General features: G+C 34.4%; 1 pseudogene; it reads left to right on the top strand.

The window, feature by feature from the left end:
- The first annotated feature begins 95,941 nt into the window (after positions 1-95,941).
- LOC105860667 (histone H1.0-like) lies at positions 95,942-96,545 on the top strand (annotated as a pseudogene).
- Positions 96,546-144,179: the final 47,634 nt, after the last annotated feature.

Genomic DNA, 144,179 nt, shown 5'->3' with positions numbered 1-144,179 from the left:
TTACATTGAATTTCTCCTTTACCTATGGATTATTTACAGCCATCAATCAGGAATTCTGATGTAATTACTTTAAAAATACTCCTTTTCTATACGTTTTAATTAAAAAGGACTACAATCTGAGAATGGAGATTCATTTATTTCACTTTACCAGACTGCTGTATTTTCTACTTTTTTTCTGAATGTCTATTATGGAGATGTGGAAGAAACTGTAATTCTTCTCAGTTTTGTGTGAGCCTTTGTGCCCATCCAGGATTCTTCCCAAGGAGATCGTTCATCTTTTAAAAAGAGAAAACTTGGGACCTAGAAACAAAGGATTCTACTTTCAACAACCCTCTGTAAGCAGAGGATAGGGGCGTTTCAGCTGGCCTTAAAGCTCCTATGGTAGGCATTCTTTATTCCTAAAAACATTTATGAGTTTCCTGCCATGTGTCATGTTCAATTTCAGGTGATAAGGATATAGCAGTAAATATAAAAATAAAAATAAAATAAATGTCAATAAGTTTTAACTTCAAAGATTTTACCTTCTAGTGAGACACAGACAATAAACAAGAAAAATAAGGTAAGTACATAGCATGGTAATTATTAGACATTATATTTTAATGATTTTATATAATAATGTTATAATATAAATATTTTATTTCTATTATATTCATTTGTTCATTTATCTGTTATAATGAAAATATTTTATTAAGAAGGAAAATAAAGTAGAGCAAGGAGAGAGAGTATTAAAGTTATAGTTACACATAAAGGAGCTAAGAAAGGCCTTACAGAGAAGGAAACCTTTGAGGAACTACTTCAAAGAAGTGAGGGAGGAACCATATGGCTTCCTTCCACATGGAAGGAAGTTACTCAAAAGTCTCTTTCTCTGTAAGGCCTTTCTTAACTACTTTATCTTATAACTTCAGTACTCTCTTCCAATTCTCCTTGTCTATTTTCTCTACTTTGCTTTCTTTCTTAATATCTAAACATATTTATTTGAAGAGCTGTTAGTATACAGACTAAGATGTGGGAGTGTCTAGGCATGTCGAGGTAATAGTAAGGAGGCTGAGGGGCTGCAGCAAAGTGACTCGAGAGGAAAGTTGTAGGAAATGAGGTCAGAAAGGTAGTGGAGGGTCAGATTGTTAGGGCCTGTTGGGCCGTTGTGAGAATGTTGGTTTTCACTCTAATCCAGATGCAAAGTCATTGACAGGGTTTGAGCAGAATGGCGACATGGTGTCAATAATTCAGACAAGAGATGATGATAGCAGCAGTGAAGGGGTGACAATGAATCATAACTTGGACATATTTGGCAGCTAGAGCTGACAAGTTTTACTGAGAGATTAGATGTGCAGTAAATGATGATTCCCCGTTATTAAGTCTCTAATTGCCCTGACAGTTCGACAGTCATCCTTTCTTGTGTTCCATGACCCTGAATTCAAAGTTCCTCTAAAGCCCCCTTGGGAATGCTGCTACCACCTCTGCAATAGCTTTCTCATGAATGCTTTCGAATTCCATTTCACTTGTTCAGTCTCTCGCCAATTATCTTTATTCCATTTGCTTTCTTTCTGAAATTCCTTAAAAATATCTGCCCACTCATAACTCGCTTTCTTGTTTTCAGTATAGCTATTGCTATGGTTTGAATGTTTTTGTCCCCTCTGATATTCATGTTGAAACTTAATTCCCAATGCAAAGGTATTGGGAAGTGTGGCCTTTGGGAAGTGATAGAGTCATGGGCTCTCTTCTCAAAGACTCTGTTCTCATGAATGGGAGTAGGTGTCCTTATAAAAGAGCCTGGTGAAAAGAGTTTGTCTTTTTTGGTCTTCTACTCTCCTGCCATGTGTTTGTCCTCGCTTGCCATTCTGCCTTGCACTATGTGAAGATACAGTATTGCTTTCCTCTGGATAATGCAACCCTCACCAGACAGCTAAACATGCCAGTGCCTTCATCTTGGACTTTCTAGCCTCTAGAAATATGATAAAATAAATTTCTCTTCTTTATAAATTATCCAGTCTCAGTTATTTTTTTATAGCAGCACAAATGGACTAAGATAGAAATTGGCCCCAAGAAATGAGGGTGTTGCTATAAGGAATACTTGGAAATGTGAAAGTGGCCTTGAAACTGAGTCACAGGTATAGGCTGGAACAGCTAAATGCTGGACAAAGCCTGCATTATTATGAATGAAGCATTAAGAGGAATTCTGGTGAGGGCTTAGAAGAATAAGGAAATCTGTAGAGAGGGCCTCAGTATTAGAGATTATCTAAGTGGTCATGAACAGAATGTTGATAGAGATGTGGGCAATAGAGGTCATTCTCATGAGATCCAGGATGGAAATGAAGAAGGTATTGAAACCTGAAAGAGAGGCCATCCTTGTTAGAACTTTAGACTTAAGCTAGTGATGGAATGAATTAAGACTTTGGGGCTATTGGGATACAATGGATGTATTCTGTATGTGAGAAGGCCATAAATTTGGGGGAATCAAAGATGAAATTCTATGGTTTGACTGTTCTTATACCCTCCAAAATTTATGTTGAAATTTAATCCCTAATGCAACAGCAGTGGGAGGTGTGACTTTGGCTCTGCTTTCATGAATGGACTTAGATCCCCTTATAAAAGGGCTTGAGAGAAGGAGTTTGCCCCTTTTTGCTCTTCCTGTCTTCTGCCATGTTGAGGACATAGCATTCCTCACTTCTAGGTGATGCCACTCTCACCAGACAACTGAACCTGCAGGCGCCTTCATCTTGGACTTATTAGCCTCCATAACTATGAGAAATAAATTTCTGTTCTTCATAAATTATACCATCTCAAATATTTTGTTTAACAGCACAAAATCAACTGAGACAGTTATGAATTTCTTCTTTCCTCTTTTTAAAACTTAATTTTCTGTAATTTCAAGAAAATGTAAAGGGAGAGGAGAGTAAATCAGAAATGATTTGACAAAGAATTTATATCATAGTGATTACAAATGGTAGCTCTGGCACTATATTGTCTGACCTGGAATCTAAATCCTAACTGATTCTGCAGTTGAGTGGGACCATGGTCAGGTCATTTAACCTCAGTGTGCCTCAAATTTTTCATTTATTACACATTAAATCTCTGTACCTCATATATGATTGTTAAAAAAATTAATCATGTAAAGCATTCAGAAGGATTCCTGGGCCTCAAATCAATTAATAAGAGTCATATAATTGTTATTTTTATTTAAATTCATCTCTGGGTTTCTGCTTCTTTATAGTTTGGGGGGAAGTCAAAGAGTCTTTTGAAATGCATGCAGCCATATCTGATGTGAAGCTGAACTTGAAACCATGTTTACTTCCCTCAAAGAAGTAAAATAAATTATTCAAAACCTAGACACAAATACCATTCACAAATGAGAAATAGAACATTCTTATCTCTGAACAGCAAAGAATGCTGATGATTAAGGCCTGACAACATTTGCTGTATAATTAGAGTTTAGAAGAACATCCCATACCTCTTTGCAGGTCCTTTCTATAAAGCAAAGTTTTACTTGAATGGTATCATTTTAAAGTTGCACTTTCCTCCAGTAAAATAATTTAATAATATTGACTCATCCAGTGAAGAAAGCATTGTTTACCTAGATGAAATATTCTTCCTCTTCTATCAGAGTTAGAATTATACTTGGAGATAATTGAAAGCTTTTGTTTTCCCAGGGAATTATTAATATACACATATAAAATCAGGTAGCTTCTTGTTTATTATACAGTTTCCACTTTTCCTATTTCTGACATTTATATCTCCAACTGCATGTTATGTATACTCTGCTTTCTTTAGTTTTTATTCTCTCTCTCCCTCCCCCATCTGTAACTATTAGGATTTTTTGCTTTGTTTTATTTATTTATTTATTTATTATCTATGTCAGGGTTTCTTGACAGATACACTATTGATATTTTGGGTCAGATAATTCTTAGTTGTACTTGATTGTGTGTTGCCTTGTGCATTGTAGGGTATTTGTCAGCAGCATCCCTGGCCTCTACCCACTAGATTCCAGTATCTCTCCTATCCTCCAAATTATGACAACCAGAAATGACTCCAGAAATCAACAAATGTCTTCTAGAGGACAAAATCATCCCCAGATGAGAACTACTGGCTTATAATTTTTATTTGTCTTCTTATATATTTTCTCATTTATATGGCTTTATCTCAGATCATATTAGGGTGGCTTTTGTGTTATTCTGAAATTCAGTTCTTAGAACTTTCCAAACAAAGCAGGGTGTGTGGTATCCTGGAAAGAACATGGAAATGGCCCTTGCGAGATCTGGATTTAGGTTTCTGTACATCACTCTGGCAATCTGATTTTAGATAATGCATTCATTCAGTTTATTCCTGAGTTTCTTCAACCATGAAATGGTTGGACTAGATGATGTCTAAGGCTTAAATAAAATTTTAAGAAATTTAAAAATGTTAGGATGACATTTAAATTAACAAAAATGATTTCTAAAAAAAAAAAAATATATATATATATTTGTTTGAGACACAGTCTCTTTCTGTCACCCTGAGTAGAGTGCAGGAATGCAGTGGCATAATGGTTGCTCACTGCAACCTCAAACTCCTGGCCTCAAACAATCCTCTTGCCTAAGCCTCCCAAGTAGCTGGGAATACAGGTATGCACCATGACACCCAGCTAATTTTTCTATTTTTAGTATTGATGGGGTCTCGCTCTTGCTGAGGCTGGTCTACAACTCCTGAACTCAAGCAATTCTCCTTCCTCTGCCTCCCAAAGTGTTAGGATTGCAGGTGTGAGCCACCATGTCCAGCCCAATATTTCAATATTAATTTTTTCTTGTATTTAATTTTACTACAGCTCTGTTTTTTGTATTTCTTTTTCTTCTACTTTAACATTTTTATTTTTGCTTTTGTTCACTTTAAAAAAATAGACATGACTTGTGTTATTACTTTTTGTAGATCTCTCCATTATCTTCTAATTTTTATTTTATCAAAAATGCAAAATTTTCCAAATAAATTTACAAACTAGAAAAGTGAATACTACCCAGAGAATTAAGTTATTGTTTGCACATAAGGGAGGAATTAATTGGTCAAATTGAGATAAATCTTAAAATATAAATATGGGATTATTCTTCTACTATGTTGCTTTGCATATTGAATAAGATAAGATATAGTCACTTAACTATTTTAAAGTTTGTAAACTTAAAAAGTAAATAAAGGAATTCTTAAAAACAATAAAAGAGCTTCACAGTTTGGATAAGGAAATGTTCAATCCTTTGGATATACCACTACTTCATTTACCTGAGTTTTAAATTAAGCAGAAGCTCATAAGTCAAACAATGTATCTGTATTAAAATGGGTGATTTATTAGAAAAATGTGAGCTGCTTCCAAACTATTTCCTCCTAAAATATACATACATCCATTTTGTATGACCCAGGCATAATAGGAGAGGGTAGATTCTAAGTAAATATTTAAAAAGAAGAAGAAAATCCACATTATGAGTTCTATAATTTAGTTTTCTTGCTTTTTCACTTCAGCCCAAATCACTCACTAGATACAAACCTGTAAAAATATGCCACTCTTTTTTTCTTTGCCTTAGATACTATTATTCTGTTCCCTTGGTCTCTGATTTAGAGAGAAGCCAGGTGACTCCAGCCTGCAATGTTACATAAGGAGTTTGAGAGAGTGTCACACTTTTTTATTTGACTAAAGATGTTATTTGACTAAAATTTCTCTACAAGTGGTTATTTTTTTGTTCATTTGTTCTTTTCTTCTACCATTTTAACAAGGCTTGTTGATGACAAGAATCTCAGCGTGAAGATCAGATAGAAACCTAATAGCATAAAGAGATTTCAACACAAAGGTCAAAGAAAAAAATAATTAAAGCCATTCATTTTAAAATGCTAAATTAGAAATGCAGTAAGAACTTTGTACACTTGTGTATTATGAAGTGAAGAAGGCTATTATGCCACTATTTTTTCCAAAATTACCACATTATAATACTTGTCTTAGAAGGTTTTTTTCCTTTATTTTATAAAGTGAAATAAAGCAATGTAGATTATATATAAAATAATTATTCTGATTATAAACCCTGGAGTCTTTTTGATTGAGCTAAAAACATCTGATAGGTTTTTGTATAGTGATTTTAGCTGATAAATTTAGAGACAACACTGAAATGATTTCCTTGAAATGTAGTTTAGAATTTGGTATGAAATAATTGGGTAATTCTGGATAGCATATCATGCTAACATGCTTGACTGGTTTTAAGTTTAGTTTTGAAAATAAATCAGATTCTAATTATTAAAAGAAAAAAATAGAAGGAGCATTTAAATATAAAGGGTTTTTCAACTCTTTTTAGACAATTACTTTAAATCTCTCACTTTTTTCTGGAATGAGATTAGGGAAAGTTCTGAAAAGTAGTCCTAAGTTTGACTGAAATTATCAGGGAAACATAGAATTTGCTGATGGAGTGGAAGGAAGTTTTAAGGAAAAATAAAGAGCTTAATGATGACTTCATAGTCTTTATTGGGAGCAACAGGAAGAATGAAATTTCCAGTCACTGAGATGGGGAATATTGGAAGAGAAGCAAGAAAGGGTAAAGTGCAAATCAGCAGTCAAGTTTTGGCCATTTTAAGTTGACATATAAATGAAGACATCAGTACACATTTAAACGACTGAAAAAAGATATCTTAGCTAGAGGTGATATCTTCTGGTGTGAACTTTAAATCTAAAATTATCTGAATATCTTACCTACTATGAAGCTTTCCTTATTAAAACTTTTGGTTTTTTATTTGGCATGGATTTTATGCCTTCATTTTTATTTTAAAAAATAGCATTGAAGTATTATTCATCTTGTCGATTGAGTTTTTTTTTTTTTTTAAGGCTTCATAAATTTTGTGCTTGAGGCTAGTACCTAGCTCCATCTCTTCTTACTAATGCTCCTTGTTACAGATTTCTACATACCCTTGGGTTATTTTTTCTCAATCCTTCAAGAGTTTAGCACCTAATCTCCGTTCAACATTAATCCTGTTATAATTCTTAGAAATTTCTTTATCCTCATGAATGATTCATTCAAACTCTGGCATCTCAAAGCCTTGCATCAGACATCTCAATGCTTTTCTCCAATGACCTTTTCCTACAGCCTGCTTCAGCTATGTCTGTATTATCATGTTTTAAAATGATATAAATGATATTTCCTTGTCTCATACCTGAGACTTTGTCATTTTTAATCACTTCAATACATCTATAATCTTGATTTTAAGCATCACTCTTTATCTACAATCTCCTATGTTTTTAAAGCATTCCCTGTAGCACCCTAATTCTTATAATACTTTGACCCAGTCAGAATTTAAAATATATAAACCTATCCCCTTTTCAGCATCCCACACCATCCTAATACACCTATTTCTCTTTTTAGCCACCATAAATATTTCAAATTTACTGCTGTGTCTGCCTGAAAGGATCCTTATGTTTTTTTCTCACCTTCTTTTTTAAAGTGTTTTTTTTTTCTAACATAAATTCTACTGTATGTATTTAAGGTATACAACATGATGTTATATGATACATATATATAATAAAATAATTTGTCCCACTATAGTGGGACAAATTAATATATCCATCATCTGTCATAGTTGCCCATTTTACCCCCTGTGGTAAGAGTAGCTATAATTTACTCATTTAGTAAAAATTTTAAATGCAATACACTATTATTAACTATATTTCCCATGTTGTGCATTAGATCTTTTAACTTGTTCATCCTATATATTTGTTGCTTTATATCCTTTGATCAACATCTCCCCATTTCCTTTCTTCCATTCTGACCCCAGTAACCACTATTTTATTCTCTACCTTTATGTATTTGAACTTTTTTTAAGATTCTACATATAAATGAGATCTTTCCTGATGTGTCACCTTTTCCAAGAAACTTTCCCTTGCCACTTTCTTCATAGCATTTCTGACACCTCTCTCAACCTTAATTTTTCATAGCACTTATCTTCATCTCACATTCTATATGTGCTAATCATTTGTTTATTAATCTTTTAACTATCTCTCCTATAGTCACATAAACTTAAGCAAGGCAGGACTTTGTTTTGCTTTTTTAAAAACTCAAATAATTTCCAATAAATTCTCCCTTTCATCTGCACAGCAGGAGAGCACTAAAAATTAACACTGTAAAAGGAGAAAATTATGAAATAACCATCTTTACCCATGTGTCTATCTTCTTATAATTTTTCAGTGATGAATTTAGAACTGAAATATTGTATAAACTAACTTTCCATTCCCTTACTTAAAATACTCAGTTGACTCCTTTTATCCTATATAATTAAGTCCAAACTTGTGTATGGTATATATAAAACCCTTTAAAAATTATATAACCTCAAATCAAAGCTTTACCTCCATTGTTAGATTCTCCCAACTTAAACCATATCTATATTAAGCTTTTATAAAAATTAAATGCCTATGTATAGGTGACCTATTTCCTGCCATCTTTGAATACCCAGAATGTAGAATATTGTAGACAACAGATAATTTTTTAGAATATTAATATGTAAATTAAAGCATGAATAAATTTACTTGCTGCTCCCTATCAGGGTCAGAAAATACTGTCACCCAATTTTTAGGACCCAAATTAAATATACTTCCAATGTCAACTCATCCATCACAAAATTACAGCAAAATCTCTGTGTTGCCACAGAATATTTTGCTTGTTAGAGTGACAGTATGGTAAATTGGGAGAATGTACTTCATGGGCTCAATGAATAGTTAAATCGCATGAAAATTGTTGAATTAATTCCCAATGTGGGCTTTGGAATTATTCAGAATTTGCAAATCCCTGGCCAGTCGCTTAAAACAGTGATTATGAGCGCATCTAAATCTTCCCTCATCTGTAAAATGGATCTTATGGTCTATGATCCAAAGGATTTTTCAAAGGACAAATGACACTTGATTGATATATACAGTGCTGTGAACATAGGAAGAGAGATGATGCATTCTGTTCATCTTTACCAGTGTCTGCTAAAACATAGGACTCAGAATAAATATTCTTAAAGAATTTTTTTCAACTGCATTGATCATTGTAACTGCAGAATACACATGGAAACAATGTCTCAGTGTCTTCAAGTCCACTACAAATAAACAGAATTTGGAATAAAATAGTATAGACAACAGGTCAAATGCAAGAATAGCAGAATAATTGCAACTCATGCTAGCTCTAGTATTTTGTTGTTGTTGTTGTTTTACTTTCTTTTTTTGCACACTGAGAGACGATAGTTTTAATATTAATAGTAAGGATACTCTGTGTTTCTCTATTAAGAAGGTGCTGAGGCCACTTTTGACTTCTTTGTAGAAGAATACTAATGGGATTAAGACCACTGGGACTTAGGGATGCTATGCCTGAGGCTGTTAGAGGATAGGAGGTGAAGGAATTGCCTGAGCAGAAGCCTAAAATAAGTGCAGATCTTAACTGTCTAGATGGGGGACATATATCAGTGACCTAGGGTACAGCAAAGCATGCTACAACCTCAGAGCCTAAGGGGTCTCATGCGTGAAAAGCTGCAAGCAGCCTGACATGAAAACTTCTCATGGCTGTAGAGGTAGATTGCAACATGTCAGCCTGGGAGAAGGGTCTCAAGGCTTCCATAGTGTTTGAACACTAGGGCAAGTTCCTTCTCTCCCTTTCTCTCAACAATGCCTCAGTTAATGTAAAACCAGTCTCCCAGTGGAAAGCATGTAGTTTCCTTGTTCCTTGATCAAATGGGTCACAGCTACTGACATTAAAGACTGATATTCATGTACATAGCTTGAACTTGGGATAAAATCAGTTTACCTTGATCAAAAAGATTGTACCTACTGAAGAATTATGTGTTTTTCACTTCTAGAAAGGAAAAGGAAATTAGCTAGGACACCTTGTGATTTTTGGGGGAGTCCCCAAACCTTTGATCATTGTATCCCATGACTTTTTTCACGAGATCATTGTATTTTGCAACATGGCAAAGAGAATAAAAAGCAAGTGCTGTGGTTCAGTCACTGCCACCTTGGCACCAGAGTGGTGGTGATCTCCCCACTTTCTTAACTATTATTTCTGTGTCTGTGTCTTTGTTTCTTCCATCTCTTGCAGCACAGTCTGCCAGGGGACCCTATCTTTATTGGGGATGTCATAAACCCTTGATAGAATACAACATTAAAGAACTGGTATCTGCCAGAACAGTAAAGTAAGTGGTTTTTATGGATATGATTTTCAATTGGCTGGCCTCTTTGAAGAGTCTTAGTTTGATCTTCTCAAAAGTCTGAGCATGATAAGGCAGAATTTAAGCTTCCAAAGTGTGTGAATACTACAGTAAATAAGTGACTTGAAAGAATAAGAAAACTGTAAAGAATAGATGAATTTTAAAAAGGAGATTAAAACCCTATTCAATAAAAGGTGTTGGAAAAATTTGATAGCTACCTGTAGAAGACTGAAACAGTATCCACACCTCTCATTAATCACAAAAATCAACTCATGATGGATAACAGACTTAAACCTAAGGCATGAAACTATAAGAATTCTAGAAGGAAATATTGAAAAAATTCTTATAGATATCAGCCTGGGCAAAGAATTTATAAAGAAGACCCCAAAGGCAATTACAGCAAAAACAAAAATAAATAAATGGGACCTGATTAAATTAAAAATCTTCTGCACAGCCAAAGAAGCAATTCATAGAGTGAATAGACAACCTAGAGGATGGGAAAAAATATTAACATGCTATACATCTGATAAAGGGCTAATAACCAGAATCTACAAAGACCTCAAGAAAATTAGCAAGAAAATATCAAACAACCCCATTAAAAAGTGGACAAAAGTTATGAACGGAAACTTTCCAAAAGAAGATAGGCTAATGGACAGTAAACATATGAAAAAATGCTCAACGTCTCTAATCATAAGGGAACTGCCGACCAAAACTGCAATGAGATATCACCTAACTCCAGTGAGAATGGCTATTATCAAAAAGTCCCCAAACAACAAATGCTGATATGGATGCAGAGAGAAAGGAACACTTATACACTGTTGGTCGAACTATAAACTATTAATAGTATAACCTCTATGGACAGTAGTATGGAGATACCTCAAAGAACTAAAAGTAGACCTAACATTTGATCTAGCAATCCCATTACAGGGTATTTACCCAAAGGAAAAACAAAAATTTATAAAAACAAAGGCACTTGCACTTGAATGTTTATAGCAGCACAATTCACAATCACTAAGATGTGGAAACAACCCAAGTCTCCATCTATACAGGAGTGGATTTACAAAGTGTGATATATGTATACTGTGGAATACTACTCAGCCATAAAAATGGTGAACTAATAACATTTGTAACCACCTGGATGGAACTGGAGACTATCCTTTTAAGTGAAGTATCACAAGAATGGAAAAAGAAACACCACATGTACTCACTACTAAACTAGAACTCATAGATCATCACTCATGTGCACATCTGGTAGTAAAATTCCATGGAAATTAAGCAGGTGGGAGGGGAAAGGAAGGGATGGGTAAATTCATACCTAATGGGTACAGTGCACACTATCTGAGTGATGGACAAACTTATAAGTTTGATTCAAACTGTACAAAAGCAATTCATGTAACCAAAACATTTATACCCCCATAATATTCTGAAATGTAAAATAAATGCACTGTGAAAAACAATATAGAAGTAATTGTTTGTGACTTTAGCATCTAATAACATGTTGTATACAAAAGCAATATTTCATATTTAATTATTCTTAGGTCTAGAGATGTTGGGAAAATATGATTGAGGAATTAATAAAATATAGCTCATAAGATCATTATTTTATTGTATAACCCAATATTACTATGTTAAAGACAGAAACAAGAGTTTGCAGGGTTCTGCCCTGAAGAAATGTGTGGACTCAATGGTTCACTTATTAGAGGCTGCTATCATGGGAGAGCTCTCAAATCTCTGGTAGGGATGTTTTCCAGGAAGGCTTCCCAGTATCTCAAAATCTGTGAGCTTCCTTGTGTCTTGAAAGACAAGACAAGGCAAACATGGCCCACAGCTGGAGACAATGAATGCACTTTGCCCAGAGAAGCACCCCAGTGGTTATAAACAATCTGTTTTATTAGAGATGGGCTTCCTGCTCTCTCCTGTCTGTCTACCTTTAAGTTCACCATAACTAATCAAAGATATATTGAGTCTCTATACCTCTTTTGTTTTACCTTTGTTGATTGACAACTATTTCTTAGAATTTAGAAACTAGCCCCTAAAAGACTTTGTACCTATTTGTTCACCTAGATAGATTAGAAGCCCCTTGAGAGGACTTTTGACCCTAACCCACTACCTGTATCCCCTAGTAACTGTATTCCCTGATATGCAAATATGTTACCCTGATGACTGGTAATTGATGTCTGTGATTATAAAAATCTGTATGAATCCAACCATTTGGCTGGAGGTTATGGAGATCCACCAGTCCCCTAGGTGCCCCCCCACTGTGTTTTATCTGAATATATATATATATATATATATACTATATCTTAGTCTCTGTGTATTCTTTTGTTTCTCTCTGTTGCCTATCAATTTCCTTATCTTCTGTGGTGACCCCTATCTTAGGGACCTGGCTCTGTGGGGAGAAGTAGCTCATCTCCTCACAGGCCTGCCTCAACTACTCTCACCCCGCATAGAGATATTTCAAATAATTTAGTCAGATTACCATAAAAGGTGAGTATTGTATTTCAGTAGTAAGATTGAAGATTGCAGACAATAATACTAGAGGTTTAATGAATCTCAAAGAGAACACATAATCAGTTCAACTCTGTATCAGTCATAAAAGTCACAGAGTTCTCTTTCTCTTTGATGTCTATGAGTTTATTTTTTCAATCATTCAATATGTTTGATACAGCAAAATATTACTATGTCCTCAAGGGACAGCTACTTATTATCTAATGTACAAATAGGTTAAATTCTCCTCCTAAATTTTTCTTCTGGATAAAATGGAACAATGAGAGTATTAATGTATTATTAATGACAATATTTGAGGAGAGATTTTCATACATTTGAAAATTTAATACTGGGATATATTCATAGGATTGGAATACTATTTACAAATATATCAACTCTTGTATGTTCTGATGCAGTAAGCAAATTCTTGTCTTGAACTGACACTAACACTATTTGCATGATGTTTAAGTCCTATATCTAAAAATTGAGAAGACTTAGCAGGTTAAACTAATTGATTTGTAAGATCTCTACGTGTTCTAAAATTGTATTAAGTGGTTAATTTTGTTTTATATGACCCTAAAAGAGTATTATATTAATGTTAAAGAAATGATTGACTTTTGAGCATTGGCCAATGTATATTTTCTGAATATCTTCCTTTGTTTATTTATTTTATTTTTCTTCTGGAATCAATCTAAACCTTGGTGAATAATTCATAAATTCTATGAAGCACAGTTCAGAAAATTCCATCAAAATGAAAATGAAGACACTATCTCTTAATCCTACCTGAAAATTACAGTTCTCTACTTCCATAGTCAAGTCAACCTTCCTCATTAACAAAGTAACTCTTTGCCTATTAACTCAGAGACATGAAGAGCCCAAAGTGGCCAGGTGGTAGTCTTAACTTCCAGTTTAATGGAATCACCATTGTGTCTCCTGGTGGAAGAATTCCTTCCCCTGGAACTAAGCCTCTAGGCTAACAGACCATAGAGTCATAGGAACGAGTAGCAAAAATTTGCTAATGGATTAGTGAGGTAACCTACTAACTAGAGGTAATAGTGAGTGGTCCTACTCCTATTTCCATCCCTTGATTCCTGGACTGTCAGTGAAACAGCGCCATATATTGGATATGGACTCAGAGAATATATAGCTTTCTGGAGAACTTTGGCCCAGACCTGAATGGAATTGCCACCTAGCTGGCACTGGAACTGATTCTTCAGAAGACCATTCCATCTGCTTCAGGATGGTTGGGACTATGCTGAGACTAGAGAATTCTATGAGCATGGGTCCCTTGTCATACTTCTTTGGTTGTGAAGTGAGTTCCTTGGTTAGAAATAATACTGGTGTGGAATACCATGATGGTGGATAAGGCATTCTGTAGGTCCATGGATGGTAGTTTTGGCAGAAGCATTGAATACATGGAAGGCAAATCTATATCCAGAGTACATATCTATTCCAGTAAGGACGAAACACTGCTGCTTCCATAAAGGAAGCAGTCCAAGGTAATCCAACTACTACCAAGTAGATGCCTGACTATCTAGGGAAATGGTGCCACATCAAGGATTCAGTGTTGGTTTCTGGTGCTGGAAGATTGTGCACTCAGCAGTGGCCTTAGTCATATCAGCCTTGATAAGTAGAAGTTTATGTTGTTAAGCCCATGTATAATAACTTCCATCCCTGCCAACATATTCAGTTTGCTCATGATCCCATTGGGTGGTGACAGGGGTGACTGTGGAAAGAGACCGATTGATGTCCACAGAATGGGTCATATTCTTCACTAATTATTAAAATACTCCTCTCCTGAGGTCACCTGTGGTGGGCATTCCTATAGAACATGTATCTTCACGTTTTTAAAAAATCTTACTGCTTTTTTGCCGATTTAGAGAGATCTATCCACATACTTCTTCAAATTTCTTTGTCACCATATTTCTAATCATGTTCCTTCCAAACCCCTGACCATCTAGCCAACCATTAGACACAGTCCACGAATAGTATGTAATCACGTGTCTCACTATTTCTCCTTCCAAGCAGAAAGGGAGTCATTAGCATCTTTAATCATATTACAGAGCCAATTTCAGAAATCACAGAACAAATTGAGAAAACTAATTTTTAAAATTATTTTCCTCTAGAACCTTACTCCCAGTACTAACATGTGTATTAGGCAGGATTCTGCAGAGAAACATAACCAATAAGGTATAGATATAGATAGATCTATAAACAGATTTATTATGACGAGTGGCTCAAGCGATTATGGAGGCTGAGGACTCTCATAATCTGTCATCTGTAAACTGGAGGCTCAGGAAAGCCAGAAGCACAATTCCAGTCTTAACTTGAAAGCCTAAGAACTAAGGGAGTTAACGGTATAAATCCTGGTCTAAGCTGAAAGGCTTGAGAACTAGCAGTGGGAGTGCCAATATCTGAGGGTAGGTGAAGATGGATGCCCCAACTCAAGCAGAGAGCAAATTCACTCTTTTTCTGCCTTTTTGTTCTATTCAGATCTTCAGTGGATTAAATGATGCCCACCTGCATCAGTGAAGGCAATTTTCTTTAGTCAATTTATTAATTTTCTCAGAAATTAGTCATATACACATCCAAAAATAATGTTTTACCAGCTATCTGGGCATCCTTTAGATACACAACCAAGTTGACATGTGAAGTTAACCATCATAGCTACCAAAAATATTCTTATGGAAAAATATAAGGCCACCGTAACTTTAGTTTAATTATAAGCAATTAACTTAAATATGTTAGAAAAAATATAATATCTAAATCTAGCATGTGATTTGCCAAAAACATGTTCTAATTTGACTAAAGAGTTTAATGTCTCCAATGAGTCAATCCAAAATGACCTTTGTTTATCAAAATCATCTTCATTTAAATTAAATATATGAAAGTAGAAATTATATTCTTGGTGAGTCTTAAAAATGACTTCAAAATATATTTTTAAAATATTTTATTTAGCAATATTATGTCACTTTTTTCATGCTAGATATCATTATCCTAAATGACGTATCTAAAGAATGGAAAACCAAACACCACATGTACTTACTGTTAAATTGGAACTAACCAATGAGCATACGTGTGCATGAAGGGAAGTAAAACTCGGCATAAATCAAGCAGGGGAAGTGGGGAGAAGGCGGTGGGTGAAGATCTACCTAATGGGTACAATGAACAGTTTATGGATGATAGGCACACTTATACCCTGACTCAAACATAACAAAATTGATACGTGTCACCAAAAACACTTGTACTGCAATAATACTTTGAAATACAATAATAACAAAAGCAGAAAAAATGGAAAAAGGTGTTAAAAACATACAAATATCAATCATATTTCAATATATTGTTAATAGCAATTACCAAGTAGAAACTGAATTTTTTAAAATATCATTTACAACAGCTCAAAACAGGAAATTCTCAAATGTAAATCTAATAAAACATGCCCTGTATGCTTAAAACTACAAAATAAATGCCAGTGAAACCAAGAAGTTCTAAATAAGAGACTTACCAAACTCAAGGATTGAAAGACTCAATATTATAAAGATGTCAGTTCTCTGGAGTCATATTTTGGGGTGAAATTTCTTGAGCTCCTTCATATTTGACAAAATTCTAATCAAAGTCCCAGCAGGATTTTTTGTAAATATAGATATCTATTAAATGACAACAGACATTCAAAAATTTCCCCCATGCTGACTTTGTAATAGAAGTATTATTTTTAATTTTACAAATTTTTTAAATAGACTTTTCACTGTAGTAGTCTATAAAGGAAAATGCTTCTTCAAGTAAATTATGAATTCATTTGTATCCTACACACAAAACTTAAATATTTTTATAATTTCAATAGTTTTATAATTTGTGCCTAAAGTCTTTAACCTAAAAGAAAAAACAAGTGTATATTGTTTTTTAGGAGAATCTTTTCATAATTTATAATCAGATATGATAGTTTTTATTAGTGTCATCAGAAGTATAAGTTGATTTTTATAGTCTAAACTCTTCACTGATTATTTTATTTTTTTTTTCCATAATCTATTTCAATCATTTATTTTTTTATTTTTTTTTTTTATAATTATTTTTTTTTATTTTGGCATATTATGGGGGTACAGATTTTAAGGTTTCAATAAATGCCCATTTCCCCCCCTCCCCCCAAAAGTCTGAGTCTCCATCATGACCATCCCCCAGATGGTGCACATCTCACTCACTATGTATGTATATACCCGCCCCCCTCCCCCCTCCCACCTGCCCAATACCCTATTACTGTAGCACCTATGTGTCCACTTAGGTGCTACTCAGTTAATACCAGTTTGCTGGAGAATATATCTGGTGCTTGTTTTTCCATTCTTGGGATACTTCACTTAGTAGTATGGGTTCCAGCTCTAACCAGGAAAATATAAGGTGTGCTATATCACCATTGTTTCTTAGAGCTGAATAGTACTCCATGGTGTACATATACCACATTTTATTAATCCATTCTTGGATTGATGGGCACTTGGGCTGTTTCCACAGCCTTGCAATTATGAATTGTGCTGCTATAAACATTCGAGTGCAGGTGTCTTTTTTGTAGAGTGTCACTGGATCATTTGGGTAGATGCCCAGCAATGGGATTGCTGGATCAAATGGTAGATTCACTTGTATCGCTTTAAGGTATCTCCATATTGCTTTCCACAGAGGTTGAACTAGTTTGCAGTCCCACCAGCAGTGTAGGAGTGTTCCTCTCTCTCCGCAACCACGCCAGCATTTATTGTTTGGAGATTTTTTGATAAAGGCCATTCTCACTGGGGTTAAGTGATATCTCATTGTGGTTTTGATTTGCATTTCCCTGATGATTAGAGATGTTGAGCATTTCTTCATATGTTTGTTGGCCATGCTTCTGTCTTCTTTAGAAAAATTTCTGTTCAAGTCCTTTGCCCACTTTTTAATGGGGTTATTTGATTTTTTCTTCCTAATTTTCGTGAGTTCTAAGTATATTCTAGTTATCAGTCCCTTATCGGATGCATAGGATGCAAAAATTTTCTCCCATTCTGTAGGTTGTCTGTTTACTTTCATGACTATTTCTTTGGCTGTGCAGAAGCTTTGTAGTTTGATCATGTCCCATTTATTTATTTTTGTTGCTGCTGTGATTGCCTTTGGGGACTTCTTCATAAACTCTTTGCCCAGGCCGATGTCTAGGAGAGTGTTTCCAACTTTTTCCTCTAGAGTTCTAATAGTTTCATATCTTAGGTTTAAGTCTGTTATCCAGCGTGAGTTGGTTTTTGTGAGAGGTGAAAGGTGTGGGTCCTGTTTTAGCCTTCTACAGGTGGCTATCCAGTTTTCCCAGCACCATTTATTGAAGAGGGATTCTTTTCCCCAGCGTATGTTTTTGTCTGCTTTGTCAAAGATGAGATGGCTATATGAGGATGGTTTTATATCAGGATTCTCACATCTGTTCCACTGGTCAATATTCCTGTTTTTGTGCCAATACCATATTGTTTTAATTACTACAGCTTTGTAGTATAGTTTAATATCTGGCATATTAATGCCTCCCATTTTGTTTTTGTTGCCTAGAATTGCTCTTGATATTCGGGGTCTTCTTTGGTTCCATACGAAGCGTAAAATTATTTTTTCTATATCTGTGAAGAATGCTGATGGGATTTTAATAGGTATTGCATTGAATCTGTAGATCAGTTTGGGTAGTATAGACATTTTGACGATATTGAGTCTGCCGATCCACGAGCATGGTATGGATTTCCATCTGTTTACATCCTCTGCTATTTCCTTCCTCAGTGTTTCATAGTTCTCCCTGTAGAGGTCTTTTACCTCTTTGGTTAAATATATTCCTAGGTACTTTAATTTCTTTGTTGCTATTGTGAAGGGAATTGAGTCTTTGATTTGGTTCTCAATTAGATTGTTGTTGGCGTATATGAATGCCTCTGATTTCTGTGTATTAATTTTGTATCCTGAGACTTGACTAAATTCATTGATCAGTTCCAGGAGTTTCTTGGTTGAATCCTTGGGGTTTTCTAGATACAATATCATATCATCAGCAAACAGTGAAAGTTTGATCTCTTCTGCCCCTATTTGGATACCTTTGATTCCATTTTCCTGTCTGATTGCTGTAGCCAAGACTTCCAGCACTATGTTGAATAGAAGTGGAGATAGTGGGCAGCCTTGTCTGGTTCCAGTTCTAAGTGGGAATGATTTCAGTCTTTCCCCATTCAGTATGATGTTGGCTACGGGTCTGTCATATATGGCTTGTATCATTTTTAGGTATGTCCCTTCTATGCCTATTTTCTTAAGTGTTCGTATCATGAAAGGGTGTTGAATTTTGTCAAAAGCTTTTTCTGCATCTATTGAAAGAATCATGTGGTCTTTGTTTTTGCTTCTGTTGATGTGGTGAATTGCATTTATAGATTTACGTATGTTGAACCATCCCTGCATCCCTGGGATGAAGCCCACTTGGTTGTGGTGGATTATTTTTTTGATAAGTGTCTGGATTCGGTTAGCTAAGATTTTGTTGAAAATTTTTGCATCTATATTCATTAGGGATATTGGTCTGTAGTTTTCTTTTTTTGTTGCATCCTTTCCTGGTTTTGGTATCAGAGTAATATTCGCTTCATAAAAGGTGTCGGGGAGGTTTCCGTTCTTCTCGATGTTGTGGAATAGTTTCTGCAAGATAGGTACTAGTTCTTCTTTGTAAGTATGGTAAAATTCAGGTGTGAAGCCATCTGGACCGGGACTTTTCTTTTTAGGGAGATTTTTAATTGCTGTTTCTATTTCAGCTGTTGAGATTGGTCTGTTCAGGGAATCTATTTCTTCCTGGTTGAGCCTAGGGAGGCTGTGTGTTTCTAGAAATTTGTCCATTTCCTCCACATTTTCCAGTTTGTGTGCATAAAGATTTTTGTAGTATTCATAAATTGTATCTTGTATCTCTTTGGGATCAGTTGTGATATCTCCTTTTTCATTCCTGATGGAGCTTATTAGAGATTTCTCTTTTCTGCTTTTCGTTAGCTTAGCCAATGGCGTGTCAATTTTGTTTATTTTTTCAAAGAACCAACTTTTTGTTTTATTAATCTCCTGAATAGCTTTCCTGTTTTCAATTTCGTTTAGTTCTGATTTGATCTTGTTGATTTCACTTCTTCTGCTGGGTTTGGGGTTGGTCTGTTCTTCTTTTTCCAGCTCTTTGAGTCGTTTCATTAGATTGTCTATTTGTGATCTTCTTGCCTTTTGGTTATAGGCATTTATGGAGATAAACTTTCCTCTCAGAACTGCTTTAGCTGTGTCCCAGAGGAGTTGATAACTTGTCTCTCCATTGTCGTTTTCTTCATAGAAGTTTTTTATTTCCGTCTTGATTTCTTCATTTACGAAGTAATCATTTAGTAGGAGGTTGTTTAATTTCCACGTTTTTGTGTAGAAATGTGAGTTTCTGTTAGGGTTGATTTCTAGTTTTATTCCACTGTGATCTGAGAAAGTACATGGTATGATTTCTATTTTTTTAAATTTCTTGAGATTTTCTTTGTGTCCTAGGATATGGTCAATCTTAGAGAATGTCCCGTGAGCTGATGAGAAGAACGTATATTCAGTGGATTTTGGGTAGAATGTTCTGTAGATGTCTGTCAGACCCAATTGTTCTAGAGTTTTGTTTAAGTCCATTATTTCTTTATTAATTTTCTGTTTGGAGGATCTGTCTCGTGCCGTCAGTGGGGTGTTGAAATCTCCGGCGATTATGGAGTTGCTATTAATCCATTTGCTTAGCTCCAGTAAGGTTTGCTTTATGAATCTGGGTGCACCTAAGTTGGGTGCATATATATTTAAAATTGTTATCTCCTCTTGTTGGACTGTGCCCTTCACCATTATATAATGACCCTCTTTGTCTTTTACTACTTTTGTTGGTTTAAAAACTAAATCGTCTGAAATTAGAACTGCCACACCAGCCTTCTTTTGGTTTCTATTTGCTTGGAATATTGATCTCCACCCTTTTATTTTTAGTCTATGTGCATCCTTGCAGGTTAAATGTGTTTCCTGAAGACAGCATATACTTGGCCTGTATTTTCTTATCCATTCAGCCAGCCTATGTCTCTTGAGTGGAGAGTTTAAGCCATTCACATTTATTGAGAGAACTGATAGGTAAGGTAGATTACTGATCATTCTGTTGGGTTGGATGTTGTTGCTATGATTTCTGTCTTGAGCCACTGTAATATCTGGCCTTTAATATCTTTGGGTTTTGGTTGTTTTTATATCCGTGGATTATTATTATGATGTTCCGTGCGTAACGCTGTTTTAAGTACTTCTTGTAGGGCTGGTCTTGTCTTGGTGAATTCTCTGAGCCTTTGCTTGTCTGAGAATGTTTTTATTTCTCCTTCATATATGAAGCTTAGTTTTGCAGGGAATAATATTCTAGGCTGGGCATTGTTTTGTTTCAAAAGAGTGAGAATGGGGCCCCAGTCTCTCCTTGCTTGTAAAGTCTCATTAGAGAAGTCTGATGTTATTCGAATTGGCTTTCCCTTGTATGTCACTTGCTTCTTTTGTCTTACAGCTCTTAGAAGGGCCTCTTTAGCTGATACTTTGGTCAGTCTGATGACTGCATGACGTGACGTCTTCCTGTTTGCATTGAATCTCCCAGGGGTCCTCTGGGCTTCTTGAACTTGTATATCGAGATTTTGAGCAAGGCCTGGGAAATTTTCCTCTATTATATCTTCAAAAAGCTTGTCCAGCCCTTGAGTGTTGTCTTCCTCCCCTTCGGCTAAACCTATGACCCTCACGTTAGGTTTTTTCACATAATCCCACAGCTCTTGTAGGCTTTGGTCTTTTCTCTTGTTTCTCTGCTGTATTTCTGTGACTGATTTATTTAATTGGAAGGTGTTATCTTCAAGCTCTGAGATTCTTTCTTCTGCTTCATCTACCCTGTTCTTGAGACTTTCCACAGTATTTTGTAGTTCTCTGAGTTGATTCTTCATCTCCAGGACTTCGGTTAAAGTTTTCTTCACTGTGTCAATCTCTTTGTTGAACCTTTGTTCCATTTCTTGGAGGTTTTTTGTGTTTTCTTGGTGTTGGTTATTGAGTTGTTGTTGCAGCTGGGTGAGTGTTCTTATGATCCACATACGAAATTCCTTTTCTGTCATATTGGTTGCCTGATTTTGGTCAGTGTCCGTTTCTAGGGGGCTGGTGCTCCTCCTTGGGGGTGTGTTTTCCGTTTGGTTCTTCATATTTCCTGAGTTCTTTCGCTGACTTCTTCCCATGTCGATCAGTTGTTGTTTCTTTCCTTAGGTTATTGTTTGGGTATTCACACACCTTGTTTAGTTTCTGAGGCGTTAGGTGGTGCCTGTGGGTGAAATTGGACCACTCCCTGTATATTGAGTCAGTGGATGCCGTGGAAAGGCTGTGCAAGATGCCGCCCCTGTCAGTAGGTGGCGTTTGCTTGGAGGAACAGGCTATGGTGTTGATTTTGAGTCCTGTTATCAGCTCTCGTTCTGGGCGGAGATGGGTTGGATAAGCCTGCCCTCAGGCCGTTAGCAGGGGTCAAAGTTCTGTTCTCAGCCTCCAGGGAAAGCTGTCAGGGTGGGGCTGGAATGGTCCCGCTCAGCCAGAAAGTCTGGAGGTGGGGGTGGGGCTGTCTGAGACCCGCAGTCTGCAGCAGGCCTCGCTTCTTTCCACCCTCCCCAACTCTGCAGCTACTCCTGGGCCTCTGCCAGCAGGCCAGACCACAAGCCACCAGGCCTCCCCGGACTGTGGTGCCGGCGGGGAGGTTCCCTGCACCTGAACGCCACCTGGGTTGGGCGCACGGCCTCCTCCTGGGAGGAGGGTTGCCCTCTAGGACGCCGATCCGCCCCTGGAGGCACACAGCCCTCAGTAGGCTGTTCGTGTATAATCCTTCTGTGCCCGGGGCAATGCTAGCCCTCGGTGCAGGGGATCTGGTCTGCAGGTCCGACCTCTGGGTCCCAGAGTTCAAACTGTATTCCCACCAGGGAGAGGATTTCCGGTCCTAATTCACCCACAGGGAGCCCAAGCTGGATCTATGTCTCTCAGCCTCTGAGTCGGCACCGTTTTCCTGGGAACAAGGTGCCAGCAGCACCACCCACTGATTATTTTAGACAAATGTTGGCATATGTTTACCTGCTGATCACATTTATGTCCACTAATATGTATTTATTCTTCTTGGACAAAGTTACCTGAAGTTCAACAACAAAACTAATCACATCATATTTAACCCCTTATCTGCATGATCTCTGCAGATGAAGTAGCCACTTGTCCATTCCCATAAACTCTTCTGAATAAACTTAACTATTTCATTTACCACACAATCAATTTTTCTTCCAATTTAAGCCAATTTAGGTCCAGAAATTTCTTATAAATATGATCTCAGCTCTCAGTCCTCATTGCCATATCTTGGCTCTGTATCCTGTTTTCTTCTCCTAGATCAATTTAACTGGTCAACCTGACAGCTGCCTCTTCTATTAGCCCATTCTTCACAATGTGAGCAGATTCACCTCTCTGAGAATACGTCTGAGCATGTCTCTCTTCAGATTATATTTTTGTACTTTTTGAGATGAAGGAAAAAGCACAAACTTCTAGGCATAGCATATAATATGTCCACACTGTCTAGATTTGGTATCGCTCTCTACCTCTATTTCTTCAAATCACATCATAATAAACTTGAATGTCTTATGATATTCTTGGTGTTGCTTTTATGTGGGGGACCTCTCTTCCCTATGTCTACTTGATTATTAGGATGTAGTGCTCTCATATACATACTTTAAAATTACACTTAAAATGTTTGCATATAGTTTAATGCAGTTTCTCTCTATTTTAATTTTTAATACTAATGTATCATATATAAACATCTAATTCACATACAAAATTGTATACATGTATGGTGGTGCCTTCAATAATGTAAATGTATAATGTGCCTTCAATAATGTAAATGTATAATGTATGTAATTTATTTTGAGAAAGAGATTTTACTACCTTTATCATGTGTGCCTCAAAGAATAAATTGAGAATAATACTATATATATATAGATATCCAACATGTAAAACACAGAAAAATTTTAAAAAGTTTAAAATGGAATTTCAAAACAAATCCATTCTCTACTTTCTATAAGAATAGCACTTTGGTAATATGCTCAGTCTCTTCTACAGTTACTGGTCTGGTATTCTATATTTTATATCACATATTGCATTATATTTTTTAAGGGAAAGTATTCAATTGATTAATATTTCAAACTATTATTATGTAAAAGCACAGGATTCTCTAATCCATCTTCAAATTTATTGTTCAGTATATTTTATTTTATTCTTTTAAACTGATGTTTATCTATATTAGTTTTCTATTGCTGCATATTAAAATGCCACAAAATAAGCAGCATAAAACTACACTTATTTATTAACTCAGTTTCTGTAGGATAGAAGTCTAGCACTGCCTGACTTGTTCTCTGCTAAGAGTATCACAAAGTTGGTAGCATGATATTGGCTGGGTTGAGCTCCCTGAAGACTCTGGGGCAAAAATCTTCCTTTAAGCTATTTTTTCTTTTTAAATTCAATTTCTTGTAGTTGCATGACTGAATTTCCTTTTTCCTATTTGGCTGCTAGCCAAGAACAACTCTCAGATTCTAGAAGCTGCCTACAACTTTGTCACATAGGCTTCTCCATTTTCAAGCAATCAACGGCCATTGAATCCTTCTCATGCTTTTAATCTTAGACTTCCTCTGCTGTGAGCAATCAACAAAAACTCTGCCTTTAAAGGGCTCGTATGATTAGGCCAGACCCACCTGGCTGATCTTCCTATGTCAAAGTCAACTATACTATATAACATAAACTAATTGTTTTTGTGTTTTATTTTAGAAAATTTGCATTTAGAGTAACACTATGGAATAACATATATAATTAGAGGCCGGGCGCTGTGGCTCACGCCTGTAATCCTAGCTCTTGGGAGGCCGAGGCGGGCAGATTGCTCAAGGTCAGGAGTTCAAAACCAGCCTGAGCAAGAGCGAGACCCCGTCTCTACTATAAATAGAAAGAAATTAATTGGCCAACTGATATATATATAAAAAAAATTAGCCGGGCATGGTGGCGCATGCCTGTAGTCCCAGCTACTCGGGAGGCTGAGGCAGAAGGATCACTCAAGCCCAGGAGTTTGAGGTTGCTGTGAGCTAGGCTGAAGCCATGGCACTCACTCTAGCCTGGACAACAAAACGAGACTCTGTCTCAAAAAAACAAAACAAAACAAAACAAAAAAAAACATATATAATTAGGTAATTTATTTCTTTTTTCTCATTTTAGTTTTTTATTTCAAAAAATTTAAGGGATCAAGTGCTTTGTATTACATGAATGAATTGTATCATGTTGATCTGAAGTCAGGTCTTTCAGTATACCCATCACCAGAATAATGTACACAGTATGTGATACATATATTTTTATCCCTCACCCATCTCCCGCCTTCCCCTTCTTCATTTCCAATGTTTTTTACATCTCTTTATGACCATATATATCCTTTGTTTAATTCCCACTTATAAATGAGAACGTGTGGTATCTGTTTTTCCATTCCTGAGATACTTCACCTAGGTTAATAGTCTCCAGTTCCATCCAAGTTGCTGCAAAAAACATTATTTCATTCATTTTCATGGCTAAGTAGTACTCCAGGATGTATATATGCCACATTTTCTTTATCTACTCATTAGCTCTTGGGTATTTAAGCCCAATGTTAACAGATGCCCTTAGTGTTTGCTTGTCTGGGAAAGACTTTATTTATCCTTTATTTATGAAACTTTAGCTTTGCAGGATACAGAATTCTTCACTGGCAATTATTCTGTGTAAGAAGACTTAAGATGGAACCTCAGTCCCTTCTGGCTGGAAAGGTCTCTGGTGAGATATCTGCCGTTAGTCTTATGGGTTTTCCTTGTAAGTAAATTTTTGCTTTTATCTTGCAACTTATAGTATTTTTTCCTTTACTTTGACTTTGGCCAGGTCTATGACTATGTGTCTTGGTGATGTCCTATTTGCTACAAATCCTCCAAATGTTCAATGATCTTCTTGTATCTGGCTATCTAAATTTCTAGTGATATCAGGGAAATTTTGCTCAGTTATTCTCCCAAAAATGTTTTCCATACTTACTGCTTTGTCTTCTTCTCCCTCAGGGGTACCTATTCTTATGTTAGCTCACCTTGCATAATCCCATATTTCTCAGAATGAAAGAAGAGTTTTCATTCTTCTTTGTTCTTTATTCTACATTTTTTTTCGTGACTGGGTGGCATTGACATCGTTGTATTCAAGCTCTGAAAGTCTTTCTTTTGCTTGGTTTAGTCTGTTTTTAAAGCTTTCTACTATATTTTGAAACTCCATAAATGGCTCATTTCTTTAAGTTCTGTTATCTCTTTTGTAATATTATCTATCTCTTTAGTGAATTTTTCATTCATGCCCTGAATTTTTTTTTGGTGGGGGGGTTACTACCATCTCCCAAATTCCATTCATCTTGTTAGCAACCTGATTTCTGTATCTGTCATTTCAACAATTTTCTTTAGGATGGAGTTCATTGCTGGAGAGCTATTGAGGTCCTTTGAGGGTGTCAAGACAGCCTGTTTTTTTCATTTTGCCAAGGTTTTATTTTGTTTCTCTCTCATCTAGGACCTCTTCTCAGCTCAAAACAGATAGCACATACAGCACACCTGTTCTTTTCTGCTGGGAACTCTGTTGCTTGGTGAGGATAGGAATGGGTCCCTGGATGATGTCCTTGGGTCCTGCCCTGGAAGTTTAACCAGGCAGGATGGGGTGGATGTACTGTGAGCCTTTAACACTGCTGCAATCATATAAACTAAATACAGGAATTAAATCCATCCTATTCACTCTGCCCTTTACTATGTAAGACATGTACCACAAAGATGGGATCTCTTGGGATCCATTCTAAAATCCTCTCTACCATAGTATCAAAATAGCTTCTAAAATAAATATAATTTTAGATAGTCCAGGTAAATAGAATCCTTATTTTCCAAATCATTAAGCTGGATACTTGAGATTTATCCAATCTCTAAGCCACACCTGCCCCTATAGCTGAGCAAGTTTATAGAGATAACAAATGACATTTTTTCTAAATAACATCTTTAAAAAATAATTTTATTTGTTTATTTCCACTGACAAAAATCTTAGGTTAGACCATATCAACTCTGTTGGTTGAAGTCTGACCAACTACCAGCTTTGGTCAGACTGCATTTAGCTCTCTCATTAGCATTTATACTACCAGACTTACCTTATTTTAAAACATTTTTCAGATTTCCATTAAATTCAACCTCTAAAAAGCAAATTAGAAAATTTCATCTTCATTATTAAAAACATATTTTAGTTCTCTTCTTTCCTTATGATAAATTTCGAACCCCTTGATTCATCATTATAAATCCGTGAAACAGCAGCCAGTGTAAAATAATTTGATTATAACAAGTATTTGGTAAATATTTGTTTGCTGAATCACTGAAAAAGCTAACTTTAAAAATTATCTCATTTTATTTCCTCAGCTTTAACTTCTCTCACTTTACCTCAAACTGTGTTCAAAAGACATTAAACACCTCACCTTTCACAGACTGCACAGCCGTTTCACACATTTTTGCCTTGACACATGCTCTTAACTATTCCTGTAATGCCTTTTCTCACTTTCTCTGCCTTCCCACTTTTCAAGATTCATCTCAAATGTTTCCTTCAGTGTGAACTCTTCTATAATACTTCCAAATATTTCAGTCTTCTTCCCTTTCTATTATGTCAATGACCTCATGAAGTTATAAGTGGTATAATCATGTTAGGAAGAAAGTCTTGTATTGTGACAGTGTGCATGGTACTTTGTAAGGCTACGGTCCATTTTTTAAAAGATGGTTGACTGGAAATGCTGCTTTTCTTGTGGCAAATTAGAAAAAATGACATGTTGCAAAATAAATATAATCTTGACTCCATAAACAATAAGTCAACTTTTGGACCCACTGAATGATAAAAAGTAGATAATATCTACTTTTAAACGAAGAAATTTCAGCTGGGTATATGCACAGGAGAATAATACTACAGAGGGATGGCATCAGCACTAAGAATTATCCAAGCCATGGGGACCAGAAGTTGAAGAGGACCCGAGAGAATAAGTGGGCTCTGCAGCAGTTGATGCACTGTAACCCCCACCCTGGGGCCAGTTAGCAATAATACTGGAATAAATTTCCAAGCAAGAATAGGGAAACGTGGATATATTAGGAATTTGTGACATCTAGGAAGATAATGGGGCACAAAATGTCAGAAAACCAGTCACCACTGAAACACTACATCAAATTACAACAAAGAGAATTCATTTCTTATGAGAGTGTCACATTTATCCATATGAACATGAATGGCATTCATAATCCTAGAGTTCATGTGACTAAAATAAGACTCTTGGGAAATACAACCATTTTTCAAAATTTTTTCTTTCCATGCTGGATATTAAACTTATAGAAAAAGATTTTTAAATGAACAAAAACTGACAAACAAAAAATTATGCGAAACAGAAAAAAACAGATAAGACTATATTGGCATATTAGACATAATCTAGTATGTTAAAAAATGACCTCCCAAAAGATGTCCACACCCTAACATCTGTTGGTAACATCTGTTGGTAACCTGTTGGTAACACCTCATATGGCAAAACAAGCAAACAAATCACATTTACAGATGTGATTAAAGTAAGGATTTTGCGATGAGGACATTATCCTGGGCTCTAAATGCAACCACGCATGCCCTTATAGAAGGAAGCAAGAGATTTAATACACACAGAGGAGAAGGTGATGTGAAGATGGAGCTGAGAGAGATTTGAATATGTTCTTCTAGATGATTAGAGTGATGTGGCCAGAGCCAAGGAATGCTGGAAGCCACCGGTATTTGGAAGTGACAAGGTTGGATACTCCCCTAAATACTCTCCAGAGACTGTAGCCCTTTTGACACTCTGGTTTTAGCCCAGTAGTACTGATTTCCTACGTCTGACCTCCAAAACTGTGAATGATAGATTTCTGTTGTTTTAAGACATCAAGTGTGTGATTATTTATTACAGCAGCCACAGGAAATTAATACAAATGGAATGATGAAAGCAATAGATAAATTAGGTAAACCAGGACAAAATTAGTTTTTTACATTTTGAGGTAGATATAAGAGATTGGTAGTGATACTGGAGAAATTCTGGTTTTACAACAATCTAGTATATGTACAACAAAGATTTTCCAGTTATAATTGTCTTAGTCTATTTTCTGTTGAGTGTAGGAGAAAACCTAAAACTGTTAATTTATAAAGAAAAGGAATTTATTTATCACAGTTGTGGAGGCTGAGAAGTCCAAGGTTGAGGAGTTGCATTGGGTGAGGGTCTTCTTGCTGGTGGGGACTCTGAAGAATCCCTCGGTGACAAAAGGCATCACATGGTGAGGGGCTGAGTGTGCCAGCTCAGGTTTCTCTTCCTTTACTTAGAAACACACTAATATTTCTCTTATAATAACCCATTAATCTATAAAAGGGTCAATTCAAATGGCTCAGTTGTCTTTTAAAGGCCCCACTTTTCCCTACTGCTACATTGGGTATTAAATTTCAATGTCAGTTTTGGAGGGGACAAATATTCTAAGCCATAGTAATGACTTTTTTAATTTTCCATTTTAGCCAATTCTAAAATAATTAGAATAATTGAGCCAGAGAATGAAGGGATGCTCAGGCTAAGGCAGAGATTTTTGAAGGATAATTCAAAATTATAATGAAAAATTAAATCATATAAAGAAAATTATGACACTACAGTGTGAAACTGTTTCTAGTATTTAGGAACATATTTCCATTCTAATGGCATCATGCAAATATATTAATAACTGTGAAAATTTTTCATATTCAAAAATTACTTGAAGAAATCTGGTCAAAAGATTGCGATCTCCAGATAGCAACGTAAGAAAGCATTTTGAAAACAAATCATGACACTCGCCTGCTTAATATCGTCAAATGGCACTTAGCATAAACTAAATCTCCTTCCCATGAGTGACAAGTCCCTATATAGTCCAGATCTTGCCTACCCATGCAATCTCATCTTCAGTACTCACTGTCCCCTTTACTCCTACACCCTCTGTCCTTATCCTGTTACCTTCCACTTTGTTCCAGTACACACCAAAGTCTTTCTTGTCTTAATGTTTTTACATATTCTATTTTTTCTGCCTAATAAGAATTCCCTCATATCTATTCATGGTGTTTACTCAGCCATTTGGGTTAGGGAAGTAAGGCCTTCCTAACCAACCAATCTATTCTATCAGAATCTAGTTTATATCCTCTTTTATTTTTTTCACACCACCATCTAAAATTATTTTCTTCATTTTTTTACTGGTTTATCTGTCTGTTTCAATGGGAGCAGGAAGTTTGCCTTATTCAGAACTTTATAACACTTAGAACTGTGCCTTACATGTGACAAGTGTTCAAATACTAGTTGAATGAATAAACATCTCTAACAGAGGATTACAAGCTATATCCCCTTTGGCTTCCTAATTATTCCTGTGTACTGTCTTTTTGGTCTTCTTGATCTTTCATTGGAGGCAGTTCTTCCCTTTCAACACAATATCCTTAATTTTTTACTTTAAATGTACCATAAGATGCCATCATTTTTTACTTGCCAAAACCTAATCTAGGTCAAATTATTGTCAGTTGAGAATTTAAAGACATATATTTTTTAATTACTTCAATAGATTTGTGAGGTCCAAGTGCTTTTTTTATATAGATGAATTATATACTGCAGAAATCAGGGCTTTTAGCATACCTGTCACCAGAATAGTGTACATTGTACGGAATAGGTAGATTTTTAATCCTCACTCTCCTTTTCTCCTCTTGCTTCTTAGTGTTTAATGTCCATTTCTTCACATTAACTTCTCTTTTTTACTGAGAGTGCCTCCTTTGGCTCTTCAAGGTAAGTTATTAAAAAAAACTAAGTTCAACATTGAAAGATTTGAGGGAAAACCCTTTGAACCTAGATTCTTAGATCTTTGCCACAAAATTCAAAACTTTGATCTTCAGAGCTTCCCCTGAAGAAATAACTTTCCATCTTTCAACACCATCTTTTAACCTAGTCACTTCTTCAATTATTTATTGAGTGCCAACTACACACTAGGCCCAATGTAAGGAGCTTAGGCTATAAAAACCAAAAACACAAAGGCCCTGCCTTCAGAGAGATTACATTCAAGTGAATGAAGACAGCCAATCACCAAATAAACAAGCATATATTACACAAAATAGAGGTGAGTGTAATGGAAGAGACAAAGCTGACAAAGAAGCACAAATGAATTTAGCAGTTATGATAATGCTATTTAATATTAGATGTTCAGAGAAATACCGGTCTTCATGTTGGGCAGAGTCCAGGAGGAAAAGAATGTAACCCATTCACCTATGTAAAGAAAGAGCATTCTAGGCAGAGGGAATAACACAGTGCAAAATCCCTGAGTGGGCACACAGGTGTCTGGTATCTTCAAGAAATACCAAGAATGTCCCTGTGGATAAAGCCATATGAGTAAAGGGGAGAGTAGCAGTAAATGAAGGGAGAAAAGTCAGAAGCAGAGGAGGCAGGGCTTGAAGAGGCTTCTGGACCATTATTAAGGACATAAGCTTTAAATCTAAATAAAGGGAAGCTCAGGCTCAGTGAGTATTTGAAAAGAGAAGTGACATGATCTGACATATTTCAATTGAGTCATCCTGGCTGTCATTTTGAAAATGCATGTCTCACTCATTTTGGTTAAGAAAATTATAATGATTAAGGATTTTATAATTATTCAACCAAGAAAATAGTTTCAAGTAGGTAGATAAATATTTGATTGACAAAGAGACTTTTCACTTGATAAAAATATATAAAATAGGATGCCTAATTCTTAAGTTGAACCACTTGAAATTTCCAATATTCAGCAGTTTTTGATTTACAAAAAGAAGCAATTTTATATGATTTAACCTAGTAGTTATTCAATAATCTTTTAAAAAGGTATTTTTATGTGTGAATCTTTGTTGATATTTAATAACTTTTTTTCATAAATGTCCTGCCAATTATTATTCTTTACCATGGTTAATTTCCAAACCCATACACCTATGTCTGACTAACTCTGTTGATAGTTTACATTGTTAATAATTTTTCTGAACCTGAGTGATTATTCCCACTTTGCATCCTCTTTAGATCTATGATGCTTATGTTTCAAAATTTGAAATATAAAAGTTTAAGTGTGGATTGCAATTGACAAGAGTTTAAGACTCCACTCAAAAATAATATTCTCCTCACAAATAAGAGGAAATGGCCAAAAGTTATTTTATAAAAATTTCTATTTCTAGGGTGTGCTTAGTTTGCTTTAAACTTTTCAATTTCAGGCTTCATTAGCATCTGTAAAATTCTATAAATACAACTTTCTTTCATGTTTAAATGGTTAGTCAGAAAAAGAAAAAATAATATTTTAATTAAGTTTTAATTATGGGATAAAAATTACTAAAATAACTTAAGGGATATTAAAATTATGAGTGTGCAATTGAATCCTTTTGAAAGAAAATAGTATATGAGGATTTTTTTCACAAAAATTCAAAGTTGTATTCATGTTTTTTCTCTTTAACCAATTTTTATTTTACCAAGACTAAAATCTGCTGTGGAATAAATTATGGCAAACAGTGACACATTAGCTCAAAATAAATAGTATGGACATAATCATAAAAGAACATTGTAGTCTAGCTTCAACTTTGCAAGAAAAATGTCTTTCAGAATGATATATTCCCTCAGGAGAGCTTGGTTAAAGGGCAATTTATGTTCTTAAATGATCAACTGTACTTGAAAGAATAATTTCCAAAGGAGAATTTTACTTTTGCTGAGTTCAAATTGCATAACAAGAAGTAAGATTGCTATACACAGAAGGACAAAGGGATTCTATAATATTAACTATGGGTTAGCAATGCATCATACTGAAATATAATATTCTTTGTCACACTTGTCAACAAAATGACTATGAATGGCCAAATGCCACAGGGATTTTTTTTTATTGCCTCTAAGCTTTTTTTTTTTTTTTTTTTTAAATAACATTAAGTTCCCTTACATGTAGTTTCATGAGAATTGCACCCAAACTAATTAAGCTTGTTTTCTTAAGAAATCATTACTTTTGGTTGATTGACTTTGTAACTGAATTACATATTAATCTTCTAGGGTCAGAACTTCTGACATTTTGGCTTTATAATATTATTTTACCAGATAATATCTTTAGGAATGTGTTCACAGAAACTATTGTTACTTCCGAAAACAGATTTAAAATGGGCTCAGTGTTGCAACACTGCTCAAAAATATAGCAATAGAAATACTTCCTGTGTAAGGAGAAAAGCCCTGTTAGGGCAATAATGTAATATATATGGGCTACAGCCATCATTAGACTACGAACGATTCAAAGGCAGGTAATATAGCTCTACACACTAAACAAGTTTATTGAAATGAATTTGCAAATTATCATACAAACCTTTCTGGACCTGATATTATGATATAAAAGTAGCTTGATAGTTAAGAGGGGCAAAATATCTAGTGTTTCTAGCTATTGAAAAGATAAATGTGTCACACATAATCTTGAACTTCCATATGCAGAAGCTATAGAAAGCTATCATTCAGCACCAAGAATTTTGTAATAAAATTGCTCTGATTTAAAAAGCATATGATCAAGTTTTTCTTTTCGATTTTCATTGTAAAAGTAAACTAAATTTCAGATCATCTCAAAGATTACATTTTAAATTACATTCCACATACTATTTCCCTCTAGTAGTTCTCTATTTATTAAAACATAATTTCATTCTCTCCTGTGGAATATCAACATTTTCTCACTTGGACCACCAATTATAAATTCCATTGAGAATAGGTAGGTTATAGTTACATAGTTCTCATAGGTATATTATTAATTTGGTTTAGCTCATTAATTAAGTTCTCAATTCAAGCCTAGCTCTCTGTTGTCTAGGCCTGCTCCTTTATTTTCGGCACTAAAGAGTCCTTATGCTCTCGTTTCCACATGTTACCATCATTCCTACTCCCAGTACTCATCTAAGGGTATTACCATCATTCCAACCTCAGTGAAAGAAAAATAAGGCCTGTTCTATCTAGCTGCACACATTAGGTCCAAGAAAAAATTCTCTACTCTCAGTTACAAAATCCCCTGATCTCAGAATCAATTTTCTGGATTCATCCCAAAGATCTATAGCTAAATTAGTATGTTTTAGTCCTAGAACTTGTGGGACAAAGAAAAAGATCCTTTAGGTGTCTGGAAACTATGTATCTCTAATATTTCCAAGGTACTTTCAGCTAAGCAAGGGACAAGCAACTCTGGCTAAAATAAATTGCAAAATACAAAATTGATTTCATTTTTTATACCGTGAGTTAGAGATTTGATAGACATTTTTGTGTCATTAAAAAATAGAAAAGGGGAGTAGGAGAGCTTACTTCTAGTGAAGGGTAAACAGATAGAAGGCTCCTGCTGTTTCAACTTCTAGATCAATAAAAAAGAGAGAGTCCAACAGAAAGCTTAGGAGCCAACAACAGCAGTCACATAGTATGGAGCACATACTCATGCAGAAAGAGGCCCTATGAGTGCATTAGTGCATACACACACACACACACACACACACACACACACACACACACAGAGGCAGTCAGAACTATTAGTTGTGCCATTAACCATTTGTATCCTGTTCTGGTAAATATACATACATAACATAAGATTTATTATTTTAACTATTTTTAAATGTAATCATTTGCTTTAATGGGCTTTTATCTCCATGATCTAGGTTGTTGGGAGCTTCTAATTTTTGATTCATAAGTAGCAAAGTAGCCATATAATCTCTTAAAACTGAATTACTGCCCTGACTCCCTTTATGACTGATGCTAGGAAGCTGTATGCAGAAGGAAACAGAAGCCACTGAATAGTCACTGCAAACTCACACAAATTCATGATTTTAACCAGCACAAAAATTTGCTAATGATTAGAGAAGGATACAAGCAAACATTAGGCACAGATTCAGCATCAAAGCACTGGTCTCCTGAAGGGATCTAAGCCATCAAAACAGCTTCAAAAAATGTCCTTCTTTCTGCCCTAAGACATGTTTGGGTTCAGAGTCACAGTTGAGATCTAATAGTGTGTGTAGTATAACTTAGTGAAAAGAAAGCTGCTCTGATTTGAGCTTCATGATGTTTTACTTCATTATTTACTCAGATTGAGAGACTACATCACTAATTTTTGCTCTTCAACAACCTGTGTCCCATAAAGCCATAATTCTAGGTTTATTTATAATAAGAAGCAGAGATATGCCAGCTATACCCTGCTAAACACATTCATAGATAAAAAAAATTCCTTGACTATTTGTATCATAAGAAATGCCATTGCAGTGTTTGCAAGGAGGTCCAGTCAAAGTCAACATCCCTGGGGAGTGGAGAGCAAGTACAGGGCTGTGGCCAGTACTCCTCTTCCCACAGGATCACAAGGAAGTCACACATCCACACTCTGGCTTCAGGTTCTCTGATTTTAAGTCTGGCTTTATTGCTTATTAGCTGTGTGACTTTGGGAAAGTTGAATAATTTCTCAAAGCCTTAGTGTCTCATTTGTGAAGTGAGATTAAATATCTAGTCCACAAAGTTATTTATGATTAATTGAGCCAATCTTTAATATCCCTTGAAACAGATATTTTTCCAGACACACACATATAATAATTTTCTAGATATAGCAGTGCCCTAGACTGTTTTCTGTTGTTATAACAAAATACCTGAGATTGGGTAATTTTTGAAGGAAAAAAGTTAATTTATCTCACTATTCTGGAGACTGGGAAGTCCATGACTGGGCAGCTGCATCTGGTTGGCTTCCGTTGAAGGCCTCGTGGTGTGTCATAACATAGTACAGAAGCATGCAGGTAAACAAGCAGATGCAAAGAGGGCAAACACAGGAAGTAGCCCCACTTCACAGCAACCCATTCTTCCAATAATTATTCCAGTCCCATGAGAATGAAAGCTTACTACCTTGATAAAGGCATTAATTGCTCCTAACGACCTAATCACCTCTTAAAGATACCACCTCCCAACACTGTCATACTAGGGACCAAGTTTCATCATGTAGTGAATAGGGGCCATGGATGCTGCTAAACATTCTACAATTCACAGGACATCTCCCTGACCCCAGAACAAAGAATTTTCCAGCCTTACGGGTCAATAGGACTAAGACTGAGAAACCCTGTGCTGGACTTGGGGTTGTTTGGATGTATGATCCTGGATTCACTTTCTTGCAACACAGCTCTCTCACATGTGCCAAATTAAGACAAATGTCTAATATTCAGATTGTACCTGGTCATCATACATGTTAATAGTGAAGTGCCTCACTAATGAGCTGCTGTAGCAATTGGAGGAAATCAAGTTGGCAAATATTCCCAGAGAAACTATGTGACAAATACGACTAAGAGATCAATCAGCAAGTATGGAATTGGTAGTTTTGCTGAATTGAAATGGTTCATGCAAGAAGCTTAAACTCCATTTCTAGCACCCAAGTGTGCCCCATGGGGTGGAAGGGCTAGAAAGCTGAGCTGACAAGCTGTGATATCTCCTGCTGCAGCTGCTGATTCTCTGGTAGCTTTGTTGCTTGCTGTATCCTAGATACAGCTAAGTAAATTGGGAACATAGTGTGTCTTGTGAGTCTTTTCATCAATTCCAAATAAAGGACCAATTAATTGAGTCAGTAGTCATGTCAAATGCATAATTATTTCTAATTCTGGATCCTCTCTTCTGTGACATTGACCTATTTTCATATCCTGACACCAAAAACTTATTGACCTGATTGCCTTGATTTGAGAGTATGTTGTTCTGATGATATGCCAAGAACCTTGTCCACTATTCTCCTTTCATTGTTTTCCTAAGTATTTTCTTGCATTTATTTTCCATTCAAATGTGAATTTTATTCTACCTAATTCCAAACAAAAAAAAAGTAAAACAAGAATGTTGAAATTCTAATTGGGATTGCTTTAAATTTTATATACATGCTTTATTGTTTTGTTTTGGTGAATGACATTTTTGACATTCAATCTTCCCATCCAAGAACTGAATTTATTTCCATTTGTTTAGGTCTATACATACATCTTCAATTATAATTTTATAATGTTCTTCATATAATTCCTTGAACCTTCCTTATTATATTCATCCAAATTGTTCTACAGAATTATACTGACTGATGTCCTAATGTTAAAATATCCAAGCACTTATGGAGTTAACCCTAAATTGTGTGTGTGTGTGTGTGTGTGTGTGTCTGTGTATGTTGTAATGCATTACTGGATTTTGTTTGCTAATATTTTATTTTAAAATATTTATCTTTATAAGTGATTTTGGCTCATGATTTTCTTTTCTTATTCAATTTTGTCTTTTTGGTTTCTGCAAATTTAGTTCAAAAACTAAGTAATTTTAAATCAAATAGTTACTCTAAAATTTATAAATTTGATAAAAAGAAACTTTCAGTACTTTTTTTTTTGCTAAAAATCTGAATTTTCATTGTACCAGAATCATCAGTTCATATGTATTGAATAAATATTTAGGACAATGTCTTGTTAAAGTCACAGACTTACGACTATAAATCAGTTTTTCCTCTCTCATGTAAAGATAGACCTGCATATTGAGTAAACCTGGCACCTTAGCCTTACTAGTATCATGTTTGAATTAATTGAACTATCCGCTAATAAGTTCACCTCCACTGCATGGGTTATAGCATCAGCACAGAAAAAAAGATAGTTATTCTCCCCCCAAATTTGCAGTGCTATGTAAGTAACTCAAACAAGTTGCATTTGTAATAACTTAGAGAATTTTTGTCTTCATTTCAGTTTACTTGGAAATACATTTTCATTATAGCTGCCTTTACGAAGTGTATTTGTAAAGCATTTACATTTATTTGTATGCAGAGTATAAAACATTGTACTAACTTTTAAAAATTTAATTTCTTAAGCACCATGCACAATAAGTAGTTGGAACAAAAGTGGGCACAAGTGTCACCAAAGTTATTTTATATACTGAAAAATTACATGATATCTCCCATTCCTGAAACTTGACATTATAATATAAAAGTGCTGGACCAACTGAGAAAGCTAAATAAATGTCTTTGAACTATCACTTAAGTATTGGCTTTACATAGCTCTATATAGATAATACTAAAGAGTTTACTAATTGAGCCAGGCACAGTGGCTCACCCCCATATCTTAGCATTCTGGGAGGCCAAGGTAGGAGGAGCACTTGAGGTCAGGAGTTTGAGATAGGCCTGAACAAGAATGAGACGCTGTCTATAAGAAAAAAAATAGAAAAAATTAGCTGGCTAGGGGTGGTGTTGCACACTTGTAGTCCCAGATATATGGGAGGCTAAGGCAGGAGAATCACTTGAGCCCAGGAGTTTGAGGTTGCAGTGAACTACGATGATGGCACTGCACTCTACCTAGAATGACAGAGTCAGAGTCTTTCTCAAAAAAGAAAAAAAAAGAGTTATGGAATGAAAATGTCACGATTATTCAAAAGCTGAAATAAGAAATAAAAAAAGAGATCCAAAACAATTATGATTCATGTGAATCACTATGTAAACTCATCTCAATTTCAGTGGCATGCTATTAAATAATATTAAATTCTAATAAACCCCAAAATCACCTGGAGAAATGGTGAAAAATTCATTATCTGGTACAAGCTATAAATTATATTTTAAAAGTCATCTTAAATGACTCCAATGCAGGTGCTATCAGAGTACATTTCAAAAAATACTACATTCAATGGCCCAGGTACATTGTTTTACAAATATCGATGGCTACATATCAGTATGCCTCTTTGATGTAGAAATAATTTTCTGGCTTCCTAATATCTAATATTTAAATTATGACATTCAAATGATATGGGAAAATCATAATAATGAACATGATGGTTTCAGCAAACATTATATTTATTTTTAATGTATTTTGTATGAATTATACAGTGCTCCCTTTTTTTAAAGTTGGCAATCCAACCATGGATGTTCTCTTCAAACATCATATTCAATTGAGCATAACATCTCCATCTTTAAATACATTGAAATAACAGAAGATAATGTTTTCTATATAAAAAATGGCTATGAGGAAAGTCAAGCAGGTGTTTTAACAACTTCAAGTGTGTGTGTTTGTGTGTGTCTGTAGTAATTATCCTTGCTCCATCAAAAACTCCTCAAATTCTATCAATTGCTACTCTTAAGCAGTATATTTGTACATGTATGCTTACAGTGTGTGGAGATAAAACATGGAATTCCCCATAAGTTCTAAGGAAGAAAGACTTATGCTATACCACCTTGCAACTTTTTGTTCTTATTTTGAAGACACCAGATATATGCCAGCTAAATGACTGTAGGTCCCAACTGGCAGTATTGTCCACAGGCAATTGGAAATGATTTATTCTTATCTTTTGTATTATAGTCACTTCTTCACATGAGTGGCTCTGTAGAGAGGATGGAGAAAAAGTAACAAATCTGGAAACAATATGTTTGGAGGACTGTATTTTTCCTGGAGCAGACCTTGTTCAAAGATGTTTTACAAACTATGATGTATCATTTACAGAATAATTATCTAAAGAGTTAGAAAATATGTAGCACAGTAGAAGATCCATTTTATTGTTTGATAATGCCCCTACCTGAAGGCCTGTTAGGTATAAGGAAAGAAAAGGCCTGTCCTTAGCAATCTGCTCTCAAATTTTACATTTAGAGCAAGACTCTACCATCCACCAAGGGAACAGGGAAAAGAGAAAAGTCTTCCCAGACACCCCATCTGCTGGTCAGTCACGTGTGGCTAATGATCTGTAATGTATTCAATCTCTTTTAATTTTCCATGAAAATATAGATGAAGACTTAAAATGAAAAATATTTAATAAAACATAACAAATAAAAGCCTGAGAGACAGCCAGACAGTTGTCACATTCTAGGGCTAAGTTCCACCATTGCAACATCTATGAAACTGAAATTAAAATATCAGTTATGTCACACTCCTTGTCACACAAAAGAGAAACAGAGCCCCTACTAGACGTCTTTCCCCTTTTCAATATTTTGCCCCTGGTCAGAGTTCTGGGGTCTGTGCCAAAGAAAAAAATTGGGCAGCTTGTCCTCCTGTTATGTGGATATTGCTTTTCATATGGGCAAAGTATGTGGCCCACTGAACAGCACAGTTCATTCTGATTTTTTTTTTTTTATTCCATGACTTTTATTTCTGGAAAACAACATACTAGGAAGCAGATGGAATTAGTAACAGCACATTGCAACATTGGTAGTGATGTTTCAACAAGTAAATGCATTTATTGCAAAGTCACTCCATCCCCACTCTGACCTGCCCCCAGCCCCCAGGAAAAGATGCTCAAGTGAAGACAGAGAAGAAGAACAGGAAGCCACGAGAAAGGAAATTATGTCATATCTCCTAAGGCAGAAAATATGAAGCAAATATTGATAAAATTAACTGAATAATAATAGAAACACCAGTATATTAAAGATCTACCATTGTAACAAAGTTAAAAGAAAAACAGCAAACTGGGAAAAAAACATATGTTAGACTAATGACAGGCAAATGTCAGTGTCTTTATCACCCAGAGAGTCATTACAATTGGACGAAGAAAAAGAACAAACGCTCCAGAAGCAAAACAAAAAATCTGCACCTAAAATTTATAAATCTAGAAATCAATGTGGCTTAGAGAACACAAGAAAGCAATTGTATCAATTTAAACAAATATCTTCAAGTAAAAACAAGGTACCATAATTAATAAATTATGAAAAGAAGATACTAAAATTAATCAATAAATTAGTAAAAATAAAAAAATAATGACAATGCCAGCAAGAATTCTGTTTTAATAGATTATTTCATACACTGCCATTAAGGGTATAAATTTATATAACCTATCTGGGTAATAATATGGAAATCAAGAATTCTATAAGTATTTGTAGTCTTTGACTCAGTAATCCTAATTCTTAGAATCTATACTAGGAAGCAATATCAAATAAAGAAAAAAGTCATATATGAATTTATTTATTAGAACAGTATTTCTAAAGGTAAATTTAGAAACTAAGTTACTATTTAATGACAGAAGAATCATTAAGCAAATTATAACAATTAACAATATGGATTTTTGAAAATAAATAATCAAAGGCATAGGTTTTACTACATATAATATACATATTGTATATTATATAAAATATACTAATGTAATCTTTAACCTTAAAAAAAATGAGAACAGAATATGCCAAAATGTTAACAGTGGTCATTTCTGGATCTCCACAAGCTACCACAAAGGTTCCGAGCTGTGGTTATATAATGGAGACTAAACTTCTGCTTCCCAGTTGACTCTGATGCAGTCAGTGCACATTTCATGGAACCCTAGATAATAAAAGCACAAATCCATATTCCAATAAAAACCAAACTTATGTGATATACAAGGCCCTTCATAACCTAGTTCCTACCCACTCTAGTTTCATCTCACACACCTTGCCATACACTCTCAAACCATGGAAAATGTCCTTCCTTAAATCAAGGAAGGACATTTCCTTAAGTGTGGACAAAGGGGAATACACCATCAGAAACTCTAAGGGTGGGACCTAGAACTCAGCATGTTTTGAACATGGCTAGTGACTCAGATGCACCAAGGTGGTCAAAGAGAACCTCAGCTTGACTAAACTTAGGACAGGTTTCTTCTTCACTGTTAAGCCCCTGACCTCCCTTTTCTCAGAGCATTTAGTTTAGAAAGCTTGCCATTGTAAATACTTTCTCTCAGTCCATTTGAAATATATGTAAATCTTCTCCCAGCCTCTTTCTGGTTTGCTCAAAGACCCAGGAACCATCTCTTTCAAATGTAAACATTAGTGAAGATCCTGTCCCTATACCCTGTCTTTGTGGTGGGAGGATAGGAGCCTAACTTTGATTAGGGCATCTTACTATAAATTTTTAAAGTACCGTGTGTCACAAAGATAGAAAAAAACTTACTTTCTTTTGGGTAAGGTCAATTAGCAAGTACAGAGGGCCTAAGCACAGGGAAAAACCTTTGCAAATTCAGGCATAACTCCATATGCTAGAAATATCCTATTGATAAACTTCTCCCTAACATTCTCTAGTACTTTTCCACTATCTCACTTCAGTGCTTAAAAACCTTTCTGCCTTTTATTTCAATTCAGTTGAGTTCAGGTTCTCTCTACTATTTCAATAGCTTGAGTAAAGTCTTCCTTGCCTATTTAACTTTACCCAGTATTTTTGCTTTGATAACATTAATGTTGGAGGCTTCCATGACCAACACATGCTGTTCTCTCTGTCTGGGGAGTTTTCTTTTCTAGCCATATTGTTTACCTTTTCAACCTGGCCAATATCTGAAGACTTAGCTTAATTCTCAACTCTGCAGAAAGTTTTCTCTAACGTTCACTAATCCTCTCTACTCTTTTTTCCTTAAAGCCCTGTCAAATGATAGTTCCTCCAATTTGTTGTGTTATAACGAAAAGAGCATGGGTTTTAGAGTAATCCATACATATATCCATCTCACTGCATGTCAGCATTGTGGACTTAACAGAGCCTGGGTTCTCTCAAGGCTTGATATGGAAATGATAATGCCTCCATCTCAGGGTATGTTAATTGGATTGAAATGTATATTTTAAATGTACTTATTATATAAACCATATTTATTTTGCTTTGAGTTGATTGAATTTTTGTTTATTGAGTACATGTGTAGATTATTTAGAAGGTAATGCATGTTTTGAATAGATTTCTCCCACTTCCTCTTTGGAGCTACCCTTTCTCTACTCATTCTAGGCTATCAATCATTTGATCCTAACACTCTCAACCACTGGATGGGCATATGACATATACAAAAACACAAAGAGCTTGTTCCAGAATGTAAATCAACAACACTAAGAAATTCTTCCTTTATAAAAGAAAAATTCAGCAGAACTAATGGATATGCTAAGCAATGTAGGTGATTTCTCCAGATCTCCAGGTATAAACTCTGTGCCTACTTATATACTAGTGACAACAGCTGGTGAATTTCAGCTTGTTCATGGACATACTTTGAGTAGCACTGACTTTTCTTCTGAGTTCAGGTATTGGTGGGTGAGTGACTCAAGTTGTTTAAAATATTTCACAGATATCTCCACACAGTCATAAGAAAGACGACTAAGAGATGGCCTCTTTCTCCATTTGAGATTATGTCAAATGAAAATAATGAGTCAGAAGCTGTAAAGAGGATATTAAAGTGAGAATATGTCATTGACTATAATAAAAACTCAAGTACAATAGATTCTTTAAAGAATGGAAAGAAAAACATACCAAATATAAAGATTTGAAATTAATATTACTAAAATAAAAATCAGATATTCACACCTTTCAAATTAAATGATAGACAACCTAAAACATATTTTTAGCAACAGATTTCTTCTTTAAAATCCTTCTTTTGATATAGCATTTAGAAAACAAAATTAAAAAACAAAAACAGACATAAGCACAGTTACCCTGATTAAGGTGATAGAGATAGCACCAGAGCCTTAATTACTTGTGCCCTTCCTGATCACCCTGCCCCACCCACATACTCCTACAATGGATGTCATCCTAGAATAATTTCAACATCACTGGACAAGGTGATTTAAAACTCTGTTCTAGCTTCAAAAATCTATAATTTGTTGTATTTACTGGTTAGCATCATTAACCTCACTTATTTGTCAGAAGGCTCACACAAAGACAAATAACTACAATAGACACGTATATTTATTAGGAAAGCATTTCCCAAATGCATTTTTGTTTTCATCTAAGAATTAATAGGAAATATAAAATATGGGAAATATCTTTATTCCTACAGGATTAAAATTTAGATAAAAAGATGGAATGAAATCCATCCTGTTATAAGCATAAAAGGAAAACTATTTTTCTGCAAATCCATCTTATTTGTACCAATGGAATGGCAATAAATTCATCCTATTCAGTCCTAACATAAAAGTTGGCCTTATGAGAAAGCATTCAGTCAGTTCACTGTTCTGCCTGTGCACACTCTCCTCATTAAAGCAGATTTCAACACTCCAAATTACTTTCAGATCACTGATTCTACTGCCAGTTGTTGCAATGCAATTCAAGATTTTGGCTATGAAAGGCACTATTGTCAGCTCAAATATTTATACTTTGGCACATCTTTTTAACAGGTGCTACCTAGGAAGACAGACTAAAGCACCAAGAAGGATTTGAGGTTCTAGAGAAAAGATCTCTGAAATAAACTCATTCCTTTCATTGAAACAAACTTGATTCTTGGCACCTGCAACTTTTGAGGTCTAGTTTGGTCAATGCTTAAATCTTTGGTTTCTGGTAGTAGTTGGTTTTGAGAAGCTGCCAGTTTCATTTTCCATACAACTATATCATTGCTTGAAAGAAGAATGAAGGCTATCCCAAGTTCTTTATGCATAACAGCATTGGTTCTACCATTGCTAATTTGAAAGCTAACTAAAGAAAAAAAATTATAAATCACATAAAAAATTGTGGGTTATTTGTTCCAAATAAAATAGTTAAAAGAATTCATGATAGAATTCTGGAAATAATAATTTGGATGAATTAAATAGTTTTTTTTATGAGAAAAAAATTTGAAAGCCACTAGAATGTGTTGGGGCAGAAAATTACAGCTTAGATTTTTTTTCAGTGCCTCTTATGCAAATGATGGCTTTATAGATCTGTTTGAAGTTTTGAGTTTTCATAGCTCAAGGTCACTTTCCATTTAATAATTCTCCCCAGAAAGAACTAAAGAAAGTCTCACAAAGAACACCTGGCTTTTTCAGAGACCTGAGTTATTTCAAAATGGACTTCTAAATGAAATCACTGTATTCATAGATGAAGGGCAGTCACGTTTGACCATAAAAAGCTATATTTTACAGTAGGAAAAATTTCATCTCAAACCAATATTTTTAACATACAATTTGAAGCATAGGTGAATCAAACACTATATATATATACACATATATATATATATATATATATATATCAGAGTTTTCCCTTAAAATGTCATTAAGTTCTGATAAAGGTAAACATTTTATTGGGAAAAAGCCACCAAATTATTCTTGTGCTTCAAAATTATCAATAAATGTTTATTTCCTGTGCTATATAATAAAGTTTCTGCTAAGAGCAACATGATTTTTTATGATCACTTTTTACCTACCCATTATCTCCATCTCTAGCCACTCTTCCTTTTTATCCTATACTGAAAACATTTCCTCTTCAGCAAGTTTGTTAATATTGCTTCCTATGTCTAAAATCCCCTAAGTATCTTTCAGCTTAATGATTCCAGTTCAGTGTTTAAGTATCATCTAGATGTATCTTCTCTTTCTGGGACATCTCCCTGAACATACCTTCTCCCCACTCCATCCTCATCTCACTGCAGCCCGTGTCTGTACATTCCGCCCAACATTCTGTACCCGTCCTATGTTTACCCTCCTGCTGTGTGCACCTTAGTCTACGTCACTCACACCCCATGATAATTATAATTAAGTCTTTCCTCTCTGTTTTCTCATAAGAAACTCAGAATTCCTTGGATACAGAACCTATGCCTTGTTCCTCTTTGAATTCCTGACACCTGCCTTTGTGACTGCACATGGATTAACTCATCGATTATCTGCTGAATAAATGTATTAATAGACACTTATACACCACTCTGCTATATCAGTGTTTTCTGAACAGGGACAATAAATCCGGTTGCCTATGTTCTGCTCACATAAATTGATATGCTCTAAGATACTCTAGAAAAGAGATTATTTGGATGTTGCTTCTGACTCTACAAGATTATCACCAAATGCATAGACGGTTTCTATATTTAGGTCTTATGTTTAAAAAGTGAATTGCTCTGCATAAAGTGCTTATTTTTGTGCCTATGCCTATGCTTATGGATAAAAGTATCTCATGATTCCTGCTGATGGGATAAACAAATGTTATTTAAAAATTGAGATGACTGCTTTTAATTGTAAGGTGTTGGCATTGCTGTGAAGTAGAGCCCTTCATTAGTCAGAAATCTTAGGTTAGGACCATCACAAAATACAAATGTCTTCTGAAGGCTTTTGTTTTATGTTACTTCTCTATAAACAAAGAAACAGGGCTGAGTTTCGAGTTAGGGTAGAAAAAAGAGACAGGAACAGCCTCAGGATGTGAGACACAAGGGATTTTCAGCAGCATCTGAAACTTAGAAGCCAAATGTGCCATGAAATTAGAAGCTCCTGGGAATTCACTAAAATTTGGGAAAGGTCACTGGACAGATATGTGGCTTAGGATGCTGTGATTTGTTTGCAAGTGTGTGTGTGTGTGTGTGTGTGAGTGTCTGTGGAAAAGAATAGTGACTTCAGCTGACTTCTAAGATATGTATGACTTAACTTGCTGCAACTATATTTGATCAATAAATTAACATCTACTTAGCCTTTCATAGTATATTCTCAAATGTTACAAAATATTAGTAGTTTCAGTATCAAAATGTATGTACCAATAATGTAATAATTAGAAAATACCTCAAAAGTGTGTTAAATATTATAAAGATAAAATTTCATCTTTAAGAAATAATAGAAAAATCTAAAAACTGAATTTTTTAGTATTTCAGAAAAAAATCACTCTCCTACATAAAGTTTAAAGAGCAATAAAGAATATTAATTTTAAATTTTACTGTATCATTATTTTCATAATAACTTGCACCATCTTACAGTTATTCTAATATAATTCAAAACCACTAAAATATGTTAATGAAGTTTTAATAAATGTGAAGCAATTCACTAATATACTATCTTTTATTTATAAATAATTTAATATAAACAGCTATGCCTTGTAGCAGAAGAGTTTTTTTTTTTAACACATTTTACTTTAAGTTAATCTATGAAATAAGCATGGTCCATTTTCTTATACAGTTGTATAATAAGTTAGTAAACTTCTGTACAAGGAGAATGAGTATTTTGAAGTCAATTTAATAGAGAATGGAATTCAAAGAAAAAAACACTATAGTATTCTTTACATAGGATAAAATTCCTCTTCACATTAAATGATTGTACAGATGCCCACTACAGTGTGGACTAACTATGTTGTACATTGCTTTTCTTGTAAGTGTATCTGTCTGGTGAATTTGATTTGACCAGTTCATGATGTGACAAGATGAATCATGTTATAGTGGTACTCTTGTGTAAGAATGCATAAGTTATAAGATGTTTATGCCATTTAGCATCAGTGCTAAGCTTAAGAGTTTTCACATTATGTTTTATGGTACCTGGATTTTCTCCAAATCTCTTGAACTTCCTCATTGTAATGAGATCACATTTTTGCCAAGTAACCTGAGTCATTTACAACTATAAGCAATTAAGAAAATGATATATATATTCCATATATATATATACACACACACACATACACATATATATCTATCTCCAGCTATTTGAGGTACCAAGTTTTCACCTTCAAATAATTTATACACAGCCTCTTTAGTAGTAGCCTATCCCATTTCTTCAGTATAATCAATGACATGGCAGTGAAGTTAATAGTCCATTAACATCCTAATCACTATGAGGTCATGCAGCTATTGTTGATATACATAATTATGTAATTGGTTTTAAAAATCTTTGTATCACTCTCAGTAATAAAAGCCTTTTCAATTTATATTCAGAGAAAATAGAATAATATCTACCTCTGACATGGTGAAAATTCCAATTAAAATACACATGCACTAAGATATTTCAATTAAGCATTCCATTAATACATAATTTAATTATTTCCCTTCCCACCCCTCTTATCTTCTGTTCCACTTGCTAGGATGTAACAAATTACCTTAAACCTAGTGGCATAAGACAGTTATTTTATAAACACATTACTTGGGCTGACTATACACCATCTGATTAATGTAGTCAAGATTCTTGTAGCCAGAATGGGCAAAAAATGTTACCCGGCAGAAAATTAAATTCACCTAACAGTGTGCTGTTCGAATGTGGGTTGGATACTGTGCTAAGGGCTCTGGGAAGCTCTGGACAGGAATCAACGTGGATGCTGGCTTGGAAGCTGTCTGGTAATGGAGAAATGATATGATCCACAATGCTACCTATTACAAGAGAAATCTTGAAGTGGGCTGGGGAGAGCCACTGAACTTCAGCCAAGATAAGAGACCCATCAACCTGGCAGGACATGATAAGGAGACCTTGAATAACCATGATTTATCAAATGTTGTCTCACGTGAAAGGGTTTTAAAGTTTCAAAGAAGAAAATCATTGCCACTTCCTTTTTATAATTATAATCATTTAGGTACTTCAAGGTTTACAGTGCACTAGCAAAGAAGTTCTTACTTTGTTATTATATTGCAAATACTGGAATTTTTATCATTTGTATATTTTTATCATTAGTGTATTTTGCTTTAAAAATCTTATTTGCTGGATATCTTGAGTTTAAAAATACAGAGCTAAATGTTAAAAGCTTTCTGAAAAGCATGGTTTTTGTAAAGCTTCGTGACTATTTGAGCATTTTTATTGTTTTGACATGCTCTGGAATCCCAGGAAGTATGCCAGGTTGTGCTGTCCCTGTTTTTTTTTTTTTTTTTTAACCTCATTTGGGTTTGTAAACTGCTATCACTTCTGCCAAACACCTGTGAGCAGTTCACCAAGCTGCATATTTTAATTCTGCTATATGTGTAGAGTTAAAAAAAAAAAAAACTATAGCCACCTGGACCTTCTATCTTTTTTTAAATCAAGTTAAGCTGGCATATCATTTCTTTATTTTACAAATTGGTAAAAATGTTTTGGCATCACTAAGGTTTTGTCTAACATAAAGTGCTAGAAATTTGAAACAATAGCTCAGGTAATTGAGTATGAGGAAATCTTGTTAAATGTAAAAGGAAGTTTTTATAAACTAAGTTGGTTTTAGATTTGGACCACAATCATACAAAATGAGTTTGTAGTTTGCATCTAAAATATTTATAAGTCCCTAGATTGTAATAATTTTATTTAATTCAACTAGAACTTAATATCATGTTTTAGTCAGAATTCTTTTTGTCTTGTTTTGTTATGTTTTGAGAAATTGGTCTTACTCCAGAAAGCACAAAGGGAAGATAATTGTAAAGATTTAAGTAAGATAATAAGGAGACAGCACTGTCATGGAAATGTAAGAAAGAATTGGGACTCATAGAGAATTGGATGTTAATTTTGGTTTCAAGATGTCTTAGTCAGCTCAGGTTGCCATAACAAAAATTCTATACACTGAATGGCTTAAACAATAGAAATATGTTTCTCACCATTCTAGAGGCTAGGAAGTCCAAGATCAAGATGCCAGCTAATTCAATTTCTGCTAAGGGCTGTCTTCTTGGTTTGCAGATAGCCACCTTCATACTGAGTCCTGTTATGGTGAAAAGAGAAAAGATTCCTCTTTTCATAAGGAGATTAATCCCGTCATAAGTATCCCATGCTCAAGATCTCATCTAAAAAGAATCAGTTTCCAAAGGTCCCACCTCCAAATACCATACATTGGGCTTAGGGCTTCAACATATGAATGTGGGAGCACACAAACACTCACTTTATAAGACAAGGCATCTCTAGGGACAATAGGAAGAGGGATTTGAAGATACTGATTACAAATTTTGGCCATTACTGTGACTCAACAATATTTCACATCTGCCTCTTTTTGCTCCAACACTACATACCTACTACCTGGTAAATAATCATTGAGTTAGTTTTTTCAGAAACTCTACTCAAAAATATATCAGATTATCCATTGTTAAAGCTACTTATGGCAGATATGCAGCTAGTTTTAGTCTCTCATCTCTACTGTATCTAGCCTCCTTGAAACTTTTATTTTTTTCTTATGTCAAAATATTACAGGGGTATAAATGTTTTTGGTTACATGGATTGTTTTGGGTTACATGGATTGTTTTTGTAATGCTTGAGTCACGGTTATAAATGTGTTCATTATACCTGTTATGTAGGTTTTTCCCCATCCCCTCATTTCCCCTACCCCCTGCTTGATTCCAATGAGTTTTACTTCCCTCAGTGCACATGTGGGCTCATTAGTTAGTTCCAGTTTAATAGCAAGTATATGTGGTGTTTGTATTTCCATTCTTTGAGACATTTCACTTAAGGTCATGGTTTAGTTACATCCAAGGTATTTAAAAATGCCTCAATTTATCCTTCTTTATCACTGAGTAGTATTTCATAGTACACATATACCACATTTTTGTTGATCCACTAATGAATTGATGAGTACTTGGGTTGATTCCACATATTTGCAATTGTAAATTGTGCTGAAATAAACATTTCAGTACAGGAGTCTTTTTGATAAAATGACTTCTTTTCCTTTGGATAAATATCCCCTAGTGGAATTGCTAGATCAAAAGGTAGGTCTCCTTTTAGGAATCTCCATACTGTTTTTCATAGACGTTGTACTAATTTGCAGTCCCACTGACAGTGTATAAGCATTCCTTTCTCTCTGTCTTCATGCCAACATCTGTTGTTTTAGATTTTTATTTTTATTTTATTAAAAATAAAAGCCATTTTAACTGGGTAAGGTGATATCTCATTGTGGTTTTTAACTTGTATTTCCCTGATGATTAGTGATGTTGAGCATTTTTTCATGTTTATTAGTCATTCATTTATCTTCTTTTGCAATTCTTCTCTTTCATGTCTTTTGCCCACTTTTTCATGAGTTTTTTTTTTTCTTTGCTTATGTGCTGGTGTTGTTTGTAGAATCTCTATATAAGCCCTTTATCAGATGTATAGATTGCAAATATGTTTTTCCATTCTGTATGTTGTCTATTTGATATGTTTATTATTTCATTAGCTGTGTAGAAGCTTTTTAGTTTAATCAAATCCCATTTATTTATTTTTATTGTCACTGTAATTGCCTCTGGGGTCTTAGTCATAAAATCTTTGCCCAGACCAATATCTAGAAGAGTTTTTACTACATTTTCGCCAAGAATTCTTATGGCATCATGCCTTATATTTAAGTCTTTTATCCATCTTGAATTAATTTTTGTGAGTGGTTAAAGATAGGGGTCCTGCTTCATTCTTTTGCATGTGACTATCCAGTTTTGCCAGCATCATTTATTCAACAGGGTTTCTTTTCCCCAGTGTATGTTGTTGTTTGATTTGCCAAAGACCAGTCATCTGTATGTGGATGGTTTTCTATCTTGGTTCTCTGTTCCATTGGTCTATGTCTCTATTTTTGTGGCAATATAATGCTGTTTTGGTTACTATAGCCTTGTAGTATGGTTTGAAGTCTAGTAATGTGATGCCTCCACATTTCTTTTTTTTTTGTTTAAGATTGCTTTGGCTATTCAAACTCTCTTCTTTTCCAAACAAAGTGTAGATTTATTTTTCTAGATCTGTGAAATATGACATTAGTATTTTGATGGTAATTGTAATGAATCTGTAAATCATTTGGGTAGTATGGACATTTTAATGACTCATTCTATGAAGCCGCCAGGAAAGGACACAACAAAAAAGAAAACTATAGACCAATATCCATTATGAATATAGATACAAAAAAAAATCCTCAATAAAATACTAGCAAAATTCAATAGCACCTCAAAAAATAATCCACTATGACCAAGTAGGCTTCATCCCAGGGATGAAAATATGGTTCAGCATATGTAAATCAATAAATGCGATTCACTATATAAATAGAAGCAAATACAAAGAACATATGATCATCCCAATACAGGCAGAAAAACATTCAATAAAATTCAACACCCTTTCATGATAAAAACCCTCAACAAACTAGGCATAGAAGGAACATATCTGAAATTTATGAAAGCCATATATGACAAATCCTTTGAAAGTTTTAAAATCTGTACTGGAATAATTTCATCCATGTCTTAGAAAAATACATATGGATGATTGCAATGGAGTTGAAATATGGTATGAAGAAAACAAGTTCACTTTCAACTTCATGGAGAAAAAATAAAATTGAAATAGTCTGCTCTCAATATGAATCTATAGTTTATGGGCTTACATGTTTTGATTAACTAAGAGTTAACAGTGACTTCTGCTTAAAGATATTAACATAACTTAGCAAGAGAATGAGTCCATCAGAGGTGAAATAGGACTGAGAGGCAATAAAATGGAAAGCTACAGAACAAACATATTGTTGTGTGAGTTTCTGATGTCATACTGGAGTATTATCTAACTATCAACTGATAGTTGAGAATGATATTTTGATTTATTAATAATATTTATATTGATTAGGGCCAAGAAAGTTTATAGCTTATAATATTAGCAATTAACTTATAGAAAATGGTAAGAATCAATGACTTTTACCTGTCCAGTGGGAAAGATGGCTCTAAATGTTATGGTTTAGTGATCCATTAATTAGTTTTAATTAATTAAATTAACTAATTATACATTAATTAGTCTTTTATCTAATTTAGAAATTTTAAAATAAACTACATTAAATCCCAGATATTATATTCTCCTTTAGATTTCTAGTTCTTCAAGTTCTCTCATTATTAAATTAACTTTGACAATAATATCTGTAGAATGGAAATGGATAAAGATATATCAGACTATTAGTAATTGATGTCAATAAACACATGAATTCTCTAACTTCTCTTATTTTGATTATAGGTGTTCTGATTATCATTTGGCTTTCCAGTGGCATGTTTCTTGAGAAAGAATGTGCTGGTCAAATAATTGAAGTGTCTGTCTTCTTTATTTAGTGCAAAACAGTCCATACCTGTGAGACAAATATATTTTCAATGTTGATACAAAATCCAGTCTCCAAGAGAATTAAAGGACAGATTCTATACCATGACCAAGTTGTTAGATTCATGCTAGACAGCCAGCTGGCTTTCTGCAGTCCAACTATGTCTCAGTGAGAGGCTGTCCACTTCTATTAAGAAAAAGTTACCTCCGACATGATCTGGGAAAGAATGTTTGTTGTATATAATAGGGTTCACAACCTCTTTCTGGGAAGAAATCTGTGTTCTTAACAAAACGCTCTAGCAGGGTTTCAATAGATATATATGAAATTGAGAATTTTAGGGGAGTTAGTCATCCACATTCAATTGAATTTTAGCTTGGAGTATTTGCTTTTAATCAAAGATATTCTTTTCTTTTTATATCTACTCTATTCTAATAACTATTATTTAACCAAGTTTTTCCTAATTATATCCCTACAAAGATAGTAATCTTAGAATGGTTTACTAGAGGACTTTCTTTTGCAGCAAAATTGGAACAAAATTTTGATTGTCTGACGGTTGACTTTTTTCAATATCTTTAAGGTCAAATAGCCTTAACTGACCATGAGCCCCCTGGTTTCCTCCCATTCTACTTATAGAAATCATATTTCTTTAAAAAATCCCTTATGTGTCATTTCTTTGACGAAAATATTAATGCTTCATCATTGCTAATCTAAACATTACAAATCAGCAGCACATAGTTCCTACTCAAGCCATACTTTCAACCTGAGTTTTGATCACAAGTACTCATTGTCACACAAACGGAATCACCTGCTAGTCACTCAATGATGTGCTGTACTCTTTTCCCAATTGGTTTTACATTCTTCATGCTTTTATCTAGACTTTACTTTTACCCACTTTCATCTACTATTTATATGTAAACTAGAGCTCAAGTTTCACCTCTTTTAATTTATCCTGAATCTTTTCAACCAGAATTCATTCCTTCCTTTTCTGAAAATATATTAACTCACTACATATGTAACTAGTATATATGAAGAAACAAATATATGCCATATGATAATGTAAGCACAGAGGATGCAATTTATGCCTTTATGGAGCTCATATTTTAGTGGGAAAAAAGATAATTAAAAGGTAAACAAATTAGTAAACAATACAGTTTTGAAATCTAATAATTGCTAAGATAAAAAAGAGTTGAGAAACTCATAAGAGAATGTTCTTGGTTTTCAGAAATAGCTTTCTGAGACACGGATGTTTGAGCAAAGAGCTGAAGGAAGTAAATTATTTGCAATGAGACCTCTGAAGAACAAAAATAGAAATATTCCAGGCACATGTTAGAGAATGAGTGGCCTGGAATCCTGGCACTTTGGGAGGCTGAGGTAGGAGGATTGCCTGAGGCCAGGAGTTCCAGACAAGCCTGAGGAGTTCCAGACCCCATCTCTATAAAAAATAAAACTAAAAATTATCCAGATGTGGTGGCACATGCCTGTAGTCCCAGATACTTGGGAGGGTGAGGCTGGAGGATTGCTTGAGCCCAGGAGTTTGAAGTTGCAGTGAGCTATTATGACATCACTGCACTCTAGCCCAAGTGATAGAATAAGACCATGTCTCAAAAAAAAAAAAAAAAAAAAAATACAAAATACAAAAAAAAGAGTACAGGTCCTTTAGTAGAAATGAATTAGATGGGTTCCAATACACTTTCTTATTATATACGACCTTGATAAAGAAATCAGCCATGCTAACAGCAAAAGGTCATAAATCCTTCAGTTAGAAAAATAAATTTGTATCTTCAGGGAAATAATAAGTACTTAATATTTTACTAGACAGACACTGTGGCAGCTTTGGAATATATATAAGGAGCATTCATCAAGAGTAACATTATGAAGCTTATGTCATATATTTGCAATATCGACCTTTTCTAAATTTAACAGATTTTCCTCTTTTGAATACAGGAAGACAATTTTCAAACAGGGACCTGAACAGTATTTAAGTATAAAATAAAATGTAATTACATATTAAGGGACAGGAGTGTGAAAGACAAGTACTTCCTTTATTCCCTCTCTACATGAAGACTTTAATAAATGATAAACTATTATTTTAAATTTCATGTCTGTTACCTTATTTTCTGTACCACCTTGTATCATAGTTATGGGAGAGTACCTAAAGAGAGGACTTCTCTCTTTAGGTAAAAACCTGAGATCAGAGGCCATGTTCCATTTATCTTTATACCTACCATATATTACATACTGTGTTGCAGAAGAGTTATTCTCAATTGCTATTTGTTGAATAAATTAATATGTATGTATCTTCCATAAGAAAAGGCTTTGCAACATTATAGATTCTCCCTTTATTTCATTTTTTAAAGACAATTTGAAATAAGTAGAATTATAAAATCTGTATTGTTTCCTATTGTTTACTTAGCTTCTAGCAGTCCTGGCCCATAGGAGGCTATCAATAAGAAGGTTTTGAATATTGAACTAAAACATCTCAAACTTTATTCAGTCAAATGAGTATTGATCTTCAGTGCAATCAACTCAGGAATCCATTAGCTTTTTTCCCAATGATTCAACCCTTGCTTCAAAAAATCTTGAAAAATAATTAATTGACTTCTGAATAAGATTATAGGTTTCACCACCAGGTCAGCCTGGCTTCCCTACAAATTCATCTGGTCATTCACCAGTCAGAGCTACTAACTCCAAATCCAAAAATTCTTTCTTGTTATATCAGAATTTCTATAATAAAGTAATGATTGAGGGAAAGTTCAAACTTACATTAAAAACAATTATCAGTACATCAATGAGGAAGCAGCTCCTTCATGCTGTCAGTAGAAAGAAAAAAAATCCTTAAAAAATATTTGAAGAACGTAACAAATTACATTAGACTGAGCAATGTAACTATTTTCAAATGTGTAGTATTAGCACAAGTTTCAAATATCTTTTTAGTCCTTTCCTAAATCAAGGTCCATTTCCCTTTCCCTGAGAAGTATCACAAGACATCTCCTCCTCTGCCCAAGAATCATAATGTTTTTACAAATGATCACAGGGTAATATTTGACAGAGTCCTTAGGTTGTACTCATGTAAAAAGTGGAAAAGCCTGAAATCTTGAGTTACAGAGATAGCATGTGGTGGTGGCTATTGAATATTTATCTCTTCCTGAAAAGCAGTTCTTACAGCATAGTGTCAGTTTGTTGTAGTTGTTTTTCAATCTTGCATGTGTGGACTATATTTTCCCTATACAAATCTAAGTTCTAATAGTTACATTATCAACACACAATATATTCTAAAAGTATATGTGAAATTCTACTGTCTATAGCATCTCCAGAGTCATTACCAATTCTCAATCATCAGATTTATGTGCAAAAACCAAGCATGCCCATAAATGTTGCCTTTTCCCTCCACCAGACGTTTTTTAATCGGATTACAAATCAGGGTGAGTTTAGTCAAGGGACTCATTTTCCTCCAGCAGTGATTGCATTAGCTGTCACAACTGGAGTCTAAAGTCATGTAGTTGGGGTCACATTTTCCTTGATCCAATTCTGCTCCTGCCATTGGCAATATCAGCAGTTGTGATTATTATAACTACCCTCAGGTGACAAAACTTAGCATTTCATTTTGGGGGAACAAAAGCAGTGAAAAGGATGGAAGACTTAGTATCTATATAATGTTTATGACATTCCCAAGTATCATATATCTAAAAGAACAAACATCATCTAATTATGCCTACCTGGAATGAGAGCAAAGGGCAACATAAGGGTTATCACTCAGGCAATATTGCACTAACAATTCCTTTTCTCCCCCAATAATCTGTCACATTAAAAAAAAAAAAGTTACAGTTATTTCAAAGCTTTTTCCAACTTCTGCTGAATGCTCTCTGTATTCTTTTTATGACTCTCTTTGTTTCTTATTCCTTTCCCTATCAAGGAGAAATCAATGCTTAAAAACAATCAGTTTGACATTTGTTTTGTAATCCAAAACAAAAAGATCATTTAAAAAAATCTGGCATATTACCTAACAGGAAAAATGCTTATTTCTCTGAAAACTTAGGTATTTGTTTGTTTTCTTAGTGGGCAACCCAATGTATGTTCACATGCATGTATTCTCTGAGATGCTAGTACTCAGAGCACAAACACATCAGCCATTTAATTTTTGTGTGTTGAGTTTTAACAGTGTTCTCTTGGGGACTAGGGCTCAGTTGTGAAGGTTTGCTTTTTATTTTTCTATTATATTATCTAGATCCTTCTCCCTTACACAAAATCTGGCAGTATTTTTCTAGCAAGTACTTTTGGAAGAAGCTGACCTCTTTTAAAAGCTTTAAATGACAAACATCTTGTTGGATCTGTCAGGAAAAGGAGTTTTTATGTATCAGGTAAATAAACAACACCTGTGCAGAAGTGTGCTGCAGCCCTTAAATCCTAAAGACACATTATAAACTCTAATTGAGTTTACAATTCCAAACCAGTTTAATGTGGAGGCTCTTGATTTGCAATGTCAGAAATGATTTTAGAAAATGTTTGCTTTTGTTTCTATGGAATCCACCCTCCTACCTCACTAACCTTGCTTATGCTAGGCTCCTTTCTCACTTACTTGTGTGTACACATGTTCACAATTTGACCCTCTGCAAATAAACTATTAAATGTAGTCAAGCTCTCTCTGCCATACTGTAGATGACTTAGTGAAAATAGGAACTTGACATCTCAGTCATGGGTAAACTTAAGACATGAGTAAACGTAAAGGCAAGAGACAAGGGGTGAAAGGGTCGAGTCCTGCTTTTATATTTTGATATTTCTCCTTGGTTTGATGTTGAGTACGCTTGAGGTAGAAGGTCAGCTGGGCTGCAGCACTCTTGTCACCTCTATGCTGACTCTTAGGGATGCAATCAGAACCCTGGGGAGTGTGGGGGGATTCCTCCTGCTACTAAACTATGCAGGGGCTTTGTACAAATAAGGAACCCAAAAGTATGCCACTTCTGCCAGCATCTTTCAGTTTAGTGGTATATTTTATTCTATCCAGTCAGGGTTATAATTGCTATCAACACTGCAGTGGCTTTGTACATGAAAGTTGTGCCTTTTTAATGACTAGTTTTACCTTGTGAGTATAAGCAACAGTGGTGTCTAGTATAGACCAAAGAGTGAAAGTCTCTTAGATGTTCAATTGTTTCATCTCATAATAGAATTAAATTGAAAATATTTGTAATCTAAAAGATTGCTCTTTACTTGCTCTTTACCTATAGCAAGTATGCATAACCGGTTTACATAATCACCTGAATAATGAAAGGTTGGGAGTGAGCGGGTACAGGCATGAAACATTTTAAATTTTTCTCAATTATAACCTTCAAGTATGCTATGCTAATGCCATGAATCTGCTCAAAACCTATAGTATATTAAATGCCAATATTCTTACAATGGCCTAAAATGACTGCATTAACTCAACCCTCCTTGGCTACCTCCTTGTTCTCATCTCACATTGCTGTCTCCCTGCCCTCCTTGTTGTTGCTTTATCATGACAGTCATGCTCCCTTCACAGGACATTAGATAAGCTGTTCCCCCTTCCTGCAACATTCTTTCCTGTACAACTCCCTTCAGGTCTTTGTTTAAATCCCACATTCTCACAGAGGACCACCCTGACCACCACATTTAAATATAGAACTGTCCCCCCACCATCAAATACCTGATTTCCCTTACTTTGAAGTAATTTAGTATTACTATTATACTTTTTTTTTTGCCTTAGCTCTTTTCACCTTCTAACATAGAATACAAATTATTTATTTTTATGTTTATTAATTATTATCTGTCTTCTCCCCCTACAATGTGAGATCCATGACTGTTGGGATTTTTGTTTTGTTCTGTAATTCATCCAAAGCATCCAGAACAGTCACATCACAGTGCATATGTTCAATAAATCTTTTGTTAATAAATAAATGATTTCTACTGTCCTTTAAGGCTATGTTTGGCAGATGCCATAATTTTCTGGTTACTTCTAGGTAAAACAAGAGATCAGGTCAATTTAATACAGTCTAAAATTTCAATCTTATACTGTCCTTTATAATTTCAGCTCTTACAAGGATTGAGCCTGAGAGACTTTGAGTAAGCGAGGGAAGTATAATATATTATTTTATTCCTTCTGTGATGGTCAGTTTTGTGTCAACTCACCTAGGCTATAGTCACCAGTGATTCAATCAAACACTAATCTAGGCACTAGTGTGAAGGTATTTTGTAGAGATGATTAAAATCTATACCAGTTTACTTTAAATAAGGAATATTTTCCTAGGTAATTTAGATGGGCCTGATTCAATCAGTTGAAAGAAATTTGACATTTTGGTTGCAGCTTCAGCTCATAACTAAGAGTTCCAGTTTACTCTTCCCAATAAGCAATGTCAGAATTTCCTAACAAAACTTAACAATTGCATAAGCCATTTCCTTTCAATAGATTTCTGATTATATCAATCTTAACTGTTTCTTCTACTCTGGTAGAATCCTCACTGATACAAGTTCTTTATAGAAAACTCCTTGAAATATTTTGGGACTACTGCAGCAGACACAGGGAAAGGAGAAATGTTTTTCCTATTCTTTTTCTTGTTTTTAAACCTAGTTTTATTTTGTCTATCCCCACTGGTTATTGATACCTGCTGTGTGGGAGACAGGATAGTCAAATGGTGTATAGAACAGACAAGTGTGCTTTTAGGTGTGCAGCTGTAGAGATCTACCCTCTATATATTTCCCAGGAAGGAAGATGTGATCTGGGTTGAGATTTGGGGGCCACTTTCATTACCTTCCACACAAACATGCCCTGGAGCTCCTTGATGCTGGATTTTCCTCACCCGAAAGTGAGGTGAGGACCCCTCTTTTGGGTCAAGTCCTACATGATGGTCAATCCCAGGTATGTCTGTGCTTACCACTAAGAAAGTTCATGCATCCTTCATTCATCACATGGTGGGAAGGCCAACAGCTCTGTGCTTTACCTGCACTTCAACTTTCTCTCTTTCTGCAGTCTTCTACTTCTGCTCAAACACATACAGGGAAAACCTCACATTTGCTACCAAAATCCAACTTGAGAATATCTTGCTATTCTATCCAAATCTCTCAGGCTTTATTGATCTTCATGAGGAAATTTTCTTGGCAAACTACTTACTTGGCAGGGAGGGGGATGAGAAGCACACAGAAGGGAGAGAAAAGCCATAACAATTCCTCTCTAGATCAATGAATCCTAAATTTCCCTGTGTTAAACACATTAATTTTTTAATTTGTAGACTGGAGATAGAAAATAATGGCAGTGATAGGCCAATAATCCCAGGGTCAATTCTGTAGCCTCTCAGTCAATCCTGAAGAGATAAGTCACCTTTTGTGCATTTTAGGATTTGGGCTATTTTGGGCTTTTTTAGGATTTGGGCTATTTTGTGCCATTTGATTTCAGGTATGAACCTTTAGCCAAATACCCAAGTAGCAGGACAGGTCTTGTTTAGCATGTCATTATAAGATTCAACTATCATTTTAAAGGAATGATGTTCAACACAGTTGAACCTTGAAAACATGGTGCTAAGTGAAATAATCCAGATTAAAAAGAGCAAATATTGTATAATTCTATTTATGTCAATTACCTAGAATAGTTAAATTCAAATATAGAAAGTAGAATAGCAATTTCTAGGGACTGGAGAAGAGGTGAATGGAGAATTTTTGTTTAATGGGTACAGAGTTTCAGTTTGGGGTAATGAAAACTTTCAGTCCTAGAAATGACTAATGGTAAAAGTTGCTCAAATTTTAGTGAAAGTGAACTGTGGATGTACCTAATACAATTGAACTGTGTAACTAAAAGTGGTTAAAGTAGTGAATTTTATGTCATGCATGTTCTACCAGACACATGATGTGTTTCATGTATAAGTATATTGCATTTGTTGGAAATAAAGAGGAGGAGGAGTTTCACCCACTAAAGACTTAATTTTTGGAGAATACATTACTTTCTTACAGCTGACATAATAAATTACCACAAACTGAGCAGCTCAAAACAATAGAAATTTATTCTCTCACAGTACACAAGCGAAACATCTAATATTAAAGTTGTTGACTGGGCCACCTTTTTTACAGAAGCTCTTGGGGAAAATCTGCTCCTTGCAATTTATAACTTTTGGTGACTGCCAGCAATCCTTGGCCTGTGGTTGCACCACTTTAATCTCTGTCTCTGCCTTCACATCACATTCTTTTATCTGTATCTATCTCTTCTGTGTGTGTCTCTCTCTTGAATGGATGCTTTTCAATGGAGTTAGAGCCTCCCTGGATAATTCAGGATTTTTTTATTTTTTTTTCTTTTTTTTTTATTTCAGCATATTATAGGGGTACAGATTTTAAAGTTTCAATAAATGCCCTTCCCCCCTCCCCCCACAAGTCTGAGTCTCCAGTGTGACCATCCCTCAGATGGTGCGCCTATCACTCGTTATGTATGTATATACCCGCCCCCCTCCCCAATTCCCTATTACTGTAGTACCTATGTGTCCACTTAGGTGCTACTCAGTTAATACCAGTTTGCTGGAGAATATATCTGGTGCTTGTTCCCATTGCTGGGCATCTACCCAAATGATCCAATGACACTCTACAAAAAAGACACCTGCACTCGAATGTTCATAGCAGCACAATTTATAATTGCAAGGCTGTGGAAACAGCCCAAGTGCCCATCAATTCAAGAATGGATTAATAAAATGTGGTATATGTATACCATGGAGTACTATTCAGCTCTAAGTATCCCAAGAATCCAGGATTTTTATCTCCTCATCTCAGTTCCTTCAATTAGTTGCCTCCTCAGAGACTCTTCTTCCAAATAAGGTTCTGAGGATTAAGATGTGGATGTATTATATCATTTGGGAGGCCACCATGCTGTCTACTACAGATGATTATGTATGTATCAGAATTGCAAAAAATAATTTCTAATAAAACTAGTTTATTTCTAATATGGAAAATATTAGAAATAATATTTCTATTATTAGAAATATTCTATTATCTGATTTGATAATATTCTATTATCTGATTTGATAATATTCTATTATCAAATCACCTTTGGACTGGAACCTTCACTTCCTCTCATGGCCTTCTATAATCTCTTTTCAATACAACAGAGAGCATGATTCTTTTAAAACATAAGTAAAACCATGTCAATTCTCTGCTGAAAGCCCTTCAGTGATGCCCATACCACCCGACCTCCAGTTTCATATAGCATAGAAAGCCAGGCATTTGTGTAAGCCTACCAGGCCCTACAGGAAGATCTCCTGCTTTCCTACCTTTTATCTTTTCTGATCTCACTTTACTGTTAGTTTGCTATTTCTTGGGCTTGGCAGGCAGCTTCTCACCTGTGCATTTGCTGTTACTTCTGCCTTGAATGCTTTTCCTTAAGATATTTGTAAGGCTTTCAAATTTCCCTTTTTTTTTCTTTTCTTCTTTTTTTCTTTTTCTTTTTTTTTGTTCCTATCACCTCTTCTTACAGAACTATCAAATGCCCTTCCTAAGTCTTTTCTCAAACATTACCTTCTCACTGAGGCTATGATTGTTTGTTGTCTCTATTTGCTTTATTTTTTCTCCAAAATATCCATCACCTTTAAATATAGTATATAGTTTGCTTATTAATATTGTGTATTATACATCTCATCCCATTAAATAGGAAGGTCCAGGAAATTAGGGATTTTTTAAAATTTTGTTCACTGCTGTATCTGTGGAGACAAAAAAATATGCCTAAGATACATGAGGTTCTCAATAAATAAATCTATAAAGAACACATCCATGTGTTCTTAATTCTATACAAATGTTGAAGAAAGCATATTAACAGACATATAATATTTGATACTTACACTTTTGATTATGTTTGATATAAGTCAGTATTCTAGTTAACATGGAAATATGATTGACATTACTCTATATATGGCAATAAAAGAAATATCTCTTGGTAAAATAGAAGTATGCAATATCTGAGAGGGGGATATCTGCTTAGATTAAATTTAGGTAGAAGTTATAAAGGGAGAATTAGACTCATAAAAATTACATTGGCTTTACTTTGACATTAAGTTATAGAGATAACTCATTTCTCATCCAGTTTTTAGTTTCCTTCATGCTGAGTCAGAAAGAGAAGATACACCATGTAATAATGATAACCAATTTCTTTTATATCCTCTCTAGCAGTGTCCTGGAACATCTTGTTCATATCACATATGAGACCAAAATATCTTGTCCATGTGGAAATGGACCTTAGTCTATATCCTCTTCTTTGGATTGTGCTTAGATAATGGCACAAACACTTTTAGAATTAGAAAATTCACGTCACCAAAATGTATGGAAATTAGGTGGAGCATTTATTTCTCTATCTACAAATAGCAATGGCATAAAAAGTTGACTTTTTCTGATTTTTTTGGAATCTTCATATCAGTGTCATATAGCTTCAGTATCTGATCCAGGTAGTTGATAGCAATGTATGGTCAGGAAAGATGCTGTATTATGCCTATCTTCAAAATTTGGCTAAAGATGTTATGAAGGTTTTCTTCAAAGCTTCTTAACTACATGGTAATTATTTTTTGTCATTTCTGCTTATGTGTAAAGAAGTCTCTTATCTGTAACATATTGTTTCTTTATGTTCCTACATGAGCTGAAGTCTTACGGAGGCTTGAAAAACCTGAAGAGGTTAGCAGAGGGTAGAGGTGAAAAATTTGAGATCAGCCTATATTTAAAAAAAATTATTTTCTGTGCAAAGAAGAACAAAACCATCATAAAAAATGCATTAAGCTCCTTCTTTAAGTGCTGAAAGGTGGTTTGAGGTCAGTGAAATAATTTTGGAATAACATTGTTGGCAATAAAAAAAAAATACTGAGGGAAAAGACACCCATTTTTGTCTTGCTTATTCACACACAAACATTTCTCAACTCCAGCCCAGACTGTGAGAGCTACAGGGGGCTAGCAGGTCCCAGGGACCTGTGGGATCTAGAGCCTGACATTCTGGGTGGACTGCCTTCTGAAGAAAGGGACAGAGATGACCCAAGTACTAGATTTCTTCCATTCAGATTCTTTTCTCTACTTTCCCCTTCCCCACAATGGCTGCCAGGAGAGACACTTAAGCCAGAGCTCTTAGAAGATGCTGCTTCCCTTCTGTTTGGGTTTCCACAGAGAGTAGGCCTCAAAACTTTCCTCTTAAAATCCTGCAGAGGACTAAGGGATGCTTGTATTGTGAGCTCCCTGCTCACCAGCCATTGATGGTGCTGCTTGCCTGGCTTTTCCATCAGAACAGGGTATACCCTGAAGTGGAAGGACATCAAAGCTGCTTGAGCACCCCCATAGGCAACTCAGGATGAGCACACTTCTCCCTGGAGTAGTCAGGGGGTTATCTTCAGGGACTTGGAGACAGACCCACAAGCCAGATCCTCTACTTCCAGGACTCTATCTTGTTGCTCAGGGGCACAGATGAGAGATTTGTGAACTAATCTTGGGAGGCAAGGGAGCCCTTGTGGGCAGAACTAAAAAGAGAATGCAATGTGAGTCAAAGCCAGAGCGCACTCATGAAGTACCCCTCTTCCAACAGAAATGGTGCTCTCAGTCTAGGGTGGGATCCTGGACAGGAAAAATCCCAGATTGCACGACCATTGCTGGGGAGGTCAGTTAGTTTGAGCTCCTGCCTGCTGGCAGATGCCAAAGGAAGACCTCAGAGCAAGAAAGGAGAAAGAAAAGCAAAACCTGCGCACCCAATAGATTGTGGATTTCAGATGGCGCCTGCCTCCACGAACAGATTTTTGTGCTTGGGTAAGGTCCCCTCAGCCCCTCAGTGGCAGCTTTCTCCAGAAGCTGAGAGCAGAACTTTGACCCCCACTGAAACAGCTACCTTACCAGCTTTTGTGAAGGCTGAGGGTAGGCTAACTCAAACCAGCCATGACCAGCATCACCCCCCATACCCTCCCCTGCAGTAGAATAAGGACTCATCTGGAAGTTTCAGGGCCCCTCCCCAAACCTGGGGCATTCAAGTGCTTCTGCAGAGGGGCTAGTGCCAGTTACAGATCACCCAGACAACAATACAGATCATTCCTTCTGGCAAGCATCACCTACTGAGAGGGAGGTCAATTTGTATAGCCCTTTACAGTTTTTATTGACTCAATCATATGGGGTGTGGTTGAGTCTTACCCACAAGTCCCACCTACTATCTCAGAGATTAAATTTAGTGTGCCAATACAATTCACAATGTTAAGAAGATCACAGGGCTGGGAAAGAGAAAGGATCTCAAAGATCAACATAGTGCTGGAAGTCCTAGCCAAACCAATCAGGCAAGAGAAAAAAATAAAGAGTATCCAACTCAGGAAAGAGGAAGTCAAACTATCACTTTTTTGCTGACAAAATGATCTCATATAAGAAAACACCAATAATCCACCAGGAAACTCCGGGAATTGATAAATTCAGCAAAGTCTCAGGTTACAAAATCAATATACACAAATCAGTAGCATTCCTATACACCAATAACCACAAAGAAAATAAAATACCTAGGAATATACTTAACAAAGGAGATGAAAGATCTCTACAAAGAGAATTATGAAACATGGAGGAAAGAAAGCACAGATGACACAAACAAATGGAAGAACATTTCATGCTCATGGATAAGTAGAATCAATCTTGTTAAAATGTCCATACTATCCAAAGTGATTTACAGATTCAATTTAATCTCTATCAAAATAACAATGTCACATTTCACAGATCTAGAAAAATACTTCTACTCTTTCTTTGGAACCAGAAAACAGCTCAAATAGCCAAAGCAATCTTAAGCAAAAAGAATAAATCTGGAGGCATTACATTACTAGACTTCAAACTTTACTATGATACTATAGTAAACAAAACGGCATGGGGTTGGCACAAAAATAGAGGCATAGACCAATGTAAGAGAACAGAGAACACAGATATAAAACCATACACATACAGCCAACTGATCTTTGACAAAGCAGACAACAATATACACTGGGGGAAAGAAGTCCTATTCAATAAATGATGCTGAGAAACTTGTATAGACACATGCAGAAGATTGAAGCAGGCTCCATATGTCTGACCACTAACAAAAATTAATTCAAGATGGCTAAAAGAATTAAATGTGAGGCATGAAACCATGAGAATGTTAGAAGAAAATGTTGGAAAAACTCTTCTAGATATCAGCCGAGGCAAATAATCTATAAGGAAGAAATCAGGGGCAATCACAGCAACAACAAAAATAAATAAATGGGACTTTATTAAATTAAAAAGCTCTGGACAGCTAAGGAAATAATAGAACAAATAGACCACCTGCAAAATGAGAGAAAATATTCACAATCTATACATCTGATAAAAGGCTAATAACCATAATCTACAAGAATTCAAGCAAATCAGCGAGGAAAAAACAAACAATCCCATAAAAAAGTGGGCAAAAAAAGACATGAATACAATGTCTTTCAAAAGAAGATAGACAAAAGCCCAATAAACACATGAAAAAATTCTCTACATAACTAATTATCAGGGAAATGTAAATTAAAACCACAATGAGATATTGCCTTACATCAGTTAAAGTGACTTTTATTAAAAAGTCCCCAAACTCTAGATATTGATGTGGATGCAGACAGAAAAGAATGCTTATTCACTGTTAGTGGGACTGCAAATTACTATAACCTCTATGGAAAACAGTAGGGAGATTCCTCAAAGAACTAAAAGGAGACCTACCATTTGATCCAACAATCCTTTACTGGATATTTATCTAAAGGGAAAGAAGTCATTTCATCTAAAACACACCTGCACTCAAATGTTTATTTCATCACAATTCACAATTGCAAGGATGTAGAATCAACCCAAGTGTCCAACAATTTATGAGTTAATTAACAAAATATGGTGTATGTATACTATAGAGTTCTACTTAGCCATGAAGAAGGATGAATTAAGGCTTTTTATAAAAATGTGGATGGAACTGGAGACCATTATCCTATATGAAGTGTCTAAGGAATAGAAAAACAAACACCGTATGCAACACTCTTAAATTGAAACTAACAGAAGAGCACACATGTGCCCAAAGAGAAGTTGAACTCAGTGGAAATCAAGCAGAGGTGAGGAAGGAGGAGAGACAGGCAAAAACCTACCTAACAGGTACAGTGAACACTATTTGGGTAATGGGCACACTTATACTCTGATTCAACCATAACAAAATTGATACATGTTACCAAAAACATTTGTATCCCCATATTATTTTGAAATTTTAAAAAAGCTAGGAAAAAAATCATAGCCCCAAACAAAAAACAAACCATTTATCCAGTTTACTCCCTGATCCTTCTAAATTGGAATATAAATAAATCCAATTTCAAAATTAATATGCCAATGCTCAGCAAGAAGACTATATTCTTCTAAGGTCAAAATCTTAACTTGGGCAAGGTGAAACTGTTACACTAGACATTTCCTTATGTTAAGAGAACACTAGCACAACATTCTCAGACCTTCTTCTTCACCTGTTCCTCTTCTCTTAGATAGAGTAAGTTATCTGACTCATATTTTTGAGAATATGATCTGGGTGGGCATTTCTCAACCCTTCTTTTTCTTGTGGACTCAATTAATTGACAACAAAAATACGTTCTCTTTTGTTCCTCCCTGCTGTTTTTTACGGGCAGAGCCTAAACCATAAAGAAGCTTGGAATGTAAAATTCTGTATAAGTCTTCAAGATAGAATTAGACAGCTCTTTAATGCCACATGCCTATATTCCCCTGTAACAGCATCCTCAGTAATAAAATGAGATATTTTATCTCCGTCTGCTTGGCTACTTTATCTTATTTGTCAAGATGTTCAGAACATGGGAGGGGGAAGAGAAGAAAGTCACTGTTTTTTGGTCCCCCTTAAAGCTCCAATGGCTAAATTGTGTTTTTACTTGCTGAAAGCTTAGGTTTTTAACTTCACAAACAATTTGTGTAAAGATTTCCCTTTTTAATGGCTTTTATTATTTTTAACATTTCAATAATTATTCAGGTTTTTAATGGAAGATATTTCTTCCTATGAAATTTTTTGCCATATTAATTTGTATATTTAGTTAATTTATAGTTATCAAATAGGAGATTATGAAACTTCCCTTCGTGTAATAACCCACCATGGGCTTGGAACAGTTCAAAATCTCTATATTGTAGACTTACAAATAAATGGAATAAGGTAGCATTCCCCAACATTTTTGGCACCAGGGACTGGTTTCATGGAAGACAGTTTTTCCACAGACCAGGGGAGGGAGGGAGGAAGATGGTTTTGAGATGATTCAAGTGCATTACATTTATTATATTTGCAGCCACTCCCCAGCGCTAGCATCGCCACCTCAGCTCCATCTCAGATCATCAGGCATTAGATTCTCATAAGAAGCACACAACCTAGATCCCTCACATGCACAGTTTACAGTAGGGTTTATGCTCCTATGAGAATCTAATGCTGCCACTGATCTGACAGGACACAGAGCTCAGGCAGTGATATGAGTGATGGGGAGTGGCTGTAAATACAGGTGAATCTTCTCTCTGTGTGGCTGGTCCTTAGTAGGCCATGGACTGGTACAGGCCCAGGGGTTAGGAGCCACAGGGATAAGGTATTCCACCCTCAAAATAAGTCCTGCTACATGGATTTTTTTCCCCCATAGTTACTGAGACAATTTTTTACACATATTTATTTAAGTAACAAATTCTAAATAGAATCAGCACCTCAACTTTTTCCAATGAGGAAATAAGGAATCGAGAGCACTTCAGTTCCCCAATATACAAGGCTCACCAATGAAATTTTTATTATTGTTTTCTAGAATTTCAATTCTATTTTATCACCAAAATTCTTATTTTGTCACCAAAAAATGCTATTATTTTTTTGCCATCCACTTAAAGCCCTTTTTTCTTTCAACTCCATAATCACACCTTGTTTTCTCAAATTATAAATAGGTTATAATTCACTCAAGTAAACAGGAGCGTTTTGTTTTGTTTTGTTTTGTTTTGTTTTGTTTTGTTTTTTGAGACAGAGTCTGTTGGGACTGCAGATGCACACCACAATGCCCAACTGAAGTTTCTGGTTTTTGTAGAGACAGGGCATAACTCTTGCTCAGGCTTGTCCTGAACTCATGACCTCAAGTGATCCTTCTACCTAGGCCACCCAGAGTTCTAGGATTACAGACCTGAGCCACCACACCCAGCTAACAGCAGGTTTAATACAGGTAATTAGAGGCCTACACTAAGCTGACTGAGGAAACATCAAGGAATCCCCTATCAAAATTCTCAATATGAAATACAAAAGCAGACATTTCTTTTTCTTTTTTTTGAAACAGAGTCTCACTCTGTTGCCTGGGATAGAGTGCTATGGCGTCAGCCTAGTTTACAGCAACCTCAAACTCCTGGGCTCAAGCAATCCTTCTCCCTCAGCCTCCCGAGTAGCTAGGAATACAGGCATGCGCCACCATGCCTGGCTAATTTTTTCTATATATTTTTAGTTGGCCAATTAATCTTTTCCTATTTATAGTAGAGACAGGGTCTCACTCTTGCTCAGGTTGGTTTCTAACTCCTGACCTTGAGCGATCCTCCGGCCTTGGCCTCCCAGAGTTGTAGGATTACAGGCGTGAACCACTACGCCAGGCCCAAAAGCAGACATTTCTTAGGAGCTAACCCAGTTGAAAAAATCTCAAGAATTTTTTGGGAGCAATTCTGAGAAGATGGTAGCAATGGTTATATAGTGTTTTAATATTTTCAAATTTTCACATTAAAACAGACAAATAGCACAGACAAAAACTCACAGACAGTATTTATAACAAACCTAGGTAGTAAGGAATAACCAGGAGCCTAAAATTATGTTCAGGCAAAGACAAGGTACCAATAACCACAAGACCTATATAACATCAGAGTCTGTGCCAAAAGAGGCAGAGAGAAGCAGAAGATCCTCTGAAATATGTAGTACCAAGAGAACACAAAAATAGCCAATGCAATTTCATAACAGCTGGAACAGGAAGAGGCACTGCCCAGTGCAGTAGTGGGTAAGTGCAAAGGTCTCTCAGCAATATCTGAAGATGCTAAAGAGGAAAGAAGACTACCACGTATGAAATCTCAGAACTGACCAACCAGAGAGCCCTTGCAGGAGAGACTCCTCACTAAGAGAAATCTCCTGGGAGTAGAATCAAAATTGAGCAGATGACAGGTAATCAAGATGAAGGGAAGGAAAGGAAAGGCTCAGATAAAAATAGGAGAGACAACAAAATTGGTGCATTTCAGAATGTAGGCTACCCTATTTTAGAAGACTACATGGAAACAACAAAAAAGGGGACTATCTAAAGTTAAGCAAGATTATCTTGTACCATAATTCCTTCTAAAATTTAGGGAAAATAATTTGACATTAAAATGTTCATAAGAAAGTATTGCAGCCACATTATAGACAAAGAAAAAAAATGAAGAAAAATAACATTGCTACAAATAATAAAATCACACCAGAAAGACATCATTACAAAATAAAACAAAATTGTAACTGATAGAAGTTTTTGCCAAAAAATAACTCTGGAAAAAAATAGAAATAAAAAAAAATCTTTTCACAAATGAAGACTAAACTAGAAGGAATACAGCATCAAATACACACAATTTTAAGGAAAATAGAGAGTGATAAGAAGATCTTATTTTCTTAAATCAAAAATGAAAACAATATATAAGAATGATTTGGGATAAAATGACAGTATCCAAGATACACAAATAAGATCTGACATGTTTATAGTAGAAGTCCCTGAATAAGAAAGCCAAATATATGAACAAATACTAAAACTTGTCATTCAAGAAATTGCCCTGATATTAAAAAATACAATATATTGAGTGTCCCACATATCTGAGAATATTAGCCTAAAATGACCAAAAACAAGTTATGTTCTAGTAAAAGCACCGGAGTGTAACAATAAAAATCCTTTTGCAGACTGCTATGGTTTGAGTTTGTCTCCACTAAAGTTGAAATTTGTTCACCAATGTGATGATATTCAGAGGTGGGGCCTAATGGGAGGTGTCTGGGTCATAGGGGTGGATCTCTCAGGAATGACTGCTATTAATTGTTAGTAAGTGAATTTAGGCTTTTTGGAGACTGGATTAGTTCTCAAGGGAATGTTCCTGCAAGAGTGGGTTGTTTTAAAACCAGGAAACTCCTCTAGTTTTGCCTCTTCATAAGTGTACACTTTGTCTGTCACCTTCTCAAACATGTTATGATTCACAATGAAAGCTCTTGTAAGAAGTCAGGGCCATGTCCTCAAACTTCCAAGCCTACACAAACGTGAGCTCAGTGACACTAATATATTGTACAGTTTCAAATAGCTAAAAAGAGAATATTGAATGTTCCTTAACACAAACAGGTGATAAATGAGTGAGATGATGGATATGCTAACTACTCAGATTTAATCACTATACACTATATGTATTGAGTCATCACTATGTACTCCATGAATATGTACAATTATGATTTGTGAAAGAAAAAATAAAATTAAAATAAATAAAATAAATCTCTTTTTTTTAGATATATTACCCAATCTCAGGTATTTTCTCACAGTAACACAAAATGGACTAAGACAGAGATCTAAGGAAAAAAGCAAGTGATTTATAAGGGAAAGGATATTTTATTATTATCAGACTCTATAACAGCAATGCAATGTGTCATAAAGTAAATGGAGTTACATATTTAAGATACTGAAGGGAAAAAAGTATGAGTCAAAGATTTTTATATTCAGAAAAATTGACTTTCAAGTGCAAAGGATAGAGCTGAACATTTATCACCATATACAAATTCATGAATTATTATTTCCAGGGGCATTGAAGTATCTAATAGAGAACAAGTTGCAGACAACCAACATGACTTAGGAGATGTTGACATAAAGACTGGAATTGAGGACTAAATATATAATACTTATTGAGCTAAGGAAAAAAATGAGAGCTAAAAGGGAGACAGCACAGTGAGTAATGCCTATATATTCTGACAAGGTATATGCAGTCTACTATGAACAACAGGTGGAAAATAGAGTTTATGCAAAAATTGTTAACAAATTTCTGATTCATATATGTGGTGGTATTAATAATATTGCTAATTTGTGGTGTTTACGAGTATATGAGCCTACTAGGCTGCTATAACAAAATACCACAGATTGGGTGGTTTAAACAACAGAAATTTATTTTCTTGCAGTTCTGAAGGCTTGAAGTCCAAGATCAAGATGCCATCAGGCTTTTCTGGTAAAGTCTCTCTTCTGGGCTTGTTGCAAACACCTTCCCACTGTGTCCTCACATGACCTTCTTTCTGTGTGCATGCAGAGAAAGAGAGAGAGAGATATCTGGTATTTATTCCTTTTCTTATAGGGGCACCAGCCCTACAGATTAAGGCCCCATCCTTATGACCTTATTTAATCTTTATTACCTCCTTAGAGGCCCTATTTTCAATGCAGTCACATTGTAGGTTAGGGCTTTAATATATGAATTTTAGAGAAATGCAATTTCATTCCTAACAGTGAACATGATACGGGATAACGTAAACAATTAATCATGAGATTTTCTAATTTTATCATTTCTTATGTCAAAGTAAACCGGTATTCTCTGGATGCAAAAAAAAGATACAGATGTAATAAAGTTATGTTAAAACCTTATAATCCTGAATTTGATTTGGCAGTATTATTGTTTACTGATTTAGCATTTTATTGCCAACTTCCTGCCTCCACAGACACACATATCCTAGCATTTTCCATTGAAAAGACCAAGAAGTATTAGTAACCCAATAGCAACAATTACCTCCAACATCCAGATTATAAATGCCATTCCCCACTGAAAAATATCAGTGTCCTTTGAAAAACAGCTCTTTTCAGGAATGGAGCAGGAAATATACAAGATTATTATGAAATAACTTTTCATATTCCCTGATAGCTAGAAAGCTATCAAAATTTGCTAAAGTTGTGTAAAAAAGTTTCAAGCTAACACTTAAAGACACCCACTGGCCAAAGATAGGAAAATTTGAGTAATAATAAGGAAAATCATTGTAATGGATTAAAACTTATTAATGAATTTTAAATTAATGAATTTTTATTTGGGAGAATAATAAGGAACTGATTCATTACCTTGGCAATTGGAAATAAAGAGAAATGACCAAACATGAATGTTCTACCTTTTCTATGTGAAGTGTATCCCTGGAAAACCAAATAATAGTTTAGAGGAAGTAGCACTTTATATAAGTATTTCCAGTTGATTTTTTTTTAATCATAAAAGTAGAATACCATCACTTAGAAACCCCAAAGAATTTATGGATATAAACATTGAATATGTATAGCTGTTACTATCACAAGATTAGAGACAAGCAGACATTAAATGACTCCTGATGAAAGAACATACCACTACCTTTAGTGTTGTTAGATGAATAGAACCTGAGTCTCAACAAACCTCTGAATCCATCTGCCTGTCTACAGAAAAAACAGTAGACAGAGGTACATCTTGAACTGCACAAGGTATGTGTGATTAGCAACATTTTAAATATATGGAAATCTACAGGTAAAATAATTCAGATTCTTTAACATACATCTTGAATTGCACATCAGCAGCATACAGAATGTAGATGAAAGAAAGGAATGAATGTCAAGTCTGTAGATTAAAACAAACTAAAAAGACATCAAATTTTAAGAAGAGGGTAGGGTGGCAAGATAATACTATAATGTCTATTATAAGTAATCAAAATTCGTTTCTTAGAGAATAGTGGTATATTCTTGTCATTTTGTGCCTCTAAGGCCTTATATCCTACTTGACACATTGTAAGCCCTGAAAATATAGTTTTCTTGTTAGTTGGTTTGTATAAGTGTGTGTGTGTGTGTGTGTGTGTGTGTGTGTGTATGTATAGGAAAGAAAAAGTGTTTGTGTGTGTGTGTATATATACATATACATATACATATATATATATATACACTTATATAATGTATATTACTATTGGTGATGACTGGTAATTGTTTTCCCTGATAAATCTTGATCATGTTGGAAAAAAAGTGCAGAGATGAATATATCTCTTTTTTAGTATGAGGAAGCATTCACTGTTGCTAGATATAGCAATACACATTTTTCCCAGGTATTTCCCATGAGCACCACTAAGGCACTCAGACCATCGAGAGAAACCAGGTTCCAATTGGTTATCTAAAGACATATCAAGCTATATCACAATATAGGTGCAAAGCTATGCCATGATAAGAAACATTATCTAATAAGAACACAGAGCTCCTGTTCAGAGTGAATTAGAAACAAATCCCCAGAGAACCTTTCAGAGGTGTTGCTTCATGCAACCTGTGCTTGAGTTAGGAAAGGGAAAATTTGTTGGGACCTTAATAATGGCTAACCTATTGCATGGAAGACAAAAACCCAGCTTTTGGGAACTAAAAGTAAGCATGTGCGTATAGATGCAGATTATGATATTAATCACAATACTAAATATACAATTCATACTTATAAAATATGTAGTTTTGCATCAATAAATATATATTCAATTTCCTCTATATATTTATTCCCAAGTTATTAAACTTTAATATTTATGAGCTAAATATCACCCAGAAAGTGTTACAGCTAATTTTCTATGTTATTGCAAAAATTAAAGCAGAAATAAATAAGAAAACAAAAATGAAAAATGTAATAATTTAAAAATTTTTTAAAATTCTTTAATATAACTTTTAACCAATAATGTCTTAATTACTGAGCTTATTCTTGATAAGTATGGACTACTTTCAGCAAAACTGTTCAGTTGTGCATGCAGTGGCTCTTCCAGGATCATTAGACAACTTTTTGACTTCTCAAGTCATCTTCCCAGAGGAAGGGCTACTGATTTTTGACCCCTGTTTAACTATCTATAGGTGAACCTAAATCTAAGCTTTGTGAGATCAATCTTGTCAATGGCAGTGTTGTTTTGTATATATTAGTAAATAAGTTATGAACACATACTATTGTCTAAGTCTAATAAATGAAACATCAATGGAGAAGCCCTAACTCTAAGAGACAACTGGATACAGAAGGCATCTCTCCGCACAAAAAGACAGATATTGAATGGTCTTGCCTTAATCCTTAAATCTGCACTTACAAATGAATTATCATACAAGAATCCTCTACTTGTATGCACCATATCAGTATCCCTGAAATGAGCAATTTTTGTTTTAAGATTATAAAAATCAGTATATATCACAATTTGGGGCACAAAGCAGATACTTAAAAAATACTGAATAAACAAACAAATGGCTGGATATCTGGATAGGTAAGTGGGCAGATGGATGCTTTGTTGGCTGGCTGGCTGGCTGCCTGACTAGATAGATACTTAGGAAATAAAACTTTTAAAACTCAGAATATTGAACCAAAGGATTCATCACAATGGAGACTGCACATTATCTAATACCCCTCTGGACCAGTGATCTAGAACAACTTATGAGTATATAAGTTAACAATAAAAATTGGAGCATGTTCTCCATGTATACAAGTATATAAATATTAATCAAGAGAAGTACATATTTTACTGGATAGCAATTGAAATATATTAATAACTATTTCAATAAAATCACTTTTTGTAATCTTATGTATTTTATTCAATGCATGATAATTCTGAGAAGATAATTCTGAGTGATAATTCTGAGAAGAGGTAGGTCTGTAAGCTGTATCAGACGGTTAAAAAAGTTTGTTACAAAGAAATTTTAAGGACTCCTACTTAATTAATTAGACCCCTGGTATGAATTGTTCCATTTCTAGGACAGGAAAGTTGCCTCTTTCATGTACATCTACCCTTGCCATATCTTTGCTTATTTTGAGTAGGTGAAGGGTCTAACCTCCAAACTCATTGTCTAGATTTATGGCTTCTGAAATGGAATGCATATATCCTAGATATTGTGCAACATGACACATGCAGTGTGGAATTAAAAGTTTTAAATATTTCTATCTTATTTAGATCAGAGTTTGTAACCCTGATGTTGAATATCTCCAAAATATAAAGTTTCTATAAACTGGATGCAAAAAATGCATATTTATTTTCACTAACCTCAAATTAAAATTTAGCTGTTCTTCGATCATAAATTTAACCAAAATTTACAGTAATACAGTATCAATTGGATATTTTTCCTGAAATGTTTCTACTTTAATATTATGGTGGGTCTAATGAATACCATAATATTAAAGTAGAAACATTTCAAACCTCGGAAGTAAAAACAATTTAGTGAGGCTCCTATTTCTTTATGAAAAAGAAATTGCCTTAAGTACAATCTTAATCAGTTTATTCATCATATTGTATATATTTATAAGATTTTGTATTTCCATAACATCAAAAAGTGTTATAGTTAAATATTTTAGATATACTCTATTGCTAAAATAGCAAATGCAGTTAAGAATATTAATAATTAATATGTATATGTTATGATATTAATATTTCTCCTATATATGGCAAGAAAAACTTTAATTTTATGCTATAATTCTAATATTAATAACAAAAATGAAAAAACTCTACTGAACTGGCATTATAGTTAGGAATTAAAAAAGCAATTTTCATTTCAAAAAGCTCAATTATTTTTTCTAATCTCTCTCTTGTTTGAATATAATTTCTGTCTACCTAATTTAGGTTTTGTTACATTTCTAAGTATATATATTTTTTCCAAAGCTGAAATTAGCCTGTTGGGTCTAACAAATCACAGAGGATCATATAACTTTATACAATCTTATTACTAATCAATTTATCTTTTGTGGCTCATCTCCTCTAACAGCCTAAAGAAGACCAGAAGATGATCTTTGGGGACAACCAAAAAGCCAGAGGATTCAGTTGGAAATGATTGTGTAATATTTTCTCTAATATTATTCCATTATTTATTACTTTGAGAATTTCTTCATTGAGATTGAAAATATTTAAATTATCTGTTAAGTCTCTTGGAAACAATAGACATAAAATTACTTAATGGATCTTTGATGTACTAGCCTATTGACCTCATGCAAGTTACCTAGCCCTCTGACATGCAGTTTTCTCCTTTGCAAAATGGCAATGATAAAAATCACCTCAAGATTTTATTGTGATAATCAACATTAACATAAGCTTTCTACATTGTAAACTACTATTGTAGTTATTTGTTATTACTCTTGTTCTTTCACCATTGTTAACTATTATAATTCATTTACTCAATGGATATGGTTCAGTGCTCTCTGTGTGGCAAGCACACACCTTTAGATTCTGAATGTACAGTAGTGAATAAGCCACTTCAAGATTTCACTGTATTGAGATTTGAAAGAAAGTGTAGATGTAGCCATATCATAAGTAGACAAAATGATAATATGACATAAGAGAATGAATATAAATTTTTAAATAAAACCTGCTAGATTTATATTCACAAGAAAATTATTTTTTTTGAATTTAAAAATGACTATTAATTTGATATATACCAGAGGAACATCAGAACTATATATTAAATTTAATCTAAATGATTTATTTTGGGAACATTTTCTGTGAAAGTGATAACTGTCAGATGCTGTGTTGTTATACAACCTCATATGAAAAACACAAAATACTAAGAGGGAGAAAATATAATAATGAGCCATAGTAACATGAATTTTAAACTTAAGCAATGAATACATGAAGTTATGATATCAAAGAGAAGGAAGTCTAAATACCTATGCAATTTTGGAAATAAACTTAATGTTTATTAATAACATTAAAAGCATTAAATTATAAAACATATTAAATTATAAAAATAATATTACAAATATCAATATTCCAAGACTATGATATATGTATGCCATGGAGTACTACTCAGCCATAAAAAATGATGGCCTACCTATAGTAGGATGGAGCTGGAGCCCATTCTTCTAAGTATCACAAAAGTAGAAAAACAAACACCTCATGTACTCACCATTAAACTGGTACTAATTGATCAACATTAATGTGCACATATGGGAAGTAACATTCATAGGGTGTTGGGCAAGTGGGAGACAGGAAGAAGAGGATGGGTAAATCCATAACTAATGAGTACGGTGCATGCTGTTTGGGGGATGGGCACACTTGTTGGGCAGTGCAAAGGCAATTTATGTAACCAAAGCATTTGTACATCCTTAATACATTGAAATAAAAAATTAAAAGATAAAAAATAAAATAAAATAAATATTCCCAAGACCTAAGCAATTTTTTAGTTTTAGCTCTTACATTTAGGTCTTTGATCCATTTGGCATGAATTTAGTTTTTTCTCTTACATTTAGGTCTTTGATCCGTTTGTAGTTAGTTTTTATTTATGGTGTAAAGAAGGTATTCATCTTCATACTTTTGTATGTAGATATCCAGTTGTCTATCACTATTTGTTGAAAAACTATTCTTTCCTCACCTATTTGTTTTGGCAGCCTTGTCAAAAATCAAATCATAGATGTATCAGTTTGTTTCTAGACTCTTAATTCCTTTCCATTGATCTGTATGTCTATCTCTATGCTAGTTTACCACACTGTCTTGACTTAATTGAATTTTATTTATTGGATCTTTAGATCTGTATCATTCAACCTTACTAACTTGTTTATTAGTTCCAATCTGTGTGTGTGTGTGTGTGTGTGTTCCTTACAACTGTGAGCTGAAAATAGAGTTTTCTTTCTATCCTGAATGTCTTTTTTTTTTTTTAATTGCTTCTTGTCTAATTTTTTTACCAAGAATTTTCAATATAACATTGGATGTAAGTGGTAAAACCAAACATCCTGTATTGTTCCTGATCTTAGGGGAAATCTTTGTCTTTCAGAATTAAGTATGATGTTGGCTGTGGAATTTTTGTATATTCTTTTTATTAGATTGAGGATGCTCCAAGCTGTTGAGTTATTCCCAGTTTTATCATGAAGGAAGTGTTAGATTTTGTGCAATTATTCTTCTGTCTATTTAGATGATTATGTGTATTTAGATGATTATATGTATTTCATCTTTTATCCTACTGATATGGAGACAACTTTAATTGATGTTCAGCTGTAAAACTAATCTTCCATTCTTGAGATAAAGGCTACTTGGTCATGTTACATAATCCTTTTATATGACCAGATTGTTTGCTAGTACTTTACTGAGGGGTTTGCATCTTTTAAAAATGTCTTTGTTTATAACATCAGGTAATACTGCCTTCATTGAATGATTTGGGAAGTATTTCTTCATTTTCAAATTTTAGAAGAATTTGTAAAGGATTATCATGAACTCATTTTTAAATATTTGTAAGAATTCACCGGTGAAGCTATCTGAGACTGTCTTTTTCTTTGTGAGACTTTTAAAATATTAAATTCCTTTGATTTATAATGGTTTATCCAAATTTAAGTTTTTTCACAAGTTTGTGTCTTTATAGGAATTTCTCTCCATTTCCTCTGTTTATCTAATTTTTGACATAGTACTCGTTATTTTATTTTGATTTCTGTAAGAGTGGTAGTGATGTTTACCACTTCATTTCTAATTTTAGTAATTTGAGTCTTCTGTTTTATTTGATCAGTTAAGTAAAAGTTTATCTTATATTTTTGGTTTAGCTGCATCTCACACATTTTGTCATGCTATGTTTTTGTTCTTTTATTTTCATTCATCTCAAAGTATCTTCTAGGTTTTCTTGTGATTTTTCTTTTTTTCACTGGAATATATTGTTTAATTGTTACATATTTTTGAATTTCACCAATTTATTTCCATTACTAATTTCTAATTTCATTTCACTAGGATCAGAGAACAAATTTTGTGTTATATAAATTGTTATAAAATCATTGTGATTTTCATTGTGCCCCTTCAGATGTTCTATCTTGAGGAATGTTCCATATGTACTTTGTATGGGATATGTATACTGCTGTGGTAACATAGAATGTTCTTCATATGTTTGTTAAGTCTAAGAGGTATGTAGTATTTTTCAAGTCTTCTATCTTCTATTTCTTGTTATTTTTCATTTAGTTATTCTATCAGTTACTGAAAGTGGAATCTCCAATTATTGTTGATTTGCCTATTTCTCTCAAATTCTCTCAGGAGTTTCTTCATGTATTTTTGAACTCTGATATTGGGTACATATATATTTAAAATTTGTATCCCTTCATAATTAATTAAATCTTTTATTAAAAAATTTCTCCCTGTAGTTCTAATAGCATTTTTATTTATATAAATTTATGGAGTATAAGTGTGATTTTGTTTACATGCATAAAATCAGGGCTTTTAAGGTAATCATCACTTGAGTAACATACATTGTACTGATTAAGTAATTACTCATCATCCACCCCCCTCCTACCCTCTCAACATTCTGAGTCTCCATTCTCTTTCATTCTACTCTTAGTGTCTATGTGTTTACACATGGATCTTTTCCATTTACGAGATCAGACAGTTGTCTTTCACTGTTTAGATTCCCTCACACACTCCGTAATTTGTCCATGAATTTATCTCTTGCAGAATTTATCTTCTCTATTAGTGTTCCTCCACATTTTCCCTTATCGTGGGCATTTCCTTATATAATAGTGTAACCACTGCCTTTGCACTATCGTCTAGTATATTCTAGTTTTACACAAGATTGTAAATCCCTGACATAGGATGATAATTTTTCACATGAAATTAGCACAATATATGCTCTTTAACTATCTGTTTGAATTTATGGAAAGCAGCAGGGTATAGGGGAAATAGCATGTGCTATGCAGGTAGAAAAACCTGGCTATGAAACATACTAGTCATGTTATTTAAAGCAGGTCATATAACCTCCTTTATTTTTTATTTCTTCATATGGAAAAAGGGATAATATTTCTGATGGTGCAATACTATAGAGTGGTATGGAGATAATGTGTAGAAAAAATACAGTAAATTATCACAATATAATTGGTGCTTATTAATTATGACTAAAACACAGGATTATATATCATGAGGGCTGTCTGGAAAGTATCCAGCCATGTGATATGTTCTCACTATATTAATAATGGTTGAATACTTTCCAGACAGCTTTTGTATATGTGTGTGTATATGTATGTGTGTGCATATACATATATATAAAATGTATATGTATAGTGTGATTTTCATAGCACATAAAGAATTTCTATCATACATTAAACATTCTGTCTACTAATATGTTTATTCAGTAGTAGTTGAATTGAGATATTGGTATTTTTCCTAAACAGTTACACATACATGTGCATAAATATACACATACATCAAAAAGCAAAAAAAACAATTTAATGTGCCTTCAGTTTGACCCTATTTGCATACAAATAAGACAGAATTCCGGAGAATTTCTCTTTATATTGGAAAAAATATTTTAATGAGTGTATTTGGTTATAAAAGGCAAGTTCTTCCCAGTCACACCCACTTAGGGTGTGTGAGTGTGTGTGTGTATGTGTATTGTATGCATTTACGCACATAGACAAAGAGAGGATGTGATATTACAGATTAAAAAGAACTTCTCCATGTTGTGGAACATTTAGAATACCAGTTTCAGCACTTACTAGCTTTTTGAGCATGTTTCTTGATCTCTCTGAGTCTCAGTTTTGTCATCTATAAAATGAATTCAACACTAATACTTATAAAGTTGTTCAGTGAACCAAAGGTAAAATGCTAACAAAGCAATAGACACATTCTTTTGCAAGCTCTCAATAATTTTACAGGCTTAATAATAATAATCATATTCATGATATTAACATTTTGAAGAACATTAAATTCTTTACAGAACCCTAGGAAATACTAATATATTTATTTCTATGAAATTTTGGCATTTGGACAAATGTCACTATTGGCATAGATTGAGGAAATTTGCATAGGCCTTGGAATCAAAGGGATTTAAATTTTTTTCTATTTACTGAAGCAAGTTATTTACTTACTTTGAGCCATGGAATATTAACCTAATGAGCTATTGAGTGGATTAAAGTGCCAACACATGAAATTCTAGGAAGAATGACCAATATAAAATAATCTAGACCTTTTATTAGCACAGTATTATGAGAACATAAGGCCATATTACTTTTATGCAATATCATGTTAGTAACTCAGTAAGTCAATTTACGTTACTATTCCCCACTCTGCAATAGTTAATAGGTTGGTGCTAGTGATTGTGTGATGAGCATAATAATCTCGTTCCTCACTGAGTTTACTACTGTCTAGAAATTGTGGCATGCATAAGGTTGCAATGAGTTCTCTAGTGTTTTAATGTTTGCCTTTTTTTACAGTTCAAATTAATATCAATTTACTACTTATTAATTTTCTCACCTGTTCAAATTCACTGGAAGGCAAAATGTATCTGGGGCTAAAATTAAAAAATAATTATGGGAGAAAGCTTTATAGTGAGAAAATCCTATCCCAATTTTTAACTTTCTTTCTTTTCACCCCCTCACTCTGGTAAACTGGAAAAAGACTGTTAACACTTGGTTTCAGCAACAGAAAACTGTTCACATCACAGGCCAAGGGTGTCTTGTGGGTACAGATTGTGAATATAGGTGAAGTAATTCCTTTAACCTCCAATCTCCACTTTATAGATGACGAAGTAAGACGAAGCAAGGCTCTGATTTAAAAAAAACAAAAACGAGTTAATGGCAAAATGGTATATAAAATGTAAATCTCCTAAATCCTATCTCATTTTTAATTGGCTGTCCAAGACAACAAGAAATAAAATTTTTCTCTTTGTGAAACACACCAATGTTGACCATTATTTAAAATGTTTTTTAAAAAATGGAACTAATACAGGGAGTACTTAATTGTTATTATCCCTTTTATAGGAAGAGAATTTATAAAACTGTCTCCTTTATAGAACAGGAGCAATTATGCATGCAGTTCTGTGTAAATAACACTTTTACAAAGAACTAGTATAATAATTCATATTCAAAATGCTGAAATTCTGTATTCAAATTGACTATATTAAGTTTGCAATCTATGTAGCCTATAGCCATCTTTATTTGCCCCACCACGTGTCAGCAGATAAGTAGAAGGTATATTCTTTTTGTAGTGACATTCTAAGACCTCAAAAAGTCTTGACAGAATTTTTCCAGGTTTCAAGAAATACCTTTTTATCTAATTTGTGAAAGTTTATAATCATAAAAATTGGCTGTTACCTTTGTTTAAAACTCAATAATAGAGATATCATATTGTGATCAAAATATTTCCTATCATGCAATAAGTATTTTGTTCAGGGCCGGGCTCCGTGGCTCACGTCTGTAATCCAGGCACTGTAGGAGGCCAAGGTGGGTAGATCACTCAAGGTCAGGAGTTCGAAACCAGCCTGAGCAAGAGTGAGATCCCATCTCTACTAAAAATAGAAAGAAATTAATGGGCCAACTAAAAATATATAGAAAAAATTAGCTAGGTATGGTGGTGCATGCCTATAGTCCCAGCTACTCAGGAGGCTGAGGCAGTAGGATTGCTTGAGCCCAGGAATTTGAGGTTGCTGTGAGCTAGGCTGACACCATGGCACTCTAGCCCAGGCAACAGAGTGAGACTCTTGTCTCAAAAAAAAAAAAAAAGTATTTTGTTCAATTATTCTCAAATACCAAAGAAGAATCTGCTACAGGCAAGTAAAATAATATACATTGAATTCTTCACTGTGTAAACTTTGGACAAGCTATTTAACTTCTCTGGACTCAGATATTATTATGACTGCTTACAGTAAGAGAATAAAAGGAAATAATCAGTGTTTTCAAATGAAATAATGTAAGTGAACACATTCTGTAAATTTTAAGTTGACAATGCAAAATGTAGGCTTATTACCTTGTGACTCTCAAGGGCAATTGTATTTGTTGACCCCATTTAGCTAAGATCTCTAAAGTGTAGTCAGTATGCCCTGTATTACATTTGTTAGAGTGACCAAAATTTACACAAACAAATAGAATATTCACAGTTATGTTCTTCTTCTTTTTTTTTTTTCCAATTAATCATTGGCCAGTAGGGCATTTCAAGACAGAAGACAATGGAAAATGAAACAATTGTATCTGTCACAAAGAATCAATCAGGCTAAAGTTAAGCTTAAAATAGGATCAAGCTGGTAGTCTCTGATGCATCCTCTTCCAACTTCCACTAATATACACACAAAAGGCAGAAAATTTTGAAAATTCCCAATGTAGAAAACTATGACTGACAGTCAGCCAACTGCCAGAATGTGGGAAGGATTTTCTCTAGCTAAAAGTCTGCAAGAACTGGATTGAAAATAGCAGATAGCCTGTCCTGCTAGGCTACACTTGTCTGATTTCCTGAAAATAGGTTAGGAGAGATTTATTATCTTCTCTGTTGTCTGTCACTCTCATTAAAAACAAAACAAACAATCTAAAGCCTAAGGTCTGCAGAATTCGGGGAAGCTATCTCTCTTTGGTATGAATGCTGCCTTTAGAAACGCAGAAAGCTGATCTTCAATCCCCCTTTCAGTGCAACCCTTTCTTCATCCAGAGGAACAGAGCAACTCCCAGTAAGCTGGACAGAGCTGAGGCACACAAGACCAAGGCTAAAACATTCAATCCTGGGAGATAAACTCCTCCCAGTTCTCAGCAGAGTTATCTGGGAAAGGACTCCTCAGCAGTACGGTCTGTGGGAATCCTGGACATTCAGTTTCCTCTCTCTCCGCAGAGATTCAGAATTCAATCTATTTGAATAACAGCCTGAGGACCTACATTTCAACACAGTTTTCGAGTGATTAGAGTAACAGCTCTGTGTGGGAGTCACTGACTAAAGAGCTCAGGACAGATACAATCAGCACACTTTTCCTTGGTTCTTATGGACTTAGAAATCACAGAATCACTTTCTATATGCTTTCCATCTGTCACAAATCAGTTTTTCTTGATGATGAAAACTAGGTTCAATGTAGCAATTCCTCTGGATGCTTTGTCCACTGTGTCACCAGTAAAATCTTCAGCAGGATAAATGGAACATTTATAAAAAATGTTTTAAATAAAATGGGATTTTTAATTTTTTTCTGGACAGTTGAAAGTTCACTGCTATAATATCATTGACTATCTTAACTTTTTTGGCGTCTCTTTTTGTAGTTACATTTACATCCAACTTCCACCTTCAATTTTGTTCTTTACTATAGAATGGTATACTCTGCTGACATACATTGCTACCTCCTTTTATTCTATTAAAAATATACTTTTAAAATAAGATAGGTCTTTCCACTGTATATTCCATTTAGGTGTCATACTTCAGCAAATATCACTGATATATATGAGATTTTCTTTACATTATTGTGGTAAAATTTCCTATTGACTTTGTTTATTATCATATTCTACATTTGATTAGAATCTGTGATTACATTTGTGGCTTTTCCAAGATCCACTCTGATACACTTGCTTTGAGAGAATTCAAAGATGTGTATTTCTTTGAATAAGAACAGAAGTGGGTAAAGTCTGGAATTTAATATTTATTTAACACGAAAGCACTTATAGTTATCAAGAGTCAACCTATCATAGAAAGACTGTGCATTTTGGCTTTTATCAATAGAAGTGATCTTTGTTATAAAATCCAATTGACTTTGTGATAACACTGTAAGAGCTGTTTGATTTTTCAAATGACATCAAAACTCTAATTCCATCATTGTAGAAATGTGAAGAAATTGACATAATATCAACCAACTTATTAAGCACAACTTAATAAAAATAATTTTCACTAATATCAGAAAATTACCAGTCACAGAAAAGACCAAATAGTTTAGCTAATGTCATTTAGTAATATGCTGACTATCAGATGAGAGGACTTCAAAATCTAGACAGAACAGGTCTGTTAACTTTAAATTTAATGTTGTATTATTTAATAAATAGTATATCTTATAAAAATCAAGTACAAGTTTTAATATATGGCAGGATTTTACATTTTATAGTAAAGCAACCTCATAATAGATAATTTTTTCTTTTTAAAAAATGTTTTATTGATACATAATAATTATACATATTTGTGGGGTACGTGTGATATTTTGACAAATGCATACATTGTATAGTAATCGACTCAGGGTAATTGAGCTATCCTTCACCTCAAATATTTATCATTTCTTTATGTTGGCAGCATTCCAAATTTTTCTTTTAGCTATTTTGAAATGTGCAACAAGTTATTGTTAACTATAGTCACCCTACTGTACTGTTGAACACTAGAAGTTATTTCTTTTATCTAACTGTAATTTGGCAATTTGGGTAAATTATTTGAAAGAAATATTACTGAGTTGAAATGCTTCCAGATTACATACAGAGTTACGACTCTGAAGAAATATAATTGATCAATTTTCATAAGCATACAATAAAACAACCATTTATATGAGTGTTTTTCCTTTTGGAGTATTCATTTAAAGAAGCTGCTATTTATTCTAATAGAGATGTTATTACTCAAAATATTTAGGTAACTTCTCCTTGGGGAGAAGCAATCTCTGTGCCTATAGCACATGTATTTAAATATCAATAATGGCGAAAAATATCTGTCCCTTGAGAGCCAATTTAATTTTTAAAACATCTCAGAATCATCTGGAGGCAAACATGAGGAATAATTTTGATGATCAAGCTGAACATTAGCATCTAGGTCAGGGATAAATCTAAGATAATGAAAACTAATTTAGTTGCATGGTTTATAGCCCAATTTTATAGCAATACCCACTCCAAAAAATTTGCAAAATAATTTTGGGAATGGGCAGCATTTTGTAAGTAAGTATATAGACTACCAAAGATAAAAACCCTCCTTGGATTTTCCAGAAGTACGAGTATAATATTTAAAATAAATCTTACCACTGAGGAGGCAATTTTATATTTTCTGATATGATGCCTGACGTGTAGCAGAGAAGAACATGTTAGTGGAATTAATTTACAAACCCAGTCATTAATTAAAGAATACTTATTGTAGAAAACAATAATTTAAACAAAACCACAGTGCTTTTGTAGTAGGTATTTTCTAAAATAAACCACAGCACATATACTTCATTTATATATGAAGTACCTAATATATAGTACCTATACTTACCTATATTTTACTTTTGTTCATAATACCTATATTTATAGTTTGATAGCCCATATACTCTGTCTACTTAAAATTTTGACTATAAAAAATAGAGTTTAACAGTTTTTATAGGCCTGTGTTTTTGTAGAAATTTAACACTGCCTTCAACTTATTAGATTCTCTAGTAAATAAAGAACCCCATTTAAAAGTAATTTAATCCCAGCTTTAATATTTAGATATTTTCAAAAATTTATGGCTCTGCCCACTTGTGCAATTTAACGAATCTCTTGCCATTCATCTGAAGGCACAAGTATTTTGAAGCGCTTACTTTTTTATGTCTTTTGAGTGTGAGTTTCCCTTTTCAATTGACAACTCCTACTTGTCTTTAAGGCTTTAACCTACTGTAGCCTAACCTACTGTAGTCTTTGACTAATAAACTGGTGAGTTGTTTTTCAGTTGTCATGGATCCCCAGGTTGAAGGTTATGTAAACTGAGCAAGCCCAGATGTACCACGTGTGCAACCCTGAGAGGAAAGTAAATGCTTGGACTGAAGAACTGGGACTTAATAGCAGACGTCATGTGGCAGGATCCAGGCTTCAATCAGATTGAGCCCTGGTGTCACCCGCCCCCCTGCAGGATCCATTCAGATTATGCCTCCTGGCATCCTCTTATTTCAAGATCCAATCAGGTCACTCCTCGCTACTCTCTGACTATAAGGGCCTCCCCCAACTCCCAGCTCCAGGAGACAGATTTGAGTGTGATTTCGATCTCTTTTGTTCAGCTGCTTGGGAATAAACCTTTCTTGTTGTAAAACTTAATGCTTTTGTGCTTAGTTTTCTCTTATACTCAGGGAAATGGACCCAATTCAGTTTGGTAGCTTACTACTACTACCTGTGTGAAATTATAACAAAATAATACAGACAGATTTAGTATCTCCTTTTCTAAAACTTCACATGCATATCTATATCATCATATTTTTCACAATATTCTTATTATCTATGTCTAGTCTCTACATTGAAATTCCCTCAAACGGAATTCTTATCTTTCCAAATTTGTATCCTATCCACGTAGTGTTTGGCACATAGTAGGTGTTCAATGAATATCTATTGAATACATGAATAAAACAGGCTTTCCCCCAAGATTCTTAATGTTCTCAAGCTTGAAATATTTTTAAACTTTCCATTTTGTTCTTCCACTTGGCATCATTATACTTTGAAAAAGGCAGTTAGAATAATCAATCTACAGTGAAATCTTTCTAACTGTATGTGTATTTTGAACCATAATCTAGCTTAATATTATTATTATAAACAGGATTCTTAAAAAAAATACTGTGTTATAACTGATTCCTTAATAAAGAGACTTTCATTATTCATTCTTTCTTTAAACAAATGTTGATTGAAAATATAAATATGTAGAAACTGGTTTATGCTTTAAAAAGTTATTTTTTCCTTTTTAAGAATTCTATTATATCTCAAATAATTTGCTCTCTTTGTCTATTTGATATTCTAAACTGAAACACATAAGTTAAAAAAGTGAACCTGTGACCAGTTGTGGTGCCTCACACCTGTAATCCTAGCACTCAGGAAGGCTGAGGTCCGGAGTTCAAGACCAGCCTGAGCAAGAATGAGATGCCATCTCTACAAAAAAATAGAAAAATTAGCTGGGCATGGTGGGTGTGTACCTGTAGTCCCAGCTACTTGGGAGGATGAAGCAAGAGGATCACTTGAGCCCAGGAGTTTGAAGCTGCAGTGATCTATGATGACGCCATTGTATTCTAGCCCTAGTGACAGAGCAAGGCTGTGACTCAAAAAAAAAAAAAAAAAAAAATTAAAAAATTAAAAAAAAATTTTAAAAAACCCACAAAAACACAAAAAATGTGAATCTGTAACCGTGTTTAACTATAGGGACTTTCTCCAAAGCATTTTGAGTAGGGAGATGAAAATGATTTTCCTGACTTTCGGTTATATAGAAACAATAATTTTTTTTAATGCAACCCCTAGGTTAGTGTTCCTTTAATTTCTATATTTTCATTTAGAGTATAAGACCATCTTAGCTTATTAAAGAACCCCAAACTCTCTCTGCTTTAGTGGAACATGTTCTTTTTCAGTTCCTAGTTAATGGTTTTGCTTGTGAGAACTACTTATCACTACTGCTGACTCAAATATTTTCAAAACCATTCCTTTCAAACTTGGCTTTTTCTAAACCTACATTATACCCCAAAGTCTTAAAAGATAAACAATATTTTCCTTCCATGTTGACTAATTGGCATCAATAATAGAGTAAATATATGTGCTTTATTTTTAGAATCTAAATACATTATTCAAGTTTATCAAATAGATGCTTAAAGGAAATAATTCTGAAGTTAAAAATTGTTTTAAGGAGAATTCTTTTTGAATGTGTAATGGGATTTCTTTTTTCCATATTTGACTTATTTTCTTCTTTTCTTTTTTTTGAGACAGAGTCTCACTTTGTTGCCCAGGCTAGAGTGAGTGCAGTGGCGTCACCCTAGCTCACAGCAACCTCAAACTCCTGGGCTCAAGCAATCTTCCTGCCTCACCCTCCCAAGTAGCTGGTGCTACAGGCATGCACCACCATGCCCAGCTAATTTTTTCTCTATATATTAGTGGACCAATTAATTTCTTTCTATTTATGGTAGAGACGGGGTCTCGCTCTTGCTCAGGCTGATTTCAAACTCTTGACCTCAAGCAATCACCTGCCTCAGCCTCCCAGAGTGGTAGGATTACAGACGTAAGCCGCATATTTGACTTCTATACACATACTGAGTCAACTGAATTACGCAGAAATGAAACTTCCTCACACTTTGCAGTAGCTCAGTTGTCATGTATTTCAAATAGAATCATCCCAGAAAAAAAGACAAGAAAAGAAAAAAAAAATAGAGAAAAAGGAAGAAAAGAAATGGAAAGGGAAAAAGTTAAAGGGAAAGAATGGGAGAAGCAAGAGAAGATTTAAAAAAATGTTTGTTATTTAAGGAAGCTGGAAGAAAGTTTGGCTTTTTGCAGGGAAATAAATGATGATTTTAGTTGAAAATAAAGTGCTGTGGTTTATTTTCCTACAACCAGAAAAGCAGAAACTCCTCTATATAGTCATGCCTATAAAAAGCCAAGTTTGAGATAAGAGGAGAATATAAAAGATAATGCTATTAATACAAAGTAATGCTGAGAGGATGAACAGAAAGTTTCAGGGGTTGGGAGGAAGTAGCAAGCAACAGATATTCCGTCAAATGAAAAGAAATAGAGCCACCAAGCAGTAGTCAAAAATGTATTTTTTTTTCTGTATTATGAATATTTCAATAATTCTCAATTTTTTTGTTTGTTTTTTTGTTTTTGAACAGAACTGCTGCTGCTGCTACTGTCTGTGGTGGGGAATAAGACAGGAAGACTAGTCAAGAGTAAAGGTCAATATCAATATTTTATGGAGATTTTGGGTGAGTTTGAGGGACTAAAAATTTTTAAACACCTATTAAGTGCCAGAAATTGCATGAAATGCTTCTTATGGTTAACTTTTCAAAAATATTCCCCCAGAATTAAGAGGGTGGAACTTGTTCTGGGGAGTAAATACAATTGAAATAGCTTTTTAGAGTGCAAAATCTCCACCATTTTTCCTTAAAAATGCATGTTAATTTTCATTTTTATTCCATAGTATAACTATGACTATATTCAGGTAAAAATAATGTTTATATTCTCTCAGCATTGAGTGAAAAAGCAATGATCAAATTATCCCCCATGCCCTCAAATATAGGAAATCTGAGGTTTACATAATGGTACAGTAAACTCAATCTCACTTAATTATTTTTTCAAAAAGAGACTGTAAACTGAAGATTAATCAATCTATACAAATAGGGGCTTTCTTATCCAATGTAAGAAATCTCTAACTTAAGGATACTCTTATTATTATCTTTTTATTGTTGCTGTTATTACCAACAAAACTATAATGAACATCTTAGTATTTCTTCATAAATTTTTTGGGTAAATATATAAGAAAAACTCACAGAAGTGAAATTGATTATTAGATCAAAGGGTTAAATCCATAGTTAAACTTTAATATAAATTATCTATTCACCTTCCAGAAAGTATGTATTCCCCTAACAAGTGTGTGAAAACATCTTTCCTTATACTTTTATCATCACTAGGTTTCATTGAAGTTTCTAATTTTCACCAGCATAAGTTAAAAATGATACTGCTTTGATTTGCATTTCTTTTTTTAAGCACTTTACTAAGGTATGACTGACACACAAAAAGCTTACATATTTAATGTATGCAACTTGATGAGTTTATAATCTCACTTAATTTTTAATCTTGTTAGCAGTGCTAAACGTTTGCAATATTAACCCAATTTTACAGATGAGAAAACTGGAATCAATAATTGAAAAATTGAGGTTTTGATTACAATTTGAGATTTTGATTGACTCCTAAACCATGTAATTTTCAAGTCATGCTCCCTTTCTAACAAGGAACTATGTGTATCTTCAGTCTATGTTATAAAAAGCAGTAAATACAATTTGTGATGGTTATGAACTCCAATATGTTGAACTTGGATTTAGGGGCTAGAGGGAAAGGGGAGGAAAGTAATGTTTGATAATATCTACATAGATTACAGAGTTTAATTCTTAAAGCAACCTAATCAATATTTATTGTTGTTAAAGCTTTAAGTCATTTATATATTTAATAACAGTCTTCAAAATGATTATTATGGAAATGAAATAGTTTCCCACAGAAAAGGATTTTCTTATTCCATCCTAAAAATATTTTTCATGTTATATCTATTTTTGTTTTAGTAGATTTTATACTACATATATAGTGATACATTGCTATTAGTTTTTTAAAGATTAAATACCTAAAAATTTAAAAATATATAAGCATATATGTACATCTGTGTGTCAGTATATATATATATGTATAATGTATACAGAGAAAGAGAGAGAAATAATTTAATTGTATAGACTCAGAAGTCACATAACCTATGTTCAGACATAGCTCTACTAAAATTGTGGAATCTTGGGCAAATGTATTTATTAATTCAATCATTAATTAAACAATAATTTCTTGACCATTTTAAGTGCTCTGCACTATTCTAGGTGTTTAATATTCCTCAGTGAACAAAACATCTCTGCCCTCATGAAGCTGATCTTTTACTGATGAGAGGCAAACAATAAGCACTCACATAAATAAGTAGGTCATATAGTAGGATAGAAAATGTTAAGCACTATGGGGAAAAAGTAAAGTGGGTGAGGAGAGATGAGGAGTGTAGTGTAGTAGAGAGGGCAGGTTGCAATTTTAAGTAGGCTAGTCAGGGTAAGCTTCTTGGCAAGGGTGAGATTTCAGAAAATAATCAAGGAATAAGTGTTAACCGGGAAGGTACCATGAGGAAGAAGAGTTCAGGTTCAGGGAACAAAAGGCCAAAAGGCCTAAGGTGTGAGAGTGTGTGGAGTGTTTAAGAAGTGGGAAGGCATTCCCTGTGGCTAAAGGAGAATTCGCAAGCGGAAAAGAAAGAGAAGAGGTCCAGGGTCAAGGGTGGAGAAGAGATAAATAATGTAGGGGTAAAAGTAGCAAGACTTATCGGGAAGGGAACTGCAATAATCCTAGTGAGAAATACTGGCAGCTCATACCAGGGCAGAAGCGGTGGAGGTGTTGAAAAGAGGTCAGATTTTGGATATATGGGCAACACCTTCTTAATGTAAGTAACCCACTCCTGAAAGTTAGACTGTTGCACAAAAATGCAATTTTCATTATTTTAAATTATTAAAACTACAGTGTATTATCAAAACACGATAACTAAAGCACAATAAAAGCTGTATGTAAGTAAAGAATGATTATGTCAAGCTATACAATGCTTTGTGACAACCAAAAAATTCATGTGGATGTTGACAAAGATTTGTTTTGTCAGTAGTTTCACCTGTTAGCACCAGAAAAGTCAGAGGAGCACATTGCCTTTGTTAAAATTCTTTTAAATGTCTCCACATGATTCTGAGATTTAACAAATTATATTTGGAATGTATTCAAGATTTTCCCACATATCATTTTTGTTAATGTTAATTTAAAATGTTGCGTTGAAATACTTGTTAACATATTTTGTTAAAATGTGAAAAAGGATTTTATCGAATTGGGTTTGGGGGATACAGATGTACTTTTCTCCATGTAATATTCATATGTAAAACATTCTGCTGAGAGACATGTACATTTCTCAAACTTTGACTTAAAGTCAAGAGGTGCTGTTTTACTAGAAAATTGTTAACTGAGAAGATGTTCTGCAGGTTATACTTGTATTTTGAAAATCCTACCAAAGCATTTCTTGATGGATTGGGGATGGAGTATGAGAGAAACATTAAGAGTCACAGATGACTCTAAAATACTTGGCATCAGCAAACAGGAATAATGGAATTGACATCATATGAGATGGGGAAGGTTGTGGGATGAAGCAGATTTGGAGAAGGTGCACATCAAGGTTTATTTCTGAGATTCATTGAGTTTGAAATATCTAATACCTAGTAGAGGTGTCAAGTACATCAATATTCTAGTATGGAAGCTAAAAAAAAACTTTTGGTCTAGAGATATAAGTTTAACACTATTTGATGTATAGGTGGCATTTAAAGTTTTTAATGATAAGAAAGCCAAAAGAATGAAAAAATATAGGAAAGAGGAGAACTAAACCCTAAGTATACCAACAATAAAATGCCTGGAGAGAAGGAAGAACCATCAAAGAAGACTGTATTCAACAAAATAATGTTTCTGTCTTATTCCATTTTCTACTGTAGACCAGAATACCAAAAACTGGGTAATTTATAAAGAAAAGAATTTATTTCTTAAAGTTCTGGAAGCTGGAATGTCCAAGAACTAGGGCATGCATTGGTGAGGGTCTTCTTGCTGCATCATAACATGGCAGAAGGCATCATATGACAAGAGAGAGGGAGTATGCCAGCTTAGGTCTCTCTTTCTCTTCTTACTGCACTAATCTCATCATGGGAGCCTCACTTTTATGACCTCCTCTAACCCTAATTACCTTCCAAAGTCCCCACCTCCAAGTATCATCAATATATGAATTTTTGTTGTTGTTGGCCTTTTTTGTCATTTTTATTTTTATTTATTCTTTTGATAGATTTAGGGGTTTTTAAAACAAGTAGTTTTTAGTTGCACAGATTAACTGTATAGTGGTGATGTCTGGGTTTTAGTGTACCTATCTCCTGAATAGTGTTTATTGCACCCAGTAGGGAGTATTTTACTCCTTATCTGCTCCCACCTTTTCCCTTCTGATTCTCCAATATCAATTATGACACTCTGTATAATCTTGCAATACCCATAAATAGCTCTTACTTATAAATGAGAACATGTGGTATTTGGTTTTCTGTTCCTGAGATTTTGATTGACTCACTTAGGATAATGGTTTCCAATTCCACCCAGGGTGCTACAAAAGACATTATTTCTTTCTTTTGTATATTTGTGTAATATTTCATGGTATATTTATGCCACATTTTCTTTATCCACTTATCAGTCAATGGGCACTTAGGTTGGTTTCACATCTTTGCAATTGTGAATTATGCTGTGATAAATTATGCAGGTGTCTTTTTTATAAAATGACTTCTTTTTCCTTGGGTAGATCCCCAGTAGTGGGATTTCTGGATCAAATGGTAGATCTACTTTTAGTTCTTTGAGAAATTTTCATACTGTTCTTCATAGAGGTTGTACTAATTTACATTCATACCAGCAGTGTATAAGCATTCTGTTTTTACTGCACCCATCCATGCCCACATCTATTGTTTTTAGACTTTTTAATAATGGTCATTCTGACAGGGCTAAGGTGGTATCTCATTTTTTAACTTGTAGTTTTAACTTGCATTTTTCTGATGATTAGTGATGTCAACATTTTTTCATATGTTTGTTGGGTATTTGTCTATCTTCTTTTGAGAAATATCTGTTCATGTCACTTGTCCATTTAATGTGTTTGTTTTTTCTCTTGGTGATCTATTTGACTTCCTTGTAGATTCTGGATATTAGTGCTTCGTAGGATGTATAGTTTGTATACTTCATAGGATGTATAGTTTGTATACTTCTTCCCATTCTGTAGGTTATCTTTTTGCTCTGTTGATTATTTCTTTTACTGTGAAGAAGGCTTTTAGTTTAAGTCTCATTCATTGATTTTTTTGTTGTTGTTGCATTTGATTTAGGGGTCTTGTCATTAATTCTTTCACTAGATCAAAGTCCAGTAGAGTTTTTCCGACATTTTCTTCCACAATGTTTTATTTTTTCAGATCTTATAGTTAAGTTGTTTATCCATCTTGAGTTACTTTTGTTTTTTTTGTTTTTTTTTTTTGTATGGTAAGAGATAATGATCCAGTTACTGCTATCTAGTTTTCCAAGCATTTATTGAATACTATGTCCTTTCCCCCAGTGTATGTTTTAGTCTGGTTTGTTGAAAATCAGTTGTTTATAGACACTCAACTTTATTTGGGGGATTTATTTTCTGTTACATTGGTCTATGTGTCTGCTTTCATACCAGTACTATGCTGTTTTGGATATTATAACCTTGTAGTATAACTAGAAATTGGATAATGTGATGCCTCCAGTTTAGGATTGCTTTGGCTCTTTTTTGGTTATATATGATTTGAGGATTGTTTTTCTAATTTTGTGAAGAATGACATTGATATTTTAATAGGAATTACATTGAATCTATAGATTGCTTTGGACAGTATGGATATTTTCACTATATTAATTCTTCTGATCAATGAGCATGGAATGTTTTTCTATTTATTTGTGTCATGTACTATTTCTCTCATTGGTGTTTTGTAGATTTTCTTGTACAGATCTTTCACCTCCTTGGCTAAGTATACTCCTATGTGGGTTTTTTTGTTTGTTTGTTTGATTGATTGATTTTTTTTTTTTCTTGGTAGCTGTTTTAAATGGGACTGAGGTCTTGATTTGATTCTTAGCTTGTTCACTATTGGTGTATAGCAGTGCTATTGCTACAAAATCAACATGTGAATTTGAAGATTAAGTTTCCAACACATGGATTTTGGGGAACACCTTCAAACCATAGCATGCCCCCAAAATATCTATATTCCAACCACAACAACCTGTGACATGGCACACTACAAGGAAGAATTAAAGTTATAGATGGATTTATGATTGTCAACCACTGATCTTAAAACAGGGAGTATTGTGAAAGTGACACAATGTGACCAGCCATTGGTAGGTTTGAAGATGGGAGGAAGCCAGAAGCCAAGGACTGTAGTAGCCTCTTAAAATGGCACAATAGTATCTCCTTCTAATGTGTTTTTTAACCTGGGCTGCACAACGGAAGCATCTTGAAAACTTAAAAAATATCTCATGCCACCATACCACCTAGACTGTCATCCTGAGATTGTCGCTCTTCTTATTTATTAAGAATGTTTTCATGATGCAAATGTGCATGTAGGGTTGAGATAAGACTCTGTATGGTTTCCATGATAACTACCTGAGCTAATCCATTTAAAGCACTTAGAAAACATTCACTATGTGCTCAATTAATACTGATGTGGAGATTCGGAGCTGGGGAAAAGCAGGCATAGGAGGTGGAGGCAGAAGCAGAAGCGAGGCAGAGCCAGGCACTGAGACCCAGCGACATACCCAGCGGGGCTAGGCCACACAGAGCCAGTCCAGTGAGCCCTCCCACCACCAGAGCCCAGATGAGAAACAGCGATTCCTCCTCACCCACATCAAAGGAGCTGGACTCCGAACTGGCTAGGTAGTCAGTGGCCCAAAAGCAGGTCCCCAGGCAGGCTTCGCTTAGCCTCCAACAAGAGCTGGCCTTTTGTAAAGCATTTTCAACAGCTAGACCAGACAGGCCACCATGACCAAGAACTCCATGTCCACTCCTGTGGCCAAGCCTAAGAGGGCCAAGGCCTCCAAGAAGTCCACAGACCACCCCAAATATTCGGACATGATTGTGGCTGCCATCCATGCGGAGAAGAACTGTGCTGGGTCCTCTCTCCAGTCCATCCAGAAGTATCTCAAGAGCCACTACAAGGTGGGTGAGCAAGTTGTCCATCAACTTGATCTGTCCACTGGCAGATCAAGTTGTCCATCAAGCCTCTGGTCACCACTAGTGTCCTCAAGCAGACCAAAGGGGTAGGTGCGACGGGGTCCTTCCGGCTGGCCAAGAGCAATGAGCCCAAGAAGTCAGTGGCCTTCAAGAAAACCAAGAAGAAAATCAAGGAGGTGGCGCTCCAAAGAAGGCAGCCAAGCCCAAGAAGGCTGCAGCCTCCAAAGCCCCAAGAAAGAAACCCAAAGCCACTCCAGTCAAGAAGGCCAAGAAGCAGCCAGCTGCTGTGCCCAGGAAAACCAAAAAACCCAAGACTGTCAAAGCCAAGCCAGTCAAGGTATCCAAGCACGAGAAGGCCAAATCAGTGAAGCCCAAAGCAAAGTCCAGTGCCAAGAGGGCCAGCAAGAAGTGACAATGAAGCCTTTTCTTGTGGACGCTCCTTCCTATTTTCTGTAAATACTTTTCTCCTTTTTCTTTCTTGATTCTCATCTGCATCCTTTTGCCCCCTTTTATTCTGACTTTATAAGAGACAGAATTTGGATTCCTCAGAAATTACAGAATAATTCGTTTTTCCTTAACCAGTCGTGCAAAGACAATAACAAGTCTCACCTCTGTAATGATGAGAATGTACTTATATTTTGTTTTGTTATTAATCTACTTATGGGTTAGGGATTTTGGTGGGTTTGTGTGTTTTGTTAGATGATGTGTTTTCTATGAAGATGGGGGAGGAGAGAACAAGCAAAGCAGTTTTTTCTGGCAGAGATGAGAGTGAGCCCAGGAATTATGAGGTTAGTAGGAGTGTCTTTAAGGCCAGCAAGCTTCAAGTTGGGTGCCCCTTGTGGGTTTCAGAACCTTTGGTGGAGAGGAGAGAGGTGGATGGCAGCAGCTAGCGGGCAAAAGAGGGAGGTGGAAAAAAAACGGTCCCAGGGCTGACTTCCATCTCCCACTGGTGAGCAAAGGGGTCCAAACCCAGTTTCCTTCTTAATTCTGTTAGTCTGCCCTTGTGGCCTCTCTGTTGTCTTAGGGAACGGGCTAGGGGTGGGTGAGGTAAAGTGACAGCTGGTCCCAGTCAGCTAGGAATTGGGGAGCTCTTTGTGGCTTTGGCAAAGTCTTCTATTAACCCAGAGTGGAAACTTTGGGGGAAGGGTGGGGAGTGTCAGCCAAGTGCCTCAGTGTACCCTGTTGAAACTTGGGTTTTTCCACACAGTTGGTGGATTGCGTCCCAGGAAGACTTTTTATTTTCCTTTGTTTTTTTGTTCCTCCTATACAAGCGGTGGCGTTGCTTGGTCTGGTGATACTCCAGTCCCACCAACAGCCACTTAACCTCCTGACCCCTTTTTACTTATGAGTCTTTTATAAGTATTTGTAGTTGGGGAGGGGGAGTGGACAGTAAGATGTACTGCAGTCAATTTTTAATTTGCTAAGTAGCACACACACATATATACACATATATCTAGGACTAGTACTTATGTTTCACACCCTGGAGCTGGAAGGAAAAAACCTGTACAGTTGTCTTTCTCTCAATTGTAATTACATATGAAAATAGAGCACTTGCGTGTCTCCACCCCCTTTTTTCTTTTTTTAAACAAGTGTTATTTGTGCTGGGAAAAATTTGCTGTCTTTGTAATTTAAAAAATAAAATAAAATTGGAAAAGAAAAAAAATTATGTGTTTTAATTATCATCACTTTACAGTTGAAGAAATTAAACTTAGAAAGATAAAGAAACTTGCCTAAGATCAGAGTTGATAAGTGGCAAAATTAGGTCTAACTTCAAACATGTGTTCATTCCAATATATGAATCAGCTTACAGGAATAAAAGAAAGACAACAAATGAAATACATTTTGATTTAAAATAAAAATTGTATTAATAGCAGTCTACCCTAGTGTTTTTGTTTGTTTGTTTGTTTGTTTGTTTGTTTGTTTGTTTTTTTGAGACAGAGTCTTGCTTTGTTGCCCAGGCTAGAGTAAGTACCATGGCATCAGCCTCGCTCACAGCAACCTCAAACTCCTGGGCTCAAGCAATCCTCCTGCCTCAGCCTCCCAAGTAACTGGGACTACAGGCATGCACCACCATGCCCGGCTAGTCTTTTCTATATATATTAGTTGTCCAATTAATTTCTTTCTATTTATAGTAGAGACAGCGTCTCGCTCTTGCTCAGGCTGGTTTCAAACTCCTGACCTCGAGCAATCCACCCGCCTCGGCCTCCCAGAGTGCTAGGATTACAGGCGTGAGCCACAGCGCCCGGCCTACCCTAGTGTTATTAAACAGCTAAAATGTTATTGTGTACTAATTTTATTCCAACACATTTAGTTTCTGTTTTTAAAAAAATTAATGTTTTGAAATCAAGGTGTTAAAGTAAGTTCAAACATGTTGGAGATAGTTGCTTTATAGTCCGTCTTATCCCATCTCCCTGAAAGGTTTTTTCTTTTTTATTTCAAAATTTTAAGGGGCACAAACATTTTTGTTACATGGATCGCTTTTGTAATGCTTCAGTCACAGTTACAAGTGTGCCTATCACCCAAATAGTGTTCATTGTACCCTGTAGGTATGTTTCCCCTCCCTGAAAGTTTTTTTTATCATCAGAAAGTATGTTCAAAAATTTAGTTTTCACCAAAAGGGAAATATGGTGGAAGTGAACCCACTCAAATAACAAGGCTGCCATTTACTCGCTGTTGGATGTAGATCCTTAATAATAAACATAACGATAATAAAAATAGCTAAAATTTATTGAAAACTTTCAGAGTGCTTTGTATATGATAAATAATTCAATCTTCTCAATGGTCCCATGAGTTAGGTAGTTTTTTATTCCTCTATTTGTTCAGATGAGAATCACTCTGAACCAGTTGCCATCTTTGTAAAATACAGAAAATCATATAATACCATAGAAAAACTTCAAATAGAAAGATAATGTGGGTTTCTTAATGAGACAAGCCAGAGGAAATAGAGTCTGTGGATTCTTGAAGGAGCAAAGCTTAAAATGACTCTTGTTAGTGATGAAGCAGGAAAGATAATTTAATCTGAATATGTGAAAAAGAAACAACTTCCAGTAAAAGGAAATACTTTCCAGGAAACAAATTTATTTGCCTCTTTCTACTCATTTTTCTTGTGTCTAAACATTCAGAGAAAGTTTGTGCTTAAAGTAGAGAGTGGGCCAAGGCTCAACAACTGCTACGTCTATGAAGGTGGGAATTAAGGGTACAGGAGTAAGAGGGATGAAGGGTGGTCCCAGTGGAGGAAGGGATGATGGCAGTTGACTCTGACATGAAGGGAAATTCCTGATCATCTTCAAAAGTTAAGCATTTAATTTTTTTTTTATTTGGTCCTTGAAAAAGCACTAACCCCTTGGACAGTAATAACAAGTCCAAGCATGGGTGGGAGAGTATCGTATTATTGTTTTGGACTCCTAGAAGACCTGTGAATATTACAGCTTGAACATAGAAGCAGGTACATCCCAAAGACTTATTCACTAACATATAAACAAAGTAAAGGGCAATGATATCAACTGATGTGAAAAAGATTTTACAATCTGAGTTGTCTGAGAGTTCTCAGTTTCAATATTCAGCCTATATCCTTACTATTTAATTTGTGCATTATTTGCTGTTTTTAATAAATTTAACTCTCCAATACAACTTTTTTATAAGAGTACTTGTACCTTATTTCAAATAAGAAATGCTGAAAATAATAAGATGCCACCTGCCATTCTGCCATAAACTAATTACACAGGAAATATTAATATAAAATAATACTGAGGTGGGTGTTGAATAATATCCACATTAAAGAGCTTTTATTAGGATTAAAGATAATGCAGCTAAAGCATCTAACAGTTGTTTACATGTTGATAGCACCTAATAGTTACGATTGTTAGTATTATTAGAGGGACAGTATCATTCCAAGTATAGCAGAATTTATAGTTGCAAAAGTTTGCCTTGTAACTATAATAAAACCATAAATTCCAATTTTGCACATAAAATAAATAACCATTAAATAATGAAAAAAAATACCTCCTTTGGAAAAATTATATCTGGCAATAAATTAAACAATGAATCCTATGCCAAAACATTAAAAAATGACCTGTGTACATGCTAGACACCTCCTATCTGCTAGGTACCCCCTAATGGGTCCCCAACCATAGTCTTATATGTTTATCAAATCCTTTTCCTTAAAAGTCTTGCTTATAAATACTGACCAGATGTGAGTCTGTTTGGGCTCCATCAGAGTAAATCTACTATTCAAAGTACCAACATATTTACTTCTTCTAAATTTATCCTCATTTGCTAAATGCAAACCTACTGAAATATACATTCTCTAGCATGTGTGTGCATGTTCTTCCAACATTTGTATAAAAGCATTTGACAATATAAAATTTTCTTGTCTCTTTTTTGTTTTAGATACCATATTCACAATGTCATCCAATTTGCATATAAATTGTGAATAAAGTATAAATATTCACTCTCCACACATTTACAAAACCATGTCACCTCTTCCCCTCTCTTTTAGGCAAGAGTGTTTCCAATTACAGCAGTTAGTGTGATTGTGCATGCAAAATTCTGCACCTGTGACAACTTGCAAAAATCATACATTAGTATGTACTAAAAATCAGAATGTTCATGAGCTATTCATGGTATTTTTTCAAAACTAATGCAAAACAGAGAGGCTGAAGGAAAAAAAAAAACACTATTTGCCTGTAATAGTCTGTTAAAGAAACACACAATTTGGCCTTTCTTTATTTCCTGTAGGTACCATTTTCAGGATGTGATTCTTTTGTCAAAGATAAGCTATCAGGTATATATTCACACTGTCATTTCTCATCAGTATTCTGCAGGTTTCTTTCCTCCTTGAGGAATCACTGTCACTTTTCACATTTTAACACCCAGCCATCAACTTTTTCATAAACCCAATCACATCAGGAACTTCTTCATCTGCATGTGTCAAAAGGAAAATGTAAGAGATGTATATTTCATGCCATAATAACATCCTACAAATTTCATAATGGAATTCTGCAACCTTTGGAGATATTTCTTTCCTCAGACTGATCCAATTGCCAGGTCTTTCACATATTTGAGTTTGCTGCTTTCTGGTTTATTTTTAACTTTTGGAGGGTTCAAATTAGGTCTCTTACTAATTTGGCATCTCTATGTCAGGAAGATACCTTAGAAATAAAAGATGTCTCTATTTCTTTACATGTCGTATAAAACAATATTTAGCTTGAAATTTTAATTGTTTAGGCAGAATATTAAGAAATAAAGGGACTTCGAAATGTTTTCAAATATAACCTATTTAATCTAGCATAAAATCCCAGTTTGAATAAGCATGTGTTTTATTTTTACATGAAGAACATGACCTGTGAAAATTTGCTGGGGATCTAGTATCTGATCATCAGGACTTCTATGTACAATTGTTTAGAGTGTACACTTCATAACCACTAAGGGGCAAGGTAGACCTGGCATATAAACAAGATTCCTTTCCAGGACATCACAGAATTATTTGAGTGTTGAAATTATGCATAAATTCACAGCCAAAACATGACATATAGGAAGTGGTTTTACTAGTTTTCTATTGCTGCTGTAACAAATTATCACAAAATTAATGTGTAAAACACCATAAATGTGTAAAACACCATTTATTCTCTCATAGTTCCAGAAATTAGAAATCAGAAATCAGTTTCAATGGCTAAAGTCAAGGTGTCAGCAGGACTAGTTCCTTCTGGAGGTTCTGAGAGGAGAAAGCTTTTCGTTGTTTTTTCTGACTTTTAGAGCTGCAGGCCTCATACTCATTGGTTCATGGTATGTGCAGCTATCTTCAAATCCAGCAGCACAGCATCTTCAAATTTCTATTTCCACGACCACATTACCTTCTGTCTCTCTGATGTCTTGCCTCCCTCTTATAAAGTCCCCTGTACTCACATTAGAACCACCTGGATAATCCAGGATAATCTTCCCATTTACAGATTTTTAATAACATCTCCAAAGTCCATATTGCCATATAAAGTAACACATTCACACATTCCAGGGATTGGGACAAGATCATCTTGGGTGGGGGGGCTACTTTTCAGCCTATGTCAGCAATCGATACATTATAGCATTTATTATTTTTAGTAGTAGTGTATAAATTGAATGGTAGGATGATAGCAGTGGTAGTAGTAAACAAGTTATACTTAAAAACCATGTATAAGATGAGGTGTTTTAAAAGATGCTGCCTCTCTGTACAAATCTTTCTGATTGGCTTACAATAGGACATCAATATCTAAGCTTATTTTCAATCCTTTGATTTTAGCACTTCTTAGACAGCTAGCACTTTAATCCATCAAGTTCCTACATGATGTAATAAAGAGATAATATGCAGAGTAATAAATGCTTCCTTTTTATATCACTGGAGCCCAGTAAATCCTTAAGTAATGATGCACAAAATGAGCACATTTTTATGGGAAAGAGGAAGAAATGAAAATGGAAAGATAAAGATTATAATGTGCTACTGTAAGAGGTAGGATACATAAGAAAAAGGAGGAAAAAGATGAGAAAAAGAAGAGAGGAGGAGATTTATTGAATTTTTATAATGTCCAGGCACTGTTTTTAGCAGTTTACTTACATTCATTCTGTTAATAATCACAGGTTTATGAGACAGGTACTACTACCATTTGAATTTTGTGGATAGAGAAATTCAAACAATGAGCCAAATTGTTTTGGAACTGGTATATATTCCAGGTATCTTGTAAGCAGTAAGCCACAGTAGAGACCTGTGGCTTGTCAAGGTGCAATATACCTCTCCAAACTCCAGGATGGGATGTAGGTAGCCCCAAGAGGGAATTTCTCACTGCCCAGTGGTAGTAAAAAGAGAGACAAGATACAATCAATTTTTCGGTGTTGGTAGCTCACTTACCTTTTTCAAGTTTGAGAATTCAACTAAATCCTTTCATCTGAGATGGCATGGGAGAAAAGAGAGGACGGTGCATAAAAATTAAAATGCTCTAGTGAATATTGGGTTATTTGATTAAAATAACTTCTTTTTTGGATCTAAAAGTTAATACATGTGCTTTATAGAAAACTTGAAAATGCAGAAATGTACAAAATAAAAATAATGAAATCTCATGACACCTTCCTCTCTCTTTTTTTAAAACAGAATTAGGATGTTTGCTGTCCTGATTATTTCTGAAGATATGTTACCATTGACGAAATTTAAATAGAAGTGAGTCTGAAGGCAGGTGCCCAGTAGTCCTCATAATTTGGAATTTTTGAAGATCACAGTGCTTTGAGAATCTGAGGAAAGCTAGAAGGATGTATTATAATATAATATATAATTTTAGGAGATTTCATGTACAACCGACTTTATATCCATCTGAAGATAAGAGCTTTTGCTCTAGATAATTAAAATCACCATAATAGTCTCCTATGGAAATCTGGAACACTGTTATCACTCAGTGCTATTATTTTTACAATAGAACCATGAGAGGTCTTATTCTAATGGATAGAGAGTCTCAATATTCCTAATTATGTTATTTTAGAAGAACATAGCCTTTTGTTATATGTAGATTTTATATGCTCATCTATAGAAGAAAGTTATGAGAAATAAAATACAATGCTAAGAAAGTAGTAGCTTCAATTTGAGGTTTACATTCAATTACTTTAACAATTTATTTTAAAAAGATGTTTCCTTATTTTAATGTAATATATTCATATTGGTGGAAAATACAAAACATGTAGAAAAATGAAAGGAAGGAAAAATTTAAACATATAACAAATTAATGGTAAACTTTATTATAAATTATTTTTATTTTTCTCTTTACACATAAGTGATTGAAATTATATTACAAATGAAATTTTGCATTATGTGTTTTAAGTTAAATATATACCATCAGAATTTTTCATGTCATTAGTCTCTGAAATCATTGTTAATAAAATTGTTTCATATTTTTAAAGTGCTACCATTTATTTGACCAATGACAATTCAGTTGTACCCTATGCTATGCACCTACACGAATCTTTTATAGATAAATGTGCACCTATATGTATCTTTATAATCTTTTATAGATGAAGATTCACGTAGGTGCCTGGAAATGGAATTATACCAATATATTATTAGATAATCCACCTATTATGTTCCATCATCATGTGTGTGTTTATTTAACTTTGTTTTTTACTTATGTATGCATGTGAAATAAATACTAAAGACTCTCCCTTTTAACAAAGACACAATTCTCTTCACCTGACTTATTTGCTATAAACAATTTCTATTAGGTCTTTCAAGGAACCTCAATTTCATATGTGCTTCTTGGCATAGTATTTTCCTTCCTTCCTAACTTTTTTTTTCCTCCCTTGACTCTTCCTTTCTTTCTTTCAACTAAATAAAAATAGATAATATTTAATCCTTCATACCTTACAGTCTGCATTTAATATATCATGGAGTTCTTCTCAACTCAGAACATATAAATCAACTCTCTTTGTTTTCATGACTGCCTATTAAATTTTATAAACTACCATGATTTGTGGCATTAATTTCAATAGGAGGCATTAAAGTTATTTAAAATCTTTCTTTGACACATAACTATAGATTAACATGCTTGTACATGTATGTGTCTGTTTACAAATATGTGAATAAATCTGCAGGTTAAATTACAATTGTTCCATCAAAAGGCATTATTTTGATTCATGTTATATGATATGCCTCCTAAAACTTTGCATCAGTTTATCTTACTATTAACATTATGGGTCAGTTTGTACTTCTTCAGGTCAATACTGAATAAATTTATTGAGATTATTTTTGAATTTATTTAACAAGAATGTTTATTTTTGTATTATTATGAGTCACTTGTCATTCTTTTTCTCTGATTTTCATATTCATTTTTGTTCCTTATTTTTATTGGCTAGTTTATCTTTTCATTACTGATTTGTCAGAGCTCATTATATAGCAAAAATACCCAAAATAGCCCTTTATATTGTGTATCAGAAACAGTTGTAAGCTTTACTTGTTTATATGTTTTTTATGGCTGCTTTTGTTGCAGTATTATTTTTTAAATTTTCTATGTTATCAAATTTATCATTGGTTTATATCTCTCTATGATTTATATCTGTTGATTCTTTCTCGGAAAGAGAGATAAAGAATCAGGAAGAAGTATTAAGCATCTTTTTCTGCTTTAGGAAGTAAAGCAGAAGCCATCTCCAGGGACACTACATAGCAGGGAAGTCAATATATCAATTTGAACATAGGTACATGTTAAATCAAAAACTAAGAACACAGACTAATTTTTTCTACCTCCAGTTCTTAGATCATAATATCTCTATAAGGTTCAATATATTCTTGGACCAACTGGCATAAGCTTCTTCTCAAAGTCCTAATTTAATTTACTTCTTTTTTTAATTATTTCAGCATATTATGGGGGTAGAAATGTTAAGGTTACGTATATTGTGCATGCCCCCCTCGAGTCAGAGCTTTTCTTTGGAACCTGTGTATCTTCCTTTTGTGTTCTAAGCTTAGCTATATTTAAGAGTTTTATTAGTTGTTTCAATATGTTTGATACATATGCATGTGTAATGGAGGTAGATGAGGTAATTCTACATAAACTTAATTAAAATATTTACCAAAATATTCTGATTTTAAAATATATATAGATTAGACTCACACCTGTAATCCTAGCACTCTGGAAGGCCAAGGTGGGTGGATCCTTTGAGCTCAGGAGTTCGAGACAAGCCTGGAGTGAGACCCCATCTCCACTAAAAATAGAAAGATATTAGCTGGACAACTTAAAAATATATGGAAAAAATTAGCCGGGCATGGTGGCACATGCCTGTAGTCCCAGCTACTTGGAAGGCTGAAGCAGGAGGATCACTTAAACCTAGGAGTTTGAGGTTGCTGTGAGTTAGGCTGACACCACGGCACTTTGGCATGGGCAACAGAGTGAAACTCTGTCTCAAAAAATATTATATGTGCATTGGAATTAGAATGATTAGGTTGATAATTTATAAAAACTTCAAGCATTTTTATATAAATTTTAAAGTTAAAGACATAATACTTATAACTAGGATTTGGTGAAGACAATAAAACTATAATAAGAATAACTAAACAGACATAAAGAAATGATAACATCTTTAGTTAATAGTTATAATAAGTATAGAAGTTTTAAGAAGCTGAATTAAAAACAGTTATCTGGCATATATGATACTCAAAGTTTGTGCAAGGATATATGGGCCAATTTACACTATGTGTGTAAATACTTGAAGATGATAAATTAACTGAAAAACTAGTACAAAAACTTAATTCTGCCCTCTCAAAATACTCTCAAATCCTCAGTTGAGGAAGCACATTTCAATTACCCCATAAAAGTGATTCCTAAGCTCAGGGCTCATGGAAAACTTATATTATAACTCTCATTGGAAATTAAATAAAGACAAAAAGAAAATATTTTAAGCGATATACAGAAATGAACTACCAAAAAGGTGATTCAATAAATGCAATAATGGAACTAGAAACATGAGAAAAATATGATAAAGATCACAAAAATAAATAAGCTTAAAATGTCCAAAGTAATCACAGGAATAAAACAATAGTAATTTTTTTAGAAAATCAAATTTCTAAAAGAATAAAATGTTATAGAAAATCTACAAATAAAAACTATAGACAATAAGAAGATATACAATGAATATGTTAGTAATATACTAAACCTAGGCAATGAGAGAAATGATGGATTAAAAGCTAGAAAGAAGTATGGATAAATAAAAACATAAAAAAATACTTAGAAATTAAGAAATGAAGGAGAAAGTAAAACATATGTTCAATAGAATTTCTAAATAAAGAAAATACAGAGAATGTGAAAGAGACAATGTTCAAAGAAATAAGAATTCAAGAGTTAAGATCATTCTAAATGGGGAAAAATTGAAATCATTTTCTCTTCGAACCAGAACTAGACAAGGATGCCCACTATCTCCTTTCCTATTCAACATAGTGCTCAAAGTCCTAGCCATAGAAATCAGGCAAGAGAGGGGTATTAAAAGCATCTAAGTAGGGGCGATAAAATCAAACTCTCATGCTTCGCTGATGATATGATATTATACCTCGAAAACCCCATGGATTCATCCAAGAGATCCTAGATTTGATAATTGAATTTGGTAAAGTTTCAGGTTATAAAATCAATATACACAGATCAGAAGCATTCATATATGTCAAGAACCATCAAGCAGAAACTCACATCAAAAATGCAATATCCTTTACTATAGCCCCAAATAAATTTAAATATCTAGGAGTGTACTTAATGAAAGATACGAACGATTTATACAAGGAGAACTACGAAACACTAAAAAAAGAAATTGCAGATGATTTTAACAGATGGAAAAATCTACCTTGCTCATGGATCGGTAGAATCAATATCGTTAAAATCTCAATATTACCTAAAGTGATCTACAGAATCAATGCAATCCCCATCAAAATAAGCACCAACCTTCTTTACAGATCTAGAAAAAATAATTCTTCACTTTGTATGGAACCAGAAAAAAACCCGTATAGCCAAAGCAATCTTAAGTAAAAAGAACAAACTGAGAGGCATCAGTCTTCCTGACTTCAAGCTGTATTATAAAGCAATAATAGTTAAATTAGCCTGGTGCTGGCACAAGAACAGAAGCATCAATATCTGGAATAGATCAGAGATACCAGAGATGAAACCATCAGTATACAGTAACGTAATCTTTGATAAAGCAGACAAAAATATACAATGGGGAAAAGAATCTCTCTTCAATAAATGGGTCTGGGAAAACTGGCTAGCTACATGCAGAAGAATGAATCAGGATCCCTAATTCTCACTTTTTATAAAAATTCACTCAAGATAGATAACAGACTTAAACCTAAGGCAGGAAACCTTAATAATCCTAGAAGATGTTGGGAAAACCCTATCAGACATTGGTCTAGGCAAACAATTTTTGAGGAAGACTTCCAAGGCAATCACCGCAGCATCAAAAATAAACAAATGGGATCTGATCAAATTAAAAAGTTTCTGCACAGCCAAGGAAACTATCATTAGAGCAAATAGACAACCCATAGAGTGGGAGAAAATATTTTCTCTCTACACTTCTGATAAAGATCTAATAACAAGAATCTATCTAGAATTTAAAAGATTTAACAAGAAAAAAATCAAACAATCCCATCAAGAAATCGGCAATGGAAATGAACAGAAACTTTCCCAAAGAAAATAGAATAATGGTCTGCAAACATATAAAAAAATACTCAACATCTCTAATCATCAGAGAAATGCAAATCAAAACCACAATGAGATACTACTACCTAACCCCAGTGAGAATGGCCTGTATCAAGAAATCCTAAAACAACAAATGCTGGTGAGGATGTGGAGAGACAGGAACACTCTTACACTGCTGGTGGGACTGCACATTAGTGCAACCTTTGTGGAAAAGAATTTGGAGATACCTCAAACATCTAGAAATAGAAATACCATTCGACCCAGCAATAGCATTGTTGGGCATCTACCCAAAAGAGCATTAGACACTCTATTACAAAGACATCTGCACCCAAATGTTTACGACAGCACAATTCACTATTGCACGGTCATGGAAACAACCCAAGTGCCTGTCAACTCATGACTGGATAACTAAAATTTGGTATATGATCACAATGGGATATTACTCAATTCTAAGAAACTACAGTGAGCTAGCACCATTTATGCTATCCTGGATTAAGCTTAAACCCGTTATCCAAAGTGAAGTGTCACGAGAACTGGAAAATGGGCTCCATATCTACTCGCCATCAAATTGGTACTGACTGAGTAAAACTATGGTGCTCAAATGGTGGTAGTGTACACCAGGGATTCAGGGGGAGGGCAGTGAGACCCACATCTTAGGGATGTGGCGAGCATTGTGGGGGAGAAGGGAATACCTCTAACCCTTCTTAGGGAGAGGCAAAGATATACAATGTAACCAAAATGTCAAAAAAAAAAAAACTTTTATCGAGTGGTGGGCAGGTGGGAGGGGGGAGGAGGGGTAGGGTGTATACTTACATAATGGGTGTGGTGTGCACCATCTGGGGGTTGGACACACTTGAAGCTTTGGCATGACGGGGTGGGAGGGGTGGCAGGGGCAATATATGTAACACTAACAATATTTGTACCCCCATAATATGATGAAATGAAAGGAGAAAAAAGAAAAAAAAAAGAATTTCCCAGCATTGGGGAGGAGAGGGGGAAAGCAACATAAATTCTCAGATTCAAGCAGGATATCAATCCAAATAGGGTAAGGAAACAAATCTATAACTGAACTCAGTTTAGTGGAAGTTCACAGAGTTACATATGAAGACAAAGAATATAAAGTTTCTAGGCATCAGGAAACCATTAAAAGCAATGATAAATCACTACAATAATTTAAGTAGATCTATGACTTGAATAGATCTTAGTTAAAAAAAAAAGATTTGTGTTGGTATCGGGAATATAATTGATAATAGCAAAATCAGGGGCAAAGAGGCCAATAAGAAAGTCATTGCTTTCATCTTGACCATTAAAGACATAGGTAAGTTAGTAGCAGAAAGGGATAAAAGGGATGAAGAAATATGGTAGAGATGGCTAGTGTTCACCAATACTCAGTTCTGTTCTTCCTGATCACAAAGCTAAAGTACAATTCCCTTCCTCATTTGCCTAAGTTCTATCTAATGAAATCTGATTAAAATATCATGGTCCACTTGTAAGCCTCACCATAGAAGCACCTGAGCAACCCTCTACCCTTTCTCTCCCTCTACTATGACGTTTAAGCTTACATATAGAGTCATCATGGGGATTGCTGGCCAAGGGAGCTACCTCACTTCGCACTTTACATGAATTGATAAATAACATCTTTTGTATATGTAAAAGAATTTATATTTTGAACATTGTTAGTGATCACAGCTTACATTAATTGTCCTTATTATTGCATGAGAAATTATAATAAAAGACATGGAAGAAGTGGCATCAACAGGATAATATCACCAGTTGGATATGAATGATGAGGCAGTGGAAAGAGAAATGACCCCTGAGCTTCTGGTAAATGACTGTGAGGAATGTCCTGGCTTGCATGATAGTTGGAAATGATTGTCTTTCACTAAGTTAGAAAATATAGAAAGTGAGATTTTAAGGCAATGGTGTCATATATGTTTACCTGTCAATATAATGTAATTATGATTCTTATAGGAAAACCAAGTGAGAATTAACACTGTTGATTGGATTTCAGGACAAATTTATGCTTTAGAACTTTTAATCTGACAACATTATCAAACAGATTTTATAGCCTGGAGATGGGCAACCAAGCTGGAGGTGGAAGGCAGTAGAAGAGTCTAGGCAAGAAGTATAAAAGCCTAAACCAAGGTGTGATGCTTAAAATGAAAAGAACACAAGGGAGACATTTTAGAACATAGACTTTTAAACTTATTAATTTATAGATTGTGGCTGGCAAGAAACTGAGAGAAAAAAGAACCTCCATAGACTGTGGGATTGTAGGTCAAAATGACATTTAAGCATTGAGCTTGAGTGAAAAAGAAGCTGGTGCTGTCATTCACGGAGAAGGAAAATGTAAATATAGAGACAATTTGTGGTAGACAGGTATGATTAAGTCATTAACAAAACGTTCAGGTGGAGATGTCTATTGGTATGTTTGGGATTGGATCTCAGAAAAGGGCCAAGCTCACTATTAATACATGAAAGCGTCCAAATAGATGTAATAGTTGTGTAATAGCTGAAGCTATTTGATATATCCAAAGGATATTATAGACCAAGAGTAAAGAATGTGGGACATGAGGGAGAGACCAGATTATGAGGAAGATATCTGAAGGAAAATACAATAAACACTATATGTCAGTCACTGCTCTGAAAACTTCATGTATTAACTCATTTAATTCTTTCTTCAAATGAATGAGGCGGGTATTATTATTAGCTTCATCTCACAGAATAAGAAGCAGAGCAACTTCCTTAAGGTAACGCAGCTGGTAAAACCTGGAATTTGACTTCAGGCCGTTTAGTTTAAGAATCTGATATTTTAAACCATGAACCATGTTGCTTTTTTAAAATGAGGGAGACAGAGTAGAATATAATGTCATGGAAATCACAGTGGGCCTTTCGAAAAGTAGTGGATTGCAAAGTAATCCACAAGACATAAATCAAGAAGCATAGAGATTAAAACAATAACACCAACACTTTGCAACATTAGGAATCTATGAGAAAAATGGATTTCAGTGATTGAGGCAGATGCTAAACTGAAGAAGGGATGAAGAGTGAATGCTTAGCAAATAAACATTATTTGCTAAGGCTTTGGGTGCAGAAACTCAAGATAGTATGCACTGGGAAACAGAAGGAAATACAATGGTAGCTTTAGGTGTAGCAGAATAGCTCAGAGAGGAGAATTTTGAAAGCAATTAAAATATATGTGCTAAATGAATGAATAAAATAATTTATTAGTCACTTGGCTAATTTAATCCTCACAACAAACTCCTAAGATCAGTCAATGCTTTCATTATCCATACTTTAAAGATGAGGCAAATGAGACTGAAGACATGGGACATTAGTCTCTCAGCCAGTAAGAGGTGAAACAGGGATTCAAAACTAGCTGCCAACTCCAATCCTAAGCTTTACCTAATAAAATCTTACCAATAAGCTGAAATTTGTATCAAATTATTAAGAAATAATTCAACATACTCATTCACAAAATTAAGAATTTGACTATGGTCATGCCTTTCACAAAGACTCCTAGTTTTCACTTCTGAATTCCAGGGATAAAATCAAATATTGGTTTTGGACACTAAAATTGAATTTTTACAGAATAAAAAGTTATTTAAATATTTTATAATTTAGTTAATATGATCCTTTTAAAAACATTTTATAAAAATAATGGAATCAAGAGAATAACAGTAGAATATTGGCTACTGTTGCTAGAAATTCTTACCAGGAACCGGACCACTGGATTTTGCTTAAGAGGTTTTGTAAAGATCATTCTTGACTGCAGAAAAATTTAAGAAATTATAAGATTCTGAGGTTCCTTGAAAGTACAGCGAATCTTTAGATTGTTTGAGTCACTGACTCTAAGCTATTACTTGCTTTTGGGGTTGACTATAAGGTTTTCAGTTTAGTTTTGTTTGTTTTTTTTTAGCATGTACATATGTGGAATCACGTATATTTGTAAACAAGAGCATGAGTTGTTCTTCATATAGAAAAATAACAATTTGCTGTTTTTTAATATAAGAAAAGTTTAAATATAGGCTGCTGCTGTCATATCTTGATTTATTTTTCATTGTAAATTAGAATGTATATAGTTCTACTTATCATTATAGCCTAAAGGCTTTTTTTGTAGTTTAGTTTATGTCGCAAACTTTACACTATATTTGCATCCAATATTCTTCCACAAAAACTGTTTAAATATTCAACAAAGCTTTAAGGCAATTTTTATTTGTATTAACTCTTTGGTTATTTATGAATAAAAATACAATTAAATTGATAAATTATAAATGAAACTACTGGATTCATTATGGGGGGGGAAGCATTTAACAATATAACAAATTTTCTGTGGGATTTGAAAAAGTATTTGCTCAGTATATCAGCAGTTTGGATTTGGAGAGGATTTTTAGTTTCCAATGGGGGACAAATACAAACATTTGTACTCATTTTATTTATCCAATTATGCACTGATGATAGTAAGGTTATCTGGCATAAAAAGACACTAGGGATGTTAAATATTGAAGTATTAGTGTGTAATTTTATTTTTATATTAACTTCAACTTATGACAATCTTTAAGCAGATTCCCTGGGTCCTTTTTGTAGATTTTTATTTTGCTTTATTTTTGATTTTTTTTTTTAAATAAGAACACTTCATTTCTACTCAGTTACTTGAGAAAAAATAACCAGGAAGGCCTTTGGACCTGTACACCAGCTTGTAGCCAGAACACCTGATATTGGGTCTTGGCCCTATCACATGTTAACCCCGAGGCTTCCCTGAGCCTCTTCTTCCTCATTTCAAAAATAGGGAACATGTCTGCATGGCTTACCATTAGAAAATCATGTTTTTTAGGACTATAGTGAAAAGTATTTAGCCTTTGGAAATATAAGTGAGTAGTAGCATTTCTGTTGACCTGAGTTCTCATTTTTTATTATGATTTTGATAGCTTTATTGAGGTATAACTGATACCCAGTAAGCAGCACACACTTAAAGTGTACAGATTGATGAGTTTTGATATATGTATACACAAGTGACACCATTACCACAATCAAAATGACAAACATTTCCATCATTCCAAACTGTCCCAGAGCCCCTCGGTCATCTATCCTTCTCTCTATACTCATCCCCAGGTGATCACTGACATGCTTTGTGACCCTACAGATTTGTTTGCAGTTCCTAGAATTATATATAAATAGACTCATAGATTTCATTTTTTACCATTTTTTTGCCTGACTTCTTTTGCTCAAAATGATTTTGACATTCATCCATGTTAGTGAGTGTATCCATGTTTCACTCCTTTTTATTGTTGGAAATAACCCATTGCATGGATAGTTCACAATTTGTTTATCCATTCATCTCTTGGTGGGCATGTGGGTTGTTTCCAGTTTGGAAATATGGCAAATAGATGTTATGAATATTTGTGTTCTTTGTCTTTGTATGGACATATGCTTCATTTCTCTTAGGTAAATATCTAGGAATGTAATGGCAGGGTTATGTGTAGATGTTTGTTTAAGTTTTTAATAAACTACCAAACTGTTTTCCACCAGCCATGTGTAAGAGTTCCAGTTGTTCCATATGCTTACAAACACTTAGTATGAACAGGCTAGATTAGATTAGATCATTCTAGATTAGATTAGATCAGATTAGAATTTTAACTATGCTAATAAACATTATAGTGATATATGGGGTGAATATTTCTAGGAGCTATCTTATTCAGGTGCAGAATGATTCACGATGAATAAGAAACCAAAGAAGTTTTGTTAAGCCAAAATACAGTGGGGGTGAGCATGAGGACATAGATTATTTTTGATAAGTTTGTCCACAAGGACAATGAATGATAATGTATATGTGAAAGATCATGTTATCAACATACACAGTGCTGCCACCTGCCACCTTTTTAAAAAAAAGTGCTCTTTTCTTAATCTAAGATAGCACAACATACACAGAGATCACTAATGTATACAACTTCCATTTTCACTCTCATTTTATTTGGCATATCTCTAAAAGAGTGAAACCTAATTTCAGTTTTTAACAAATGTGTGTGTGTGTGTGTGTGCGTGTGTGTGTGTGTGTGAATGTGTCTGTATGTTCACCAAAAAAATGTACTGAGCAACAGTAGATTGGCAAAATCAAGTTCAAAGTCCCTAAGGTCAGCTCAGAAATGAGCTGTAGTGGCAGCAGCAGAGGGGACAGACTGATCTCAGACAGCTAGCCTTTCTCACAAAGGAGCTAACACAACCAAAAAGTGCACAGTGATTGAAGTAAATAGAGATCACAACTCAAAGACTTGAAAAAGAGAATTTTTACGCTTTTTACTATATCATTCAGTTAAAGAAAACCCTTACTTTTGTTTTGGGGTGGTTTTCTTTTTCTAATTTCTTCTGGAACCATTATTTGAATTTTTAAAAACAACAAAGGAGGCACTTTCCTTTGTAGGTTAATTGGAGACTGCAGATCTCACAGAAAGACAAGGCTAGAACAAAATCTGTTTCAGAAATCAACAAAGTACTACCCCAGCCTTCCACTTTGAAGCTCTCAAAAATGCACATAGTTCCTGCAGGTGTCTCAGAACTCTCTCCTAGATCTGTCCTGAAATACCCAACATGTCATTTCTAAACAGCATATGATATAACCTTTCTCTCTGCTCACATACTCATTCTTTGCTGTACTGTTCACTACAAGATATCTACATTTTTATACACATATTCTTTTTCCAATTAGAGTCATAGTTATGCTAACCAAAAACCTTAAAAGCAGTGGAATCAAAAGAAACATTAACTTACTCAAAGGGGTTTGAGGGAAAAAATATGAAATTATTCAGAGTTTTTTTTTGCCTGTGAATATAGAAAGAACAACATCGAAGCAGTAAAATGTAAAACATCAGAAATTTGTTCAATAGAGGAAAAATATTTATTTTTTTATTAGAGACATATGACTCCAAAAAGTCTTAAAGGTGACATTCTACCAAATCATTTAGCCAGCCTATTTTACACGTCAATTTCAAAATTATATTATAAATGACAAATACATAATAAATTATAAAACATAAATTATATTTTAGAATACAAAATTTTAAAATTGTATTCAAAAATATAATTTATAAATAGCACAACCCAGTTCCACAAAGGAACTTTCCTTCTCACATGCTATGATTCCCACTGCAAAGTGTTAAATAGCTGATCTCTTCCTTCAGCGTGGATTAGATGATCAGAAAAACCTTAATTATCTCATCCCTTGAATCTCTCCATTCTTTCTTTAGATATATTTTGCATTCCAACTCACACTGGGGAAGGCATCACCTACAGAGAAGAGGGTATGCAAACCTTTGGGCAGCTTGACAGCTTGTCAGAAATCTAGCTTCTGCTGCAAGACAGAATGAGAACAACAAAGTTTGTCTGGCATTCACCATCCCAGAGCTAAAGGAAGATGTAACTTTTTCTACTGCAGTTGTTATTTCCCAGGGGATAGAAATTTTTTTCTGATTCACTGCATCTAAAATGCTTCCCAGAAACCATGTACAGTGTATCATTACAAAATGAAAAATCAGTTTTTAAAGGAAATTGTTGATTGGTTCCAGTTTTGCTCTACTGAGTAAACTAGATCTCAGCCTAGCTCTGGGAACTTTCTTTTCTGCAGCCTGTGTTTAACTGATAGAAATGCAAAGTCTGAAGTTTTATAAATTGGTTTCCTATCCCTTCTCTCTGCTCTCTCCACAGTGCTGGTACGTTAAATACTTCCACTGCAAACATAATAAATCAATTGTGGTACAAAGAAGAGGATCTTTATAGGTAAAGATTAAAACATCTTATTTGCTGGAAAATCATTAAAACACCTTCTTATAGTAAAATCAGTCATTTACATAATAGTGATAAATTAGAAGGTAGAGAAAGAATATAACTTTCTTATATTTAGAATGATCAACTTGAAATTGAAACACAACTCAGATTCTAAAAACACAATATTTATACAAGTCATGCAAATTAGACTAAAAGTGAAGAGCTAGAAGGGCATTATGTTTGGCTAAGAAAAAATAGAATAAAAGTAAGTAAAAATACGAAGATAGATGGCAAATTGGCTTGATGTTGCCTCATGCTTTATTGTTTATGCCTACCACTAGCAGATGAACTATTACTAATACATTGATTACAACAGGAAGAGCTGATTAAAGTCTTGCCATGTATTCTGTTCAGAAGATTGATTTTAGTGTCTTACTTAAGTAGGGCACTAACCTTTTAAGTAGAGAAATCAGATCATGATCTTGCTGAAAATTACCCCCCTCCAAAAATAATTACCATTTTATTTCTTTTCTGCTCAGTTGTTATCCTATCTTCTCCTAAATGAATTGTGTACCCTATTTTTGGGGGGAGGGAGGGTTATATGCCATACTTTCCTGGAATCTGTGTGTGTGTGTGTTTTTTTTTAATTTCACACAGTACTCTTAAAATTGAAAAATATGCCCTAGTATTTCTAATGCCTACAAATATGGAATAAGAAATCCAGTTCTAACCTGTGGCTATAAACTTTAAAAATGTGTTTGACATCTCTCGTGTTTTATTGAATATTTATACTTGAGCATTTCTTTCCGGAGAAGATCTTAAACTGCACAGATTCCCACCCACATCGTATTCTCTGTCTCTGGAAAGGACAAATACATTTTACTAAATGAAAGTCAATTGCCTCATCTGTAAAGGTGAAAAGGAGACAATTAATATGAGAGGCTTACTAAATATGACTTAGTTAATGATTGGGAAACTCTCTAAAACACATTAAAAAGAAGGAAAAGATTTCTTCAGAATGTCTTTGGTATGTTTTGCTAGTCATCTTAATTGATTTTTCACTTCAAAAAGCAAATGTGCAAAGAAGACAAAAGCAAAGAGTTACACCTCCGACATTATGCATCATTAGCTGAGCACTGCTCCATTTTAATGTTCCTATAATTGATTTTGAAGGCCTAGACAAGTACAAAGAGCAGCAATTGTGGGTACAGGGTAGTATTGACTCCTTGAAACAATGCATATACCCTATGAGTACTTTAAAAGAAAGCATTCTCTGGGCACTTCTTCAGCAGCTAGTGCAAGTTAGTACAAATAAACCTCACACTGATGTCAATGGACACATTTCTTCCCTGGTCATCAGGGCTAAGTCCATGGTTAAGAAGTCAAAGCATATAGTCTCCTTAAATATTTTGGAACCTTTAGAAAAGGAAAGGGCAACATATTAATTGGAAGCTTAATCTCTTTCCCAATATTGGAGCTATGTTATACAATACCAGTCACTACATAAAAATCCCCATGTCTCACACATCATTTCTCCTAAACTTTATGTTACTTTATGTATTTTCAATTGTGTGTCATTATAACCTGTTTTACAGGAAAAAAAAAAAAAACCACAACACAATAAAACAAAAATTCTTGCTTTTTGAAGTTTGCCCTGAAATGCATGCTATAAGAAATTCTAGTATAATCACAGCATCTACTGGTTAAAGTTTTTATGACTATTCCTCAAATAAATTTGTATTCAGATTACCAGTTTATGAAAATCCTATTTTTGCTTAGAGGATTGGAAACAGCATAGAGACTGTTGCTTTCAAAGGAAGCTCAATACCAGTTTAAAATATAATTCAATACAACTTTAGAAGTCCTAGGCTGTTGTTTAAAGGAGTGTGAGAGCATGTGCCTTTATATTTCATTCTTGTATTTCTCACGGGGAATCTTCGCAGTCTTTGCTTTTGATAAGCAACTTGCCTTTACTTTCTGTGTTTGCCTAGTCAGACATACAGTTTTATAAGCTGGTGATTTCAGCTCCCTTATTATTCTATATTACACTACTGCACAATGCTGCACATTATGTTTTTTTTTTCACTCCAGCTGTGTTGCACCACAAGTAGATATGAAGTAATTGACCTTGTTGTTCATTGACTTGTATGATGCTTTACTACCTACTGTTTTGTGCCACTCATTTCATTTCACACATTTCCAAAGTCATGACCTTTTCAGTAGATATTACTCTCTAAGCTAGCTTGAGGAAAGCAAAACATTAAATACAATATGGCCAACATTATGGAAATATCACAGACAAGCAAAGTTTTCTTGTCTAAGATCAAGGAAATGCAGACCCCCTACTTTGTAAAAGGCACACAGGACAAAAACTTTAGTCTATTCGGAAAAGACTGTTGAATATAGTAATTTTTAATAGTTTTAAAAAGTATTGCCTTATTTGCTTGTTTGTTCACTTATTTGTTTATTATAAACACAGTTAATGCTTTCTGTTTTGTTGACTCTGATATTGGATAGTCATATGGTGGTAGGTGGGTGAGTTTTAAACATTCATAAGAATTAGGAAGGGAATTTATAAGTAAATGAAATCTATCACTGAATTCCATCATAAATCACAATTTTCAAATTGAGCTTTTTACCTTCAAGTTGATAGAGCCTCTACATGACTAGGAAAATTATCTGAAATCATAGCATTTGTAAGAATAGTATAAGATTTATTAGTTGATTTATATATCTCAATCAAATGCCAATAATATAGGTATTACTTGAAGGATATCACCGAGAAAATAATTAATCTAGGAAAAATATAGCAATTCAGCAAAGTCCACCCTCTTGTTAACTTGATATGCATATACGCATATTTTAAACATATTCAACTCTAAATGAAGACAATAGAAAAATCATGATTCTACTAAAATATTTCAACTATCCCTTATAACACCAAAAATATAGTCACCCTCTTCTCTAAAGATGCAAAACATCTCCTGTATATCTCTTTACCTAACTGAGAGCTTTTTAAATTCCTCTGTAAGCAGAACTTGTGCTTCTCACATGGATTTTTCTCTCTTTCCTTTTGATAGACAACTTGAGAACTTGAATGGCAGTTCTTCTCTAAGTGGATGCAGTATCATGTTCAGTATCCTGTAACTGATATATTGAGATGTAGGGTTAACTGTTATCAATTCATATTTTATTAGATAAAAATATGATGCAAGAAAAGAATAAATGTTTTCAAGGGGCTCTGAGTCTCTTTACAAGTTCAAGTCTGGGAATTCATTAAGGGGCCTTAACTCTATTTTGTGTTATTTCAGGATAAAATTATTTTACCAGACTCAGAATGTTTCTGCTTATACATATCAAATAAAATACTATAGCAGGCTGTCCAGCTATTTCAGTAGAAGAGGCACCATAATAAACTAGTCAAAGCTGAAGGCTTTTATCAAGCTATTCTTATTAGATGTACCAGCCCTTTTGACAATTCAGCAACCATGGTTACCTTTTCACTACAGGTTAACTGTTGCAACTTGGTCCCTGACACTCTGGAATCCCATTATTGCTACTGAATCCAGGAAGCCCATTTTATTGGCAGCTTGTCATACTGTCATTGCTGACCTATAGGTAAGAGTTGCCACAGCACTCTTCAAGGATGTTGTTTCTCCTGCTTTGGGAAAATCCCAGGACAGTACAGAACAATCACCCTCCACACTGAGATGGAACTGAGAGACCAAAGAATGATTCAGACTAGCCCAGTCTGGCAAGTTAGATAACCTTATTAGAGGTTACTTACACAAGGGCTCAATCCTAGGCAACACAGGAGTTCTCTGGTGGGTAAAATTCATATCACTTACTCAGGGTGTTGCCTTGAATCACTCCCCTGTAAGGGACACAGAGCTCTTTCATTGTGTTATTGTATGTCACACTGAAACAAATTAAGCATGTACAGTATAATCATGTGTCTTCCTACAACCCATATTATGTTAACAATATATTACATATTATAATTAATTGAAGAGTTAGTATTATAGGACAACTAAAGCAGCTCTAAAGCAGTCAGGGCTAGTGTCTTATAGTTATCTTTGGTGTTTGCTTAATCTATTTTGTAATAATTTTGTTGAGTACTCCCAGCTAGCACAGTGTTGCTTTGTGTGGCGGGGAATTTTGTATTTTTCCCTTACCTCCTCTTATCAATACACTTGTCAAAACCTCTTTAACCTCCTGGGAGATAAGGGCTGGGACTGAAGAGCAGAGCAAGCCATACATAGCAATTGCATCCTAACATCCAATCTCCCTAAACTTTAATATGCCTTTCTCTATCCTATATACTAAGTATATTCTGACATCTCAACTTAATTTAGCATAGCTCACCTTTGCATCCAAATTCCATGAATCAGTTCAGGAAACTGTTGTAGCCTCTTCAGTTTAATTAATCGAATCCAAAATTTCTGCTTAAGAGTACCCATAGTAATGAATTCAGCCCTCTCCAACATCACATCCTTCCACCGTAATTCAACTCTTTTAGGATACATTCTTATACATATTCCTCTTCAACTGTAAAAGTCTTGAAATTATTTTAGTATGTAAAATACCTCTTATTAATGACACTTTCTATCCTACCTCATGAAATCTAGCATAATTTGAGTTCGCTTATAGTTCTAGAAGCCACAGAAGTATTGACACAGTGTCTTGAGCAAGCACTGCAATCCTCTATTGTATTAGATCCCCAGGGCTGCTATAAAATAATTACCATGAAATTGGTGGGTTAAAGCAACAGAAATGTATTTTCTCACAATTCCCTTGACCAAAAGTCCAAAATCAATTTCCCTAGCTAAAAGCAAGTTGTCCTACCCCTATAGAAACGCTAGGGTAGAATCCATCCCTAGCTACTCCCAGCTTTTGGTGACTGCTAGCATTCCTTGGCTGGTCCTCAAATCACTTTCTTCTCTTCTTTTTGTGTGATGTGGTGCCTCACTCTGCCTCTCTCTTATAAGGACACTTATGATGTTTCATTATTAGGACCCATCCAGATAATCCAAGATAATTCCCTCAACTCCACATTCTTAACCGAATCACATCTGGAAAGACCTTTTTATTTCCATATAAAGTAACATTTACAGGTACCAGGTTTTAGGACCCAGTAGCTTTGGGGGACATTTTCCAGCCTACTACACCTGCCAAACATATTTATATACTTATAAGTATTAATCACAAGTTCTTCAGTCATGAGCTTGCTACCTTCCTCCTGCAGGGGTGCACAGGCAAAGGAAAATTGTCAGAATTTAAAGCATCACGCTTTATTGTGATCTGCCCTTATATCTTCACTTTCATCTTCTGGATGTTATTATTTCCTAATCAATACCCTAAATTTAATGTGACACTCTGCAAGGCTGAAATTTGAACTTAAAATGTAAACTTAACTACCTACAGGAACAGATTTAGGTTTGGTTTTCATAAAAATTAAATCTGCAGTTACAGGATATAAGGGATCCTTTCAGAGCAATCAGAGAAACTTGCTATTTGCTTACTCTGGTCTTGAGCTGAGAACATAAAGCATTGAGTTTATCATTTTTCTTCCTTCAAGTTTTTCAGCATACTTATAAGAAACCAATCCCACAGTCTTTATGCTCTTTATTTCCACTATAATTTTCAAAGGTAGCAGCTACAAGGTCATCCAAAGCCCAGCCTTCTACAGGCACTAGACTCTAGAGAATTGAAAGTGATGATTTCGGTAACAATTTTGCCACTAAATGCCACAGACTTTCAGTGTTCTGCTTACCACTGTCAAAGGGGTCACTAATGCCTTTCGATCTAATCATATCACAGAAGCAATTCCGTGATCACAGTCTTAAGGTTCTGCTCCCTTGGAACTGACGCATAAAATTTCTATCAGTTAGGGCTCAGTCAGAAAACCAGAGCCACCATAAATATTGTGCAAACAAGTAGTTTGACGTTCGAACTACAACATACAAATATAGGAGGAGCTGAAGAAGGTTCTGAAAGGGAGGGATGCAGAAAGATCAGCGAGAGTCATTAACTGTGGCACCTGAAGCAGTGGTCTGTGTGAACATATCGGAGCTTGCTAGGAAACCAGAAATCATGCATATCTTTCTGCCAAAGTCATAGCACAAGAAAGAAGAGGGGGAAGAGTACTCATGCAGAAGTCTTGGAAGTTGCTTTCTCTCTCCAAAGTGCAATCAAGTCCTTGGTGATTAGCGTAAGACTTCTGTTTGCTTCTAGGGCCATTAGTTAGAAAGACAAACTAGAAGCTGGAGCCTGCAGACACAATGTCTGATGACTATAATCTTCTGCAAGTAATAGCTTCCACTTTAATTCCACCTTTCAAATCATGTGCAAGTTGGTTTTTTCTTTTTCTCTATTTTTTTTTTTCCACTGGACCATACCGGAAAGAAGATTCTGAGAAATATAACCCTTAGCCATAGACAAAAGTGGCAATACTAAGCTAGCTCACAAAACAGACTCCAGCACATTAATCATATTAATAAGTAGGACTTAAATTATGAGGGAAAATAAACCTAACAACAGAATCTTTCCCACTACAGCAGGAGGGATAGGTAGAAAATATGTAATTAGGTAGTTGTTGATAAGATTCGTTCCTTTGTTTTCTATCCATTTACTGCAATACTCAATAGACTGTGTAGAAAATAAAATAACCATTCAACTCTCTATTCAAATCTGGAGAATAACACACACAGACAAAATGGGTAGTAAAAGGATTATGAGAATATATATATATATATGTATATATATATATATATATATATATGCTACAGCAAAAATTAAATGAGAGTAGGGTGATCTGAAAGGAATGTCAATCCTATTAAAAATTGGAATCTTAAACTTCTTAAGCCTCATACTGCTTCCTATGATGATAGTGCTTTCTGAGTAATCTCAGATATGCCCTGGTGGATACACATTGTTTTGGGGGCATAACTTCCTGCTGTTCTATCTGTTGAACTAAACCACAGCATAGAAATGCCAAGAATTCCCTGGCCTAGCGCGGTGGCTCACGCCTGTAATCCTAGCTCTCTGGAAGGCCGAGGCGGGGTGGATTGCTCAAGGTCAGGAGTTTGAGACCAGCCTAAGCAACAGCGAGACCCCGTATCTACTATAAATAGGAAGAAATTAATTGGCCAACTAATGTATATATAGGAAAAAATTAGCTGGGCATGGTGGCACATGCAGCCCAGGAGTTTGAGGTTGCTGTGAGCTAGGCTGATGCCACGGCACTCACTCTAGCCTGGGCAATAAAGTGAGACTCTGTCTCAAAAAAAAAAAAAAAAGAAAAAGAAATGCCAAGAATTCTCATTATACTCTTAATTATTTTATTTAATTATTTATCTGTGTTTCTTCAAGGTGATAACTCTCAATAAACTCTGAATGAAAGACACCTTGGTCCTCATCTTTTCTGATGAAACCATGCAAGAAGGAGAAAATCGCATTTACCTTATCCAGTTCTATTTACAATATCAACACTATTTCTAAATGCTCAACTTTCCCTAACCATGAGCCTGGGGATTTACCTTGTGATGGCCTTATTGTGCCATCATACCTACTAATTATTCTTAATTCATGCCAGAACTTATCCTATTAGTGAGGAGGATAATGGATGTGAATAGGTGGAAATTGTAAATGGCAAGACCTAGCCATCTTGGGATATAGTAGTAGCCAGAGTTAGCACTAATTGTATGCTTTTCAGTCTAAGATTAGTTAAATATTATCATCTTGATGATTCAAATTGGTGGAGTATATGCAATTCTCTTTCCTAGTCTTCACTTTCCAAGGCCAAGATGAATTAACAGCTCTGCATGTTCACAGGGCACCTTCCCAGTAGCTCTTTTCACCCAACCATTTTTCTTCTTTGACACTATGTGCCTTATCCCTGAATCACTATGTACTCCTATCCCTGAATTTCCTTGTCCGTGGAAAGAGATTAGCAAATTAAAATGTCTGGGATTGGAAAGTAATTCAGAAGTCAATGGTTTTTGCTGAAATTATTATTTTTTTCAATTTCTTAAGTGCTAAGAAACTTATAGTAGCTATAGTGAGTTTGTGATCTTAAGCCCGGTCCATGGTCCTAAAAATTCACTGCTGTTAGCAGTCAAATCAAAGGATAGAAGGCAGAGTTTTATGAGCAACAAAAATTTTGAGGTGCTTTGAACATCAATCCTTTCTTCTTTTTCTCTTGCAGATCATGATAAAAGTGACATCTTTGATATCTTGAGGCATTAGTCCTTATGCCCTCTATAATTTTTCTCCCTTTCTTCACTATATCTGAGGCCTTGATCTCTGGCCATCTGCTTGTTCTCACACTGTGATGTCCACCTTTTATTTGTACTTGGGTCATCTTCTTTTCAGGTGTGCAGCCTTTCCATCTTACCTCTGAACTAAAACAGCTTTGAAAAGCCATGAATCTACCAAGGGCTACAGGAAGGAAGAGTGAAGGGAAGTTCACTTAAAATAAACCATAGTATTTTTCAGATAAAGTTTCACAGAAGCCTTTTTGATTCTTTAAATCCCATCTTCTAGAATAGTATGTATAAACTGTGAAAATTTCTCTTTCCTCTCTCCTCCTTTCTAACTAGATAGTTGACATGATCAAATACTAATTGTTGTGATTAAGCAGAACACAGAATATCCAGCCAAATAGCTAAAATAATGATGTTAAATAGTTTAAGCATACTAGATAATAGCAACAAAAATGTTTTAGACTTTCTTTTTAAACAACTTTTTCATGTCTTACTAAGGTGGGGAAGTATTTTGTTTTCAGCATAGCAAATATAACAAGTGTACTCTATAATATTATGATCTCTATTCTAAATATTAGAAAATAGTCTACATTAAAACCCCACAGATAACAAGTGACACAGAACTCTTACAACCAGTTTATGTCTCTATGAGTAGTCAAGAATGCATATTTAACTGATATCTATTAAATTTAGGCACGTTTTCCAACCTTTTGCTTTTTTCTTACAGTATGAAGACACATAGGCTCTCAGTTTATAAGTTGAATATTCATTCTTTTATGCAAAAATATTAATTGAGAAATAGTGCTAATAGTTTCTTTGCTACATGATGGGAATACTAAGATTTGTAAGACAATAAGGAAGCAAAGATGATAGGTATTATAAATGAAGTGAATAGGTTGCCAAGATAATACATGAGAAGGTGGTAGTTCCTTTACATGCAATGACTCATCAGCAAAGACTCTCTTGGAAAATATTTAAACTAAGCCCTGAAAGATTAGAAAAACACAGCTATATAAAAAGAAAGGGGAAGTATTTTAGATAGAGGAAATTGTAAACAAGAAGGCCATGAGGCAATTGACACCTTGGCATATTCTAGGGACTTTTACAAAGACAGATAGGAGACTTCATCACAGTTTGTAAGAGGAAGAATATTAAATAGTACAGTGAATTGGGAAAGGTGGTCAGGGATCCTTCAGGGCTCCATAGACCGTCAAATTGAACAACACGGAAGTTGTAGATGGCCTTTTCTCTGACCAGAATTTTAATAACATGGCAGAAAACATAAGCTAGAAATATGTAAGTTTTAATGTGAATTAGCAGTGATGAAATGGGGGCAGCATCAGTGTGTGGACAATTCTTTCAGGAAGTTTTGCTATGAAAGTTCCCAAAGGGGCAAAAACTCAAGCATCTATGCATCAATGATTAGGGTTGAACAATATAATATAAACTATATTAAGTGAATTTATATAGAGAGTGATGAATATATCTAAAGAAAATTACTTCTGATATTCCAAATTTCAAGAATTTATATGTGGTTTATAAGAGAGAAAAATTAATACTTTAAATAATGTATTGGCTTGCTATTAAAATTAAAAATATATATAATATGATAACTATCTGGTATACATATTTTCATAGACTTTCATGTAAAGGTAACTGTCTATGAAGATAAATGCTAAAGAGGAAATAACTTTGGTTTGGGGTCTGACATAAAATATGTGCCCTTGAGCAAATTCTTTTGGGATTCAATTTTATAATCTTTATAATCAAACAGAATTAGTGAAGTTAAATTTTCTCTGTAGATCCTAAAATATATGATTTTATCAGATTATATAATAAATACTTGTCTTTGTCTGGTTCTGTGATTGCAAGTAACAGAGAATGGTGACATTAGGACAAGCTGTTTATCACCCTGAAGACTTTTGAGTAAATGGAAACAGACCAGTGCTTGGAAAGGGGAGCTCAGCATCATAAAGCTACAATTCTTTCTAAGAAACGTTGTAAACTTTTTTCTTTTTGATGAATGAAGTCTGATTTAGTGCAGATAATTAAACAGCTGTGCTCCCATAAGATATCCAGTAAGAGTCAAATGTGCTTCTTAATTTGTATACTTAATACAACCTAATAAACATAAGAACAACTTTTGTGTGTTTTCAGTTTTATTTGTTTTGCTTCTTTGTAACTAGATAAACTAATTTTAGAGTTCATGTGGAAAAAATACTCTTTCCTTACTATCAATTTAATGGGACTTGAAGTAAAATGAATAAAATATTTCTTTTTAGTCTATGATATTAAACTAGGTCCCTGTCTTAAAAAAACAAATTCTGAAGAGAAGAATGTGTTTGAGTCAAGTCATCCTTTTGCAACATGCCTTAGGATACAATTTATTAATTGACTCTACTTGTTTTACAAGGATCACTAATAGCCAAAATATTTACAGTCAAGGAAAAAAATGGTCATAGAACACATCGTGGATATTTTCTTTCTGCAGTACCATGGATGTGAAGGGTGAGGGTGGAGCGAGCATGTGGCAATGTAGGTATAAAATGAATATGAAATAAGTAGGAAATCAAAATAACAGTAAAAATAAAAGATAAGTGATCCCTTTAAATTTAGTGACTTTTTGTCATTTTGTCAAGTGTAGCTTCATTTATTTTTTTGCAAAATGACAGACCAATTTTACAGTAAGTCTGGTCTGAAATTCCTTAATTTTTTTTTTTTTTCACTTAGATTGGCCTTTGGAACAATCTCTAAACTATACTACCTTCTTGTTTGTAAGCAACGTAGAGTCTTAATTATCTCAATAATTCCATTAATATATTGTGTTCTAACTTATGTCATTTTGTTTTCACTTACAGCATCTTACAAGAATTTTTATATTTTAGAAATGTGTTCCCTTCTGGAGTTTACCATTCTCATTAATAATATTTTAAGTTCCTTGGTCACATTTAGATTTGGAATCTTGTAAAATAATCCTATACTCTTATCAAAAACTATAGGTTTCAATTTCAAATACTTTTGCTTTAGTTTCTTCTTCATTTCCTTAATCACTCCCTGTTCTAGCATGGGACTAGACTCTTCCGCTCAAATTAATGGTATAGGAAGGTGCTTTTCAAACAGATATGGCTACCTCCTGGATTTTATTGTCTTGTTCCAAGAAAAAGATTCTGAAAGCCTGCTTCCATATATAATTGTGCAGTGGCTTACTGGAAAGGATAGGCAATTCAGGGATTTCAAATTTAAAATTGAGTTGTCATTCTTCTGTATGAAAGAAATAAAAATATGACAGAAGGCAATATCAGGATAACTTAATTCAATACATTGTTCACCTAAATAATAAAGGGCTGCTCACCAAGTCAGTTTATTTAGCAGAAGTTTTTTAAGGTACAATACTCTCAATCAGCAATGCACGGAAAACCATGACTGTCTTTATTTCCCACGATAGACTGAAGGCAATAGAATGATGTTCATAAACTAGTATAACAGGGAGAATTTTTTTGCAGGTAGTAAATAATTGAAAACAGATTTTATTAAAACAAGCAAGGATATATTATAGAATAGAACACAAAATCCACATGAATATTTTAGGATAAGACATAATTATAAAGAAATTTCACATTTATGGTTAGCCTCTTGGGGATCTACTCATAAATATCCAGGGATATTTATATTCTCTTCTTCCTTCTTCCTTATTGGTTGGGAAAGTTTATAAAGTACTAGTCTAATATAAATGAACTATTTTAAAACTTTTTAAATTAAATATGCAGAAAATTTAGATTCCTACAGTCATAAGTAAAAAATTATAAAAATGCTTTAATAAAATGTCCATATAATTTAAGAACATAGTAGCACATATGATCAGAAGCAAAATTCTTCATGGTCATATTGTTAGGTAGTTTTCCATGGAATGTCAGGAATGCTTCCATAAACATTAACATTTGTGAAAAATAAAACCTGATACTGGAGATGAAATTTCCAATTTATGTTTATCCTTTATTAGATCATGTACATATAAATATTTTAAATATTTAGGTAAATATAAGAATATCTCAACAAAGTTGATAGGTATTTAAATTACAATGACTATAACAAAATAGCACAAGCTTTGGAGTCAGACAATTATAACTCATTGTGCCATTTCATACTCATGTGAAATCGGGCAAGTTATTTAACTTCTCTGTGTTTCAGATTATTATTGTGTAAACACAGATAATAGTGGGAATATTCCCAAATGGTCACCTATGCTCTGTGGATTACTCAAGTAATGCAGAGATTGAGATCTTTTAAAAGTGCATCTGAGCAGATTTTGGTTTTATTTTGTTTTGTTTTGGTTTTGCCATATGGCCTCTCCTTGGCAAGAGAGGAATGTATGCAAAATTGTATATGCTATTAAGCTTGAGTGTCTTTGCATCCTCTCTGGTGCTCCTTCCATGGTTACTCTATGAAGAAATGTTACATCTTTAACATGAATTATAAGAAAAGCAAAAACATCCAAACTGACAAATGAAAAAACCCTCAAATATTTTATTACATTCTGATATTGCCTTTACTCAGTTGATCTTCCAATTTACTATCACAAAGTTTTGATTCTGTGACTTACCCCTCCCTGTATAGTCTTGCCTTCCTGTACTCTGCTATTTTCTTTGCTAATTTAGGTCCTGTCCAGAATTATATCATTTTCTTAGGGAGTGAAAAGGACTGAGTAAAAAAGAAAAAGTTCAGTGTAGTGAGAGGAATGCATATACAATGCTGAGCTTAAGAGATAAGCTGTGGGTATGGTGATGAGTATGCTGTACATGTGTACTATACTTAAGAGATAAGCTGCGCTATGTTGTAGTATTTTGGTTTCTAAAAGATAAGTCATGCAAGGATTTGAACTGGAAGTAGGAAATCTGTATGTAGGCTAGCTGAACTTTGGTTAAATGCATTACTAAACTAGAAACAACTGAAATGGACACTGATTTCACATTCTGGCTATTCAAAGGAGGTAACACCTACTGCCATTTCATGCATTACAGGTATGAGACAATATTGGCATTGTAAAGTTCTCAAATAAACCAATCCATTGGTTGAATTTGTATCTTTTTGTGTATTTTTAATGTTACCTGGAGAGCTGGACCATTTGTTGAAGGGTCATCAGCTGTGGTACTTCCTAAAATACAAATCCTATGACAACACTTACCTGCTTGCAATCTTTCAATCTCTACACAAACTCTTCAAAACAAGTTCAAAGTTTATGGAATGACCATCATGCCCTTAAGGGTCTCTGCAAATTTCTCTAGTTTATAGTCTTATTCCAACTATTTTACAGACACACATATACACACACTCATGCACACCAAACTTACACACACGTGTATATATATATGCACACATACTACTAGTCACATTAATACATATAAAGTTTTTGCAATATAATAACTTTTTATACCTATAGTCTTCACACCTTCACACAGGTACCTTCTTGTGCTCTTTTCAATTTCTAGACTCAGCACAAATATTTTTCTGGCTGCTACAAGTTGGATAGAGTAAATATGCTTAATATTGCAATACTAACCTATTTACACTTGCACTCATTGTTCCCCAGTCATTCCACCATTAATTGGAGGTGCACACTTTAAGGATAGAAATCATAGCTTATTTGTTTATGATGTTTGGCATATGGAAAAAATACCTAAATAGATTATATAGAATAAATGATGAATGAATGATTTAACTAATAGAATGTATTTCTTTATACTGTACACAGCAATTGATATTTCTCTTCTGATTTTTAGGTGTGTTTATTTTTAAAATATTTGGAAAATGCATTACATACAGACTCAAGTTAAAATAATCTTTTATTCTACTAAATAGGAAATAAATTATTGCTAGCATTTCACTTTATTCCCTGAATTAGTTCACATATCCACACACGTTTATAATTTTAAATAAAAACAGAATATTCTAGAGCCGCAGTTTTTAACCATGTACTTTAAAAATGAAACAATGGCTATTTTTAACATGTTAACTATAAACATATAAATTCTAAGAAAGTATCAAGTTATTTTTAAAGAAAAGGACAACTTTTTTTTTGGAAGAAGTGTTAATGAGCCCTTTCGTTATTTTAATGAGAGTCCAGAGTAGATTGGAGAGGCTAGGACAAATTGGAGTTAATTTGTCCAGTGAAACAATGTAAAAGAAACGTTCCTTCTCATATTGTAATAGAATTGCTGATTAGTAGCTGTGCACATGGCGAACAACTAAACAAACTGTGAGAGCCTTACCTAACTCCCTGAGCTGCAACATTAAATACAGAGTCTATTCTTAGCCCATATCAATAAATTCAGCCAGGTTAAACATTATGCTCCCTCCACCATTGTTTCATGTATTCAGTATCTATCCCTGCACATTTCTGTTCTCCCAATTTCTGCCTGTATAAATTAGAAAATTCAAATACTTCATTTCAAGTATAGCACATCACATCATGGGTCCCACTTTGTACCTCACCTTTAGTGTCCTGCTTTGGATTTGTATATAGTTATAAGTCTAGAAGCAAAGAGGGGTATAGGGGTAAGTCCTGAAAGAGAAACTGCATTGTCTTGCATAGCAACTGCCTTAGGAGAGATCATAACAGTTTCTTCTGGTAGTGTAGGTTTAGCCCACTCAGATGGGAGCAAAGAGACCACAACCCCAGGCCAGGGATGGGAGGCATTTCTACTGGAAGTAGGGAGGCCTCTTCTACTGGCAAAGAAGACACAACAGAATTTATGGTCTCAGTGACCTCAGCTTCATCAGGGTCTTTCCAGGAGTCCCATTCCAATGCATAGTATCCCTTCTTTTCCCAATCAACATCCTCATTTTAAAAGTGAACACTCTGTCAAACTAGAAGTCAAACTTGCACAGTCACCCAGCAGTCTCAAGATAAAATTCTGTGTTTAGTCTTCAGCAATTTTAGTCCTGGGCTAAAAGAGATAACAGTCTCCTTCAGAGTACACAAAGAAGGTTTCAGATCAGTTATGCAGGCCTGGAGCTGGGAATTCAAATCCCTGAGCTCATGCTTTTCTTTCACTACTTTGTTCAATACCATTAGAAGCAACCAGCCAACTGTATTATGTTAGAATTTTCAAAAAACATTTGAAAGTGTTATGTATGCAATCAACTATCTTCCTACTTCTTGTAAGTGGTTGACTAGGAGTATCCAATGAAGATATTTTGCATATCTCTATTGCCAGGTCATACCATGTTTTAGCATTTTGTTTTTGTTTGGGGGGGGGTTGTTTGTTTGCTTGCTTTGTTTTTTGAGACAAGGTCTTATCCTGTTGCCCAGTCGAGTGCAGTGGCATGATCATAGCTTACTGTGGCTTCAAACTCCTGGACCCAAGAGATTCTTCTTCCAGAGCCTTCTGAGTAGCTAAGACTACAGGTATGTGCCACCATGCCCAGCTGATTTTTCTTGCATTTTTTTCTTTTTAGACAAGGTTTCACTCTGTTGTCTGGAACTCCTGGCTTCAAGTGATCCTTCTCAGCCTCCTGAGTTGCTGGGATTACAGGCATGAGCCACTGCTCCCAGCTCTTTTAGTAGTTTTAAACTCTTACATTTAATATTTCATCCACTTCAATTGATTTTCTTACACAGTATAATATATGTGTCCAATTTTATTCTTCTGCATGTGGATATCCAGTTTTCCCAACACTATTAATTAAAGAGACTGTTTTTCTCCATTGTACATTTGTAGAATCTATGTGGAAAAGCAATTGACTATAAATGTGTAGGTTTATTTTGGCCTCTCTATCCTGTGCCATTGATCAATATTGTCTATTTTTATGCCAGTACCATACTGTTTTGATTAGTACATTTTGTAATATATTTTGAAATCAGGTAGGGTGATTCCTCTAGCTTTGTTCATTTTGCTCAAGACTGATTAGGCTATTAGAGGTATTTTGTGATTACCTAAAAATCTTGGGATTTTTAAAAGTATTTCTGTAAATAATATCATTGGAAATTTGCTAGGGATTGCACTGAACCTGTAGATTACTTTGAGTAATATGGGCATTTATAAAATATTAATTCTTACAATCTATGCATATGGGATATCTTTGTATTTATTTGCATGTTTTTTTCAATTTCTTTCATCAATGTTTTATAGTGTTCAGTAAATAGGTCTTTTATCTTCTTGATTAAATTTATTTCTTACTATTTTATTTTTAAAAAAAGAACTTTGATACCACCCTTTTACAAGGAGATATGCTTTCTTTATCTGCTAGCTAACTCAGGAATTCATTTTCTCTAATTCTGTTTTAGAACATCATTGTGATTAGTCCCTGTATGAAAATACATTTTCTTCTCAGGCATCTCAGCCATCTTTATGATAGCTTTACTTTAGAGTTACAGGCAATCAGTCATTGCTCACTCTCTGTTTTTATTTTTTTTTTATTTTTTTATTTTATGTTAACCAATTGTATCCTATTATCTGCAGAGAATAGAGCTCTGTAAGCATTCTCCAGACTTAACTTTGACTGGCAAGGAGTCTAGGTAACCAATGCTGCACAGCCTTTCTCTCTGAAACCTCTGCAAAGGACTAGACCCTGAATCAGAAATAGTTGCAGGAGATTGGGCCTGATCTGATGGCCCTTAGTATGCAATGTGAAGAAATTGAAGTTTTTTAAGCAAGAGAATCATATTATCTGAACTGAACATTGCAGAAAGCTATTTGGACCATTGTCAAAGTTGTATCAGAAGGGAAATATAAATTATTTAAATAGAGCAAGTATAAAATAATGAAAATCAGCAGGAAGCATCAAAAGGAAATGATGAGATTTAAGAGACAGATTTAGAATACACAAGACACTTCAACTAATTGGAAGGGAAGAGACAATAAGGGAGTAAGGAATAATGAAGTTTTCAAGTTTTAGTGGTTGAGAAAATACTGAGTTTTTACACAGAGAAATTAAGATAAAAGAAGTAGCTTTTGAGGTGGAAACAGTCAAAATTGAGTTTGTGCTCAACAGGGGATATAAATAAATATGTCCAGAACAAAGAAAAATTAGATCTGAATTTTGAAAAAGCAATGAGAATTAGAGATTCAGAGGTAAAGATTTGGTTCACATGTAAAATGTGAAAATTTTCCATTGCAAAACATAAAGTGAATCTCTTATTAGGAAAAAAGTTTATGTTTGGGAAAGAAATAGCAGATGGTTATTGTGGGTATTTAAAAAATAGTATATTCACTTTTAAATAAATCTTTCTTATTAAGACTATAAACATAATGCTAAATTCTTCATGGTAATATTGGAATAAGAAACAAAGAAAAATATAAATGGGACTACCAATCAAGTTTTGGGAAGTTCTGTCTTAGGTTACTTTTACTTTAGAATAACTTAGAAAGTAAAGTAAAAATAATTTACCCTCAAGTTTCAAGTATTGATGCCCATTATGATTACTTATGTCAGCAAATCATTTCATAGCTTTGAGTTCAAGCCTGTTGAATTAAAGTAGGTATATTAATGAGGATAATTTCTGTGAATTTCCTTCTATTTTAAATCAAGCACTCATAAAGAAATGTATATGTATTTTTGCATTTTGAGCCAAAAGTTCAATGTTTACAGGCCTCAGGCAAATGTTTGATGCCTTCCAAAAATATTAGGCATAGAGTCAAGAAGAAAATTCACTCTCCTTTAGAGCTTACTAAATCAACACTTGTCGTATTAAATTCCTTATTTATTTCTGCTGTTTATAAAGTTCAGAAACTAATCTTAATATGAAAGTTCAATACAAAACTAGAGATTATTTATGAGGCAGGAATTGTAATAAATAAGACAAATCAAAGACTAGTTATCAGTCAGGATTTAGTTTATTTTTCAATTTAGACTTTTTGAAATATAAAAACATAGAATCAAAATATTTTATAATTTAAGGGAAGGTCCTAAGAGGATATTTATACCAAAAGATATGTCATAGAACTCCAGGGAGCCATGGAAGAAGCTAAGATCATTCTACAAATGTTTATTCAAACTTTATTTTTAAAACCTGTGGTGGCATACTATGTGTCCACTGAAATATCATACACTAAATATCAACACACTGTTTATCATTAATTTGGAATTTATACTTTGGGGAATTTATCCAATTTGGGGAGAAACTTGAGATAAAACCTCTCCTGCTGTGTCTATTTCATTGAAGAGTATGAAGAAATTGCAAATTCAGCTTTAAAAATGTAATCACATAGTAGAAAGTAACAAGCTGAATATAGGATTCTCTACAAATAAAATGGATAAATTTAAGTTTTTCTACATTTTTAAGGAAACACAAAAGAATAAATGATATAAAGTGTATATAAACAAAATGGCATAAAATGATAGAACTAAAATAAAGTGATATTTCTTTAACTCCAATTATTTTAACTTCTTTCAATTCTTCAGAACTGATCTCTTATTCTAAGAGATTGACTTTATAAGTATTAAATGTTATAAATTTTACATGAAAAATTTGAATGAATACTTTCTGCATTTAATTTTAAACACATGGTCACCTTTCCTTCTATAGGTATTTTATTACCAGTATACAATGACAATATTTTATGGATTTCTATTGCCACATTTCCTCATATGCTACTAGTGCCCTCTTTACCACTGGAAATAGAGTCTCCATTGCCTTTAAACCTAATCAGATTAGAGAACCAATTCCAGAAAACCCAGAACCAATTTAGAAAAGTCATCTTTAAGATACTGTTTTTGTAGAATCACTCTTAAAAGCAAAATCTGTACAATCGAGGTTCTACCAGAGAAACAATTTATATATACATACATACATATATATATAAAGGGGAGGTGTATATAAGTGAGTGTATATACACATATACATATACAGGGAAAGAAAGATTTATTTCAAGGAATTGGCTTATGCAATTGTGGGGTCTGGCTAGGAAAGTCTGAAATCTGTAGAAGAAAATGCTGTGCTGGAAATTCTCAACAGAAGTTAACGTTGAAGTCCACAGGGGGAGTTTCTTCTTCTTCCTTTTTTTTTTCCCCAAAGAAACCTCAGTTTTGCTCTTAAAATCTTTTTTCTTTTTTAATTTCAAAGTATTGCGGGGTACAAATTTTTGGGTTACATGATCATTTTGGTTTATTTATTTATTTATTTTTTATTTCAGGATGTTACGGGGGTACTGCCTGAGTTATATATATTGCCTTCACCCCACCCCAGTCAGAGCTTCAAGCACATCCATCCCCTAGACGGTGTGCACCACACCCATTAGGTGTGTATATACTCATCGTCCCTCCCCCTCCCATCTGTCCAACACCCAAATCATGGATCGCTGTCACCCAGGCTGGAGTACAGTGGCATGATCATACCTCACAGCAGCCTCAAACTCCTGGTCTCAAACGATCCTCCCTCCTCAGCCTCTTAAATAGCTGGGACTACAGGTATATGCCACCATGCCAGGCTAATTTTTGAATTATTTTTATAGACAGGGTCTCACTATGTTGCCCAGGGTGGTCTTGCACTACTGGCCTCAAGTGGTCTTCCTGCCTCAGTTTCCTAACTAGATATTTTTTATAGAAGTATATGGAGTTTGCTCCTTTCCTTGCTTCAGTCCTAGGAGGACTCTCCAGATCCTTTTCATAAACCATTTGCCTCATTCAGAAAAAAAGAATTTTATATTATTTCTTATTATTTCTCTTATAGTACAAAACATACTGCATGATAAGTTCTGCTTCCCCCAAGGAATCAGCTATTCCCATTGTCTATTCAAAGGGGAATGAATTATGGTTGAACAGGAGCACAGGAGAACAGGAGAGTCTCTCAGTAAATACTGCTCTGAAATACTGCCCTTAGTGGGGATCACAAAATTTTAATTTTGCTGCATTTTCCCATTTTAAAGCCAACACTACAAAATTTCATACAAACTGATAATCATTCTTTTGCCAGTATCCAGATACAAGTAATACAATACAGTGAAGTTATATTTGGAAAATAGCTTTGCTGTGTAACTAATTTAATTTGAAAGTGGCTGGTAGACACAGAATATTTTCTGTTTTCCTAGGCAAGGGTAAGAAATACAGCCTTTAACATTAAGTCTGACAAGACTGGGAGAGGTTATAAATGGCATCAGTGGACTCCCCCCTCCCTCCCTGTCACCTACTGCACACTGAAATCATCTCAGCATAAACAAAACACACATCAAAGAAAGGGGCTCTAGACACAAAAATAAATGAGCTTTAAAGGGACACTTTGTGCAGACCGTGTGATTTCCACATGATTTCTAAAAGCCCAAAGTATTAATTAAATAAAAGTAATGACATCTCAACAGGAGTAGGAATCAACTTGAATGACAACATTCAAACCTCTTCGAAGTAATAATTTCAAATGTCCAGCATATTAATACACAGCATGTAAAATTTATGTATCACTCAGCTTTCCCTGATTTAGTTTATGAGATATTTGGTTTAAAAGGTTGTAACATTGACAGACACTAAAATGTTATGAGAAAGGAGATGCTACTTTTATGATTCCCAGATTATATCTTATATTTGGATTATAGAAATAAGTGACATTTTCTAGTCAGGTGGTAAATGATGGTCCTCCACAAACCAGAAATGTAGAAGAGGAAGAGGAGGGAAAAAGAGAGGAGAAAAAATACATTGTGGGCACTAATTTAACAATCTTCTGGGAGAAAAAAATAACCCATTCTTGAAATATTTCACTTAAATCATGTAACATAAATTCTTCACAATCAAACATATATTGATATTCACTTCCCCTCTCTTTAAATGTTCAGGGACAGAAAAATTTTGCTTAATTAAACTTCCATTGACTTTCTATTAGAAATCTAATAGATCCCAGAAGTTTTGCATATTAGACTACTTGTTTTAAAAATATGGTATAAATTATATTACCACATTTAAGAGGTTGTAAGTCATGCTTCTCATACTTTAGCATGTCTAAGAATCACCTTGAGCCCTTGTTAAAACACATACTCCTGGGGACCAAGTCTGGGTTGGGACATGAGAATTTGTATTTCCTAAAAGCTCCCAGGTAATGCTAATGCTGCCAGCAGATGACACTGACCAGCATAGTTCTTGCCATTATATTTAACAATATATATGTTCAAGTAGATTAAATGAATACCTATATTAAATTTCATTCCTATTAAAAAGTCAGATAGTCAGATTCAGCCTATAAATTTTTAGTAACATTGTCTTTTCTTATATAGCCACCAGCGACAAGTAGGAAAGCTGAAAACCATTTTTTTATAAGGTTCGCAACACCTAACCAAGGGGCTCAATCTTTATAAGGTACTTAGATGGTAGATAAATAGGCTTTATCAGAAAGATGTTCTTTATAAAAGAGGAGCGAAATATCAAGTATTACATAAGATGTTCGTCCCATAGTTACCAATGACCTCAGCTCTATCTCTACATCTATATTTTTAATCATATCCCTTCTAACAAAACAGGCTGCAGGTCCTGATTACATTACTGTGGGCATGAGGGCTAGGGGTGTGCTTCAGGATTTTGATATACTCAAGATATCTGAAAATCTAAACCAAGGATTTTTATAATTTATGTGACTCTTCTGAAATTACCATGTGAACATTGACATTTATCCATCATTGCAGTCAGTGTCCAATCAGGAACTAGAAACCCCCAATCAGCATGGGGGAAGTTTAATAAAGAATTATCTATAGCAAAGAGTAATTATAAGATATAAGGAAACTCTATACGATATCATGAGGCTGAGACAAAGTACCCAAGGAAGGACAAATCAGACCTCTTGGAGAAGGTAGGGTTTAGCCCTACATAGGTGAAGTTCACTAGTTTAGCCAGGACAGAGCTGGTCTGGAGTTGTTGGATGAGCAATAGACTACTCTCCAGGATATAGGAAATCAGCAATTGATATAGGAAATCAGCAATCAGAATTGAGCATGTAGTGGGAGTCCTGGTACCAGTAGGGACAGGAAGCCCTCAGAGTGTGCAAGCCACACAGGGACTAACAGGAGAAGTAGCACCTATGTATATGGTCCTTTGTGCAATAGGCAACTGTGAGCAGGCTGCTTGGTGCTTGCAAAGAGATTCCAGATGCCACCTGCTTGAACAGTTGGCCTTTAGAGTGCATGTTGTGCAGGGGCTCTGATTTCTGTGCGCAGGGGAATGTGGAAAGATTATTAACTCCAGGCCAATGTCTCAAGGTCTGATAAGGACTCCATTCTGGGACTGTGGCTGAGGCAGTGCTCCACCTGATGTTTTAACATTCAGACTCTCCCTTTCCTCTCCAACATCTGTTTGTGGAAGGGCACCAGTCCCCACCTGACAACAAAAATGCCACTTACTTTTCCCAATCCAAATATGAAATGTATTCTGGGAATCATAAACATATTATCTCCTTTCCCATAACATTTTAGCATCTGTCAATGTTATAACCTTTTAAACCAAACAGCCTATAAACAAGATCAGGGAAAGCTTAGTGATGCATAAATTTGACAAACATATGTATATTAATGTGCTGGACATTTGCAACTAGTACTTAGAGGAAGCTCCAGTGTTGTCACTCAACTTGATTGCTCTTTACTTCATTGATTTTCTCTATCTTCACATAGTTTTCTATTTCTTTTATTTTTACTTATTGTGTCCTTCATTTCACTTTTTTGGATTAAATTGACTTTTTTTTTTTTTTAGTTTCTTAAGCTGCAAGCTCAGAAGCTTAGATCACTGATCTCAAATGTCTCTTCTAATATACATACCTAAAGCATAAATTTCCTCAAAATATTGGTTTTTCTGCAACCCACAAATTTTAATAAGTAATTTTTATTTTCATACAGGTTCAAATATTTTTTAATTTTCCATTTAATGTCCTCTTTGACCCATGGGTTGTTTAAAAGTAATGTGTTAAGTTTCCAAATATTTGAGATTTTCCAGATATAATTTTAATTAATTTTTAATTTAATTTTGTTTTTTTCATAGAACATACTCTGAACAATTTCACTTCTTTTAAATTTATTGAGATTTTTATGGCCAAGCATATGGTCTATCTTGGTAATGTTCCATGTGGAATTGAAAGTGATGTGTAGTTGCTGAGTGCTATGTTCTGTAAATGTTAATTATGTTAGGTCAGTTGATAATGTCATTCAAGTATTTTACCCACTTTCTGATTTTCTGTCTACTCATTATATTACTGATAGAAGAGTATCAAAATCACCAATTTTAATGTGGATTTATCTGTTTCTCCATTCTGGTTTGTCAGTGTTGCTTTACATGTTTTAAAGTCTTTATTTCGTGTGCATAGACATTTAGACTTACTATAGTTCTTGATTAATTTACACTTTTATTATTGGGAAATGTCACCTTTATCTTTAGTTATTCCTTGCACTAAAGTTAACTTTGATGTTGATATGAGCATTTAAGCTTTCTAATTATTAGAATTTGTATTGTATATCCTTTTCCATCTCTTTTAAATCATCTGTCTTTATAATTAAAATGTGTTTCTTATAGAGACTATGTAGTCTGGCATTGCTTCATTTTATTGAGGACTGAGGAATACTGCTTTATAATTGGTATATTTAATTCATGTATATTTAATGTCATTATTGATATTGTTGGATTTAAGTCTATCTTTGCCATCAGTTTTCTGTTTTTCTCATAGATTCTACTTGTTTTTTTCACAATGGAAAAAGAGTTTAATATCAGAGGCACCATCTCCTTACAAGGGGATGAGAGGAATTTCTCAGTTCTGTCTCCCCAAGAATTTGGGAGAAAGGAGCTTTTTGTTGTTGTTTATTTATTTATTTTTATTATTTCAAAGTATTAATATTATGGGGATATAAATCTTTTTGGTTACATATAATGGCTTTTATAATGGGTGACAAACACACTTAAAACCAAGTCTCATAGATTCTTTGGTTTGGATTGTTTCAGTTTGGTTTCTTTTATTTACCTATCATTTGAATTAATTATTTGGCATATTAGATAATATCTTCTATTTAATTTTCTTTTTATTATCTTTTACTAGGTGATGTATTAAGCAAATATAATATTGTTTATACTATATAATATTATTTAACAAATATATTATTATTTAATTTAACTTATCACAGTTCCTAGCCTCATCCTATTTGCAATTATTGTCACAGATTTTACTTCTAAGTATGTTATAACCCCTATGCAAAATGTTATTATTTTGTTTTGACTTGATAAGGATCTTTCAAAGTAATTTAAAAAATACAATAAAGTCTATTATACTTACCAAACTGTTTGCCCTTTCTGTAGATTTTTGTTGTAGATCCATCTAATTTATCTTTACTCCTTATGGCCTGAATTCTCTTTGGAATTTCCTGAGTTATTCTCATGATTTCTCTGACTGGCCATACTCCAGAGTCTCAGTCTTGTTCCAGCTCTGGTAATTATTCAGTTATAGATCCTTCATGGTGGTTCTTCCCTATTTTTAGTTCTTTGCATGGCCCTGCATAATCTTATCCTTCACATGCGCAACTTAGTACTTAGTCAAAATCTCAAGGAGAGCTCTATGTAGATTTCTGGAGTTCTTTTTCTGTCTAGTCTAAATAAAAACTGAAGCCAAACTCTATCTACAACTACCAAACAGATAAAAAGGCCTTACTTATAACTATTTCATTGTAATTAATTCTTACATAATTTATATGCTACTTTTCTTCATTATTTTCCTATCTAATGTTTATAACACCACAAATAATTCAGGGGAATCATTTAGGAGACCATGACAGTAATATTGGTGATACACAACATTGTCTCGGAGTTGGGCAAGAGTGGTAGAGATGAGAAGTGGTCAGCCTTGGCATATCGTGAAGGAATTGCAAAATGGAGAGAATGCAAAATGTTTATGGATGAGATGCAGATTATTATAGATGATCAAGAGTCAAGACTGACTCCAAGCTTTTTTGACTTAATTAACTGGTAGATTTATGGTGTCACCTAAAGTGGGAAAGCATTATGGGAGGAGCAGTTTTAAAAAATGGAAAACATGAGTTTTATTTTGTAAGACATAATATTAATAAGTCAACGAAACATCTAAATATCAAATTTGTTATACAAATCTTGAGTTTAGGAGAAAGGTCAGTGCTGGCGATAAAAATTTGAGAGCTGTCAATGTGTACCTAGTACTTAAGGACATGAAATGGGATGAGATTGTCTGAGTACTTAGTACTAAGCCACATCAACATTTAGTAGAGAAGAATGTAGAGCTAACAATGAAGACTAATGAGGAGTGGCCAGGTATGTAAGAGGAAAACTGAGAGAATAATATCCTGCAAGATACCTGAGGAAAGTATTTTAAAAGAAGGAAATAATGAAATGGGTCAAATACCACTAAATGGTTGACTGCTTTGAGGTGAAATGGCCATTGGATTTGGTAAATTCGAGCTCATAGATGACAATGAAAAAATCTGTTTCAGCGAAGTGAATTATCAAAGCCTAACTGGAATGGATTTAAGAGGAAAGGCAAACAGAAGATGTAGAGCCAGCTAATAAGCAAAACTCTCCTGATGTTGTTTTGCTAGAAAGAGAAGGGTAGAAATAGAGTGAAAGCTGTAAGTACTGGGGACATGGCAAGAGAAATGTCCTGGATCTATAAGTGGTAAGGAATGTTATCCAGAAAAAAAGACAAAGGGAATGAATTTAGACAACAATCATTTAATAAGAAGGAAGGAAGGAAGGAAGGAAGGAAGGAAGGAAGGAAGGAAGGAAGGAAGGAAGGAAGGAAGGAAGGAAGGAAGGAGGGAGGGAGGGAGGGAGGGAGGGAGGGAGGGAGGGAGGGAGGGAGGGAGGGAAGGAAGGAAGGAAGGAAGGAAGGAAGGAAGGAAGGAAGGAAGGAAGGAAGGAAGGAAGGAAGATATAGATACATTAAGCTGGGAAATTTGATGCTGAACTTTGTGTGTTTTGTTATGATCAATACTATTGTACCAATGTCAGAAAGGAATAAGAGGTAATTTTAAAGTTGATTCAGAGTTTTTTAGGAATATTAGGTAAAGGAAGGTGAGTCTGGCTAAAGACATGGCCCACAAATGCTCAAACATGAAATATCACTACTTACTGGATTCTGCAAAGACATGCTCATAACTTAAAAGACAATGTTGACTTTGTTAGGTATTGTTAAATTAAATTCTTAAAAGTTCTGAATTGACTTTAAAGCAACTTTGAATAGAAATTAATAAAATGAAATGAAGAGATCTTTTCAGCTGTTCTTATGATTGACAAATTTTACTTTTGTAGAAAATATAATTAATGTAATCTAAGCTGTTTTAAATATAATTACTAATCAGAATACAGAGTCATCCTGTAGAGAAACACTTTGTGTGATTTCAAGAAATTAATAAATTTATAAAAGTTTAGATATAGGTAGAAAGGTCTTTTATACCTAAATAGGTTTATAGAGAATCAAACAGGAGGCTAAGAAATTCTCCAGCCACCTTTCTGCACAATTTCTGAAGGCGAATTCAAGAACTAAGGTAAAAGGAAAGAGAGAACACAGATGTTGCCCTGTCAGTAATGAAATTGAAATAGATGAGGTCCAAGGAGAGCTGGATGAAACAAAAACTGTCTCCTGACTCTTCTCTGTTACGATAAGAGGGTTAACAGAAAGATCCGGGCCAAGATGAAAGATAATGGACAATTATAATTAGAAATGTATTTGATATATTTTCTTTACTTTGATTCAGTTTAAAGAGAATAAATAATGATTCATAATATATTCAGAGACTGCGTTTTTGCTGCTAGCTTATATCTCCAGAAGGAATTGACTAACGATGGCAATACAGGCTACAGAGCTGCCAGTTCCCTATTTGCTGGTTTCTTTGAGATTTTGCTTTTCTCTTCCTTGTTTTATTTATTGATCTTTTAAATAAAATAAAAGTGTACATTTTTGAGGATTTTTTTCATTATATCTATCCTTAAGAGAGTCACTTCTGCATTTGTATTTGTGAAATAATTATTTTATGTGTACAGTGATTTACACAAAGGTAAATGCAATTAAACATAGAGAGTGCATTTTTATGAAAGCATATGTTTGGGGACTGGGAAATCAACAAGCTCCCTGAAGTGAACAAAGCCTCCAGGATAACATGGAATGGGTGGGTCCCACATCACAATGAATGGAGCAGGGAATTACACCATTTTGCCTAGGAATCAGTTGTAAAGAATAGTTCTTTTACAAAGAGCCACTCTCCATAGATTAGACATATTAAAACCTAAAAAATATCTTATGTCTAACCTCAATAATATGAAAATAATTGTCTACATATGCAAACAGAATGAGATTTGAACTACCCAGATAACTCAAGTTAATGATACATTTGCAGAATGAGGTGGCTATGGTCTGAATGTTTGTGTCTGCACTCCCCTCACAAATTCGTAAGTTGAAATCTAATCAACAGTGTAAAAGTACTAGGAGATGAGGTCTTTTGGGAGGTGATTCATGATCCCTCATGAATGAGTGCCCTTATAAAATAGGCCCAGGGGAGCTCATTTGCCCTTCTGCCATATGAAAACACAACAAGAAGGTGGCTTCTCTGATAAAGCAGCCCTCAGAAGACACTGAATCTGCTAGCACCTTGTTCTTCCAAGCCTCCATACTGTGAGAAATAAATTTCTCTTTTTTATAGGTTACTCAGTTTATGGTATTTTGTTGTAGTACCTCAAATTGACTAAGACACAGATTTGTCTATTTGCTTCAATTCTTCCCTTCTTTGACACGATTGAAACCAGATTTGTAAAATTACACTGGAAAGCAGTGTGAAATAAATGATCAGGGCAACATCAGTAATAACTTAAATTCTTTGCTACAAGGCTTTCCTGAAGACTTCCATAGCTGTCCTCTGTGCTCCTTTCATCCACTTTTCT

This window comes from Microcebus murinus, chromosome 10 (genome assembly GCF_040939455.1).
Source record: "Microcebus murinus isolate Inina chromosome 10, M.murinus_Inina_mat1.0, whole genome shotgun sequence".
In the NCBI taxonomy this organism is placed as follows: domain Eukaryota; kingdom Metazoa; phylum Chordata; class Mammalia; order Primates; family Cheirogaleidae; genus Microcebus; species Microcebus murinus.
This window is presented reverse-complemented; position numbering and strand designations above follow the sequence as displayed.